We start from the raw sequence: 118,945 nt of genomic DNA, 5'->3' as shown, positions 1-118,945 counted from the left end.
TTTCAGCATCAGTCCTTCCAATGAATATTCAGGGCTGATCTCCTTTAGAATGGACTGGTTGGATCTCCTTGCAGTCCAAGGGACTCTCAAGAGTCTTCTCCAACACTACAGTTCAAAAGCATCAATTCTTCAGTGCTCAGCTGTCTTTACTATCTTATCAGTTTGTTATAAAAGGACCTCACCTGTGAACAGGCAGATGGAAGAGATGCATGGGGCTAGGGGGTGGGGAGGGGCATGGAGCTTTCCTGTTCCAGGGTCCATCATTTCCTCCAATTCAATATGTTCATCAACTCAGACCCTCTCCAAACTTATACTTTTGGCTTTTCTGCAGGCTTCATCTGGTGGGCATGGTGGATCACTGGGTCCTTTTCCAGGCCCTCTCTCCTCCCCTGAAACCAGAAGGTGGAACTGAAATTCCCAACCATCCAATCAAGGCTGGTTCTCCAGCCTCATTAACCTCACAAAAGAAATCTCTACTAGCTCTCAGAACTTGGAAAATTCCCTGGATTTCAGGAGCTCTGTGCCAGGAACTGGGAGACCAAGACCAAATATATGTATATATATATATATTTTATGATAAGTCATAATATCACAACCAACCATATGGTGAACAGTTCTTAAATGGTCAGTGAACTTTGACAGTTGTGCAGATGCATGGTAAAGTTAAAACAGGTCTGAACCTGCTGTAGCACTGTTCTCGTCATTTCCCTCCTTTGAATTTGACTGGCCTAATTGACTTGATCCCAACGCAGATGTAGCAGAAGGGATAGTATGTGACTCCTGAAGCCAGGTTGCTGCTGCTGCTAAGTCGCTTCAGTTGTGTCTGACTCTGTGACCCCCATAGACAGCAGCCCACCAGGCTCCCCCGTCCCTGGGATTCTCCAGGCAAGAACAGTGGAGTGGGTAGCCATTTCCTTCTCCAATGCATGAAAGTGAAAAGTGAAAAGTGAAAATGAAGTCGCTCAGTGATGACCGACTCTTAGTGACCCCATGGACTGCAGCCTACCAAGCTCCTCCATTTATGGGATTTTCCAGGGAAGAGTACTGGAGTGGGGTGCCATTGCCTTCTCTGAAGCCAGGTTCAGTTCAGTTCAGTTCAGTTCAGTCGCTCAGTCATGTCCGACTCTTTGCGACTCCATGAATTGCAGTACACCAGGCCTCCCTGTCCATCACCAACTCCCGGATTTCACCCAAACCCACATCCATCGAATCGGCGATGCCATCCAGCCATCTTATCCTTGGTCGGCCCCTTTTCCTCCTGCCCCCAATCCCTCCCAGCATCAGAGTTTTTTCCAATGAGTCAACTCTTCGCATGAGGTGGCCAAAGTACTGCAGTTTCAGCTTTAGCATCATTCCTTCCAAAGAAATCCCAGGACTGATCTCCTTTAGAATGGACTGGTTGGATCTCCTTGCAGTCCAAGGGACTCTCAAGAGTCTTCTCCAACACCACAGTTCAAAAGCATCAATTCTTTGGCGTTCAGCTTTCTTCACAGTCCAACTCTCACATCCATACATGACCACTGGAAAAACCATAGCCTTGACTAGACGGACCTCTGTTGGCAAATTAATGTCTCTGCTTTTGAATATGCTATCTAGGTTGATCATAATTTTCCTTCTAAGGAGTCAGCATCTTTTAATTTCATGGCTGCAATCACCATCCGCAGTGATTTTGGAGCCCCCCAAAATAAAGTCTGACACTGTTTCCACTGTTTCCCCATCTATTTGCCATGAAGTGATGGGACCAGATGCCATGATCTTAGTTTTCTGAATGTTGAGCTTTAAGCCAACTTTTTCACTCTCCTCTTTCACTTTCATCAGGAGCCTTTTTAATTCCTCCTCACTTTCTGCCATAAGGGTGGTGTCATCTGCATATCTGAGGTTATTGATGTTTCTCCCTGCAATCTTGATTCCAGCTTGTGCCTCTTCCAGCCCAGCGTTTCTCATGATGTACTCTTCATAGAAGTTAAATAAGCGGGGTGACAATATACAGCCTTGACGTACTCCTTTTCCTATTTGGAACCAGTCTGTTGTTCCATGTCCAGTTCTAACTGTTGCTTCCTGACCTGTATATAGGTTTCTCAAGAGGCAGGTCAGGTGGTCTGGTATTCCCATCTCTTTCAGAATTGTCCACAGTTTATTGTGATCCACACAGTCAAAGGCTGTGGCATAGTCAAGAAAGCAGAAATAGATGCTTTTCTGGAACTCTCTGGCTTTTTTGATGATCTAGCAGATGTTGGCAATTTGATCTCTGGTTCCTCTGCCTTTTCTAAAACCAGCTTGAACATCTGGAAGTTCACAGTTCACGTATTGCTGAAGCCTGGCTTAGAGAATTTTGAGTATTACTTTACTAGCATGTGAGATGAGTGAAGTTGTGTGGTAGTTTGAGCATTCTTTGGCATTGCCTTTCTTTGGAATTGGAATGAAAACTGACCTTTTCCAGTCCTGTGGCCACTGCTGAGTTTTCCAAATTTCCTGGCATATTGAGTGCAGCACCAGGTTAGACAAGGCAATACAGCTTCCACCTTGAAGGGAGAGTGTCTCTGGCTCTCTCTCAATTCATCCACCAGGTTATGAGGATGCCAAGAAACCGCGTGGAGAGGCCAAGTGTTGCCATTCTGGCCAACAGCTCCCGCTGAGGTCCTAGCCTGGGGATGTTGGTTTTCTCCTTGTCAAGTTGCATGTGCCAGGGGAAGAGGTGGGGAATCCAAGCAGGACTTAGGGAAGCCCAGGCAGAGACAGCCTCATGGGGAAAGCATCAGAGGCCAGGTCAGAGTGCTGGCAGGTAGGGATGAAAAGGCAAGGGGCTTCTCCCCAGCCTGTGGTCTGCCTCTAATGGGCCAGGGAGCATCCCTTACCCTGCCTCTCCCCCTCCATGAGAATATAGCTAGGTCAGAGTCCCTGCCTGTAACCACCAGGATGGAGAAGGCCATGACCCCAAATGGCAGCTATCATAATATCTGACATCTATTTAAAATCTAAGCAGCTTTCTGCTGCCCTGATGAAGGAGCTGGTTGGGTTTGGCAAATGGATGCAGCATTAGGCTGAAGGGGTCAAGTAAGGCCACGGACCAGTTTTGCAACTGAGAGCCGGCGTGCTACTCTAGACTCACGTGGGCCAATGTCATCCCCCCTGTTCTGACAAGAGAGGCTTGGCGTGACTTGGAATCTAGATTCTGCAGGAAGTGATAAAGTGAGGTGCTGTGATGACTGCTTTTCTGACCCGGGCAGGACTGGCCACATAAACATCCAGATGCTCCTCACTTGATGATGAGCTCAGGCCAAGATGGGCCTCCAAGGGGAAAGCTTAGAGTCTTCTTTTGATCACTCCGAGCAGGGCTTGAGAGTTCTACTGGGTTGAGAGGCTCTTCAAGGATCTCAAGTTTGCTCAGCGGGGATGATATCAACCTTCCGTTTTTAATCAGCAGTTTTTCCCCTGAGGCCACAGAGAAGATGGGATGCAATCTGTCCCTACCCAGTTCTCACAGAGCTTCTTCTGTAGGAAGAAACAGGGAAGATATTTGATTTCCCAGGTCATTGTATTGCCCATGGGGTCCCTGCAATATTCTGTTTCTGGAGATTTCCTGGGGTAGAGGGTTGGAGGTGGGAGCTGGCTAAACCAGGGTCCTGGTCCTTTCCCTCTAGGCAGAAGACTCTTGGAAAGGCACCACACCTTAAAGGATTCAGGTCACAAATAAACCTTTGAAAGTCCTTGTAAACATTTGTTAAATGTTCATTTATTAGAATAAAATTCAGACTCTCCCATGTGACATGAGGGCAACATTATGTGTGGAGCCCTGTATCAAGGTCACAGGAAAAAAATCTCTGGAACTGACCAAGCCCCATGGCAACTGTTGCTATGAGCCTCTGAATCTAAACCTGCCAGCTGCCTGATCCCATGTTAGGTAAAATACCCACCCGGCTACCCCTCTATAGCATTCTAACCAATCACTAATGCAACCATTCCAGTAGGAATTTTCTCTGTCTTGAGGCTATAAAAATCGGCCACTAGCCCGCATAAGAGGTCAGCTCTCTCTTGAACCAGTCTGCTGTTCTAATAGTGTCTCCCACTCTAATAAACTTTATTCTTCTCTTATTTTGCCTCATGTCTGGAAATTCTTCTCCAACCTGCAAATGGGCTATGATAATAAGTGCCCCAGGAACCTTCAGAATCCTTCCACACAATACCAAGAAATTTGTGTGGGACCTCCCAGATGGGCCAGTGGTTAAGAATCTGCCTTGTGATGCAGGGGACATGGGTTCAATCCTTGGTGGGGAAACTAAGACTCCACATGCCGCAGCTAAGTCTGGGAGCCACAACTGCTGAGCTTTCGAGTTCTGAAGCTCGTGAGCCATAAACAGAGGGTCTATGAGCAGCAACCAAAGATCCCACATGACAAAACTAAGACCCGATGCAGCCAGATAAATAAATAAATAAAAGTAAAAAAAAAAAAGGGAAGAAGAAACTTGTGAAGTTATTCAACTTTGGGCAAGATAATGTGCAAACTAAGAATTATTACTGTGCATATACCTGTTTCTTCATGTAAAAACTTTTGTTTAATGCCAAAATGTTCATATGGGTTTTCCTGTAAGTTCTTATGGGGAAGAAAAAACGAAACACCTGAATGATCTTTTGGGCCAATCCAATATATTAATAATCGTTCCTCTCCCACATTCTCCCAAGAGGACTTGCTGAGGTTTAAGGTCACCATGGGGTTAAAATGGGAGACTCAGGAGCCTAACATGAGCTCTCTTCACATAAGAAAATTCTAACTGCTCACAGGAAAAAATGGTTACCTATTCATGTAACACCTCCCCTGGCACACTCATGCCCAGAACTACTAAGTCCCCAGTAGTCCACTTGTCTAACTCCTATTAGTCCTCTGAGACTCACTCCAAAGGTAACCTCCTGATTGAATCCATGCACAGAGCTGTCCTTCACATGTGTTTCCACAGAAAAGTGAAAGTGAAAGTTGCTCAGTCATGTCCGACTCTTTTCAACTCCATGGACTATACAATCCAAGGAATTCTTCCGGTCAAAATACTGAAGTGGGTAGCTGTTCTCTTCTCCAGGGGATCTTCCCAACCCAGGGATCGAACCCAGATCTCCCACATTGCAGGCTGATTCTTTACCAGCTAAGCCACCAGGAAACAGCAAGTGATAACACTGGTGCATGCATGCGTGTTCAGTTGCTTCAGTCATGTCTTACTCTTTGCAACCCTGTGGACTGTAGCCTTCCAGGCCCCTCTGTCCATGGGATTCTTCAGGCAAGAATACTGGAGTGGGTTGCCATGCCTTCCTCCGGGGGATTTTCTTGACCCAGGGATCAAACCCGTGTCTCTTATGCTTCCTGCATTGGCAGGTGGGTTCTTTACCACTAGTGTCACCTGGAAAGCCCAATAACACCATTAGCTAGTATTTATTGCATGCCTTTATTAAGTGAGTGACTGAATAAATCGTTACCTCTTATATTATTGCCAAGGTATCTATGAGAAATGTTTGAGCTTGGAGATTGGATGCTGGCATCTCTGAAAAGGGGAAAGAACTGGTGCTTGGCAAGAATTGGGACCAGGATGGAAGACTGACAGCATCCTGTGACTCTGGAGAGAGCGAGGTGGTCCACTTTCAGCTGATTTCATATCATTGCCATAAGTATGCTCACAAGTGCTAGGAAGCCTGGCAGCAGGACCCTGCAAACACCACTTGGGAAACTTTGTCGTTGTTGTTCAGTCATTAAGTTGTGTCCAGTTCTTTGTGACTGCATGGACTGCAGCACGCCAGGCTTCTCTGTCCTGCACTATCTCTTGGAGTTTGCTCAAATTCTTGTCCGTTGAGTTGGTGATGCTATCTAACCATCTCGTATCCTGCTGCCCACTTCTCCTTTTGCCCTCAATCTTCCCCAGCATCAGAGTCTTTTCCAGTGAGTCAACTCTTTGCATCAGGTGGCTGAAGTATGAGAGCATCAGCTTTTAGCATCAGTCTTTCCGATGAATATTCAGGGTTGATTTCCTTTGAAATTGACTGGTTTGATCTCCTTGCAGTCCAAGGGACTCTCAGCAAACTGCCATGGTTATTAACCAGCAGGATGCTGCAGAGTGCCTTCCTAGCTCTTGTCCTCTAGCACATTCCCTCGATAGGGAAGAATCCGGCTTTAAATTTGGGAAGACAGGAGATGGCAGACGTCCTGCCCATCAGCATCAGCTGTCGCCGTCCTTTGAGCTGCCAGTGTGACAGCTGGGGAAGAGAGGGTTCAAGTTGACTGGCAGAATGTTTTACATCGAATGAATTTGCGTGTAATAATAGTATAATAAATAAGTCTCTAGAGGCACCCGGTTATCGCTTGAATTCCAAAAGTGAGATATGGCCTTACCAGAAGCTCACAGAGCCATCTGTCACCAAATATTAGTCTTGGTGTCAAAGGTTGGACCAGCCTGAGGAAATGGAAAACATCACTGGAGGCAGGCAAATGGCGACACTGTGTCTGTCAAAAAAGATTTAAAGGGAGCTACCTCCAGGAGCCAGAGATTTCCAGATGATTTTGAAATAAATATATAAAACCCACTACCCAAAGCGGTTAGACTTGGGGTCTTGGGTACTGAATACTAATGAGCTTTCTCGTTGGATGAGTTCAGTTTCTGTCACTCGGCATCTGTTCTTGAGTAATCTAATCCTTATCTGCTTGGATTTGGGGCTGGAATTACTGAGATCTCCTTTAATGTGTTTTTGCCAGTTTGATGCATCAAAATCTGATTGTCCCCAAAGCACTCTGCTGATGACACAACTGCTGGTGACAGGAGCACTGAAAGTGGATGAAAGCTTGAGAACTGGATAAAAGCTGTTAGGATTTGTAGTTATTTGCTTTCCTCTTTTTTTTTTTTTTGTTGAGAAAAGGAAGGAGGGAACTCACAAGCTGACCCGACAGAGAACTGGGCACAAACAACCCCACCTGTCAACAGCACAACCCTCAGACCACGTGGCAACTGGGAAAGCCTGGGGTAGGGGGGCCCAAGAGGCACTTGGGTGGTTGGGAAAGGAAACGCATTAGAGGAGCAATTCACTGAGATGAGAAGTTCCAGGACAGCCAAGTCCCAGCAGTTGCAAAAACAGATTTCATGGGCCTTTCAGAAGGTCTTCATAAGGTCTTCAGCCAGGACTGGCCCTGATAGGGTCTCATCCTGGAGGATGTGTGATGTCCCATTGCCATCGGAACCTTGCAGAGGCCTCCACTGGGAGTTACAGGCATGGGTCCCTTGGGACAGAGTTCAAGCAAGGTCAGCTTTGGTGGTTCCAGGTCACAAAATTAGCCTCTGCTCAGGTTTCTCTGTTTCGAACAATCCCTTCCCAGTCTTCCTGGACCAGGGCTGGTGGGCATTGACAGCACAGATGGCAGAGTGGTCCCCACCTCCATCCAGGCCCTGAGGGCACCTCGCTAAATGACTACCTCCAGACTCCTTGGACTGGAGTTCTGCTGTGATTTTGGGAGCCCCTACTGATCAGATGGACCTGTGTGAGACTTGGAGACTGGTTTGTTCTGGTGGCAGGAATGGGAGTTATGGCATTTGTTGTTCAGTTGCTCAGTTGTGTCTGACTCTTTGGGACCCCATGAACTGTAGCATACCAGGCTTCTCATCTCAGGGGGAATGGATACATATATATGTACTGAGTCCCTTTGCTGTTCACCTGAAAGTATCACAAATTGTTAATCAGTTCTATCCCAATGCAAAATAAAAAGTTTTAAAAAATTCCATTCTTATGCACACATAAAAAGGAAACTATGAGCTAATTCAGAAAGTTAACACTGTTTTAAAAGTCTTACCCATATAGAACCCATCCTTGTAAATCACATAGATCACACTCTGATTCAGAGTCGCTGATACTGACGTTTGTCAGCATCGCCGCTCTCTGCACCCTGAGGAGCAAGGCTGGGCAGCATTTAAGGCCGCTTGATCGTCCCCAGGACATTCATGCAGGGGCCTTCCGCCCATCCCGCAAGTGTCGACATCAGCAACACCCGCGCCCTGACTCCTGACTGGCCAACTCGGCACAGCCTGGTCTCAGAAATGTTTCAGTTCAGTTCAGGCACTCAGTCGTGTCCGACTCTTTGCGACCCCATGAATCGCAGCATGCCAGGCCTCCCTGTCCATCACCATCTCCCAGAGTTCACTCAGACTCACGTCCATCAAGTCAGTGGTGCCATCCAGCCATCTCATCCTCTGTCGTCCCCTTCTCCTCCTACCCCCAATCCCTCCCAGCATCAGAGTTTTTTCCAATGAGTCAACTCTTCGCATGAGGTGGCCAAAGTATTGGAGTTTCAGCTTTAGCATCATTCCTTCTAAAGAAATCCCAGGGCTGATCTCCTTCAGAATGGACTGGTTGGATCTCCTTGCAGTCCAAGGGACTCTCAAGAGTCTTCTCCAACACCACAGTTCAAAAGCATCAATTCTTCAGCATTCAGCTTTCTTCACAGTCCAACTCTCACATCCATACATGACCACAGGAAAAACCATAGCCTTGACTAGACAGACCTTTGTTGGCAAAGTAATGTCTCTGCTTTTGAATATGCTGTCTAGGTTGGTCATAACTTTTCTTCCAAGGAGTAAGCGTCTTTTAATTTCATGGCTGCAGTCACCATCTGCAGTGATTTTGGAGTCCAAAAAAATAAAGTCTGACACTGTTTCCACTGTTTCCCATCTATTTCCCATGAAGTGATGGGACCGGATGCCATGATCTTCGTTTTCTGAATGTTGAGCTTTAGGCCAACTTTTTCACTCTCCTCTTTCACTTTCATCAAGAGGCTTTTTAGCTCCTCTTCACTTCCTGCCATAAGGCTGTTGTCATCTGCATATCTGAGGTTATTGATATTTCTCCCGGCAATCTTGATTCCAGCTTGTGCCTCTTCCAGCCCAGCATTTCTCATGATGTACTCTGCATAGAAGTTAAATAAGCAGGGTGACAATATACAGTCTTGACGTACTCCTTTTCCTATTTGGAACCAGTCTGTTGTTCCATGTCCAGTTCTAACTGTTGCTTCCTGACCTGCATACAGATTTCTCAAGAGGCAGGTCAGGTGGTCTGATATTCCCATCTCTCTCAGAATTTTCCACAGTTTATTGTGATCCACACAGTCAAAGGCTTTGGCATAGTCAATAGAGCAGAAATAGATGTTTTTCTGGAACTCTCTAGCTTTTTCGATGATCCAGCAGATGTTGGCAATTTGATCTCTGGTTCCTCTGCCTTTTCTAAAACCAGCTTGAACATCAGGGAGTTCACGGTTCACGTATTGCTGAAGCCTGGCTTGGAGAATTTTGAGTATTACTTTACTAGTGTGTGAGATGAGTGCAATTGTGTGGTAGTTTGAGCATTCTTTGGCATTGCCTTTCTTTGGGATTGGAATGAAAACTGACCTTTTCCAGTCCTGTGGCCACTGCTGAGTTTTCCAAATTTGCTGGCAGATTGAGTGCAGCACTTTCACAGCATCATCTTTCAGGATTTGAAACAGCTCAATTGGAATTCCATCACCTCCACTAGCTTTGTTCGTAGTGATGCTTTCTAAGGCCCACTTTACTTCACATTCCAAGATGTCTGGCTCTAGATTAGTGATCACATCATCATGACTATCGGGGTCGTGAAGATCTTTTTTGTACAGTTCTTCTGTGTATTCTTGCCACCTCTTCTTAGTATCTTCTGCTTCTGTTAGGTCCATACCATTTCTGTCCCTTATTGAGCCCATCTTTGCATGAAATGTTCCCTTGGTATCTCTAATTTTCTTGAAGAGATCTCTAGTCTTTCCCAATCTGTTGTTTTCCTCTATTTCTTTGTATTGATCTCTTGCTGGCGACAGAATGAAACACCAACACTGCAGAGTGGTTTGAATCTTTTTACTTTAACTCCTTGCTTCTTACAGCTGCTTTATTTTATATCCTTTGCACAACAATCTACAGGGCAAGTTGCCAAACACCATAATTCAGCGACTATACAGTGCGCAGGCGGGGGGCAAGATAACCTTTACCTTAACTTATTTACTGCAGCTAAGACTTTGTTTTGGGGAACTTCCTTATCAACTTAGAATCCGTTTTGTCCCTGGGTCTGTTCCTTTTGAGGAATCAGAGAAACATCCTTATGTGCAAGAAATGTTCTTTTCCCACGGGAACAAACAAAGGATTCTTAGCTGAACATCTCGTTTGCAAGAATGTTCAGCCCTGGTTGAGAGTCTCATTTGCAAGCACTTCTCAACCTTCCTTATACCTTGTTCCCTACATCTCTTCTTGCTATTCTTTGGAACTCTGCATTCAGATGCTTGTATCTTTCCTTTTCTCCTTTGCTTTTCGCCTCTCTTCTCTTCACAGCTATTTGTAAGGCCTCCCCAGACAGATGTTTAAACAAGTTGAAAAGTATGTGTCAGAAGCAATGAAATCTTTTTCTTGACTTTTATTAGCTAGACTGGGTGAGCCTAAAATGAGGCTGCCAAAATGCTTCCTCCAAAAGGAAATCTTGTACCCTGTTTAAAACCCTTCTATGGCTTCTGAACATAGACTGAAAGAATAAAGTCCAAACCCCTCTGCATGAGATACAAATCTCTTCACGACCATGTCTTTAAAAAATGATGAATTATTTTTAGCACGCAGACCTGTAGAGAATAGCATAGCATAGAGGTCGAAGGGCCACCACTCAGATTGGATGAATATTTGACAAAAGTTGGCACTTAGCCACATTTGCCTAGCACACTTGGTTTTTAAACTAAAAGAAGCTGTTCTGGGTGCATCGTCTCTGTATGTACGGCTCGCCCTCCTGTCCTCTTTCCAGGGCCGGTCACTCTGCAGGATCTGGTTACGTCTCTTCTGCCCACATTTTACCTTTTCACTTCATCTGAACGCCCCTCTCCTTCCCTGTAAACGATACACTGAATTGTTCTGTGGCTTTCACTTTAACGTGGGTTTTACTCACAGTTTAAATCTTCCAGCAACATGTGCTTCTCATTGTTTTCCTGGCAGTGGGCACTAATGTGCCCCAATTTTTGCCATTTCAAACAATAGAACAATTAACATTTTGATCATGTCTCTTTGTGTTTACAACAGTTTCTCCACAGAGACTTTGTTACTAGAAATATAATTAAGCCACAGATGAGAGCGATGTATGTAACTGAAAATGTTCTAGTAGCCACATTAAAAAATATATACAAACAAATTGATAACATTGATCTTACTAACGTATTTTTGTTTAATATACCATTTCAACATATAACCAATATGTTAGTGAAACACCCTATAGTATTTCTTTCATACAAAGTCTTCAAATCCGATATGAATTTCTTGGTTTAGATGAGCCACATTTCAAGCTCTCAGGGGTCACGAGAAGGTGGTGATGAGTGTACGGACAATGTGACTGTCAAGTATATATTTAGAGATGGAACTGAAATGGAGTAGGACCCCATGGTTCTCTACCCGCCCCACTCCCATGCCCTCTGCTGCTTTTTGTCTATGGAAATATTTAGCCAAAGAATAAGTTTCATCAGAGAAGTGAGAACATGCAGAAACAAAGGAAAGATAATATTAGTTTAGTCATTAAGCATAAACAAGGACCTTTAGTTCCTTCTCAAGGGCTATAGGTAATATTCTGGGCCGTATTCTGTGAGCTGCCTGGTAGATACTGAAACCCCCACCAGATGGAGTTCGCTACACGATGAGCAGACTATCACCATGACATTTGTTGTTATCATTCAGTTGATAAATTGTGTCCAGCTCTTTGTGACTCCATGGACTGTAGCCCACCAGAATCCTCTGTCCATCGGATTTTTCAGGCAAGGAAACTGGAGTGGGTTGCCATTTCCTTCTCCAGGGGATCTTTCCAGACCAAGGAATGAACCCAGGTCTCCATTCTTTACCACTGAGCCACCTGGGAAGCCCCAGCCATGACATGAGCTGCCACAATTCCAAGAATTGGCCTCAAGAAATGGAAACACACCGATCCTGGAACTGAAGATTAATTGTACTTGAAATAATCACGATGATGCTGGTCAGACCACCAACGACCAATTTTAAGAGCAGACTGTGCTCTTTCTACATGCAGCCCCTCCGTCCATCTATAAAAGCTCTTGTACACTGATTGTCAGTGGAGAGAGTCAGCCTTTGGACTGATGTCTGCCCTCCCTCCAAGTGGCCAGCATCTGAACATCTGAAATAAAGCAAACTTTCCTTTCCACCAACCTTGCCTTTTTCATTGCTTTTTAAGCGGTGAGCAGCCAGACCTGAAATCAGGTTACAGAACCACAGCATCACAGGTTATGATACCATCTGCAATGGTGCTTGATATAAATGTGCTCCTCAAAGCATGTGCAAGTTCTTTCCTGGTCCCTTCCTGACGCTCAGAGGGATCTGCCTGCCATCCTCGCTTTGTCCTCTGGGTATAGAAAGCCGCCTTGTTGTACTCTTCTTTTGCTGTTTGCTTTTCTGGTAAGTTTGAGTACCTTTTCATCTTTATTGCCCATGTAGGTTACTCTTTCTATGAATCGCTCATTCTAATCCTTTGTTCATCTTTCTGTGTCATATCTTTCTTGTTGATGTGCGGTTCTTTATGCATTTTAGCTGTAGAGCTCTGATGGACTCGCATCCTGCAAATGCCACTTTCTAGTCCATGGTTTGTCTTTTCATCTTGTCAGTGTCATTCTCATACAGAACATTCTAGTTTCAATGTAATATTTATTAATATTTTTCTTTATGAGTTTGTGCATTTTCTATGTGTGTTAAGAAATTCTTCCTTGCTTGGAACTCATAAAGACACTTGCCTATTATTGTTTTCTTTAAGAGTTATAAAGTCTTCGCTTTCACTTTAGTTCTTTATTCTAGTTGGAATTTCCTGTGTGAAGCGTGATGTATAAATTTTACCCCCTTATGCCCATTAGGATGGCTGCTATCAAAATAAACCAGAAAATAAAAGGTGTTGGTGAAATTCAAACCCTTATGCACAGTTGATGGGAATGTATTTAAAATGGTGCAGCCACTGTGGAAAATAGGATGGCAGATCCTCAAGAAATTAAAAACAGAATACCACATGATCTAGCAATTCTGCTTCAGGGGACATACCTAAAAGAATGGAAAGCAAGGTCTCCAAGAGGTAATTTTTATGTTCATAAAAATAAGTGAATAAGAAACCTTATTCACAATAACCAAAACATGGATGCAACCCAGGTGCCCACTGATGGATGAATGGAGAAACAAAATATGGCCCATACCTACAATGGAATACTGTTGTTTAGTTGCTCAGTCATGTCCAGCCCTTTTGGGACTCCACAGATCATAGCCTGACAGGCTTCTCTGTCCATGAGATTTCCCAGGCCAGAATACTGGAGTGGGTTGCTACTTCCTTCTCCAGAAGGTCTTCCTGACCCAGGGATCCAACCCATGTTGCCTTCATCGGCAGGCAGATCCTTTCCCACTGTGCCACCTGGGAAACTGTATGATGGAATATTATTCAGTCTTAAAAAGGGAAATTCTGATGTGTGCTACAATATGAAGGAACCTTAAGGACATTATATTGAGTGAAATAAACCAGTCACAAGAAGGCATACTGTATGATCCCCTTATGAGGACCCCCTTATGATCCCCTTATGAGGTTCTTAGACTGGTCAAAATCATAGAGACAGAAAGTAGGAGGATGGGTGTCAGGGCTGAGGGGAGTGCAGGGCAGAGAGTTATTGTGTGATGGGAACAAAATTTCAGTTTTACATGATGATATGAGTTGTGGAAATAGTTTATTTAAAAATGAAAAATATTTTTATTTATCTTTAAATAAATTAAAGACAATTGCACATCATTATGAATGTATGTGATACTAATGAACTGTACATTTAAAACATGGTTAAGACGGCAAATCTTATGTACATTTAGGAATCTAAAAAAATAGAAAAAATGTACTAAGGAAAATGGTGTCAAATGTACCCTGAATGCGTAAATGAGTGAGTGAGAGAATGAATGGTAGGGGAGAAATAAGGCAGTGAGGGAAGGAGAGAAGATGCCAGGTATTAAGAGATGGCAGTGGAAGGACAGCCAGACGCTTTGACCTCAGTCTTTGCTGAACAGGGGCAAGGCCACATCCTGAGCTGGGGGAGGTTGAGGCTCGAGGAGAGGGTGTGCGGCTGCTCCCTTCAGAAACTAACAAAGGGTCACTACAGATGCTGCTATCTGCTGAGAGATAATTGAAGCAAAATACATACTTTATGACTGCCACATAACACAGTTAATTTTGTGTTTTGCCATGTGGATTATCAACTGGTCCAGCATCATTCACTGAAAAGCCTGTTACCACCTCATTGATTTCTCAAACATCTGTCTGTACCCAGATCTCATGCCTGGGTTTTTTTCTGGGGCCTCTATGGCAACCCACTCCAGTACTCCTACCTGGAGAAATTCTTCGGACAGAGGAGCCTGGGGGGCTACAGTCCATGGGGTCGCAAAAAGCGTGGCCACAGCTGAGTGACTGAGCACTCTTCTGCTCTAAGTTTCCAGCCCTGAGCCTGGAACACAGACCTAATGATGATCTTGATAATAAATCTTGATGTTTGCTCTGGTAAGATCTTCTCTTTATTATGCAGAACTGTTTGGCCATTTTGAACCTTTAAATTCCTTCCGAGCTTAATGACCAGCTTGTCAACTTCTTGGAAATGACCTGTTGGGATTTTGATTGAAATGGCATTGACTTCTGGGATTAATCTGGACAGAACTTGTGCTTTTGAAAATAGAATCTTCTCATCCATAAATGTGTAGTTCTCTACTGTCAATAGATGTTTAAAATTTTGTCTTTCACTGATGGCTTAAAAACTTTAAGATTTTTCACATGCAATTTTTGATTACTGTAAATGGCATCTTTAAAAAGTATTTTCAAACTGGCTTTCTGGGTGTATCACTACACTTATTTTTTTTAACCTTTAAAAAATATTTATTATTTATTCGGCTGTGTTGAGTCTCAGTCGCTAAACAGCATTTTCGTTGAGTCATGCAGGATCTTTCATTGTGGCACATGGGTTCAGTTGTTCCGCAGCATGTGGGGTCGTAGTTCCCTGACCAGTAATCGAACCCATGTCCCTTGTATTACAAGGCAGATTCTTTACCAGTGGACCACCAGGAAAGTCCCTATACTGTTGATTGTTGAAATTGCTTTTATATCAAAACTCTCACTGGTTCTAATGCTCTTCTCCAGCATCTGGATCTTCTTTGGAGACAAACTTGGCATCAATCACCCACACTTTGTAGCCTCCCCCTTTGCTCCCAGTCTGTAGCCCCTCTTCCTCTCGGGCGCCCCTCCAGCCCTCATCCTTGCCGTACATGTCCTGCACTGGTCTCACGTGCGGACTGTTTCATTTGCACCAGTTCTCTTATGCCTCTGGGCCTTGCTAGTGTCATTTCTGTGCCTGGAGTGTTCTTGTTCCTTCAGGCCCCCTCTGTCCTGTGCTAATCTCACCTCCCACGTGAAAGTTCCCCAACTCAGCCGCAGGAGGAATAGCGTTTTCGCTCCTCAGAGCTTCAGGGACAAAGGCATCTACTGAAGGGGCTGTACACAATGTGCTGAGCTTCAGGCTGAGCTTCAGGCTTTTTCACCCTTGTTGGAGTGAGGGTGCCTGAGGTCAGTAACTATATTAGATCCAGCGCTGTACTCCCAAAGTCTAGTCCCCCAGAGCCTGACACCCAGGAAGTGTCAGGATACACAGCTTGATCAAGCTGTATCCGAACTTCACTTGGTAGAGCTGGGAGGGTGGTCACCCCAGATCTAGAGTTGAATTCTCAACACTGTGAGTTCCGAGGATTGATTTCATCATGTTAACCAAGCTTGCAAAGTTTGATTCTTTGACTAGTGTGAAATAAGAGATTCTGAAATACGTATTGATCTCTGCCCCTGGTTTCTGACACAGAGCTCCTAAAACCCCTGGAATTCCCTGGGCAAAGAAGTTTTTTTTGTTTTTTGTTTTTCCTAATGAGGTGGCTCTGGGGTGGGGGTGGGGGTTCCTGGAGAGCTCCAGGAGAGGGAGCTGGACACTGAAAACACAGAGCCACGATTAGAAGCTTGAAACTATCAGCTTCAGGCTCCCCTTCTTTGGAGAGTGAAGGGGGGGCTAGAGGTGTGTCATTTTTTAAATTAATGTGTAACTGATTTACAATGTTGTGTTTATTTCTCCTGTACAGCAAAGTGATTCAGTTATACATACATACATTCTTTTTTGTATCCTTTTCCATTATGGTTTATCACAGGATATTGAATATAGCTTCCTGTGCTCTACAGTAGACCCTGTTGCTTATCCATTCTCTGTATAACAGCTTGCGTCTGCTAATCCCAGCCTCTCACTCCATGCTTCTCCCAATCCCCTCCCCCTTGGCAACCACAAGTCTCTTCTCTATGTCTGAGTCTGTTTCATAGGCAGGTTGATTTGGGTCGTATTTTTGATTCCACAGGTAAGTGATATGGTCTTTGTCTTTCTCTGACTTCCTTCACTTAGTATGATAACCTTAGGTCCAACCATGTTGCTGCAAATGACTCTACTTCGTTCTTTTTTATGGCTCAGTAGTATTCTATGGTGTCTATGTACCACATCTTCTTCATCCGTTCATCTGTCAATGGACATTCAGGTTGTTGGAAGTGGAGTTAATAATCAATCATGCCTACGTGATGAGGCTGCCATAAAATCACCAAAGATTCACAGTGCTTCTGGGTTGCTCAGCATGTGCCAGTGCCGGGAGGGAACTGCACCCAGTGGGGACATGGGAGCTCCGTGCCTTTCCCCAGATCCCACCCTACGCATCTTTGCACCTGGATGGTCTCTGCTGTACTTTATCATCTTTCATGATAAACTGGTAAATGTAAGGAAGGGTTTCACTAGGTCCTGTGAGCCATTCTGACAGATTATCAGACTCAAGTTGTGGGGACCTCAATTTACAGAGTAATCAGATGGAGATTTTGGGAATCTGGGGCCCTACAACCTCTAATTGGTGTCTGAAGCAGGGGTGGCCTTGTGGGACTGAGCCAGGAAACTGTGGGGTCTGCACTAACTCCAGCTACTATCAGATGGAGCGGAATTGTAGGACCTTCATCCAGTGTCAGAGCACGGGTTGATGTAGGGGAAAAGAATGCCAACACCTGGGGCCAGTCTTCTGAGTGTGGTAGTTATTTGAAGGCAAAAGAAAACACAGGTTGTTAACTTAGGCTGTGATTCTGCTCTTACGTGGGAAGCAAGACAAGCTGTGGGCCCAGTGCGCAACCTCCCTGGGAGCTTAACCCTGGCAGAGACCCCAAAATAGGGCAGCAAGTTGTTGGTGAGCAGAGCTCCCCCGCTTCGTATATTTTCAAAAGTCAATTATCTTCTTTCCCCTAAAGAGTATTTGAAAAGGGAAATTTATACCGCTTCTTTTTAAACCAGGGTCACTGGAGATAAATAGAAAATAACTGAAAAGAAAACAAAATGCATTAATTTTTGATGGAAAATTCTGCCTGATAATGGCATTGGGCCCCAGGCCTTCCCTACCACTACTGAATGTGAGATACACTCATGTTGAAGTCCAGCACCAACTGAGGCTTTGCTCTGGACCAGCATCAGTGCTCACATGTGTGGCCTCTAATAGAAGGTATTCAGAGGCAGGAGTATGTTCCATCAGCATGCCTGACAATATCCAGGAAGCATCCTGGCTGAAGGGCTTGTTTTATTTTCTTAGTGGGTATAAGCTGTTTAAACTTGGTAAAATCTAGAATTAAAATTAAAAGTGTTTACAAGAGTTTTTAAAGGGTTTATATGCATAGAAAAACTCTTGAAAGCAATCACCCAAATGTCAGTAATGTTGACCACTGGACTTGCGTGTATGTAGACTAATTTTCCATTTTTAGAGAAGCTGCAAAGATCACAGAGTTCTTATGTACTTTTCACTCAGGTTCAGTTTCCTCTAGTGGTACATTCCTCTAATCCCACATTTAAAAAAATATTCATTATTTACTTGGCTGCCCCAGGGCTTAGTTGTGGCATGTGGGCTAGTTTTCTGACCATGGATGCAACCTGGACTCCCTGTTTTGGGGGCTTGGATGCTCAGCCACTGGACCACCACGGAAGCCCCCAGTCTCACGTTTCTGTGGTGCATTCGTCAGAACTAAGAAACCAACACCAGGCATCACTATCAGCTAAGCTGTGCTGTGAAGTTGCTCAATCGTGTCTGACTCTTTGCAACACCATGGACTGTACCCTGCCAGACTTCTCCTTCCATGGGATTTTCCAGGCAAGAATACTGGAGTGGGTTGCCATATCCTTCTCCAGGGGATCTTCCCAACCCAGAGATCAAACGTGGGTCTCCTGCACTGCAGGCAGACTTTTATTGATTGAGCCACCAGGGAATCCCTATCTTATCAGCTAAACTCCAGACCTGATTTGGATTTCACCAAATTTTCCATTAATGTCCACTCTTTTTGTTCAAGGACCCAACGCAGGGTCCCACATTTCACTGAGATGTCATATCTCCTTTGTCTCCTCTGATCTGTGACCGTTTCTATGTTCGTTTTTATGATCTTGACTGTGTTTTTCTCTGTTGTTAGTGCTTTTGGTATCTCTCCTAATTCAAGTCACAAGGGTTTACCCATGTTTCCTTTTCAGAATCTGATAGTTCAGCTCCTACATTGGGTCTTTGACCCATTTTGGGTTACTGTTTTGTACACAGTGTGAGGTAGAGATCCAGCTTCATCCCTTCACATGAGACTGTCCAGTTGTCTCAGCATCATTTGTTGAAAAATACCAGTTCTTTCCCCACTGAATGGTCTTGGCAACAGTACTGAAAACCAATTGATCATAAATTTGACAGTTTATTTCTGGATCATCAATTCTAGATTGCACGTAAATCAGTATTTCATGCAGTTCCACACTGTCTTAATTGTCTGTGTGTTAAGTCACTCAGTCGGGTCTGACTCTTGGACTATAGCCTGCCCCCACGGACTGTAGCCCACTAGGCTCCTCTGTCCATGGAATTCTTCAGGCAAGAATACTGGAGTGGGTTGCCACGCCCTTCTCCAGGGGATTTCCCTGACCAAGGGCTCCAACCCAGAACTCCTGGATTGCAGGCAGATGCTTTACCATCTGAGCTACTATACCATCTTTACTTACCCTATCTTTACTTACTGCAGCATATCAGTAAGTTTCAAAATTGTGAAGTGCGAGTCCTCCAACTTTTCCAAGACTGATTTGGTTATTTTGGGTCCCCTGAATTTTGTTATGAATTTTAGAAGTAGCCTGTCATCTTCTCCAAAGAAACCAACTGGGTTTTGATGGGCACTGTATTCATCACTGTGCTTTTTGATTAGGCTTCAAAACAAATATGCCACTTTATATTTACATCATGAAATTTCACTGGAATAACAATATGGTCCCTAAACTTTTCATGTTAAACAACTAGAAAACTTAAAAGGGTACATTGATTTTGGACATTACATCTGAACACAAGGACTTAGCTTTTTTGAAGACTTTATTTCTAATAGATATTACAGCTTATAAGTCATAAAAATCATCAAAATCTTTGGTGGACGTGTTATGGTGTCCTGGGACGTAAAACAGCTTCGATTTCTGAGTTACTCTCATCAGACTCGCTCCAGAAGCCTGGAAGAGAAAACCAGAGAGCAGCTCAGCATCTCTGCAGTCTGATTAGGTCGACTTCACCAACCTAGCCCACAAAGGGCTTCCTGCGGACCCCATGTGGTGCACGTGAGCAGACGTGCCTAGAGCACAGGCCAGGATCCCTGGCAAACTCATACCTGCAAGTTAAAATGCTGTGGCCCCTGGCCACAGGAGGAGCCTCCGGGTCCTTCCCGGGGAGAAGCCTCCTGTTCTCAGTAGAAGCCCTGGGTCCTTCCAGGGAGACCTTCGGGCCCGTGAGCACAGGCAGGCTCTCCACCCACTTATATCTCCCTTAAAGGTGCAGATGACACCACACGTCACATACCACCCTTTTTGTTAAAACACAAAATGACAGTCTGGTCTCCAACTGTTTCTCTTACCTTTAGACTTTATATTGGTAGTTAGCTTCCCTTCATTTTCATGCCTGTAAAATAAAGAAATAGAACCTAAATTTTGAAAAAAAGACAGACTAATAGTTTTACAAGTAGTAAGTGAGGAAAGAGGCACTTGTTACTCATTGGGAGGCCAGAAAGTTTATGTTTACTCCCCGAGTTTTAAAAGCAGAAAGCAAATGTCGGGGTACCCTTGGCCCAGAGGCACCTACTGATGCTCTCTGTTGGAAGGGTCCCAGGAGCCTTGGTCTCCCGCTCGCTGGGAAGGCTTTGGGGTGGGAGGCAGGAGGCAGGCCCCAGGGGCACAGAAGCGGGCACAACTCATCACTGCCAGCCCAGCCTTATCTTCATCAAGCCAGTGATACCAACACTCAACCGTTTAACAAGGAGTTCACAATAAACTCTGTGTGCTTAATTAAGGACACTGATTCCGGGTGGAGAAAAACTCAAGTGTCCTGTCACCTGTGTTCAGGTTTCCGTGTGTCACATACGTGAAAATGTGAGGGTCCAAGGACGCATCTGATGCTGGGTGACACGCTTACTGAAGCTGTTGGCCCGAGGTGGCTCTGTAAGAGGTGGTGCCCACCTCCATCACCTTCTCTCACCTTTCCCAATTGTCATGCATGTGAGAATCATCTCTGGGAGCACCATCCAGGCTTTTAATTACACTTAAATTCTTTAAGGTTTGTAGTAAATGGTCAAGGGGATATTAAAAAAGAAACAGTTGCTTGTGTATGGCTTGAGATTCGATGTTTTTCTCATGTTTCTGTTGAAGGGTTCACTCGAGTTTACATTTGGAGATTATTCCATGAGGGCAGATTTTGGCCTTTAGCTGGGAAGAGGGCTGAGATAGGACGAGGACCACCGTGCAGCAGCGACTCCGGAAACCCTGGGGACTCACCTCTGTTCCTTTGGGCCAACCTAGCACTTGAAAATCTGCCTTCTGCTACAGCTGCCATAATTTACATTTTTTTTCCTAGAAAAGAAGCTCCATGAAGGCATAATTTTCTAGGCTCAACATCTGTAAATGTTCCCTTTAAACTTGGTACCTGTTTCTTTGTTTTGAGATATAGCTAATGTATAGTATTATATGTTACATGTATACAACACAGTGATTCACAATTTTGAAAGGTGATATTCCATTTATAGTTATTATAAAATGTTGGCTATATTCCCTGTGTTGTACAATAAAACCCGTACCTATCAATCCCCTCCCCTAGCCCACCCTACTGGTAACCACTAGTTTGTTCATTGTATCTTGAAATATTTTTATCAGAGAATAGTTGATTTAGAACATTGTATTAGTTTCTGTTGTATAGCAAAGTGAATCAGTTATACACATACCTCCACTCTTTTTATTTATTTAAAAATATTTATTTTTTGTGTGTGCTGGGTCTTGCTGGCAGCACGTGAGATCTTCAATCTTCGTTGTGGTATGTGAGTTCTTGTTGCGGCACATGGACTCTTAGTTGAGGTATGTGGGATCTAGTTCCCTGGCCAGGGATTAAACCTGGGCCCCTGGCACTGGAAGCATAGAGCACCTATTGGACCACCGGGGAAGTTCCTAAGCACTCTTTAGACTCTTTTCCCATATAGGTCATTAACAGATCATCGAGTAGAGTTCCCTGTGCTCTACAGTAGGTCCTTGACAGCGTTCTCTGTGTCTATGAGCCTGTTTTTTTATTACATGCACTGGCTTATGCTATTTTTTTTTTTTTTAGATTCTACATTAGGGATATCATACAGTATTTGTCTTTCTTTGACTTACTTCTCTTAGTGTAAAATCCTTCAAGTCCACTGGTATTGTTGCAAATGACAAAATTTCATCCTTTTTGTGGCTGAGCAGTGTTTCACTGTACATATGGACCACATCTTCTTTATCCACTCATCTGCTGGTGGGCCCTTAGGTTGCTTCCATCTCTTGGCAACATCAGGGTGCATATATCATTTCAAATAGTATTTTCATTTCTTTCAGATATATAGCCAAGAGTGGAATTGCTGGGTTATATGATAGCTCTATTTTTAGTTTTTTTTTGAGAAACCTCCCTCCATACTGTTTTCTACAGTGGCTGCACCAATTTACACTCCCACCAATGTATGAAGTGTTACCTCTTCTCTACAGTCTCACAAATATTTGTTATTTGTGGTCTTTTATAAAGATGGCCATTCTGACCTTGTGGTTTTGATCTGTATTTCTCTAACAATTAGCAATTTGAAGCATCTTTCTCTGTTCTTGTTGATCATCTCCATGTCCCTGAAAAAAATATGTCTATTTGGGTCTTATGCCCATTTTTTAATTGTTTTTTTTAAAAAATATATTTAGTTGTATGAGCTCTTTATTTATTTTCGATATTAACCCCTTATCAGTCATATCATTAGCAAATATTTCCACCTAGTCTGTAGGCTGTCTTTCAGTTTGTCAATGGTTTCCTCTTCTGTGCAAAAGTTTTTAAGTCTAACTAAGTCCCATTAATTTTTTTTTAGGTTCCATTTATTTTTGCTTTTATTTCCTTTAGAAGACAGATCCAAAAAAAAATATTGTTGTGGGTTGTGTCTACTATTTAGCCAGCTCCCACTTCAGGAGGACACGGGGCTCACTCTGGGGCAGGGGTCAGCAGATACAACAATGCTATAAAGGTGCAGAGAGAAACTAATTTTCCAGTTGATATTCAAATAATTAGAGCCACCTGGCTGGCAGGGGGCTGGCAGGAGCACTACAGGGAGGACTGAGAGAACAGATGGATGATGGGGTAGTGGTGGTGTGGCTGCAAGATCCCAAGGAAGCAAGGTGCACCTTGGACTCTACTGTGGCAGCTAGAAGGGATTTCCAGGCCAGGGCAAGACAAGGGCACGACAAGGGCACAGAGGCAGGTAAGCACACACCAGGTCCTTACCGCCTGGCCCCTGCTCTGAGCTCCACAGGCATGTCCAGAGCTCACTGGCTGTCTCAACTTGGCTGCCTCCGAAGCATCTCATGGCCAGCACGCCAGCCAGCATGTCCACCCACAACCAAACTCATGCTTCTTCACCAAACCTGGGCCCTTTTCCTGTCTTGGCCAATGGCACCCCAAGCCTCAATTCCCTCCCCACCCTTTGCAACTCCTCTGCTCTCCCATACCCAATCAGTCACTAGGTCCTACCAAGCTTACCTCCCTGCACTTCCCAAGTCCTCACTTGTCCCCTATCCACTGGCACTGCTACTACTTGGTAGGCCAAAGTAGCATCTCTACCTGCCTTTTAATAGCCCCCTAACTGCTGACACCACATCCACCTTGTTCCCTCCAGCCCACTTTCCACTTGGCAGTAAGAGTGAGCTTTTGAACCACAACTCTGATTACTCTGCCTCCCTGCTGAAAATGAAAATTCTTCAATGCCTTCCCATTGCTTTTGGCAAAAGAAGCCTGAACAGCGCCTCCAAGGTTGATGCCTAGACTTCATTGGGCTTCCTGCTATAGCCTCCCCATCCCCTCCACCCCATCCTCCATCCCCAAGTCTTCATCAAATTTGCTCTTTCACAGCCATTTCTGTTACACACTGACATGTGACTGCCCTTAGGCTGTCAGCTCCATGAGAACATCCACTATACCTGTTTCGGTCCCTGGGTACCCAGCGTCCTGCCCTTAGCAGGTGCTCAGCAATACATGCAGAAGGAACAGGTGAGCCTCAATAATCACAGTTCAGTTAGTCAGTTCAGTCGCTCAGTCGTGTCCAACTCTTTGCGACCCCATGAATCACAGCACGCCAGGCCTCCCTGTCCATCACCAACTCCCGGAGCTCACTCAAACTCACGTCCATCGAGTCGGTGATGCCATCCAGCCATTTCATCCTCTGTCATCCCCTTTTCCTTCTGCCCCAATTCCTCCCAGCATCAGAATCTTTTCCAATGAGTCAACTCTTCGCATGAGGTGGCCAAAGTACTGCAGTTTCAGCTTTAGCATCATTCCTTCCAAAGAACACTCAGTACTGATCTCCTTTAGAATGGACTGGTTGAATCTCCTTGCAGTCTATGGGACTCTCAAGAGTCTTCTCTAACACCACAGTTCAAAAGCATCAATTCTTCGGTGTTCAGCTTTCTTCACAGTCCAACTCTCACATTCATACATGATCACTGGAAAAACCATAGTCTTAACTAGACGGACCTTTGTTAGTGTCTGCCTAAAGGCACTTGATCAACATTTGATGTTAGATTATTTAATCTGCATGTTTCTATTTCTATGTGAGTTCAGATGAGGTTGTTCAAGTGTCTACCCAGAAACATGTTTCAAAACTAAACATCCGTGTTCACCAAGGAAGGTGGAAGATGCTCCTGGGTGTTTCCAACACCATTCTCACCCCTTGCTGCTGTGGCTGCTGCTGCTTAGTCGCTTCAGTCATGTCCGATTCTCTGTGACCCCATGGACTGCAGTCCACCAGGCTCCTCTGTCCATGGGATTTTCCAGGCAAGAGCACTGGAGTGGGGTGCCATTGCCTTCTCTGTCTCACCCCTTAGGGGCAAGTATTTTTCCCTTTGGAAAGCCATCCCTGCAAGTCGACGTGACACTGCAATGCAAGGTTGGTTATTACATGTGATTTGCAGGGTCAACATTTCTTTCTCTGGGTCACAGCTAACTTAGAGTCAAGGCCAGTGGGGATGGTGTGAGGAATCTCCTGGGTGTGGACAGAGCCATCTTGTGCACCCATTACTGTAAGGTACCGTAAGAGAAAAACCCAAACCAAAAACACTCCCCAAAGCATCAGAATACAAGAGTTCAGGTTACAGGCCATGGGCTAGGTCCCTGTGTTCCATCAGATGTAACGCATGTGGACCCCGACGGCCTGAACTTCCCCAACAGTGTGGACGTCACACCTCTGGTCTGTGTGGCAGAGGCAGCAAAGGTGAGCTATGGATGGTAAACGGCACAGGTGTGTGGTCTCCGTCAACTACTTGACTCTGGCTGCAGCACAAAGACAGCCACGGGCAGTGTGTGAACTAGTGGATGTGGCTATGTTCTGATCAAACTTGACATAGAGGTGCCGAAACTTGCATTTCATATAACTTTCAAGTATCAGGCAGCATTATTTCTCTCTGAATTTTTCTCAATTGTTAAAAAATGTAAAACTTCTCTCAGCCTGCAGGCTGCACCCAGAACCAGACAGAGGCCCAGGGCTGGGACCACTGAGGCCTTCAGGAAGCAGGGCCTCATGCCCAGGCAGTAAACCAGGGAGTCTGCCCTCCCCAGCCTCGTGGGTGACTCCTGCAGTCCAAGAGGGCAGGGTTTGTGGGTTCTTTTTTTTTTCCCCTAGAAGTTCACCATTCGACTGGAGGTCCTATTTCCAAACAGCTCTTTCAGGTCAGACACCAGGACAGCTGAGTGGATTAAGGTATGGCCACGCCCCACTGGTCGCATTCCAACAGGACAGCGTCTCTGCACTGTGTCCCGGAAGGGTGGCACCTCCCCCTCCGCACAGGGAGCACCCTGTGCCCACCTGTCAACATTCCACCACTCTGGCTTCATCGCAAGTCTTCCCTCTGTCTGTCCATCAAGCCATCTCAGTTTCCCATGTTGTTTATACATTCCCTTGCTGTTGATAAGGGATTAGGACACACGATTGGGACAACTCTCATCAAAATCACTTTTGTTTTCAGCCCTGCTACATGTAAGAAGTTAAGGTTGGCCAGGGTCTTAAATAGCAGGTCTTATTCTAAGCACAGCATCTTGTGAGCACCTAGGATGTGATCCTGCTGACATGGGTACTAGAGAAAACAGCTGTAATTGACAGTTATCGACTGTTCATGTTCTATGAACAAAAGGTAATGATAGTGCTAGAAACAGTCTACATAGTTAACATGAAAGTGGAAGTCACTCAGTCCCGTCCGACTCTTTGCGACCCCACGGGCTATACAGTCCATGGAATTCTCCAGGTCAGAACACTGGAGTGGGCAGACTTTCCCTTCTCAGGGGATCTTCCCAACCCAGGGATCGAACCTGGGTCTCCCACATTGCAGGCAGATTCTTTACCATCTGAGCCACCAGGGAAGCTCTACGGGTTCCTAAGAGATTCTTTATCAAGTCACACCAGGGCTCATGACACGCTGTGCTCGTGAAGGGTGTCAGGGCTGTCAGGTGAGCACAGGGTCCCGGGAGGCAGGCCCAGGCTTGGCGGGGTGGGCAGAGTGAGGGTGGAGCAGGCCCCAGGAGCTCCTCAGAGCTGGGGAGGTTCTAATATTAGTAACACACTGACTCTCAACCTCATGGTCAGTATCATATTTTTGAAAGAAAATTGTATGTATAGCCCATTAACAAACATACCCAAGTTACTGTGGCTTTGAGGCCACGTCCATCAAGTGTAGCAGTGAGACTTCGAGGGTCCTGCCAAGAATTTGGTCTCTGGTGCTGGGGACGATGAGGAACCCCCCCCCTCCTCCCCCCCCCCCCCCCCCCCGTGGGAAGAGTCCTTGCAGTTCTAGGGTCTGATCAAAAGCCAGCAAAGAATAACTGACTTATGAGAAGACGTGGTCTCTAGACTCTGAATTCTGTAATTTCTAATGATCTTGACTGCTGGCTAAAATCAGTGTTAAAATGTCTCACATAGCGTCTTCAGCTAGAATTTTCCTCCGGACATATTTCTGGAAAAATATAAGGCAAAAAGACAATTCAGAAACAAAGAAAAAAAAAAATCCCAATCAGCGTGCCAACAAACCACTGTGAATCCTTGATTTTAAATTTTCGAGGTCTACTGAAGGCGGAGAGCTTTAATTAGACAAAGTCTGAGCGCCCCCTGACGGTCAACCAGGGGCCCTGCAGGAGATGCCATTTTTAGGGGTCAATTTCCTCACTCCTTCCCTTCAGCCAATCAAGCAAAGACTGTTCTTTCAGGCCAAGGCGAAGTGCGGGTGGGGGTAAAGTAGGCGGGCTTATGAAGAGAAACATGTGGAATCTTTAGGAAGCTGCTACTTTGGTAGAATTTAAGGGGAATGTAGACTTGCTAAGGCAGAGACGCAGGGCTTTTACCCTAGAACCTCAAGGCCATCCAGGAAAACCTTGTGTTTGTTTCTCTGGACTACGAGTTCCTTGTGATCTTCAGATCGTTCCAGGGGAAGTGGCCCTAGGGCCAGGCAAGCAGAGCCAGGATGGTCCCACTGGAGCACGGCTGCTGCCTGGCGCCCTCCACCGGCCGCTCCCGGGGCCGCAGGGCTGGCCCTGAAAACCACCCACAGCGGGCCCTGCCAGGGTGGGGCAGCCGGGTGACTTCTGCTACCTTTTCCCTAGGCAATTATGTTACAAGCACACTTCCTTTTCTTTCGGTAAAGGTTATCTAGATCCAGGCAGTAAACTGCAGTTAACGTGGTAGGCGGTTAAAATACTCTCTTCGGTTGAATACATGGATCCGGGAGAGTGGAAACGGCTTCCTGGGGAAGGTGGGGCGAGACAATGTTTGCGGAGGAGAGGAAGCTCCGGCATGCACCCCTGAACAAAAGGGGACAAGTGGTCTTTACTCGGAGAACAGCTTCCTATTAGGACTCACTCCTTCGTACATTATGCCTTTCATCCCCACTCAACCACAAAATGATTTTGCTCAGGCAAATACAATGGGAGAAAAGATTTACACTGAAAGAATCTTTAATAATAAACTGTTGCCGATCTGCCTACTTGCCCGTGATTTATAATACAATAAACATCGGATTCTATTACGCTCAGGCACTGAAGCCGTGGCTCGGGAAAACGGAATATGAAAGCACAGGGACCCCACCACCATCACAATGAAATGAGCAGGGATAAATGTGCTAAGAGTATCTCTTTGCATCTTTTATAGCTGGTGTGTATTAATCTGTAACGCTTATTAAGAAAGTCATTGCTATGCAAAGCAGCGCCCAATCCCTTTCTCTGGCTTTTCAACAGAGCGCACTGTTTAGCCAATAGGACGGACCCTCTGGCCCTCATTCTGCATTCATCACAGGCAACATTTGCACAATGTATCTCTCAAAGGCGGCTGAAAGGAAGGCCTTAATACTCATGTAAACAACTGCAAACCAATTACTTAATGAATCAGGCCCACACATAATGAGGTGCAGACAAAGAGCTATAAATGCATTTTTGCGCCCAAGCCGCTGCTTTAAAGTAAAATCCCTCAGCTGTAGTTTGGGCTTAACTAGCACATCATAATTATTGTCTCTAGGACATCAGAGGAAGCCATTTTTTTTTTAAAGGTCCAGCAGGGTCTTTTTTTTTTTTTGAGGTTGCTCATCAGCTCACTGACAAAATAGAGCAAAGAAGAATTTTTAAAAGTGCTACAGCAGCACTGCGCTGTTATGTTTATTCTCGAGTACTGGGTTTCGAGACCACTTGTAAAAGCAATAAAGCACGAGGAATGACTGCAGTAAGTGGGGTCCTTAAATGTAAGCCTCTAAGAAATTTCAGTGAGTCCAGGCACAAAGAGCGAGCCTGGGGAGGCATATGAACACCAAACCCAGCACAAGAAACCAACTGTGACCAACAGTGAGCCAAACCAACACACTTCAAGTCCAGAACTTTCATCACTGGATTAGTATCAAGTGTGGAGAACCAAGCGTTCCTTGAAGGGCTCTTTTTTGTTTTTTCCTCCTTAAAGGGGATGATGTGGTTACTTGTAACTTAGGAAATAAATTTCATGCAGAAATGACAGTAATAACAAAAGGCCCCTGCCTCAAACTGAAGGGAAAAGAAGTTTGATTTTATAATGAAATACTGATGCAAGCTATGAAATGTCAAATGATCAGACTGAGAAAATGTTCTACAGAATCTGACTGCTTTCTGAATGTGTTGAAACATTGCCCAAAGTGGGGAATATATAAGAAAAATTTAAGAAGAATTGTTTTTTCTTAGGACCTCTAAAACAAACACTTCTAACAATCTTTAAAAACTAAAGGGATGTATTACTAAGCCAAATGGTGACATTAATCCTTAAAAACTGCCTGTAGAATTTATTATCTTTTAAAATTCCTTTCAGGAGACCTAGAACTTGAATTTACAGTAAAATCATAAAAATATACTTTAAAACTCTTCTTATCTATAATTCATTATCTCTCACTTCCTTCAGAAACATAGATAAAAATGCAGGTATTAAAAATAAGTTTTTAAAAATTAAGAGTGATTCCCTAAAATTGAACATATCAAGTTTCTAAAATCAAGAACTTAATTTCAGAAAATCAACCTCATTTAAATATATTCCAGGTCCTAAAAAATACTGTAGAGTTTTCAAAACATAAATGAAAATGAATTTTTTTTTCACTGTACGAATACTACATTTCTAAACAAGTTAATCTTATGGAACATCAGAAATGTAAAGTTTCTGTTTTAAAATTTCACTAGGGCAAGTAATTATTTCAAATGTGACGTAATCATCTATAGGACATCTTTTAAGGGGAAATGTTGCAAAGGCAATTGTGTGTTGTTTTAAACGATATTTAGCTCAAAGCAAAAAGGTAGGTATGTCATCAGACAACTGCTTCTACTCCCACCCATAAACTTTTCCTCAGTGACTCAATGCCATTGCACAATCAGTATTTTAGGTGATTACAAATCTAGCACACAACTCGCTTATCACTGCTCCAAAAACTTACAGTTTTAAACTACATTTTAAAAAATGTAAAAAGATAAATTTTCATGTTTGAAAATAAGCAAGAAAATATGAGAAAAGGCAGTAACAGTCCAGCCCAAATACTTGGTAAAAAAAAAAAGAGGAATACAAAAACAAATATCCAGCAATTGCTTGTATATATACCCGCTGTCTCTGAAAGAAGAAACAGGCCACTTTATTTCTTTAAGGCCCTGCGTTCTCTCTCTGCCCTCTCCCGACACCCTCCATTGTGTGGTTTCTAAGCAGCCCTACTGCGAGCAGCTGTAGACGCTAATTTGTGGTTCACTGAGGTGTCAATGGAGTCTTAAACCAAGGAAACAACAGCTGCAAAACAATACTTGGCTCTGGGGCAAATATTTTCAAAGGTAGACTAAAGTTTCAACTGTCACTTCAGATAAACAAAACCCAAACCATAACGTTCCATCATGTCACCCAACAAAATCATGTGCAGCAAGAGTTTCACCCTGGGCGGAGTGACATTTCTCGTCTTGCTGGCACGATTCAGAAAGGCTCCACGACTTTACCTTGACAAAGGACTCCCTTCGTTGGATGAAAAACTCGCTTCCGAAGCGATTTTGTGAGTTGTCTTTGTCTTGAATGTCCCGCTGCTGGTTTTCAAACCTGAGAGGAGCAAGCACAAACGTGGAGAGTGAGCGTGGCCGCCGCGGGGGACGAAGAAGCCCTAACCTGTTAAACAAACGTCAACAGGGAAAGAGCTGTTCACAGGAGGCAAGGCGGGGAATGACAGGGAAGGAGTTCCTCTGGTAACCTGCTATCGCAGGTGGTTTCCTGTGATACTGACAAAGAGTGAGTAGAAAGTGAAGTCATTCCAACAGCACCATTTGAAATGGCCACAAGGCACACGCGAGCAGAGTCTCCACGGCGGCCCTAACCTCTGGACGATTTGTGTTGTTGTAACACTTGGGCAGCGACAGATCACTGAGACAGCGATAGCTGGGAACCAGTCTCGTGCCTTAACTGGTATTCTAGATGACAGTGCCTGCCCACCCACCTTTAAGCCCTTCTGCCAGACCCTTCACTAGAGGAGAATAAACCTTCACTGAGAACCACTGAGGCCACTCCTTAACTAGCCTGAAAAGGCTGATGGGGAACACATACTGCCCAGCCCTTTCCCTGGAGCTGGCCAGGGTGATCCCTGACCTCTGCCTCCTGGGTGCCCTCAGCCTTGGATGCTTCTGCTACCAGTCTGAGTCTGGCAGTCACCTAAGATCATGGCTACAGGGTGCATGAGCACCTCCTCAAAAGGCGTGTGCTGTTTTCCTAACCTGTAACCTGTGTGTCTGCTCATAACTTCTGAGGGAAAGCGGTTCTCTTAACAAAGTGTCCATGTTCAGCCCCTAGACGGTCTGCACCTGCTTAAATGAACCGGGTCTTTTCAGACACGAGAACAAAGTGGCTTCTCTTAGAGACAGGTGCACTGACCAACACGTGACATGTCCACGATTCAATCTGGGGTGGCTCTGAGATCGGCGCGCATGCCTAGCATTGCCTGGGACCGTGTCTGACAATCCCCCCGAAATGTCTGTTTGATAAAGACATCCTTGGGACAACCGGGAAATTTGAACATGGACTGGGAATTATGTGGTGCTAAGAAATCATTCTTACAGGTGAAGTTCCAGCGTGCTGGTTTATATGAAAATTAGAGGGAATTCCCTGACAGTTCAGTGGTTAGGACCCAGTGCTTTCACTACCAAGGGCCTGGGTCTGATCCCTGGTCGGGGACCTAAGATCCCATGAGCCATGCAGCACGTACCCACCCCTACACCAAAAAATTAGAAAGTCGTTAAAGTACACTTCCTTCTGTTATTAATCCATTACCTTCACAATAGGAGCTGAAGTGACCTATATTAAAAAATAAAATGTAATAAAGTAGAAACCACTGAAAAATAATAAAAATACAATAACAACATGTAAGAAAATTAAGTGAAAGAAAAAGTCGCTCAGTTGTGTCCGACTTTCTGCGATCCCATGGACTGTACAGTCCATGGAATTCTCCAGGCCAGGATACTGGAGTGGGTAGTCTTTCCCTTCAAGAAAACTAAGGAAGACTACAATTAAAACAAAAATCCTGGATTGAAGGAACTATATTTAAGCTTAAAAACTGAGCTTTTATTGGGATTCAGTCTTTTTACTTAAAGGAGCTCAAATCCCCCAACATTCAGACAAGGGAAACAGCCCGGATGACACACCCCACCGCTGGTTAACAAACTGGAAGGTGTGAGAAGAAGAGAGGGAGTTCAGGGTGTCTCTGATGGCACTGTCATGACATGCCAGGCAGACTCCAAGGGTCCATAGGCTGCTGGCAGCACACATCCTGGAAGGAAGCTGCTTCCAAACGCCTGCTGTTAAGGACGGAGCCCTGGCTCATCCTAAGGTGGTGACAGCCTGTTACAAAGCAGACTCCAGAGAGGGCACACTCCTCCCTGCACAAGCCCGGGCGGTGGCTGGGGGCTCCCAGTGTCTCTCTGCTCACCTGGCGGCTGTGATGTGGGGGCTGTGGCCTCTTGGAATCCATCTCTGGCCTGGTGTGCGCTGCCCTGGAGAGCAGACTGTTTCAGCCTCTGGTAGGCTTTCGTTTCTACAGGTGAGAAAAAGGTGCAGATAACAGGACACCCACAGGCACGAGAATGAAGTTGGACCCTTACCTTACATCACACACAGAAATCAACTCAGAAAGGATTCAAGACTTGAATGTAAGACCTAAAACTATTCAGCTCTGAGAAGAATAGGTAGGAGAAGAGCTCCAGGATTTGGCAGTGATTTCTTGGATACAGCACCAAAAGCACAGTCAACAAAATACAGACAAACAGGATACAACCCACAGACCCTTTGGTCCTTCTCTAAGTGGGGAAGCCTGCTGGGAAAAGCACACTACAGAGAGGTCCCGTGAAGGACCTGAGTGATGCAGGCTTTCCCGCTGCCTCAGGTCTCAAGGCATCGGGGGTGAAGTGGAGAAAGGAGACTTAGAGTTTCAGCAGTGACACTGCAAAACGGCCCCGAGGCCATGCTCCCCACAGGGCCACAAACTACGGGGTTGGCCATTGGCTGCATTCCTGCTCCTACTGGATCAGTTTAAGAACTGAACCACGAGGCCCTTGTTACTGGTTAAAAACTACCAAAAGGAGAAAAAACATAACTTACCTACTCAGAATCACTCGAGATAAAAAATAAGCATTTAAAATGAACATCCTATTTTGGAGTAGTAAATGTTATCTAATTTTAAAAAGTACAGATCAGGGATTTTATTTTGAAAATAATAAATTCTAAGGAAACTTTTTAAAAAATAAAAACATTGCTGGGTTGTTAAATCAGTGCACACTGGAACTAGTATTCTGAAAACTTTACTAAAGGGAAACACCAGATGCGGCACATGCAGGAGGGGAAAGTAAGTATGTGTGTGTGTTTGTGTGTGTGTGTGTGTGTAGTGTGTATGTGTGTTGTGTGTGTGTGTGTGTGTGTGTGTGTAGAAGTGGCCTGGCCCATTGTCCCAGTTGTGTGTGTGTGTAGTGTGTGTGTGTGTGTGTAGAAGTGGCCTGGCCCATTGTCCCAGGGCGACTTGGACAGGAGCACATCATAATACTCTGATTGATTCTAACATTCTTGTCACTTCAGAGTCCCTGTAAGGCAACATCGGGCGCGGGTAAGGTGTTAACGAAGTCAAAGGTGGGGTGTCTTAATTCTGAACAGGTAAAGAATCACTGTAAACAAGATGAACATGCTGTTATGAAGATCAACCAAAAAGTTTTCCAGCTTTTATGATACAAGTCCAGACTTTAATGACCATGTGCTATTTCTGCATTCATTTAAACTTATTTGGGCAAGGAAAAGAGAGCAAAGATGGAAAGAATTTTTTTTAAAGAGAAAGAAAGAAAAAGGAAGAAAGAGAAGAGAGCAGCCTCTGGGTGAACAAAAGCCCCTGGTGGCTGGAGCTGGAAGTTGGGCTCGTCTGTCTACCATCTGAAGGGAATCATTTCACTCCAGTGAGCCTGCTCTTAGGTTTCTCAGAAATCAGGAACACGTTATTTATTTTCCAGAGAGAATTTCTGTGCAAAACTTCACGTTACTCGTTGTGAGGTGATTTCAGGCTGGCAGGTGGGGTGGGGATTAAGCATTCTGTCCAAATATGAGACGGAATGGATCTCCTCGCTCATCTGAGCCTGGGAGGGAGGGCTGGGCAGTGAGCTGCCTCGGTCCAGGGACCATCCTAGTGCCTAGAAATCAGGGGCCACAGTCACACGCCCCACACCTCCCTCGGGTGCTTGCTGCCTGTCCTACGTGGAGGACTCCAGAATCTCTCCCTGAGCTGTGTCCGCTGTCCACATGCAGCGGTTTGGAGGGAGAAAGCTAACGTCTCCCACCCATTCAGCCTGAGCCTGCCTCCTTCCTAACCCAGCTCCTCACTGGCATTTGATCCTTAGATCTCCTGGGGTCCTTCTCCAAGCAGAGACACCGGTGGCCCCTGGGACAGTTTTTATCTGGGATGTGGAGGCCCAGACCTGAGTAATATGGGGTTGGCAAAGCTAGCTGAGGGCCTCTGGGGGCATCGCCTGCCCTTACCTCTGGTGAAAGCTTCGGTTAATGGTTTCAGGGCAGAGGTAAGTTTAAACGTGAAAGGATTAGCTGCACTCACTGGAGGAGCAGACACTAACTGAAGCAGGACCAGCGCCCCCAAAGCAGCAGGAGGGGCTGGAGCAGAGCTCAGGACGCCAGTCCTCCCCTCACTCTTTAGTCAGAAGAGCAGCACAAAACAGCAGACCAAGCACTGAGAGATGACCCAGAAAGGAAAAACAGGATCAAGGGTTGGTTTACAAAAAAATGACCAGGAGAGGCTGAAGGCTATGCAGCCTGTAGAAATAAGGGCAGAGGAGTTTCAGCACCCGGATCACAGGTTCTGCCGCAGACAGCGAGGATGGGGCAGGGTATATGTGCAGATTCGCAGGGGCCAGGCAGGACCACACATGTGACTCTGGCCAGACAACGGGGGAGGGAGGTTGGGTCCTGTGGCTGTGGGGCAGCAAGGGGACAAGAGGGGGTTTGCGTCCTGTCTTGGGGGGGCGGACAGCTGTCTTGTGGCCACAGCCAACAGCTGCCAGGTGAGAAAATGGGCCTAGTCTTGCCAGATTTCTGCCCTAAGAAAATTAAAATACTGCCCAGGCCACTCAGAACATACCTGCAACTCTGAAACCAGAGGGCAGGGAGAAAGTTTCTTGTGTTCACTGAATGAGGCACAAGCACCCCTAGAGACAAACCTCAGCCATGGGACACAAGCTGGATGTCAGGGCCAGCTTTTCCCACTGAAGGACCCAGCAGCAGGGAGGCCACAGCAGTCCCCTGGGGATGTCGAAGGAGCTATCCGTATCAAACAAACCATATTTCAGAATCCTTGGACGCAAGAGGACAATTTTTGCTAGGGGTGCTCAAACAATCCAGACCCTCTTCTGGAAGAGCCTAGAAGACTTGGCCAGAATTTCAACATCATAAGGCAAAGCTACAGACTTGAATTTGTGGCAATCCAAGTCAAGGTTTTTCTGGAAGAAGGCAGTGAAGAATCAATCAGTTGAAGGCTGCACACTGCAGCCATGCATATTCAGTTATTAAATAAATGAGTGAGCAGACGCAGGGAAGGGAACAAAGCTGGAGGTTCCAGCTGGCCTGTTATGAATAAGGTCAGGACGAGGGTCCTTTGTACCTTTTTAAGGTGCAAAGACCTGAGACCTGAGTCTTCACCACTGCATTTACAAATTTGTAAGTCTACAAATTTGAGGACTGGGTGGCCCCTTAGGGTGTCACTTTGTAGCCTGTGACTCCCAACTCCAGAGAGATACTCCTTCCTGTCAGTAATATCAAACTCTCAAAAAATACTGAGTAGTGCAAACAGTTAGATAAAACAACTATTTCTAAGAACACAATGATGCTCGGATGCACACAGAAATAGCACACACGCATGCACAAGCTTGCAGCTCCGAATCGCTCAGTCAGGCTTCTCTCACATACTCAGAGTTGTGCTGAGATGGGGAGTTTCAAAAGTAGAAAATATTGCAGCTTAAAATACAAAATAAGGCAAGGGGCCCAGGGAGTTACTATCTATCCCTGGCTATCAATTCCAGGCTGATGACACGACGAGATAAATATTATTCTTCCCTACTTGGTCACACAAGCTGGCTGAACCCAATCATCTATCTTCTTGCAAAGTGGTGAAGGATCCCTGAGATTGTTTTCCTTTTTCTTTTTGATATTCATTTTGTGTCCAGAAAATGGGAACCAAGAAAGAAAATGAAAATGTGCTAAATAAAGGGAGGCAGGAGAGAGATGGTGCTGAGGAAGAGAGAAAAAGCCCCAACTTCTTATCTTTCATTCTCTTTTATATGCAAATGTACACCTGCTAAAATACTTTTAAATCTACAAATAAAAAGAAAAGGAAAATATCTGATGAACAAGTGCTTTTAACAACCCATTACAAGAGCCAGATAAACACTTGGTCCCCCAGCCTCTGAGGGGTGTCTCCAAGGCATAGGGTCATCCTGGCTTTCGAGGAAATCCCTGGTGAAGAAAGAGCTGGGTCCAGAGAGGGAATAACAAAAGGAGATGTGAACAATGCTATTAGCGCAGCGAGAAAAGCGACCTTGAACTGAGAAAGAACCAGGCATCTCTGAGCCAGGGAGCATAATTGCGATTCCTGCAGGAAGCATGCAGAAATTCTAAACTTAAATTCAAAAAATATTTTATGTCTCTGGGTTTCCCAGTGCTGTTGCTTTTCGTGTGTTTCTGCATCCAGGCCAACTTTTCCTTCACATTGCGCTAGATGCAGCAAACCCAGCTGTTTTTGCTAAATAAGATAAAAATTGTGGGATGGAATGCTAAAATTAATTCTAAAGGTAAACATTATTACTGAAAACCCAGAAATCACTTGTCCAGTAATCTCAAATTAAAACAAGAAAATATTAGGATAAGGGTGCTTTCACAATTCTGAAAATACAGAAAACTCACCTATATTTAGAGATTTAAAAAAAAAACAACAACAAACCACCACCTGTCTATGTGAATGTAAGGTACACAGGTTGGCTCCATAACCAAAACAACTTGTCATATGTAGACTGCCACGCCACCAGCAGTCCTGAGCCAGGGCACCTCTCAACCCGAGGTTCTTCTCTGTTCTCGCACGAGATGGCTGATGCTCAGAGAAGGGAAAAGCTCCTCCTTTCAACCAGTTGCCTGGAGATGCTTCAGAAAAGAGGTGTTTCTATCACATCCTGAATTTCTATGGGACAATTCAATGGTTACACCTGAAAATAAGTGCCAGGCTGGTAACTGACCTTTAGTGAATGTTTAAAAACCGAACTGAAACCGTTTTGCTGATGCTATTTCACACGATAATTCATATAATCACAGTGCCAGCCATGTAACACTGCTCAGTCACGGGAGGTGAATTTTCAACTCTTAAGGTCATGGAATATTTAACTTTTGAGTCATTTTGATCAGGAAGTTATATCTTACTGGCATAATTAATAGTCCTTAAAAACAATATTTTTAGTCATTTGCACTCAGTGATTTATAAGATGAGAAGAGTCAGAATGAAGACTCTTTATTATCATAATACCATGATATTATAATATCAGCATTATCATCATTTCGAGTTGGGCCAGGAGCAATCACGTAGGAGATAAACCAGAGGTGACAACGTAAACTAGGATGAAATCCCTCCCCTCCTCTGCCAGGTTGAATAGTGCTTCTCCCAAATTCATGTCCACCCAGTACCTCAGAATAGGACCTGCTCTGTGAACAGCATCTGTGCAGATGCACTTGGTAAAGTATCTCAAGATGAACTCATCCTGGATTCACTCTGGGCACTGACTCTGCTGACTGCTATCCTGCTAGAAGAGGACACAGAAGCCCAGACACAGAGACGGTGGTGACACGAGGCTGGAGGCAGAGACTGGGGTTATGCTACCACAGACCTGAGGCTGTAGCAGGCCTGGAAGGATGCTCCCGGTGCCTTCACAGGGCACTGCTGCCACTTTGATTTTGGACTTCTAGCACCCACAGCTGTGAGAGCAAACAGGTCTGTGGTTCTCAGTCTGTGATGCTTTGTCACAGGAGCCTTTGGAAAGTCACACCCTCCCTGAGCCCTGACTGCATCGAAGCATCTAGAGCCTGACCTCCCCCTCTTTCCACTGGGGTCTCTTGCATGAAAGAAGTGTGGTTCACAGGATAACCTACAAGGAGGGTTCAGCTCTGAGGCTCCCTGCTCCATGATTCTCAGGCTTAGGGAGTTGCCTGGTGTGTTACATACACAGACTGACGCCTGGGCTCACACCTGGAGGTCCTGGGGTACCCAGTTCAGGATGTGGCTGGTGCATGGGTCGGTTTTAAAGGGCCATGTGGGATTCTGCTGGGCAGCCTCTGAGCAGAATTTCTCAGGCACTTCTGAGTTCATTCTTGGGAACATATCCACTTAGGAGCTCTCCTGGAAGGTGCCCTCCATTCCTCCACAGCCACAGTAAACGGGTGCTGCCAGCATGCAGCATCCGGAGTGAGGAGCTCTCTGCTTTCACGAGCAGCAGGTCCCAGGGTGAAGCCATGGGAGCCTGATTCCTACCACAGACACGGGGCCCCCTGGGCAGGGCCAGGGCCAACCCAGCAGCAGACTGCTTTCCTGGCTGCCCCGGGCACGGCACCCGGACCTGACTGGGCATCTCCAGAACAGAGCAGGCGCGGTGCAGACTCAGAGACTCCGGAGTGCAAGCGCTTTGCCATTCGCCCTCGCAGTCCTGTCGTCACTGCAGTTCTCTCTCCCAGGAGAGATCCAGTTTCCTGTGACGATGTGGCCATCGTCCATTCCCAGCCTTCTCCCACTCTGTGGTAAAGCTCAAGCAATGTTTGGGGAAGCCCTGCCCAGAGTCTGACAGCACCCTTCAAACCTAGGCTGACCTCCCACAGAGCTTCTAAAGGGATGGACCACAGTCTGACCTGGAATATTTCAGCTTGCCAAAGAATATCAGTGAGAAATGGCACAGTCAGGCAACCACTTTCAACACAGCTTGACCAAGAGAATTGGTGTCAAAAGAATGAGAGGCTGAATGGACATTCTTAGAGGCTTAATCCTCTTGAGATAAAAGCTGAGAGCCCTTTTCACATGGAGCTTAAGGAGATGAGTTTTGCCAGGATGGGCACGTGGGTGGGAAAAGTACTGGTGGAGTGACTGATGGAAAGAGACGGTGTGATGGCCTGAATCAACAAGCGCTTAAGGGAATTCCTTTACACTCTCATTTTCATTTGTTTGACAAAATGAGTGTCCACTGTGTCCCAGATATTGTGTCAGGGGCTCTGTTTTCTCTGACACTTAGCATAAGCTGCATCATTTACTACATTAAAAGTCACCAAATTCTCAAGGTAAATTGAGTATAAATACCAATAAAATTACCAATGGGGGAAACTTCCCTTTGGGGGTGTGAGTAGTTCAGAGGAAGACTTTCTTAATCTAGACAAACATGGCTTCAATCCTGGCCTAAGTGCCCCAGGGAGATACTGACCTGATGGTCCTGTACCTCTTGTGGTCTCAGGCTCACCTAGGGGTACAGGCTCACCCCACTTTACAAGGGCCACCCCGGGACTGTCTGCACTCAGAAATCCTCACAAGTTGCCCACCTCTCCAGGCTTTCTTCTTCATTGCTCTCAAGAGCATCCTTTCAGGGCTCATCTTTTGTTAAGGTACAAGCTGGTATTTAACTGATCCAGATGCCCTGAGGCAGGTGCCTCTCTTATACAACAAGAGAGGCTGGCTGGTGGGATGGAAGGACTTTTGGGCTTAAATACTGAAGTTTGAGTGTGATTCAAGACCTGACACTCTAGCTATATGGCCCTGAAAAGGGCTCTCAATCTTTCCAAGTTTGCTGGGCCATCTGGAGAACTGTCTGTGTTCCTGCAGGGTTGCTATGACGGTTAGAGATGTTGGAGGCTTAGGAGGGTGAGGACCCAGTCTCTGGCTGTCTCTGGCCATCCCTGGATTCAGCTGAAGTAGAGGTGTGACATATATGCAGATTATATACTATTCTTGTATACACAAACCCACACACTCATAGATAATCCCCTTAACCTTTGATTTCGACGTAGAATCTTTAAGGTGAACAACTAGACTAATGAAAGGGTGGACTGTGTTAGCAAACAGATCAAAGGTTCACTCTTGCTCGTGGTTCACGGATGGATGTCTCTTCCAAGTCCTCAGCAGGTGCCTGTGCTGTGAGAGCAGCCGAGGGTCTGTGTTCTCTGGGTGCAGCTCTGCACCAGCTCCTAGCTCCCCAGGGGAGCTCCCTGGCCCCCACCACGAGGCACCCACCACACACCATACGGGGACATGGGGACCTCGCCAGAGAGGTCACCGGGAGCCCTTGCAGCTGCCATTTGGGCCTCTTCTTGGAGGGTTTCTTCATGAATATGAGAAGTTCCCAAAGTCCGTGAAGTTCTCTTCAAGATTCCTTTCTGATGAGGTAATGTCCTTTGGATTCAAATCTTCATTTGCCTTCTGATGTGGAAACTTCTGGCAGAAATGGATTCAGTGGGAGATGCTGTCCATGAGGACCCGTGGCAGCGCCGGGCTGGGCGGTCGCAAGTAGCTACCATATCTCTAGGAAAGCGAGCTGCTGTCAGGCTCCCAGGCCGGAGGTGCCCGGCGTCCCTCTGGGACCATCTCAGGGTTACTCCCTCTGTGGCACTGCCCCAGCCCTCCCACTTCTCCCCTCTGGGTTTCACGTGTGAGGTTCCTTTTAACTAGAGGCACAGGGATGAAAATGCTATGGCCGGCCAGTGGGGCCGGTGCGGAAGACCAACATAAGATGCACACAAAGATCATCGACGTAAACCACAGCTGACGTGGGCTGCGTGTCCAGTACAGGCTTAGCGCCTTCACGCTCCTGACCTCACCTCACATCTCATCTGGCTGGGCAAGAGGTCTGCTTTCCCAGGTCAGAGGCTCAGTGGGTGAAGAAACAGAGCAGGAAGTAAAGAGCTGGCTGACAGCAATGGCTGATGCCAAAGACTATCACATTTTCTTAACCCTCCGAGGGCAGCCTTGAAAATGTTCCTTTTCTTTGGAATATTCTAGAAGGACTGCAGCCTGTACAGATGGGGAAGCCTCAACAGAACTATTACAAAAGGGGAGGCTTCTGTCTTAATTCATACACCTGCCTTACTTTGTTGCTGCTCAGTCTGACTCTTTGTGACTCCATGGACTGCAGCACACCAGGCCTCCCTGTCCCTCACTATCTCCTGGAGTTTGCCCAAGTTCATGTCCATTGTGCTGGTGATGTCATCTAACCATCTCAACCACTGTCAGCCCCTTCTCCTTTTGCCTTCAATCTTTCCAAGCACTAGGGTCTTTTTCAGTGAGTTGGCTCTTTGCATCAGGTGGCCAAAGTACTGGAGCTTTAGCTTCAGTATCAGTCCTTCCAATGCCTTACTTTACCAAAGGCCAAATCTCCAAATAATCATGCAAGACACAAACATTAATGAAGAGATCAAGATCAAGAACTCAGAGATCAAAGTAGCTGTAACGATAGATACAACCACAGCAGAGCAGAGCTGAGGCGCCCAAGGCCTCCGGCAGGCATGTGAGGGGAGGTGCCGAGGAGGGGGGTGTGGTTGCTGGGGCAGAACCACAAGGTCCCCACTAAGAAGATGCTTCAGACAGCTTTTTCACATTTTCCAGGTTATTTTATATCTACTTCTTTGGCCTATAATAGGCACAAAGCATTTTTTTTTTTTTTTTTTAGCTGCCAACTACTGACAGATCAATGACAGATTGTTGGAATTATAATTTAATTAAAAAAAATCTTCATGGCAAATAACCTACTTTGAGGCACATCACACCTCTTCTTGCATGAAGAGACGAAAGATTTGAAACACTGATACTTAACTATCTCCTCTCTTATTAGGAAATTCTGAGATATACAGAGGACACACTGGAAGTTCCAGGGGTGGGGGTGAGTGACACGGGTGATGGGGTGAAAGGGCGCAGACTTCTGGTTATAAAATCAGTAAGTCCCGGGGATCGAATGCACAGTGAGGTGACTATAGTTAACCCCTCAGGACTGTACCTAAACACTGCTGAGAGGAAACCTTAAAAGTTCTAGTAAAAGAAAGAAAACCTGTAACTGCATGTGGTAAAGGACACTAGTGAGGCTGACTCTGCCCAACATCCTGCAGTGTCTACGCACAGTGACTCATCACGCTGCGCACCTGACACGGTATGTTGCATGCCAGCTCGCCCTCAGTTAAAGAGTCCTCTGGGGAAATCACACCTGTGATCCCCCCACCTAATGTGGGGATACCGACTCACCACAAGGGGCGTCTGCAAAGAGTGCTGAGCAGACAGGGATCGAAAGGAGACAAGGGGACTTCCTGGTTCCCCAACAGGAACTTGTGATTCGAACTGAAGCAAATTCAGAGGTCGTTAGATATCCTGCACTCAAAGGCAGATACTGACCTTCTGGATGTCTGTAGTTTGGGAACATCTACACTTTTATTAATTCTACTAATAAAAAAACAAACAGGGAACTCTATCAGAGTTTTCTTAAAATGAAGAATAAAAATCCAATAAACATATCACTGGGAAAACATTTCAAGGAAAAGAAAACCTCTGTATTTTGGAGTGAAATATTATCTGATGCAGAACATATACAATAATTGCTCCACTATAAACTCCTTTTTCAAAATTGGAGTTCATTGCAGACACATGGGTTCAGAATTCATCATCAGGCCATGAATCGTACTGCCATAAAAAAAAAAAAACTGTTCTCTTTGCTGATAAACAACAAAACTAACTCATATGCAGATGCATGCCTCAGTACCTCGGTGCAATGGTGTATTTACTTGTATAAATATTTAAAGTCAGACCTTTGAATTTATAATGAAGTAGCACACCACTTTACAAAATAAGGTACTAGTAAATTTAGATGTATGACAAACAGAATTCTGATCAGAATACTAATTGCTGCTGTTGATATTCTAAAACTAAAAAAAGTAATGACATTCAGATTTCATCTAAATAAGCCGAATACATGTGCAGAAATCTTAACAGATCCTAACGAAATCTTACTGCTAAAATTTGTAATTGATCAGATGGGCTTTGTAACTGAGACACAAGCAGCTTCCTGTCTGGCACTTTTTTTCCTGCTTTTTTAAAAAAAATAATGATATAGTCAATTATTACAGGAAAGAATAGAGGAAATCAGACACATCTGTAGTTGGCCATATAATGACTGGTGTCCCCATGGGGACTGGCCTTTATACAGAGGCAGGCACTGAAAGGCTCATGGGGGTGGGACGCTCGCAAGTATAAATGTGCAACAATTCTTAAGCACTCAGCAGACCTGAGTATTTTCCACCTCCGTTTGTGTTAACCTAAGCTCACCACACTCTCAGGTTGGAGCTCCTGCTCTAGCACATGGTACTGAATCTGCCTGCTCTTGGCGGAGTCCACAAACACTAACCTAAACTGTTCTGGTTACAGAAGAAAGTAGAATTCCAGGTCCTCAGGCAGCCGTGAACTTACCTGTGATGGGCATCCTCGCTGCCACGCTTTCTTCTGTGCTCTCTTCTCTGCTCTTATCTTCTAAAAATGGAACAAGTGATAATAACAATGTATTTCAAGGTTATACTGATGGACTGGCCTTTGTTTGGTTTTTTAGTTGCCATTCCTTTTAACTGCACTGCTCCTTACCTTCTCTTTTTGGTTAGTTTGTTTCTTATCTGAAATACACTGTACCTAGAAGAAATCCTATTCAAAAGCTAAGGCGTCTCTACTCTGCTTTCATAAAAACAGTTTAGCCTGACATCGATCATATTTGGGTGGGGCTTGCTTAACATATGTGGGCCTCAGGTCTAGCACATGGACTTCTGACCTCATCCCGGGCAGCTCACATCCCGGACAGCTGACAGTGGTTTCCTGGCACATCTTACCAGTAACACTAAAATAATCACCATTTCTAGAGGCTAAAAATTGGTAATAAAACTTGGGGGGGGGGTCATAAATTCATTGATTCTTAATTATTTGTTTAGATTTTTATAAGGCTGTATTATAATTTAAAAGAATATTAATTATGAGTAAATTCTATTAAGTGATATAAAAAACTTCACAGTACTTCATGGAATTCATCTTAATGGAATCATCTCCATCTTTGTGGGATGATCAAAAAAGTACCTACTGTCAGCTGTTAATTCTGTTTATAATTCATAGCTTTATAAAAACTAATTTCATTGGAAAATCAGCAGAACTGAAGACCTACAATTATGTTTCCCATTCTTCTCAGACTTCAGGTGTTTTCCTGAAGTGGAAGGTGGTATAAAACGAGTAATGTACCACGCATACTGAATCACAGGCATTGCTTAGCAGCTTTATTTTATGGGCACACTTTGAGAAAGAGGGGGGCACACTGATTCTGAACGCAGTTCTGCTGCAGACAAACCCTTAACAATAGCTACCTTGTTCCGTCGTAGTAACGCCTTTGGGCCACAGAATGGGTTTTTCATTCCTTATTCCACTTTCGTCACTAGGCGTAGATGGCAAACTGCAAGATGACTTGCTGCTGTGAACAGCCGACCTGTTGTCATGCTTTTCTGCGAGATCTTTTTTCAATAACGCGGTTGGCTATAGGGTTTAAAAGAAAGCACAAAAAATTAACAAACTGTGGTCACACTCCCCTTGGTCTCAGAGATCAGCCTTCAAATATTATTTTACATCAAGCTTTACTTGAGATTTGTCGCCTGACATTTAACCTACATGAAAATGTCTTCAAGATAAAGTAACACTAGGCTATTTTCCAGCATAATTTAATTCTTCACGATAATTTACACTCACAAGGAGATGTTTTCTGTGGACTGTAGTGTGGTGTCTTTTTACTTGGGAAGGATGTGTGTGAGTCGTGACTAACTCCGTTAAACCCAGGTGGTACAGCCCAGATCCATTTTCTCATGGCCTGAATTCTGTCTTTCAGGCACATGAGACAGAGTTGGTTTGGATTGAGGAGATTTGGAAAAATGTGACCTTACAGTATTCTCATTCTTCAAATGACCCCCAAACTTTCCCCAAAAGGAGGATTGTGGAAGGACTTGGGGGCTGAGGAGGGTACACTGAAGCAAAGAGAGACCTGACCTCTCTGGAAACCATAACCTTCAGTCAAGGATATGGACACTGCACTTTGCCACCAAGTCGGCCAAGGAGCTCAGGAAACTCAGCGGCCACACAGCCTGTCTGCTTCCTCCAGGCACGGAATGGGCTTACCTGTGTCACCCGAAGTGTCCCGGGCAGGGAGGTGGGTGGAGATCTGATCATAGCCAATGCGAGACGTAGAGAAAATGTGGCAATTTATAGGATAGGTTAACACCTGTGACACTTCACGTCTGGGTCAGCATTCTTCCCTCAAGAATTAAAAATACACTGGTGACCAGAGCTGAACAACCAACACAATGTCACTGTCTGGCTGCCAAGGCACGTGTCTCTCTCTCCTCCGTTTGGAGTGGAAGACTGCTTAGCAGTGCCGACCTCTCCCTGGGACATGATGGCAGCAGTAAACCTACTGTGTGGGGAATGGACCTGAGGCCCTGCAAGTGGACGTCAAGGGGGAGCTGGGCACAGTCTCTTCGGCCATCTTCTATCCAATCGCCAAGTGGTAACAATGTTAGTGTCAGGTGAACACAGGGGAAGATTCTACTCTTTGCTTGTCATCGTAAAAGGATATGAAGCTTTGACAGGGAGAATCACTGAGGCGGAACCTCAACGACTACCTGGTGAGTTTGGCCAAGGCCACTGTTATCGGCCTGGACATCCCAGCAAGGTGCTTGCCTTTGGCTTTCCCCTCATTTTGAGATCTCCACCCATCCTGATCTAATTGAATCTGTTCCTGTAGAGAGCAGGAGCCTCCTCTGTGCACCCAATAATCCTAGCTATATGGAAAGCATTTCAGAAGATGAACAAAAAGAATTGGCCTAGTCTCTGTAGTTAAAGCTCTAATTTCCTTTTCCTGATATCTAAAATAATCCAAACATTCTGACAGGGCCTCAAATATGTATTTCTTATTTGTATTATCATGAGACTTACCTGGTGGCTCAGACGGTAAAGCATCTGCCTACAATGCAGGAGACCTGGGTTCAATCCCTGGGTTGGGAAGATCCCCTGGAGAAGGAAATGGCAACCCACTCCAGTACTCTTGACTGGAAGATCCCATGGACAGAGCAGCCTGGTAGGTTACAGTCCATGGGGTCGTAAAGAGTTGGACACGACTGAGCAACTTCACCTAGAGCACCTTTGTATTATCTCATACAATAGCTATAAGTGATAATTTCTTAGCGTGACTTCACAATAGCCACTGTCTGAACCCATGGTTTAAGAATAAAGTTGTTAGAAGCCTGTTGAGGGTTCCTATACTTTCTACTGTGCAATGTGCAAACAGAGGAGACTGTCCTGGATGGTCAGTGACTCAGACAACTTAACTTCTCACTAGTCCCTGGTGATGACACATAAGCTATCTGTTTTACACATCCCTTTCCTATAAGAACTTCTTTTGCTTCAACTGGGTTCCACCTGGGCTTCAAAAGAACACAGACTAAAGTATTATAGCTACAAACATCTTTCTAACAACCCCTTGTAAGCTTGGTGAGAGGACCACCAATGCCATCATCTCTACCTGGAGCCCTTTTAAAAATTTTTACCATGTTAAGTGTTGGGCACTCTACAGGTTTCATTTATTTTGTATATTTTATCCCATTTTCGTTACTACTTAATACTCGTATCTCTGGGATTTCTCTTAGCTTTTTGATAGGAACATTTAAAGATAATTCTAGAGGTAACTCTTCAGAGATAACTACTTTATATCTATATGGGTTTTGATGGATGGTCAAATCACAGCATGAGAATGGTTGATCTGACTCTGCTGGACCATGAGGCCAACAGAGAGGGCAGATCTGCCCAGTGGGTCATCTGCAGAGGAATTCACAAGATAAGTCCCTCACAGGGATGGAATCATGACAAGTTGGGACAGAAACAAAAGTCAGCCTTAGCTAAGGATGGGTCAGAAGGTCCATTCAAAGATCAGTCAAAACCAACTTATACAGAATCAGGAAGAACACCTGTGATACCTACTCAAGATGTTTGCAGATCTTTGAAAGGGTGCATTTCTAAGAAGGCCCCAGATGGAAGGAGTTTGCAGAGTGACGCTGACAACATGCACCCATACCCACAAGGAACCAAAGCCCAGACGAGACTGAGCAAGCTGCCATGCATATGCCACCTGGGACTGAAGGGCTCTGCAAAGCGAGACTTTCTATCTGAAAAATTCACCAAAGATGGACCTTTTGATGGTGCTTATGAATGGCCCATGCTTGGGTTCCATCTGATCCATTAAGCAATAAAGGCTTTTTCTCCTCTCATACATTCGGAGCCAGTCTGGGACAGTGAGGAGGGGTGGGGTGGGGGGCTGGAGACTGTCTCATGGTTTTCAGCACTCTGCAGCCTAAGTCAATACCAACAAACTAGCTCCTCACTGTTCTAACCTTCCCAGAGGCCAGGAGAAAGCACTTAGAAATTCAATACCAAAGTATACACTATCTGCAGGATGAGTGAGGAAGACATCTCCATATTTCAGATCTCATGGAACATACACCATCCTATGAATTACATTCAGCAGGACACCTAGAGTTAATTGCCTCAATTTCTCTAGGATTTTCTCAAAGTTCAGTTTAAATGCAGATCTTTCTAAGTCTAAAACCCTAAGAGTCACCTAGGCTAACTCTAAATTTATATCTCCAAACTCAGCAATTGTGATATTCAAATGCAGAAATCGATAAATGAAGATATTAATGGAAGAGGCTTGTATCCAAACACCATTAAGAAAAGTGAAAGATGAAAATGAAACTGCCCAAACTATTATAGCAAACAGCAAAAATTTATATAGGGAGTTCTCAAAAGTCAGTAAGAAAAAATATGACTAACCTGATAGAAAAATGAACAAAGAATGTGAACTGGCAAATTATAAAAGAAGAAATACAAAAGGCTAACAAATAGGGAGGGGAAAGAGTTTGATCTCAGTTGTAATATAAAGGTCAGTTTAGTTCAGTCACTCAGTTGCGTCCAACTCTTTGTGACTCACGGACTACAGCACGCCAGGCCTCCCTGTCTATCACCAACTCCCAGAGTTTACTCAAACTCATGTCCATTGAGTCAGTGATGCCATCCAACCATGTCATCCCCATCTCCTCCCACCATCAATCTTTCCCAGCATCAGGGTCTTTTCTAAGGAGTCAGTTCTTTGCATCAGGTAAGCAAAGTATTGGAGTTTCAGCTTCAGCATCAGTCCTTCCAATGAATATTCAGGACTGATTTCCCTTAGGATGGACTTGGATCTCCTTGCAGTCCAAGGGACTCTGAAGAGTCTTCTCCAATACCCCAGTTCAAAAGCATCAATTCTTTGGCACTCAGCTTTCTTGGTCAAACTCTCACATCGATACATGACTACAGGAAAAACCATAGCTTGACTAAATGGACCTGTGTTGGCAAAGTAATGTGTCTGCTTTTTAATATGCTGTCTAGGTTGGTCATAGCTTTTCTTTCAAGGAGCAAGTGTCTTTTAATTTCATGGCTGCAGTCACCATCTGCAGTGATTTTGGAGCCCCCCAAAATAAAGTTTGTCACTGTGTCCACTGTTTCCCCATCTATTTGCTATGAAGAGATAGGACCAGATGCCATGATCTTAGTTTTCTGAATGTTGAGGTTTAAGCCAACTTTTCTACTCTCCTCTTTCACTTTCATCAACAAATTGATGAAAGATCACTAAAGAGTGATGAGCTCTTTAGTTTCTCTTTGCTTTCTGCCATATAGGTGGTGTCATCTGCATTTCTGAGGTTATTGATATTTCTCCTGGCAATCTTGATGCCAGCTTGTGCTTTATCCAGTCCAGCATTTCTCATGATGTACTCTGCATATAAGTTAAATAAGCAGGGTGACAACATACAGCCTTGATAGACTCCTTTCCCAGTTTGGAACCAGTCTGTTGTTCCATGTCCAGTTCTAATTGTCGCTTCTTGACCTGCATACAGCTTTCTCAGGAGGCAGATAAAGTGGTCTAGTATACCAATCTCTTGAAGAATTTCCCACAGTTTGTTGTGATTCACACAAAGGCTTTGGCATAGTCAGTAAAGCAGAAATAGATGTTTTTCTGGAACTCTCTTGCTTTTTCAATGATCTGACGGATGTTAGTAATTGGATCTCTGATTCCTCTGCCTTTTCTAAATCCAGCTTGAACACCTGGAAGCTCACGGTTTAAGTACTGTTGAAGCCTGGTTTGGAAAATTTTGATCATTACTTTGCTAGTGTGTGAGATGAGTGCAATTGTGTGGTAGTTTGAGCATTCTTTGGCATTGCCTTTCTTTGGGATTGGGATGAAAACTGACCTTTTCCAGTCCTGTGGCTACTGCTGAGTTTTCCAAATTTGTTGGCATATTGAGTGCAGCACTTTCACAGTATCATCTTTCAGGATTTGAAATAGCTCCACTGGAATTCCATCACCTCCACTAGCTTTGTTCATAGTAATGCTTCCTAAGGCCCACTTGACTTCACATTCCAGGATGTCTGGCTCTAGGTTGGTGATCACACCATTGTGATTATCTGGGTTGTGAAGATCTTTTTTGTACAGTTCTTTTGTGTATTCTTGCCACCTCTTCTTAGTATTTTCTGCTTCTGTTAGGTCCATACTATTTCTGTCCTTTATTGTGCTCATCTTTGCATGAAAAGTTCCCTTGGTATCTCTAATTTTCTTGAAGAGATCTCTAGTCTTTCCCATTCTATTGTTTTCCTCTATTTCTTTGGATTGATTGCTGAGGATGGCTTTCTTATCTCTCCTTGCTATTCTTTGGAACTCTGCATTCAAATGGGTATATCTTTCCTTTTCTCCTTTGCCTTTTGCTTCTTATTTTCATAGCTATTTGTAAGGCATCCTCAGACAACCATTTTGCCTTTTTGCATTTCTTTTTCTTGGGGATGGTATTGATCACTGCCTCTTGTACAATGTCATGAACCTCCATTCATGGTTCTTTAGGCACTCTGCCTATAAGATCTAATCCCTTGAATCTATTTGTCACTGCATTTGTGTCAAATGAACACACACAAAAATTGGCTATCATCTGCACTTATAAATCTGGTGTCCAAAAAAGGTGGATGGTATCGGGTTCCATAAACAGTGCAGAGAACTGATATTTTCATCCATTCCTGGTAAGGGATGACCCTGCCAGGGTGAGTTCTAGCACTGCAGAGCAGAAGCCTGGGAGATGCACAGACACTCTGACCTAAGAGATCTACATCTAGGAACTCGTTCTCAGGAAACAGCATGAGAAGTAAAAAAATGAGCTCTCAAATATTCTTTGAAACTTTTTCACTAGAGAAGAAATTAAAAACAACTTAAAATGTTCAACACCAGGAGCCTGGTTAAAGAGACAGTGGAAGGGCCACACAGGGGTCTCTGTGCAACTGTCAGAAAGGATGGAGAGCATGTGATGGTGTGAAAGGAGGTTTCCTCTGTGACATGGTGTGGGGGGCAGGTCACGGAGGCCATCCACACACACAGCACAACCCATGTTTGTCAATATATTAAAGACCACACATCTCAGTGTCAACAAAGTTCTATAAGAGATCTGGGTAACAGGCAGTTGTCTTGTCTTCTTTCTGTTTACCTTAATATTTCAAGTTTGTTTTTTTCTTGCTATGTTTTTTAGAAAATGAAAATATATGTTAGCTCTACAAGAATACAGTTTCTGCAATGGGTGGTACAGAGATAAAATGAATGTGATAAAAAAGGTTTTTAATAAGATAAAAAACCTTCATATGGAAATCAGTGTTATTAATGCAGATACAGAAGAGCAAGAGAATGAAAAACCAGGGATGTTGACAGCATGGCTGTTCCCCTCATACACAGATTTAACTGACCCTTCCTCAAGAACCTTGCACACCAGAAGTAATCGTTCAGTGTCCAAACGGAGGTACAAGTGTCATCACTGAAGCTGTATGTGGGTTATAGGAGAGGAAGAAGACAGTATCAAAGCAGCAATGAAAAGAAAGGGCAAGTATTCACACAAGCCAGTGAACGAGTAGTCAAGAGAGGAGGATGGCATCCCAGGTCACCATTTAGGGAGGGGGCAGGGACTCCCCAGGCTGATTCCACCTGCTCTGTGAATGACACCGGTGGGCTGGGCTGCTCTGCCTGTGGACGCTTCCCTGGGTGGAAGCAGGCACCACTTAGGAGAAAAGCAGTATTAAGGCACTTGGTATTTTAATGAAGCACCCAGCTCATTTTTTTTTTCCACATAGAGTAATTACAGATTTTCCTGATTTAAAAGCATGCAGCTCAATTATGTAATTGCCTAATAGGTTATGCGGGTGCTGTGGATCTTATCTGGTCTCGGAGGGACATAATCCGAGTTTTGGCAGCTTTAATGATGTATTTACTCAGGAGACGGGATTGACTCCAGCTGACGGCGAGGGACCCACAGGTAAACATCATTTACATGTGGCTGTTTAATTAGCCATTTACCCAAGAGATCAAAGTAAATATTTCTCAGCTTCATTAGACTCTTAATCAAGTGATTTCTACTAGAGGTTTCTTAAATTTTGAAAACCTCTTACTTAAAAATTTTTTATCTACAGAGAAATATTTAACCGGATTATTTACTAAATATATATACGGTCAATAAAGGACAACAAGTCAAAGACACTTGACTGTGCTGATTTGTAACTCTAATGGTCCTAGAGCCCAGGAAAGCATTCTGTCCTCACATCTGCCAGGCTTGTCCTGCCCACGTCACTTGGGTGGGCGAGTCTTTAGGGCTGTGTGAGTCTTTAGAGCTGTGCTTTTTTTCAGTCACAACCTATTTAGAAACTGCCTGCTTGCTTCTATTTATAAGGATGGGTTTTGTCATTTATTTATTGGTAATTTTTATGGTTGTCACTAGATGGTGATTTAAAAAGGAACAAAATACCTACTAGGGCAGGTAGAAGGTTATTTGACTAATGAGCTATCAATTGGGCACCCCTCTTCCTATTAATTATGGAGTTATTATTTGAAAAATTATTGGTGAACTGGTTGTCTGGAACTTGGAATATGTTTTCTAATATAAACACCACCTTAAAAAAAAAAGACAAGGAGATGGTAAATGGCAATACTGTAGACTAATGCTTATTTTGTCCTTGATGTGACTAAGATATGGTGTATCTGCAGTGAGTATGAATGGAGAACAATGTCGTTACAAAACAGAAGTAAATACAATGGATAATAAAACCTGAAAACAAAATCCTTATTAGGATCTACATTTATCAATAGATACGAAAAAGAATCTAAAAAGCAATGGTTCTGTTCTTCCTAAAGAACACAGTTCTTTCTTCAAGAGCATTTACAAGGACAATGCCATACCACAAACAAGACAAAACTGAGGGTTAGTTACGGAGTCACATGCAGCGCAGTAAAATGAAAATGTGTTCAGGAAGGATGTGCACAAGGTTACCTTTGAAAAGGGCAGGATCTGTGAGGGGCGCCCAGGGGCTGTATCTCTACCTGCAATAATCCACTCCAGAAGGAGAATGGGGAGAAAGGAGACGAGCAGGGAGAGAAGAGCAAGGGTAGGGGCAGGGGCAGAGGAGAGAGGGGCGGGCGAAGGGGTGGGGAACTGCAGAGTGCAGGGTAACACACATGCAGACAAGGGTCGGTGGCTTCACTGCGCTGCTCCATGTGTGTATGTGCGAAATGCTTAAAGTCCTTCTGCTCTTTTCTAATTAGAGGGCTGAGGGAGGGGGTGTTGGGCAGGGCTGAAGGTGCTCTGAAAGGCTGGAGGGCAACACAGAGGTTCTGGACAGGGCTGCAAAACAGGCTGTGGCTTTGGGACAGAGGGCAAGGACTGCTTCCAGAGAGGGCTCCTATGGAATCCTGAACTTTGTGCATAATCAAATAAAGAAGTATTAAAGCCAGAAAACTCTATGTTATATAGAGAGTTAAGCATGTGTAAGGGTGAAAACACTTACTTGGAGGGAATTCCCTGGTGGCCCAATGTTTGGGACTCCATGCTCTCACTGCCTTGGGCCTGAGCTGGGTCTCTGGTTAGGGATAAGATCCACTAGCCAGATGGGCCGCTCTGGACCTGAGTTTCTGCCCTCCAGCCCCACCCACTGCACCTCCCTGGGAACTGGCTCCATGACTCTGGCCCAGCATGACCTGCTCTACCTGTGCAAGTGCTCAGTCCACTCCCGACTGTCCCGCTGAACCATGGCTGGGTGCATCCTTGGCTGTCCCCCTCCCAGTCAGGAGGACATACCATAACTAAAATGATTAGTTATGACATGATTTAGTCAGGGACTAAATTCCCTGAGGCTCTCTTGCAGCCTGGCTCAAGGGGTTCTGCAGCTTCCCAAACTCTGCTGAACCCGTGAACACCTCTCCTGAGCTGGGCCAGACCCTGTACAACTTCTGGTCCCAGTCCCCAGCTGTAGTCTACTCCTCAGCCGTGACAACGGCTCTGTTTCCTGGGAAAGTGTGCACTTTCTCAACCTGTTCTTTGACCCCTAAGTCCGTCACCCACCCCCTCAGAGCCTGCTGAAATCCTGCCTGGCTTTTCAGGGTTACCTTCGCATGCCACTCGGCTCCCTCAGTCATCAGGTCTGCCCGCCCTGCTTCTCCAGATGCCTGGCTCCCCTTCTGGAGGGTCTAAGCCCTCTGCCATGTTCCTACTGCAGACACCCACTCTGCCATCCCCCAGAGGAGGGGCCACATGGGATTTCTCTCTCTCTCCCCCATAGATCTGGGCTGCCACCTAATCCACAGAAGTGGACAAATACATATTTGCTGAGCTGGCAAAAATGACCACACAGTATGTTTAAAAGATGGTGTAGAGAAAGAAAACCAGAATTCTCCAAGAGGCTTCTAAGCTCCCTCGATAAATGTTGGCGTAGGTATGTTTAATTAGGTTACCTCTAGGCCCTGAGTTAACTAACCTTATGTAAGAAAGGACCTGAAATGCCTACATAAAACACTATGCAAAAGGTTTGAGATCAAAGTTCATCCAACCAACCACAAAAGCTCACTTTACATTTACATTTTTCAAATATGTTAATCATCGTTAAGGACGTTAACTATTTTCTCAAATGACTAACTTATACAATTTGAAACTTATTTTAAAGAATAAAAAGTATTAACCTTTGTCCTCTGATCCAGTTTACTAACCAGGAAAACTTCAGACAGCTTCGCTACTTCCTCTTCTTGGACAGAAGTATCATGTCCTTTCAGGGTGGCAATATGTTGACCTGATCGTGTCCTTAATAAGCCTGAGGCTGGTGCTTGTTCAAACCTATGAAACACAATTAGGAGTCCCATTAGACATGTGCAATGCTGGGTGACTTATGAGTCTCCTATACTGTTAAAGATCCCCACAATCATGATAGGAGAAGACAGTTTACACAGAAGTCTGGAACCTGATATAATCTGGGATAAGGGGATTTCCAGAGTTCAGGTTTCTTTTTGGGGGTTAACTTTCATTTTATTTTAGTTATGATATCATTGATAGATCAGCATTCTCAACTCTGTTTGCACCCTGGGACCACCCGGGGGGTTTTGCATCATCTAGGTACTTCATGCCACTGCTTCAGAGTTCAGGAAAACTAGTCTGGTGGGGGGGAACCCAGCAAATTGAGACTTTCTTTAAGACTCTCAGAGCAATTCTGACGTGTGGCCACTGTTTCTAACTAGTGCAGAGGTGGTCAGGCTCCTCTTAAATGTAAAGCAAAACAACAGTTCGTATCTCCACCTCAATTAGTTTATTCTTATTATACTCTTGCAGTGCATTCAATATTTTTTTTAATAAGTTACTATTAGGAAAAAGTCCAATGTAAGCCTATATTGCTGCCTATAATATAGTATTTAGATACTAAACAGAAGAAAAAATGTGCTATATTTCAGGCCGGAGGCAGGAAACACATCAGATGAGCCTGGAGCACCTTGTCCCAGGAAGTGAAGAAGCTCTCGGACCCTGAGTTGTGTGAACAGGTCTCAGGGGTTGTGCTGAAGAGGCACCCACTGGCCAAAGATGAGATAGTGTGAGAGCCAAAAGAACAATGACTAATATGGACTGGAACGTGGTGCATGTATAAAAATACATGAGTTCATTTAAAAGATAAATAATAAAAAACCTTTGGATTCAGCCTGGAAAAGGAAGGAAATCCTTGTCACAGACTACAACATAGATGTACTACAGCATGACATTCTACTCCATTATATAAGCCAGTCACAAAAAAGCAGTATGATTCCACTTACATAAGATGCCGAGAATAGTCAAATTCAGAGGCAGAGTAGAGTGGTGGCTGCCAGGGGCTAGGGGAAGGAGGACTGGGGACTTGTTTAATGGGGACAGAGCTCCAGTTCTGTAAGATGACAAAGCTCTAGAGATCTGATGCACAAAAATGTGAATGTACTTAATGCTACTGAACTGTACACTTAAAATGGTTAAGGTGGTAAACTTTTTGTTTATGTGTTTTTACCACCAAAGTATCAACCAACCTTTGGATGCTGCTAGAGAAACAATTTGTTATTCTGGAAACTGATTAAAGAAAGGGATGGAGTCAAGCATTTGTCCTGCCTTTGTGGTCAACAACAAAAAACACAAATTAAAAAAAAAAATCAGAGTTACCAAGTAGTTGATGGGAAAAGTGTTTTCAATTAATGGATGCAAAGAAAGGGCTGCATTAGAAAAGTCACTGTTTTTGAAGTCCAAATTAATGAATGCACCTAGGAAATGATCCTAATGTTGAGGAAACTGCATAATGGAAGCTTTGAATCAGAGGTACCCGTCTGCCAGTGCTCAAGTCCTCAGCCCAGTCCAGGGAGCACACACGAAGGGACGAGCAGTCATGTGCCGCCTGAGGAGGTGAAGTAAGAAGGACCAGCACTGCCTGTGATGGTGTTCTGCCAGAATAAGCTGCCTGGAATATAATTCTGGATCCCGATCCAACCAGCAGTTTATAGTTTACATTTGGATCCTGATTCAAAGACTGCAAATGTAGACAGACTGCTTTTGAGAAAACCAAAGAAAACTGACAAGGACTAGGTAACAAAGAATTTTCTTAAGTGGTCAAGTATTAAATACTTGTATGTTAGAGATGTATTTGTGAGAGGAAAAAATGCTGTCTGTTTTAAACTAATGAAGAAAAAGTGTGGGTGAGGGAAAGAGAGAAAACAAGACTAGCAGAATGTTGGCCACTGTGGGTCTGGGACTTCATTAGAGTCACGCCTACTTCTGTAGATGTTTAAACATGTCAAAGCGAAAGTCAAGTTGCTCAGTCATGTCCAGCCCTTTGCTACCCCATGGACTGTAGCCTATCAGGCTTCTCCATCCATGGGATTTTCCAGGTAAGAGTACTGGAGTGGGTTGCCATTTCCTTCTCCAAAACATGTCAAAGTATATACTAAAAATCTGTGTACCAGTATGTGTAACTTACTTGGAAATGCATAAAAATAACAGATTGGAATTGATGGATGGATGGATGGAAAATAGATTTGGGAGTGTAATAAAATGTCAATGGTAGAAGCTGGATGGTAGGTATGTTGGCATTACAGTTTTTCTCACTTTTCTGTATGTTTGGAAATTTTCATAATAAAATGGGGAAAAAGTCTAGGAGTAATTCAGAACCTTTAAAAAGAAATCTTAATTGTTATAAGATTTGGCCTGACCTAACCCTTGCTATTCCCCAAGACTTGAATAAAGTGGGATGCATCACTGGAATCCTTGAACTTAATTTAAAAACTTCCCCAGATGATTCCAAGTTTCCTGGCTGGTCTGGTAGGAAGCCCCTTGAGCAACTTGTCTCTCCTGGTGACATCTAGATCTCACCAACGTCATAAAGCTTCCAAGTCCTCTGTTCTGTTCTATGTCAGTGAGTTACCCTTTGCATTTGCATCTGGGTTTACAGTGATTTCCCTCCCAGGAAAACGTACGCACGGGCCATTGTCAAATTCTAGTCTAGTCAGCAGGTATATTTCTCATAATGAGTAAAATCGATTGTTTCTATCTAGAAAGCATATTTAGTTAGGTTGAATTCAACTTGAAAACAAGTTTAATGAGGATGAGTTAGTTGGGATGCACTGACTTATCAGACACCAGCCTCTGGTGACTGAGACACATGGTTTCTGCAGAAGCAAAGCCAAGGGCAAGACTCTGTTTACTAACACCTCTTCCAGCTGTAACCATCCTTTGTGTCCTGGCATGAAAGCACTAGCTGAGGTTTTCTGTAATTATTACACTTGCTTCATAAAAGGAGAAAACCCACAGGCTCAAAAAGCAAATGAACTTCTGGAGGAGAAACAGCATCAGAATCTGTGACTTCTGAGTGGCTAAGCCAACACCTGGCAACCAGGAGGGTTTGGGCCATGGTGGACCCTGCATGGAGTCCTGCCCCTGGTTCTACACAGACAGACAGAATTAGAACATCTACAGAGCAGTTCAGAGGACTTAAAGGAGTTTTTTTCCTCTTTTGTCCACTTCACTTTGCAAAGTTTCTAGTATCAACGTCACATAGGAAAAAAAAAAAACCAAAGCATGATGTCAGCTCAATTATATACTCCTCTAATTATATTACTCCTCTAATTAAAAATAGATTTTAAAGTCTATAATTAATTTCATATACTTATAATGGTTTCCAATGAGGAAACTGCAATTTAAGCAAAGGTACCAGCATTTCCTAACTATAACTGATTTACAACAGATGGGTAATCTGACCAAAGTTTTAAATGCAGACAAAATAATAAATATCTTGAATTTTATTCTGAACATAAGCAGAATAAAATAGATTCTACATACTATACTCCAAATCCTATAAACCTGACAATTTTTCAGCATTAGTTTGAAAGCACAATGGGGCGAATGTATCTGAAAGGAGCAACGGACAGAGACAATTAATTGCACCTGGAAAAGACATAAAATCATGGGTAGTTTCATTACAGTTTCCATAGAAGACAAAGTGATTAAACAATCACTTTCATGTTAAAATATATTTTCCAGGAGGAAATAACAATTTTTTTTAATCAACTGCCTCAAATGACATGCATCATATTTTGAAAACTCATAATTGTCTAAAATAACAACTTACTAGTAACAGTAAGCCTTTCACATGAAGGTCTTATAACATTTAATCCCAGATATAACAAAAATCAGTAATAACAATAATAATGATGATAGGAATGGTTTTGTCCTTTTTTCTTTGAAGAGGCTTCTTTTTGTGATAGAGAATTCAGAAATCTATCTTTCCAATCTATGCTGTGGACCAGGTGTCCCATTTTCTGGATGGAACGGAAGCAAAGGGACGGATGTTGCTTGCCGAGGTTTGGTCAGGGGCACAAGCAGGGCCATGGCCACATAAAACACGGCTCTATTTACAGGCTTTCAGGAGCCCATATGATGTTAGAGTCTTCCCATTCTGCCCAGTTGACATCAATGTCACTAGCAATTGAGAAACAGAAGTAGATGATTCTCTTCAAATCTGTGTTTCTGGAAGGACCAGCTGACAGCTTCGGTCTAAGGGCTCTCCCCGGCAGATAGGAATACCCCATTTAGGGAAATACCTAGCAATACCTTGCCTGTAATGCAGAAGACCTGGGTTCAATCCCTGGGTTGCGAAGATCCCCTGGAGGAGAGCATGGCAACCCACTCCAGTATTCCTGCCTGGAGAATTCCATGGACAGAGGAGCCTGGTGGGCTACAGTCCATGGGGTCGCAAAGAGCTGGACACGACTGAGTGACTAAGCACAGCACTAGGAATACCTCCTGGGCACTGAGGACACAGGAGGTGGTGAACATGCGGAGGGCAGGGGAGCGTGATGCCGGGATTAAGACCTGTTAGGAAGGACTGGCAGCTAAGACCTGACTGCCTGTCTCTCAAAGGTCAGGTAGACACCTGGGGCTTTTTCTGAGGCTAGAGAGGGAGGCAGTGGCAATCAGTGTGCAAGGAACAGCATCCTCAGTCATGACATGGGGTAATTCTGATTATAACAGACCACAACAGTGACTTCAGGAACCATTCCTGACTTCTTTATCTGGCTTTAAAAAATGACTGTGGCAGAGACACAGTTCTGAAGGCTCCAGATATTAATTTTAAAATTTGTGTTGGTCATAAAGAAAGATCATTTCTTCTTGGAAGGCTGATTTATACATAACTGTAGATCGATAGCCATGGAAAACACAACCCCTCATAATGGGAACGGACGCTCTGTTTATGCATGTTGAGAAACTGTAACAAACGCAGGCCGAGTGGGTGGAGATGGCATATCTTATCGCCATGCCACAGTCTGGCAGCCCAGGTTAAGAGAGTCACATGATGAATCACCTAGTCTAACAACTCAGTCCACAGAGAGAATTATGAGTGCGTATACGCCTTCATGCGACATACCACCACTGTGGTTTATGCCAAACAGTATATCAACAGACACAGAACACGGTGAGAAAGAAGTGGGGGGTCCAGCTGAAGAGCCTTACTGCATACAATCACCAAATGGCCAGAGAGACTCCTCCCTAGCCAGCTTCTCCTACCCTTGTAAAGGGCATTTTAAGACTGCCTTTATCTTCACTTCGCATGATAAAAAACATGAAAGAGGATTTCCATGCATCACCCTTCACTGCTGTAAGCTGGAAAGCTACTGACCAGGACAGGCAAGTCCCACATTCTCTGTAGTGTGGAGATCACAGCAAGATTCAGAAGCGGATGTAAACACGTTCAGCACTGGTGACCCTCACTCTGCGATCTGTGGGATGGAATCCTGTGATCAGCCATGTTTTCTTGGGACAAGGTCCTTTTAGAGACCATTACCCTGACGGCTCCTCACGCCCTGAAGGGACCCGATTCGGATTTATGGATTTACGCCGAATTCCACTCTGAAAACCACGTTATCCTGCCTGTTTATATCCTTATACAAAAGAGTCTGCATGACACACAGAAAGGACAGCTGACACCAGATGTAAGACAACCAGACCTGAAAGCCATCTCACTCTCCCAGCCAGACAAGGCCCTTTCAGGTGGGCGGACCACACCTGAGCAACCATTTGTTCTTGGCCAGAAAACGGTGGGGACAGACTTCAGTGACGGGAGTTCACTTCAGTCAGTCCTCCAAATAAAAACCAGGGTAAGGACACTGGTAACATTCATGCACCCATGAATTAGGCACCTACCAGGGGCAGCACTGGAGAAACCACTACACATATTATCTACCTGCAATGCTGTGAATTTAATTCAGAAGCCCAGATGGCATAAAGCTTCTGAGGCCCTGACAAGATACCCAGAGTGCCGAGAACGTGTGTGGAGGGATAGATTTCTGACTGATTCAGAAAGAACCATGACTCACGTGTGCCAACCACCCTGCAAACGATTAACCCCGCTCGCTCACGCCTGCTTTTGAGCCACTGAAGGCACATGGCTGGAGCAGCGCTCTCACAATTGAGGGAGCAGAGGTAAGCAGGCATTCAAGCCCAGATGGCAGGGCCCCACCTCCAGACCCCTGGTTCAGTGGATCTGGGGTGGCACCCAAGAACGCACATTTCTAACAAGCTTCCAGGATGTGTTGATGCTGTTGGTACAGGAACTATATTCATCAGAGGCCTGCATCACTAGCATGACCTTGGAAACACAGGGACCCATCTGGGGTTTGGATCTGGCAAAGATACCTGTCCAGCGCAAGGTTCTGCTAGACTACCACCTGGGTGTTCACCAAGTTATGTGAACATGTGAGACTGAGCTCACCCATGTTCCCTCCCTACCAGTATGCCTTAAAATGTTGCTTTGGGCAGGGGTTCAGCAGATACATGTGCAGGGACTGAGCAAGATATATGAGCAGGGATTGAGCAGATATATCCAATTAACAATGAGAAACAAATACATTCACAAAGAAGTAGATGGTGAGGCCACAGTTAAATCGATGCTCCGGGTGCCCAACACAGAGCTGACTGTGTACAGCAGTGTTTTTCCACCCTTATCTGGGAACGAGAAGGGCCTACGCACCACAGCAGCAATTTGACGACTGTCATACCTGACTTGCTCTTTGTCACTGCCACCCCCAGGGCAGAGTCTCGGGAGCTGGTGAAGGACACCAGCTCCGCAGGCATCAGGGCCTTCTAGTAGGATGTCACTGTGGTTACAGAGCCTATAAAATAAAACAGGTGCCGCAGGAGATGTTTATTTGAGCCCAGACGGTGAATCTATGGTGGCTCTTCATGGTTTATTGAAATATATCTGTAATATAATCTAAACATAAAGACGCAGCAACTAGACTGTCTCTTGACAAAGATGCAAAACGGGGTGGTTTGAAAAACTTGTCTGCAAAGGTGGCTGTTTTAAATCCATCAGAGGAAGTGGCTTTTAACCCTTTTCAGACTTCAGTGAGGTTCACATCCACAGCTGTGCAATCTCAGTGCACATCCCACCTAACTGATAGGAACACCAGATAATCTGAACAGCTGAAAAGCCTAATTTCACATTGTCAATCATAACAAAGTTAGATCTCCTCCACTCATATGAAATTTACTTAAATTGTCACTGCTAAGAAATTGAAAACTGCTGGCTAAAGTAGAGGTTACGTCCTCTATTTCTGAATGCAGAAAAAATGACTATTATTTCTCCATTCAGATCCCATTGCAATGAAATTTTCTTTATTTTTAGAAAGAACAGGAAGGAGTGGAAAGAGGGATTTAGCCCTTGTCATCTATTTGCAGTCCACAGGGACACTGGTGGAGTGTTAACTGTTCTAGGTTAGGTGTGTCAGGGTCACAACAGTCTCCAAAGAGCTTGGTTAGTAAATTCCTTAAAAAAAAAAAAAAAAAAAAAAAAAAGACTGTTTGCATGATTCTAAAGAGTCATGGGAGAAGACATCAAAGACAAAATACTTTTCCTTTAAAGAAACTGATCATATATGTAGCTGGCAATATACAACACATTCCCCAACAGGAAAATGAAGCAACTTAAAAAGCAATGTTCATAGCAAAGTATTACTAATTTGTAATCAGTATAACGGTTGGAGAGATCTAATGGTTGGGCTAAGTTACTCAATCTATTTGGTGGCCACGTGCCTGATGATACAAGGGTGAAAAAGACCTGCTCCATCTGTACACTGGAGGCCTCCCTCCCACCCCCACTGCCACCCCACCCCAAGCAGGCCTTCACCCTGGGCAGGAAACAGAAACTGGTCCCCAGATTCAAGCCTTGTTCTGGACTCTGGGCCCCTCTGCTGGCACCCCCAACTCCAGGCCAAGTCCCAGCTCTTGTCTAAACCCTGAGCCTGTGGCCCATGTGGTCCTCATTGCCTGACCTCAGCTGCCCCAAACCTCCTTGCCCGTGGGATGTGCAGTACCTATGTCTACCAACTTTTTCGAAGGCAAACTCTGGGTCCCGATTCTCCCTAGAAGGCTGTATCTTGTCATCAACCAATTCACAGAGTAAGACCTGCCCTTAAGAAGACGAAGATAAGCAATTTCAGAGCAGTAATGATACGTCGAGGGGAAGATGGTTAGGAAGGTGGGGCAGGGCCCTGTGCTGGGGAGCATGCAGACAGAGGGAGACCATAACTGAAGCCAGGCGGCAGCAAGGCAAAGGCGAGGGAAAGCCAGGGTAAGAGGAGGTGGGGCTCAGCAAGGAGATAAGCTGGCCGGGATGGTGACTGGATAGTAATAGGAAAGAAGATTCAGTATAAAACTCTGGCAAAGAAACAGTGAAAAACGTCGTGGGCTTTTGAGTCATGGCTGGTTTCCTGGCAGCTGTAGCTGTGGACGGGGTTGGTGAGGGAGAGCGGGGCCAGGGGACCAACCCTCTGCTCTGGGTGGCAGGGGACAAGCTCGCAGATGTTAGCACAGTGGTGGGCGGCAGACAGGGAGGACCCACACACCCACCGCTGGTGGGGTGAGGATCCTAAAGGCTGGGGCAGGTGTCAACCTTAAAGGGCTGGTCACCCCAGGCTCCCATGGCAGAGTGTCTCAGTGAGGCTAGATCTTTCCAGTTTTTAAGAGAAGCTGGAAATTCACCATTGCTGGTTTTATTTTTATAGGACATCTCTCAGATTTTAACATGAGGCAACTATTCAGAAGAATGTTAAAAACTGCGCTTGATAAACAAAGCCATGCTGTGGGCTCGGAAATCTCTAGCTTAGATGGCCTCTAGACTCACTTTCCAACCAGGGGGACCAGGGGTGAGCCCTGAGCAACGGATGTGGCTTCTGTATCCTTGCAAACCCAAGTACAGCAGGGGAGCTAGGCAGACATCGGCTCATGCTGCTGTGCCAAGGTGGAATGCGGCAGTGCCCCCCAAGGACGAGTATTTTACCTCTGCCACTTTTAGGAATGATAAGAAGAGAAAGCCGATCAGTGGGGTCTGGTTACTGTTATAAACTCCTTATAGACAATGCTCCCCGACTCCAGCATCCTCCCCCCATCTCCATCCCAAGTACCACCAGGGCAGCGCCAGTGAGCAATCATACGCCAAATGCCTTCCCTCTTTAGCAGTCTGCTGAGTGCAAATGTCAGGCCTGCTCAGACCAGCTGCCCCCACGCTTGTCTGGCAGTGCCTCCGACTGCCTCCTTCACAGGGATCTTTCTCATCCCTGAGTTCCTCCAGCATGAAGCGGACAACATCCCACCCTGTGCTGTCCTCTAGCTATGCCCCATCTGACAAGTCTTCCCCACATGACTAAGGGCCTGTTGAGAACAGCAAGGGTACTTGGGATTTCACAGGATGCTGACGGCACTCTTAAGGACACTGTGTGCTGAACGACAGGACAAGATTTAAACCCACATGAGACAATTCATGACGTGTGTGCTGTTATAGTCTGTTTTTACACGGCAGTGTCACACCGGCCCAGGGCTTCCAGGGCTCAGCAAGGAATGATCTACAAGATGGTCAGTGAGACAGCCACCAGCACTGTCGCAACGGAGCCATGGCCCACCCTAGATTAACTCCTAACCTTATGTGCCGAAAGATGAGTGGCTCTGAGTTGAAGATTTCTAACGTTTATCTCCCCATGGGACAGACTTTAGTTTGCAAAATATCCATCAACTCTTGCCTGCAAACAACTTAAATAATTCACACAATGTACAGAGTTAAAAGATTAAAGACGATGTGTGATGCAAATACCATTTTCAAATTCAAGAGCCCAATTTCCTCCGTGTCTTCTATTTGCATTCCTACCAGAACCCTTCAGCTAGAAGAGCACTGGCCTGACAGCCCGTCTCTCCCTTGGGGAGAGGGTGTCCGGGCACCAAGGCACTGGGCCCCACCATTCGTTTGCCTTCTGTGAGGTCCAGCAAGAGGACAAACCTGCTTGAGGACAAGCAACTGGCAGTAACACAAATGGCTGCTTTAACGTCATTTTATTTTATCCAATAATACTTAAGCACGCAATAAATTATGTTTTGGCTAAATTTAAACTAATTACTTTCTGAGAAAGCTTCATTTTCAGTCACACAGAATTTAGGACATAATTTACAAGAAAGCAACTTCATGCCAGGCTAATGTGAGCAGTCAAGGTAGAGTTTTTAAAAAAAAAAGAAATAAAGGGAGAAAAGATGCTTTTTCTTTCAGTATCACAAACTGAGAATTACTTCTTGGCAAACAGAAAATAAGTTTCTCCTTGACTCTAGCACAGGACCTTCCCATCTGCCCTGGTTGTCATCTTCGGGGCACTCAGTGAGCAGTGCTTCAGCTGCAGTGACAGGAGCCTGACTTTGGGGTTTCATTTTCTCCAGGAGACACAGTCTTTGCATGGTGTGGGCCTGGACTCCAGGCAGGGACGAGTCTGCTTATACAATTTACACAACACAATGTTACTTGTTGGAAGTTTTATGGATGATGTTTACTGTCTCTTTAAGGAAATGGAAGAATCAGAAGGCAGTCAGTTATATCCAGAATGAAGTTTTAGGGAGGAAACTATTTCGGAAAGAGCAACAACAAGCAGGCATCACGCACAGAGGTGGCGGTGGGATATGAGCATGTCATGGAGAAATAACCCACACACGTGAGGGTGGGAAGAAGGCAACACGACCTGCTAGTCTCCATCAGATTCCAGAGCTTGCAGAATCCTCGCCTGGAAACTCACAGCTTTGGTAGGTGATACTTTCCTTTTGAAACATAAGGTGGCTTTGATCTTTTCACTAAGAACACATGGTCTGGATAGAATAGATTATTTTAAAACCATCATTCCATCAGATCCTAGGTCTGTTTTTCTGCATTTAATGCCCAAGGAAATTTGTTGATTACAATGAACAACACTGAAAAATCCTAAGACTCATGAGGTTCCTAAGTTTAAACAGAAGTAATAGAATGCACTCACACACCTCATGTTCTGAACCCACAATTGCTGCAAACTATTGGGTTGGCCAAAATGTTTGGTCAGTTTTTCTGCAAGCTGTAAGAAAAAATCCGAATGGACTTTTTGGTCAAACCTAATGTAACTAATGAACCAAAGCCCAACCAATGTCAGTCAAAACCGAAGTAGCTAATTCAATCTGTGTCACTTACAGGTCTTCCTGAAGCAATTTAGCACCTTCACCATTAAGAGAAAACCTCCCGTGATGCCCACCCACCCATAGGTACACACACACACACACACACACACACACACACCACTGAACAGCAGAGAGGCCTGGAGAAGCCCTACCTCCATAAAGATGCAAATTAAGATTTAAACAGGCTAACAATTGGCCGGAGCTAATCCTTTTACAGAGGTGTGAATGGCTATTGAGAACTGAATTCCGGCTGCCAGCTTTTGTTGAGTGGTCCTACAGACACATCTCACCCAGCAGCAGCGCCAAGCCACTGACTCTGAGGATGACTGATAAAACAGTTTCATCAGGCAAGCATCATTTGTTTGCTCTGATACCAATTTCCTGACCATCCATCCAAAGGCGTGCATGTAAGGAGACTGAGGCAGCAGGGCCTTGAGAGCAAGAACGAGGAGCAAGGGTCTCGGGCCTGATGCCCGGCAGCCGGAACAGCTGGGGGTACAGCCTTGGGGGAGTCTAGATGCGAGGGGGCGGGGGAGGGGGTTTTGTTGGCCACACAAAACGGTGGTAGAAAGGACAAACACGTACATAGTTAAACAGTACTTTTCTTTTCACGGCCTGTCTCAAGAAACCTATGTTTTGGGGGCTACCTCGGCCCCCATTGTGCAGCCCCCTGGGTGGTCCCTTCCGGGGGGCCACTTGAAGGCGCACAAAGTCTGGAGGGAGGGAGGGAGGAGGAGCGGCAACACAAAGGCCGGGGCAGGGGGCGGGGGGCAGGGGTCTGCGGTGCCGCGGGCCAGGGGTCACGAACAAGGCTCCTCTCTTCACCCGGGAAACAAGGCTCCTTGTCTTCACCTGGAGGCCGGGTGATGGCGCTGACAGCTGGGACCCCAGCACCCGCGCCTGTGAGGCGGCTCTTTCTTTAAAGCAGAAGAGGCCTGACAAGCAAAAACTTTGCCTTTCCCTCTCGCTGGCCTCCAAACAGACCTTCTTATTTGGCTCCACTTCATTTCAGAACTACTGCCTCTCCCAGACTACCTGTTTTCTTAAGTTCCTTAATGAGATTCCGGAAGGCTTGATTTATAATAGGTGTTCTCCTTTCACCCTTCAACAGAGAGAACCAGTCTGAACCCAGAACCCAGTTCTTAGTAGCCAGGAATTTCTGGGGCTCCCAAATTTCACACCCAGGTTGATAAAAATCAGCCCTGCCTTGGGAGGGGGCAGTGAAAGCTGAACACGTTTGCTCCCAGGGTATCTGTTACATCCCTTACATGTCACCGGCGGGGGGGCGGGTCTCCCTTAGGGTGCTGGCTGCACTCTCCAATCTGAGGTGCATGCAACAGGTCTGTAGAGCCTGGCTTGAAATCCCTGCTGCAAAAATGAACATGTAGCAGCTGCTGCTGCTGCTGCTGCTGCATCACTTCAGTCATGTCCGACTCTGTGTGACTTCATAGACGGCAGCCCACCAGGCTCCCCTGTCCCTGGGATTCTCCAGGCAAGAGTACTGGAGTGGGGTGCCATTGCCTTCTCTGATGAACACGGAGGGTGAATGACTTATCAGACTACTTGATGCCTTTGCAAAACTTAATACCATCAGGCCACATATTTTGGAAACGTTTTTTAAAATATAATACTATGAACACCGTAAAGAATTTTTATTAGACATTATCATCATCGGTGTTATAATTAAACGCTAGAGCCTCTTGATGAAAGTGAAAGAGGCGAGTGAAAAAGCTGGCTTAAAACTCAACATTCAGAAAACTAAGTCATGGCATTCGGTCCCATCACTTTGTTAGGTAGTTAGAATAGGGAAAAGGAGTCCAAAATGGAGATGGCTAAAAGACAAGGAAGGGAAAAGCCTGTGAAAATAGAACAGAGGAAGGTCAAAGGAAGGTCCAAGGACTGGAGTGAGGACTTCAGGTAGAACAGCACTCCGGACTAAGCCCAATTTGCATAGGCCAGGCCCAGGGGGAAGAGAAAAATATATAAAAAGAGGAGCCAAAGGGCTTGCGCTCTCTCTCTCTCCTGCGCTCTTGTCTTCAAGTCTTTGGATCGACGTGCCCTCATGCCTCAAAGATGGATTTTCCCGCTATCTTCTAAATAAAATAAGAGCTGTAACACTGAGCTATAACACTGATTTGTCTAAGAGCTATAACAAGGTCCATTCGCGACCTGAGGGCTATAACACGGTCTGTCCAAGACGCCGAGGGGGCTTTAATGGCCGTCATCCCAAATCTTTGTTGTGACAAGACAGAACCGAGGAGCATACACTTGCTTGACAACTTCATGGCAAACATATGGGGAAACAATGGAAACAGTGACAGACTTTATTTTGGGGGGCTCCAAAGTCACTGCAGATGCTGACTGCAGCCATGAAATTAAAAGACGCTTGCTCCTTGGAAGAAAAGCTATGCCCAACCTAGACACATACTAAAAAGCAGAGACATTACTTTGCTAACAAAGGTCCATCTACTCAAAGCTATGGTTTTTCCAGTAGTCATATATATGGATGTGAGAACTGGACTGTTAAGAAAGCTGAATGCTGAAGAATTGATGCTTTTGAACTGTTGGAGAAGACTCTTGAGAGTCCCTTGGACTGCAAGGAGATCCAACCAGTCCATCCTAAAGGACATCAGTCCTGAATATTCATTGGAAGGACTGATGCTGAAGCTGAAACTATAATACTTTGCTTACCTGATGCGAAGAACTGACTCATTTGAAAAGACCCTGATGCTGGGAAAGATTGAAGGTGGGAGGAGAAGGGGATGACAGAGGATAAGATGGTTGGATGGCATCACCAATGTGATGGACATGAGTTTGAATAAGCTCCAGGAGTTGGTGATGGACAGGGAAGCCTGGGTATGCTGCAGTCCATGGGGTCGCAAAGAGTCGGACAGGACTGAACAACTGAACTGAACTGAACTAAGTGGGTGCTTTTGGTAAAGGGGCATCTTACTGTCAGGGTAGAACCGACTTTGCTGCAGCATAATGACTGATGGAGGACCTTAAACCAAACATCAGACTTCTGCTACGCTATTACACATCTGTCTCCATATGTCTGCGTACACTAGGATGTGTGTGTGTGCATGCATGTGTGTGTGCATCTGTAGAAGAGTCTAGGAGGCTCAGGTTGGGCTGGCACAGTTCCAGCACATGAGGAAGACCAGAAGGCATGATGGGTGGTGGATGAGCTCACTGAGGCTCAGGCAGTGGTCAGATCCTGAAATAAGTTAGTATATAAGTCACTTCTCCAGGACAGGTGATGTTCTTACGACCCCAATTATGTTTGATGAATGGAAGTGCCATCCAAGGCAGTCAGTGATCCAGGTCCACCTCAGTGATGACACTGAAATGGGAAAAGCAGCACCCAGGGAGGGACCAGCATGAAGGGACTGAACACTTGGCTATTGATGCTTTCCCCCTCCTGCAGGAGTCCAGTAAAAATTGAGCAGAACACCATGGGAAAGACTGTGCCTGCTTGCTACCTACCCTCGCAATACTGTATTGCAATAAAAAAAAAATCACTTTACTATTCAAATACTCAATCATCCAAGAAGCTTCTAAAATAATCCCAAAGACAAAAAGAAGAAACAAGAAAGGAGACGATACCAAATCATTATTGTGAATGAACAAATGAATTAACTGTGGAGGAAAGGCTGGCAGGATGTAAGCAAGGAAACAATCCATGCTAACTGGCCCTCCTGGGTAAATGCTGGGAATCAGGTGAAACAGCGTCTCCTGTCAGTGCTGGGCTTCGGAGTACGTCAGACAAGCACATCCCTAATTCGGAGTAACTGCATCTTTCAAAACAGTGGAAACCAATTTCAAGTATGCTCCTGACTGTTATTGTTTTAGTCGCTAAGTTGTATCCAACTCTTTGTAACATCATGGACTATAGCCCACCAGGCTCCTCTGTCCATGAGATTCTCCAGGCAAGAATACTGGAGCGGGTGCCACTCCCTTCTCTAGGGCATCTTCCCAGCTCAGGGATTGAAGGAGAACCCGTCTCCTGCACTGCAGGCGGGTTCTTTACCACTGAGCCACCAAGGAAGCCCATGCTCATGATGACAGATGTAATTATGCTCCAACAAGCATGGTCAGCACGTGTCCTCATGATCTGTACTTCAGCTTATCAGTAGGACTGTCAGTGCCATGAGCCAGTACTAAATAGACATTTCTCCAAAGAAGACATACAGATGGCTAACAAACACATGAAAAGATGCTCAACATCACTCATTATTAGAGAAATGCAAATCAAGACCACAATGAGGTACCATTTCACGCCAGTCAGAGTGGCTGCTATCCAAAAGTCTACAAGTAATAAATGCTGGCGAGGGTGTGGAGAAAAGGGAATCCTCTTACACTGTTGGTGGGACCGCAAACTAGTACAGCCACTATGGAGAAGAGTGTGGAGGTTCCTTAAAAAACTGGAAACAGAACTGCCTTATGACCCAGCAATCCCACTGCTGGGCATACACACCGAGGAAACCAGAATTGAAAGAGACATATGTACCCCAATGTTCACTGCAGCACTGTTTATAATAGCCAGGACATGGAAGCAACCTAGATGTCCATCAGCAGATGAATGGATAAGAAAGCTGTGGTACATATACACAATGGAGTATTACTCAGCCATTAAAAAGAATACATTTGAATCCGTTCTAATGAGGTGGATGAAACTGGAGCCAATTATACAGAGTGAAGTAAGCCAGAAAGAAAAACACCAATACAGTATACTAACACATATATATGGAATTTAGAAAGATGGTAACGATAACCCTGTATGCGAGACAGCAAAAGAAACACAGATGTATAGAATAGACTTTTAGACTCTGTGGGAGAGGGAGAGGGTGGGATGATTTTGGAGAATGGCATTGAAACATGTAAAATATCATGTAAGAAATGAATCACCAGTCTAGGTTTGATGCAGGATGCAGGATGCAGGATGCTTGGGGCTGGTGCACTGGGATGACCCAGAGAGATGGTATGGGGAGGGAGGTGGGAGGGGGGTTCAGGATTGGGAACTCATGTACACCCGTGGCGGATTCATGTTGATGTATGGCAAAACCAATACAGTACTGTAAAGTAAAATAAAGTAAAAAAAAAAAAAAAAGGGGGGGGGGTGGAAAGAAATTGGTTTAGAGTCTAGAAAGCAGTGTTTTTCAGTGTCTGGGGATTCCTTGGTGACTCAGACAATAAAGCATCTGCCCGCAATGCAGGAGACCTGGGTTCAATCCCTGGGTCGGGAAGATCCCCTGGAGCAGGAAATGGCAGCCCACTCCAGTACTCTTGCCTAAAAAATTCCGTGGATGGAGGAGCCTGGTGGGCTACAGTCCATGGGGTCGCAGAGTCGGACATGACTGGGCAACCTCACTTTCCTTTCACTTTCAGTGTTTAAGGTGGCAGGACACCTGGAGTTCTCAGAACTTTGTGCAGAACACCAGTGTGCTGATGTACTTTGTTTCATCACACAAATCAGAAAAAGTTTTACGAGTGGACAATGAATATACATGTACAGTATAACAATCACACATCCATGATAAAAACCCAAGCCATCAAAGCTAATGAGATCAGCAGCTTCCTACAGATTTGTCCTTATTCACTTGATGCTCTCAACGCATTTTTTCATTCTCTGGTAGGCAAGCTACAGCAGGTACTGAAGTTTTAGGAAAAATTATTTTGAGCAAGTTCGCAAAATCACAAAGATTCATTTTTACTCACCGCAGGGTAATTCTAGTGAACACATCTGAGCATCACTGTGATGGAGGAAATGAGTCTAGTGTTGCCTGAAGCAGCAGATTCAGACACATTCAGTCCATCAAAATGAGAAGCAAATTAAAACAGATTTACACTGATGAGGGAGAGCAGCGAGAAAAAGTGAGAGTCAGTTGGACAACATGGAGGACGGGATTCAGGACTCCTCCCCACTGGGTTCAGATTCTCCTGGAGGTTAAGTTAACAGAGTGAGTCGCTCAACAAGGACTCAAATGGTGAGATCAAGTGTGAAAGTACAAGAACACGTATCTTGGATGTTTTAAAAGCTCACTTCCTACTTCGTTTTGGGTTTTTGGCTGTCTTATGCACATGCACTCCCCATGATGCCCCCTGCCCCCCAAGGGAAAGCCTCTCATTCAGGTCCTCAGCTCCAATATCCCTTGTCTAATCCCACCTTCACAGTGATTTGTTTTTTTTCAGAAGCCTGTCACCATGGCTCAAAGACTGTTCTTCAGAGATGAGAAATACCAGTTTGGGGGACTGTAAAAGGGGAGCTGAGCCGGGAGGAGCTGAAGAGGAAAAAAACAGTGGCAAGATGGAGAGGAGCCAAGTGTTGACGCGTTCCACCCGATGACTGGAGACAGGTCCCAGTTTTGCCCCAAGGACCCTTCCCCACCATCACCCACCCACCTTGAGAGGGGCTCACAGTGAAACACAAGGTCTGGTGGGAGCCAGTGGGCATTGCCTTGGCCCAGGGATGCTCAGGGTGTGGCTACACAGTGTGGTCAGAGCCATGGAGGCAGAAGCCCCACTGTTAGGTCCAGGTGTGAGCACCTCCAAGTCATTGGGGGGCACTGCCCGAGCTGGGCAGCCCACCTGAAAGGGGGTCCCTGGTCCACTTCAGGGTGAGGAAAAGGGACTGCAGTGGGTACGGGGCCATCTGCCCTGAGGACAAACTCTGGGCATGAGCTCTGAGTGGAGCTGAACTGAGAGGATCAGGGAAGCAAAAGGGATCTTTCCACTTGGAGTGTGGAGGGGGAAGAGGGAAGTGACCAGAGACAGTAAGAGGCCACCTGTCAACATGATGGGAGAGCAACAGGAGGGGGAGCTCTGGGGCCACTAGACGAGGCAGGCGCCCCCTGCCCCACTCCAAGAAGACAGAGATGTTCATCACTGTGCTACATATTAGCATGCCAAGTTTACAGAACAGCCTAAGCTGATCCCTAACGAGACATTAAAGATTCCAGGTAAGCCAAGCTGCAGCATGAGATGTCAGAGTTGGACTATAAAGGAAGCTGAGCGCTGAAGAATTAATGCTTTTGAACTGTGGTGTTGGAGAAGACTCTTGAGAGTCCCTTGGACTGCAGGGAGATCCAATCAGTCAATCCTAAAGGAAATCAGTGCAGAATATTCATTGGAAGGACTGACGCTAAAGCTGAAACTCCATTACTTTGACCACTTGATGCAAAGAGCTGACTCACTGGAAAACACCCTGATGCTGAGAAAGATTGAAGGCGGGAGGAGAAGGGGACGAGAGAGGATGAGATGGCTGGATGGCATCACCGACTCAATGGGCATGAGTTTGAGAAAACTCCAGGAGTTGGTGATGGACAGGGAGGCTTGGTGTGCTGCAGTCCATGGGGTCGCAAAGAGTCAGACACGACTGAGTGACTGAACTGAACTGAAGCTGCAGCGTGGTGAGACACCACTGTCCCACCCCAGACGACACACTGCCCAGGCTGGGGCTCAGTCCTGTCCCCCAAGAACAGGGCTGAAATATGACTCCTCAGTTCTCCTCCACCTTCCCTTCCTGGCTACAGCTGAACCTCGGTCCAGCTGCTCACACATCCTGGCTTCAGTGAACCCCACAAGGTTTCAGACGAGGGTTTTCCTTTATGATACATATTCTACTCTAGTTCTCTTGGTTCTGGAAGGGATCCCATTTTGGGGGGAAAACTTATCACATCCATTTGGATGATTATCTTCTGGCTGAACCCTGAATTCTAGGGGCTCACTGTGATCTTATGTGCTGATGCGAAGCGCAAGCTATGCTTACTCTGCACAATACCCACCACTTCTCAATGAAAAGGACCAGGAAAAATAAAATGCCCATTTTGTCAGGATGCAGATTCTTTGATGCTAGAAATTAAATCTAACAAATGGCCAAGAATCAGAAGTGGGAGAGATAGAAGCCAGGTTCATTTCTAACTTAAAAAAAAAAAAAAAAAGGCTGGCCTACTGCTGCATGTTATATATGAAAGCCTATGTTAAGAGGGTAAATCCGAAGCGGTCTCATTACAAGGAGAATTTCTTTCTATTTCTTTAATTCTGATGGATGTTCTTTACACTTACTGTGGTAATTATTTTGTGATGTGTATAAGTCAAATCACTATGTTGCACACCTTAAATTTATACAGTAGTATATGTCAATTATATTTCAAAAAAGCTGGAAGGAAGAGAAAAAGGCTGGCCATTTCTGTCTCACCTCATGGACGTCCCTGATTCTTGACTTCTGAATCCCTTGTATCATATTACCACAAGCTAATTAGTTATTAGATGCCAACATATGCCAGCCACTGTGCCAGGTGCTTGTGCCAAAAATGTGCATCTGATGAGGGTGATAAATGAGAACTGAGAAGTCAAGCTCGGTAAGTCAATGGTGATACCCGCCAGAAAGAGATCCAAGGTGACAGCTGCAGAATGTCACTGCTCTGCAATTCTTCCTGCAATTCCGCAGCACATTTCGAGCAAGGTGAGGTCGAGAGAACATTTCAAACCAAACAATTCCTGATTTGCTTCCTGTGACGGGCAGGGCTAGCCCGAGAAATAAGGCACCAGGTTTGTATTCTGGGTAACTGTTCCTAAATGTGTACAGAACACAATCACAGCCTGAAATCACATATTCTACGTGTCAGCAGACGATCATGAGCTTGGCAGGCTTTCTAGAAATCACACTCAGGAAAACAGCAAAGTATTGTGTACAATCTAAAGGGACGAATTGTTAACAGGCTTGAGCGGGCTTGTCACAAGGGGAGAAACATGATATACAAGGGGAGAAAGCCGTCCCAGGAATAGATTGAAAAGGTAAAGAGCAAAACAAATGAGAAAGGACTGGGACAAAATTATGCACTTCATCATGACAAAGGAAAGGGACTAAATGAGATCCGGTTTCCTAGGTTTTCAGGAAGGAAGAAGTGGCCAAGCAGAAGTGATTATGAGGGAGATGGGAGCAGGGGACACGGTGGGGAAAGGAGGGGCAGGCTTGGGTGCTGACATTGTTTCTTGACTGGGTGGGGGACCTGTGATAATTAACTGAGCAGTATGCTCAAGATTTGTTTGCTTTTCTGTACGCACGCTATACTTCAAGAGTAACACTTATCTTAAAAAAGTACATACAAGAAGGACTTCAGCCTCATTTAGCGCCATCAAGGTAATGCAGGCTAATCCTTGCATTAAGAAAAAAAAAATATATATATATGTATGTATATGTGTGTTTATATATATATAAAGTATGTCTTTGATAGCATTAGAGAGACAAAGTAGGAAGGAACTACAGGATCAAACTTTAGAGAAAAAGGAAATTCTAGGAAAGAACTACAGGATCAAAATTTGGAGAAAAAGGAAATTCAGAGAGATGAGCCTAATGTTTGGGGTACCTTTTCTTTGAAGGGCATGTGCCAATGTCTGAAAAGGTAGCTGATGTAGTGGGGTCATCTTTGGATAACCCTAGAGAGCAAGAGAATAAAAACAGAAGTCCAGGTCCACCAAGGAAGAGGAACCCTAATAAATGATTCACACTTGGAACTGGATACTCGGGGCTACTTTCTACAGATAAGGGTGAAACAGATAGTCTGGCCCTCAGAGGGACCAAAGCCTGGCTTCAACCCAACTCACTCCTCAGACCTGGGTGAATGTGACCCAGGACTGCTTCTGCCCGAGGTGCTGCCAGGAGAAAATGTAAATCCTCTTTAGGTTTCTTCCTGAAACTCATGTATTTTATATATATAAAAGTCATTCCAAAAAAGAGCAAAGAAAAAAGGGGACATAATTATCGACACAGCAGAAATTCTAAAATACAAATTTATGCCCACAAATTTGAAAACTTAGAAAAATGAATCTCTTTCTAGTATACTACATATTTTCAAAATTGACTCAAAAATATATGAAAACCTGAACATACAGATGAGCATTTAAGAATCAGAATAAGTAATCAAACAAAAATGGAGAGAACCTTCATCAGCAGACCTGTTCTGCTGGTGAAAGCAGCTCTCCCGCTGTAGTCTTTCAAGTGCCCCTCAGTCTCCCCTACCCTGGCTCCACTCCAGGTCCCCATCTCTTCTGATTGAGGCCAGCAGCCTACGATGAGATGGCTGGCAGAGGTGGGACACTGGGTTGAGGCTGGCCAATGGACAGTTTTTTCAACGTCTGTTCACATGCCAGGTGACAATGGCTGTAATTACTGCCTACTTTGCTGACAATCGGGTCTCGGGATTCCTGTCCTCTTGAAAACCTGGTTATGAACTTTAAAAATTTAAACCAAAACAAAGATAAGAAAAGCCTCAGCTATGTCAGATCAAAACAGGTGAGCTAACAGGAGAGGCACAGGCAAGCCTGGAGAATGAAATGCCAGGTAGAACTTGAGGGGGACGCACTGCCCACCCCAACCCCACACTGGCACTGGGCTATTTTTTCCATAAGTGTGACACAGGACCTTTCTTTGAGGGAAAATGCCAGAATACGTGGAGTGGCGAGAAAAAGCTCAGGGGAGCACCTGAATTGAGGGGCAGAGGTCATGTCCAGGAAAAAGGAGGCGTAATGAAGACAAACGAGCAACAGAGAGCAGACATCTGAAGGTCTTATCATGCTGGAAGAAACACTGCACTTACCAACATGCTTCCAGTGCCTCTTAAAGTAAACTCTGGGCCAATTGGAAAGTTGTAACAGTTGTAAACCATTACTCCAGGCAACATGGCTCCAGCGGCAAGTCTTTTCTCAGATGCAAGAACTTCCTTCCTAAACTTAACTTTTGAGAGGGGCACAATTAAAATCACTGAATGAGACTCCACCTATATGACTGCATTTTTCTGACCCTGAGAAACCAAGGCTTTCATTTGACTTAGAGTAAAAGGCAGCATTACATTCTGTTTTCAGGCATGCTCCATGGGGAGAAAGAACAAAGCAACTTTACAAGCACTTTGTTCAAGCTGGAAGAAAGGCATATAGCACTTCACCAGGTTATATGAGGCTGGGAAGCACCAAAATCAATATGGACAGAGCCAAAGGTCAAAACACCGCTGCTTGGTTTTCTTTTTCTAATTAAAGAATCTATTTGCTTCTTGAGCGTCCTCATTCAACCTTAAGAAATATTATCCTTGATGACACTCCAGTTATGCAGGCAGTGGAGAGGGTTATCAACAGACAGTTATGAGTGCAGACTCTGGACCCAGACAGCTAGTTCAAAGCACACTGAGCCACTCTGTGACCCTGAACACAACCTCACTGTGTCTCCGTTTCCACCTCTGTAAGATGGTGATGACAACAGGAATAAACATACTGTTATAAATAAAGCTCTCACAACAGTGCCTGGCACAGAGTTGATGCTACTGAAGGGAACATCATACTGGCTGTGGTTTATGTGTTCAAGCACAGAAACTGGGAGCATGAGTCTGGCATCTGCCAGTCAGTCTGGATGTAAGCTGTACCTCCAGCCAGCTGTGTGACCTGGGAAGGTTATTAATCTCTCTAAACCCCACATGAAACACTCTATTTGGCCTCTGCAGCACAAGCTTGGCCCTCGGTTCTCCGCACTCTTCATTGCAGACTCTCCCCAGACACCTTTTCTGGTTCCTTCTGAGCTTCCTGACACTGAATGTGGAGCCAAGCCTTGGGCTGCTTTCCTATGCATGTTTATTTCCTAATGTTCCTCTTGGGGTCCATGGGGCTTTAAAATAATATTTATACTATGATGCTTTAGTAGAGCTGCAGGATATAAAGTCTACAGGCAAAAATTAGTTGCATTTCTATATAATGAACAATCTAAAAGGGAAACTAAGAAAATAATCCCATTTACAATAGCATCAAAAAGGACAAAATACTTACAAATAAACTTAACCAACTAAGCTAAAGATTTGTACATTGAAAACTACAAAACACTATTGAAAGAAATTAAACACAAATAAATGGAAAGACAACTCGTGTTCATGGATTAGAAGACTAATGTTGTTATAATGTATATGCTACCCAGTGCGATCGACAGATCCAATGTAATTCCTCAATCTCCCAGCATCTTTTTTTTTTTTTACAGAAAAAGCAAATAATCCTAAAATTCATATGGAACCACAAAGGAATCTGAGTAACCAAAATAATATTGAGAAAAAAGAATGAAGCAGGAGAACATACAGTCTCATTTTAAAACATATTATAAAGCTACAAAAATCAAAACAGCATGGTACTGGCATAAATACAGACATATAGACAAACGGAACAGAATAAATCAATGCATATATAGCCACCCTTATCTGGACAAAAGTGTCAAGATACGGAAAATACACAATGGGGAAAAGTCAATCTCTTCTTCAAGTGGTGCTGGAAAACTGGATAGCTATAGGAAAAAAAAAAAACAAAAAACTTGATCCTTATATTACACCAAATATGAACTCAAAATGGATTAGAGACGTAAATGTAAGACCTGAAACTACAGAACTCCTAGAAGAAAACACAGGGGGAAAACAGCTTGACACTGGTCTTAGTGAAGATTTCTTGGTTATGACACTAAAACCACAGGCAATGAAAGCAAAACTAGGTAAGCGGGACTATTTCAAACTGAAAATATTCTACACAGCAAAGGAAACCAGCAACAAAATAAAAAGGCAACCTAGTGAATGGGAGAAAATAATTGCAAATCATATGGCTGACTGGGGTCAATATCCAAAATATATAAAGAACTCACACAACTTATAGCAAAAAATCCAAGCTTCTGAATTAAAAAAATGGGTAGAAGATCTGAATGGGCATCCTTCCAAAGAAAATAAGTACAGCCAACAAGTACATGAAAAGGTGCTCAACATCACTGATCTTTAGGGAAATGCAAATCAAAACCACAATCAGGTATCTTCTTATACCTGTAAGAACTGCTATCATTAAAAAGACAAGAAATAATAAATGTCAGCAAGGATATAAAGGAAAGGGAATCCTCTGTGCACTCTTGGTTTGAATACAAACTGGTATAGCTGCTATGGAAAACAGTATGGGAATTCCTCAAAAAATTAAAAATAGAACTACCATATGACCCAGGAATTTCAATTCTGGGTATTTATCTGAAGGAAATGAAAACGCTAACTTAAAAAGATATATACACACCCATGTACACTGAAGCATTATTTGCAACAGTCAAAATACAGAAGAAACTTAAGTGTCCACTGATGAATGAATAGATAAAGAAATTGTGGTATATATTTACAATGAAATATTATTCAACAACAAAAAGAAGGAAATCCTGCAATTTGTGACAACATGGATGAACTCTGAGGGCATTATGCTAAATGAAATAAGTCAGTCAGGGAAAGACAAACGCTGTATGATCTTACTTACATATAGAATCTAAAAAAAAAAACCAAAACCTGAATTTTATGGATACAGAGAACAGACTGGCAGTCTAGTGGTTGCCAGAGGTGGGTAAAGGGTGGGAGGAGGCTACATGGATGGAGGCAGTAAAATGCACAAACTTCTAGTTATAAAACAAGTTCTGGGGGTGTAATGTAGAGTATGATGACAACAGTTAAGAATACTGTATACATGAAAGTTGCTGAGAGAATAAATCCTTACAATTTTCACAATAAGAAAAAAGATTTAACTATGTGTGGTGATGGATCTTACTAGCCTTACTGTGATGATCATTTCCAATGCATAGAAATGTCAAATCACTACTCTGTACACCTGAAACTAATGGAAGGCTATGTGTCAATTGTATCTCAATTAAAAAAACATAGAAATATCTTCAAATGAAGGAAAATGAGCCTCCCAAAAGTTAACTTTTCATCAACATGCTGGAACAAGTGGATATCCAGTGCAAAAAAAGAAAAAAGGACTTAAACACAGACATTATACCCTTCACAAAAATTTACTCAAAATGGTTCATAGTTCTAAATGTAAAACACCAAACTAGAAAACTCCTCAGAGATAACATAAGAAAAAACCTAGATGACCTTGGGTATGGAAATGACTTTTCCATACCCAAAGATATGGATCCATGAAAGAAGTAATTGACAAGCTGGACTTTATTAAAATGAAAAATTTATATTCTGCAAAAGATAACGTCAAAAGAATAAGACAACCTATACACCAAGAAAAAATATTTGCAGCAAAAGACATATTTGATAAAGGACTGTTAACCAAAATATACAGAGAACTCTCAAAATTCAACAGTAAGAAAATATAGCAAGTCAATTAAAAGTGGGCCAAAGACTTTAAGAGAGATCTCAACAAAGATGATGTATGTATAGCAAATAAGTATATGGAAAGATGTCCCACATCATATGTCACCAGGGAAATGCAAATTAAGACAATAATGACAGGGATTCCCTGACGGTCCAGTGATTATGCCTCTGAGCTTCCATTGCAGGAGGCGCTGGTACCATTCCTATTCCAGGAACTAAGATCCCATATGATGCGTAGCATGGACAGTAAACAAACAATAAATAAGAGTGAAACAACAATAAGACACCACTGCACACCTATGAGAATGCCCCAAATTCAGAACACTGATGACACCAAATGCTGGTGACGATGGGCAGTGACAGGAACTGCCACCCAATGCAAAATGCTACAGCCATTCTGGTAGACAGTTTAGAAGTCTCTTAAAAAAACTTACAAAAGTAATGGGAATACTAGAAGAAACAGAGAACAGAGCAGAAGAAATATCTGAAGAAATAATGGCTGAGAATTTTCCAAATAAACCAAACCACAGATCCTAGAAGCTCAGAGAACACCAAGCAGGACAAACACCCAAAACAGCACACCAAGGAACATCATAACAATCCTTAATGTGTGCATGCAACAGGGCATCAAAATACATAGGCAAAAACTGGCAGAACTGCAAGGAGGAATAGATAAGCCCACTATTACAGTTGAATATTTTAACACACCTCTATCAGTAACTGATACATCCAGCAGGTAAAGAGTCAGCAACGATATAGCTGAAGTGGAGAGCACCATTAATTAACCTGATCTAACTTACATGTACAGGATACTTCATCCAGTAACAGTAAGATACACATTCTTCTCAAGCTCGCATGGAACATCTGCCAAGACAAACCACAGTGTGGGTCATAAAACACACCTCAACAAAGTTTAAAGAACAAAAATCATAGAAAGAATGCTCTCAGATCAAAAGAAAATTAATAACAAAGATTATAGGAAATCTAAAAGTGGAGATTAAATAGCACATTTCTAGATAACATGTGAATCAAAGAAGTCTTAAAAGAAATTTTAAAATATCTTGAATGAAAATACAACTTACCAAAATTTATGAGATGGAGTGAAAACAGTGCTTACAGAGAAATTTATAACATTGAATAGATGTTTTAGAAAAGAGGGAAGATCTAAAATAAATAAGCTAAGCTTCTACCCTAGGGAATGAGAGAAAAAGAGCAAATTAAATCCAAAGCAAGCAGGAGAAATCACAAAATTTAGAGGAGAAATCAATGAAATTCAAAATAAGAAAGAAAATCAACAAAACAAAAAGCTGGTCCTTAAAAAAACTGGATACATTACACCTCTAGCCATTTTATCTGCAAGACTCTTCCTCTCCATCATATGCCACCTGGCCACAGGAGGGCCCCACCAGCCTCACTGTGCTGTCCACACTGCAGGTGCAGGGATCACACAGGGGCATACCAGGGGCAGGAATATCAGGGGCCATCTCAGAATCCTGGCTCGCTCGTGGCTAAGTCATCCTGACAACACTGTTTCTCCTAAATCAAGTGATTCGCCACATTACCCTTCTCTCAAAATAGTCTTCAACTGCTCTGCAGAACAAAGAGATGAATATATATGTACACTAACTGCACATTGAAGGCCTTTCTCAACCACGGTGACATTCCAAACCTCCACTCTGACAGCTGCTCCTGGACAAGCCTTCAGCCAGGCCCTCTGCCTGCCCCCCAGCCCCACCCCTTGTGTTCTCTGTACCTGCACTCTTTCTTTAGACCCATTCCACCCCTTACCCTCCTCTGTAGTCAAAGCCTGGACATCCTTCAAGATGCTGTATCAACACCTGTATAAACCTCTCCCAACCCTTTGGACTCACACCGAGCTTATCTCTATTTGAATTTGTCTTAAAGTATTGTGATAGGTTACAAAAACTGACCATAAACTTCTCATTGCAGGGTACACACCCTTTGCAATGCAACTCTGCCACTCATCTGAACAAGAGATGGGCTGTCTTTATTTACCTCTTGACTCTGCACTGAGCCCTGTGGGCGTCTTTAGACAATTAGACGTTAGCAAACAGGATGCAAGCTGATACTTAAAGAGCATCTGTGCACTGGACTTCTCTCCTGCTGTCTAGGGAACCCCGCTACCTCTCCCAGGGTGACTGAGGCTGAACGAATCCCCCAGATGAGGGACAAGTGGCCAAGTTATCCCTGTAGTCCCAAATGACACAGGGTCAACCACCTGTCACATGACAAATAACGAATATCTACTGTTCAAAGTCCTGGAGCTTTGGGCCAAACTTTGTAGTGAACTGCTCACTCCTTAAGAAAATACAAGATTCAAGGTCCTCCATTTTAACATTTCTTTTACCCAGCTTCATCCTAGTAAGTGTGCTGTGAGAAAGGTTAATTACAGCTGGTAATTACAGCTCAGGTGCAGGAATCACAGCATGGCGCTCTACATCTGGAGGTGTCCGTAAAAGAAGGCAGGGAAGCTTCTAAAGGTGGAAGTACACCCAGTGTCCATCAACAGGTGAGTGGATAAACAGAATGTGGTTTATCCATACATTGGAATACAATTCAGCCATAAGAATAAAAGAAAGTTCTGAGACATGCTACAGCGTGGACCCACGGGGAAACCAAAATACTTGTGTGACTTGCTTTCTTGCGAGACTCATTTTATTGTGTCTCTACAGTATCTCCGAGGCATGCCTGAAGTCATCATCATCAATCTCAGCAAATCGGAGGGTCCAGTTTCCTGTTCAACTCCTGCTATCTTCCTTTGTCCCACCTCTTCACCTTTGTTAACTAAAATTCATTCTAGTAACTTTTCTCAGGCCCTCAACAGATACTAAAGTAAACTGAGAAGCTCTGAGGCTAGGGCGGTATTCTGTAAATATGAAGTCACAGGCTCAGATTAATAAATAACCCTCTGAGCAAAGAAGAAGAGTAAAGGCTGGAGAGAAAGGAAGAAAATGCAGGGAATCAAGAGATGTGGGAAGTCTGCGAGTTAACCAGAACTACTTAAAACCACTGTAAGGAAAAAAATAAAACCACTGTCAATCTATGCTTGGGGAGGACTTTCACCACAGAAGATCAACAGACTCAGATTTAGTAACATGGACACAGAAAACCAGTATCACCAACTGATCTTTTATTCTGAGGGCATTCTATCAAGATTAACCTTCAAAAATTCCTCAAATTCTTATTTTCCAACAATTTTTGGTAAAATATACCCCAAAATTTCAAGAAGATTGGTTTTAGAGTCACAAGAAACAGTCATTCATATAGAATAGGAGATAGAACATCATTAATTCTACACTCATACTCAACCTATTCATTTCAAAAAAGGACCAAGTCCTGAGTAAGTCCACTACTCCTCCTACCAAAATACCAACTTGTGCAAGAACTGCTATAAAAAGAAGGCAGCAAATACCACCTGAAATAGAAACATTCTCTTCTTAGTAATAAAGTTCCTAATGATGTAGTACATATTAACCCATACCTCCTCAATGAGAGGCAAGTACCATTACTAGAAAAAACCCATCAGGCTTGCCTCTGCTATAAAGCCAATCTCCCAAGGATGGGCACCACAATGGTTCTTCCATCTACAGCACAAGTACTTTGTACTTAGGTGCTCTTAATAAATATTTCTTAAACATCAGTTTGAAGTCCATTAGACTATAAACTTTTCATTCTAAATAGGTAATGAGTGGTAAGAGGCAATAGATATAGAAAGCTACAATGGTAGTTTAAAGAAAACATACACCCTCATGTGCAAGAAATCCAGTTGGCTTTTCACTGTTGCTGGGAATGCTGGAGAGTGAGTGACGGCATCACAGTGTCACATCAAGGTGGGATGGGGGCAGGGAGGCTGTATGGAGGGTGGGCCCCCAGCCTAGGTGTCATTCCTACACCCCTAGCCTTGGTGTCCTCATTTTATTTTTTAGGCCACTCTGTGTGGCATGGGATCTTGGTTCCCTGACCAGCAACTGAACTCAAGCTCTGGGAACTCAAGCCCCCTGGTTGGGAGCATGGAGTCTTAGCCACTGCACTGCCAGGGGAGTCCTAGTGTCCCACCTTAGATGGTGAGCTCTACTCTGCGCTGTTCACTTAGGTTCCTTGTACCCCTAAGATATTTGATGCTATTAGTGCTGCCCTTATTACAGAACTGATTCTCAACATGTTGTTTCCATGTTTCCTACAACTCCACTATCTCCAATCAACAGCGAACCTGGGTTTCTTGCATTGCAGGTGGATTTCTTTACTGTCTGAGCCACCAGGGAAGCTCGTGAAAAAAAAAAATCACATATGAATTTTTATGACTTGGATTTTATAAGTGCTCAAAATATGTAACATTGACACTCCTCTTGAACCTTAAAATTTCCAGTGTCCTCATATTTACACTCAGAAAAGGAAAGCTGCCTTACATATACACTTATTAAAACTTGTTAATGCATATTTAATTGTATCACAAAAATGACACAAAGGAACGGGATAGAAGGATTAAGCAAATTAATTAATTAGATACAAAGTTCTCAGTCGCAAAAATTGAATTCCCAAAAGTTAAAGTGTTTGTCACCTGTGTTACTACAAGTCCAAAATGACTGGTTTTCTAAAAGAATGGTGGGTAAGAAGTGGAGGGAATTACTTATGAATTAACCAGGGATTCTTTAGATATCATTATAAACTGCCAGTCACCATGATTTCAATGATATTCAGACTTTTAAAGCTATTTCATTAAAAAAAAAGAAACTAGTTCTTATCCAAAAGACTATTTATGAGAATTAAGGAACTTATACACTTATAGCTGAGTGTTCAATAATATACTCCCAGTGGAATGGTCTCTAAACATATCTATAATTAAAACTGAACAGTGAAAAAAAATGAATGACTTACTCCCTTGCTGGCAAGTTAGTGAAGGACTCATTTGGTGAATCAGGAGTGCTTGGGACTTGCAAAATACATTTAGGTTTTCTGGTGGATAGGGCATCTCTTTCTTGCTCAGAGTGGATTACATTTAAGGTCTCTGCTCCATCTTCTTGCTCCATTGTGTCTCCCAGATTTGGCTGTGGTTCTGGACTCTTTAAAATCAGATCATCTTCGCTTACAGAAACTGTGAGGTCACTGCTGCTGCTCAAACTCTCCTCCTCCTGCTCTTCCTGCTTTTTTCTGAAGGGCTCCTGTGACAGTGAGTCCTCGCAAGGAAGGTGATCTGTAACAGGGGACATGAACAGATGGCCGATCACTGACTTCAGGGAGCTGAGAGAGGTAAGATGCTCTACCTCTCAGAGCAGAACTACTCATCAGCTAGGAACATGCAGAAACAATCCACAAGTAACTGTGGTGTTTTTTTAAAGCCCATTAAAAATATTTTTAAAATATCACAGTGGGTTTAAAAATCAGAGATTTGTTTGCAAAGGTACTTCTGTGGACATACTTAAGAACACATTAGAACGGAATTCATTGGCACAGTCACTACTTTGTTTTGGGACAGATACCACAAGATGGTATTTTGTATTTTTAACACCCATCACCACCCAGAAAAACAAAATACTGACAAAAATCAGCAAACCATCTTAGCCTCTCAGCCCACCTGAGGAAGCTTCCCTGGCAGGGGGCTTCTCTTGAGGACACTCGTTTTCAGATGCACAGGATTCTGAGCCTGACAGCGGAGAGACTGGTGGTCTGGCTCTTTCTTCCTCGACTTCAATATGCTCCCGTGTCAGTATTTCTCCCTGTGATCCCTCTGATCTCCCGGAACTGTCACACTTTAAATCAGTGGTTCTGTTCTCTGGACTTAATCTCTCCCATAACGGGGAATGGAGTTCGGCCGACTTTTTGCCTTCAGATAAATTACTCTCGCCCTGACGTGCGTTGCTTCCTATCTCGAAGCAATGAGTTTGTTCCTCCTCAGACAATGCGCTGGCTGTGACTGGCATTTTCTCACCAATCTGAAGAGATGTCTTTCCATCTGTTTTGTCAGACTTATTTAAGCACTGTGTGTCACCAGGAGTTTGTACTACATGGCTGTCTGTCACATCACTGCTCTGGGCTGTCTGCCGGTATGAATGTGGGTCAGGAATTAAGAAGTTCTTTGTGGGTTGGGGAGATTTCCACTCTGTGGTAAAATCTGCAATGCCTGAGACAGCTGACATCTGGCGGCCCATAAAGATGGTTGCTGGTTGATACAATCCTCTTGACATGGCTGTCCCTGAGTTAATTTCTGCTGGCATTACAACCTGCAGCCCCAAACGACATAAGAGTTAAACATGCTGTCTATGAACTATAAGGTTATTTAGGTTGTTTTCAGGAACAAAATGAGGTAAGGAAGCATGACCAATGAAATCAACACCTACCATGTTTCATAAAACTCATTGTGTTTTGTTGTTTTTCAGTTGCTATAGTCAAAGCTATGGTTCTCCCAGTAGTCATATACAGATGTGAGAGTTGGACCATAAAGAAGGTTTCTATACATTAATGATGAAATATCAGAAAAGGAAATTAACTGTCTCATTCATAACTACATAAAAATACCTAGGAATAAATATAACCAAGGAAGTGAAGGATTTCATGTTGAAAACTATAAAACATTAATGAAAAACACTGGAAAAGACACAAATAAGTAGAAAGATAGTCTGTGCTCATGGATTGGAAGAATTAATATTGTTAAAAGGGCCATATTCCCTAAAGCAATCTACAGATTCAATGTAATCCTTATCAAAACTCCAGCAGAATTTTTCACAGAATCAAAGCAATCTTAAAATTTCTGTGAAAACACAAAAGACCCAAATAGCTAAAGCAATCTTGAGAAAGAAGAGCAAAGCTAGCAGCATCATGCGGTTTTATTTTGAAATATATTACAAAGCTACAGTAATTAAAACAGTATGGTACTGCCATAAAAAAACAGACACATAGATTAATGGAACAGAACAAAGACCACAGAAATAAACCCATGCATACGGTCATTAATTTACAACAAAGGAGCCAAGAATATACAATGGAAAAAGGACAGTCTCGTCAACAAATGGTGTTAAGAAAACTAGACAGCCACATGAAAAAAAATGAACCTAGATCACACAGAGTCGGACACAACTGAAGCGACTTAGCAGCAGCAGCAGCAGCAGCAGATCATTAGCTCATACCATACACAAAAATTAACTCAAAATGAATTCAAGACTTGAATGTTTTACAAAACCATAAAACTCTTAGAGGAAAACACAGATGCTAAGCTCTTTAATAAGTCCATGGCAATGATTTTTGAATCTGACACCAAAAGCAAACGTAACAAAAGCAGAAACAAACAAGAAAGACTACTAGAAAGCTTCTGAACAGCAAAGAAAACCATCACCCAAAAGGAAAACTATCGAATGGGAGGGAATATCTGCAAATGATATATTGATGAAAGTGAAAGTCACTCAGTCATGTCTGACACTTTGTGACCCCTTGGACTATATAGTCCATGCAATTCTCCAGGCCAGAATACTGGAGTGGGTAGCTGTTGCCTTCTCTAGAGGATCTTCCTAACCCAGGGATAGAACCCAGGTCTCCTGCATTGCAGCTGGATTCTTTACCAGCTGAACCACCAGGAAGTCTTGATATATTGATAAAGGGCCAATATCCAAAATGTATAAAGAACTCATCAACTCAAGAGCAAAAATAATGGACAGAAAAGTCTGAATATACATTTTTACAAGAAGACATACAAATGGCCAAAAAGCATAGGAAAACATGTTCAACTTCACTAAATAATCAGGGAAAAGGAAATGAAAACCACAGATAGATATCACCTCACGCATGTTAAAATGGCTATTACTGAAACAAGAAATAGCAAGTATTGGTGAGGATGTGGAAAAAAGGAAATGCCTGTATACTGTTGGTGGGAATGTAACTGGTACAGCTACTATGAAAACAGTATGGAGATACCTCAAAAGTTAAAACTAGAACTACCATATGATCTAGCAATTCCAATAAATCAAAGGCGCTATCTTGAAAAGATATCTGCACCCCCACGTACATGGCAACATTATTCACAATAGCCAAGATACGGAAGCAATCTAATAGTCCAATAATGGCTGAATGGGTAAAGAAGTGGTACAAATATACAATGGCATATTATTCAGCTATAAAAAAGAAGGAAATCCTGCCATTTGCAACAATGTGAATAAACTTTGAGGCATTATGCTAAGTGAAATAAGTCATACAAATAATGTATAATCTCTCTTACGTGCGTGCATGCTCTTTGCAACCCTATGGACTGTAGCCCGACAGGCTCCTCTGTCCATGGGATTCTCCAGACAAGAATATTTGAGTGGGTTGCCATGCCTTCTTCCAGGGGATCTTCCCGACCCAGGGATTAAACCTGCATCTCCTGCATGACAGGAGGATTTTTTTTTTAACCACTGAGCCACCTGGGAAGCCCAATCTCTCTTACATTTGGATTAAAAAAAAAAACAAATACAAATACAAACCAAGTTCACAGATACAGAGAACAGACTGATGGTTGCCAGAGGTGGATGAGTGGGGAATATAAGAAATGGGTGAAATTTTTTTTTTTTTAGTTTAAATAAACTGAAAGCATATGGAGAAAGTTATAGCAAAGCAAATGAATATAACTGAAAAGACTTATTAGTGAACAGAAGGTAACTTTTAAAACCAGGAGTTCATCTTTACTGAGGGAAGGAGGAAAGGCCACACTGCTGAAGAGAGCAGCAAATTTAGAACTACTATAACAATTTCTCAGCTAATAATCACCAACTACAGTTTTCAAAGCAGGTGGACCTTGACCATTATTGCACTTTGAAAAAATATATTTATGTTATTCTGCATGTTTTGCAGAATGTGGCAGTAATCTTTATTTTTCTTATTATTTTTCCCCACAGATAAGGAAATTAGTATCATGATGAATGCGGAATAGAAAAATGGAGCTGTCAGACCTAATTTCCATCTTTTCACACAGTACTATTACTGCTCTTAGTTTCTATGTAAACAAGTCCTTAAGTCACAGTGAGACTTCCCCAAATCTCTTAATAAAAATTCACACGTAACAATCCTGAAGGAATTCTTTCACTTTATTATGTGTCAGACTGCATTGTGTCCTTTCCTAAATTCTTATGTTCAAATCCTAACCTCCAATGTGACTGTATGTGGAGATAAGATTTAGGAGGAGGTAATCAAGGTTAAACTGTGCGTTTGAACTGTGGTGTTGGAGAAGACTCTTGAGGGTCCCTTGGACTGCAAGGAGATCCAACCAGTCCATTCTGAAGGAGATCAACCCTGGGATTTCTTTGGAACGAATGATGCTAAAGCTGAAGCTCCAGTACTTTGGACACCTCATGCGAAGAGATGACTCATTGGAAAAGACTCTGATGCTGGGAGAGATTGGGGGCAGGAGGAGAAGGGGACAACCCAGGATGAGATGGCTGGATGGCATCACGGACTTGATGGACATGAGTCTGAGTGAACTCCGGGAAATGGTGATGGACAGGGAGGCCTGCCCTGCTGCGATTCATGGGGTCACAAAGAGTCGGACACGACTAAGCGACTGAACTGAACTGAACTGAACTTAATAAAGGTTAAATGAGGTCTATCAATCAAGTAGACTGCTGGGCTTAGAAGAGGAACAGACCAGAGATCTATCTATCTCCACACACATGCACAGAGGAAAGGACACACAAGTACAGAGAGAGAGGACAGTCTGCAACTCAGAGCTCGCACCAGAAACCACCCCAGCTGGCACCTAGATCTGACATCCAGCCCGTGACAAAATAGATTTGTTGTTCAAGCTACCCAGTCTGGGCTGTCTTGCTATGGCAGTCCAGGCAGACTGAGACTCCATGACAATGTGATTTTTAACTTTTCATTTTGCCACTGGGGTAGATGAGAGACTCAACCAAATTTTCACAACTGTAGCCAAAAGGAGACATTTCTGGCCACTAAATCTAATAGAAGTCGGAACTATTAAAATTTCAAAATGGGTCCATTAAATTCAGGCTTCAAAGGTACATCTTTTAAATTTTTTGGTACTGTCATGACGCTAAAATCATCTAATACGTGTTGTTACCACCAGGTGGCTTTCCTTTTCATTTCCTAATTGGTAGGTACCTCTGGCCTCACTACCACAGGTAAGCGGTGTGACGTCAGGACTCCTCAGTACGGCCACCCCAGGGGAGCAGGAAGATGGCTGACTACAGTGACAGAAAAATCAGTGGACATGTGCCAAGCACTTACCAGGTGTCAAGGTAACTTCTATTGGTTACTTTTTAAACCCTTGAAACAACCATTTTTGTTATACCCACTCCAGGAAGACTTAGCAAGGGCAGACAATTTGCTCTTGGTCACAGGATTCAAACCCAGATACAAGGACTCCATTGCCCATCTGTCATGCCACAACACTCAAAACTGAGTTAAACTCAAATTGGGTTACACAATAACACAAGAATTCCTCATAATGAAATCTGAAGTGTATGTCTAATTTCTCACTCCACTTCAACCAGTACAGAATCCCATCTCACCTGATCCAGCTGGACTAGTCCAGCAGCAAGGGAGACCATCTCAGTCTCCCCTATGCTTAGGTGAAAATGCATCTAAATGGATAACTGAACTATTTTGCACCATAAGACGAGTCTGCTTTTATTCGACCAGGGATTTCTCCTAACTTTTGAAGAGCATTTCACCCAGACTACCTTAGAAGGCAGTGGCAGCAAGATAACTAATAAGATGGACATGGTCTGAGTTTGAACTTGGGCTCCTGCAAGCAGCGCAGTCTTTGGCAAGTCAACTAACTTCTCTGAGCCTTCCTCTAAAATGAGGGTAACAACAGCATCTACTTCCAGAACTGTCGACAGGATTAAATGAGTTGATGAATATAAACTGCTTACTGAAGGCCTTGACAAAACAGATGTGCAGCGACTGTTCCCTGTTCTTACTATTAGGATTAGAAGTGGAAATAACAACCTGCACAGCCATTTTCCATGTGACCCTGGCAGGGAAGTTTCCAACAGTGGGAGTGGAACTTTTCAACCAGCTTGTAGCCCTGTGATGAAATTCTCTCATCCTTTACATTCTTCAGCCCTGGTATGGCATAATTTTCTGTGAAGTACCCAGTTCACTTCTGCTTTTAGGGGCATATATTTTATCGTGTAGCAGTTTAGAAACTTCAGAAACCCCACCTCAAAGATTATGCTCTCATTCACAAATGCCATCTCCACCTCTCCTGGGTACGTATGTTTTGATGTGTTTTTAGGTACATGTCCTAGTCACTGCTGATACATAATAAAACTGGGCAAGGAGAACATGCCTAGAGACCAATGGTATTAGAGTCTACCCCAAAGTAAAAAATGACAATGTATAATAGAGCAGGATGACTATATGATAGCAAAATTTGTGAGAATTCAAACTGGGACCTGAACTTTGTCTTTCCTGTTAATTAATTCTAATACTTTGGCTACGTGATGTGAAGAACTGACCCACTGGAAAAGACCCTGATGCTGGGAAAGACTGACAGCAGGAGAAGGGGACAAAAGAGGATGATAATGTTTGGATGGCATCACTGACTCGATGGACATGAGTTTGAGTAGGCTCCAGGAGCTGGTGATGGACAGGGAAGTCTGGCATGCTGTAGTCCATGGCATTGCAAAGAGTCAGACATGACTGAGAGACTGAACTGAACTGAACTGACTGAACTACTTTGGGATTTTGCTGTAATGTCTTTATCTTTTTATTGATGGAACAGCAATGGGAAATTGAAAAAGGAAACTTATAAATGTCTCAAAGTGTTACCTAATTGATTCTTACATACTGCCAACAGTCAAAGCTTTTAAGGAGGTAACACTTTTCAGTAAAAATGAAACACTTCTAATTATTCTGTGTAACATGTTAGGGGGTTGGCCGCTATATGTCTCTTGCCCTAATAAATATGACTGAAAAGGAAACTGTATAACTATATGTAAGGTAAGGAATCAGTAGTACCAATAGAAAAAAAAATCTTCCGTTTTACTTAAGTACCATTGACACTGCCATACTAACAATGTGACTATCAGGAACAGCACAGAAAGAACAAACTGGATTATAGATTTAAAAACATGTCAATTATTTCATGACCAAATGTCAAACAGAAAGACTGCCTGAATGGCTCAGAAGTCTATCACATCACACCACATTTGGTGTACATCTAATAGCAGAAAAGTCATTTAACATTAAAGGCCTTTTCATATAGGCCAAGGTTGCTGGGGCTTGGTGTTTTATATCCTACAGCTTAAAGAATGCTCTAAATTCTAGGTTTTTTAACTTTTTAATCTTTGGGAAAGAAAACTAAAACTTTCTATAAACTCAGATTAATGCCTGCTAATGCACGGAAAAAAAAGAAAAACTAAAACCTTGCTCCTACTATAAAAACAAAATAGTGTGGCCTCTGTTTCTTTTCTGATAAGAGTCTTAAATACCAAACAGTTAACTGCATAATAACATTTACTGGCAGCCAGGCAGCCTGCTTAGCAGATATATAAAGCAGGTAAAAGGAGAAAAAGTTAATTTCTTGGCTGAATGATTCCATCGGTAGCTATAGGGCAAACCTGAAAGTCTTTTAGTAAAGTAGCAGTTGATTCTTCTATCAATCTGTAGCACACATACTCTTCCAAGGAAAGCATTAAATATGAAAATCATATCCCGTTATCATCTGTTTCCAGCTTTCAGCCCAGGAAGCTTTTCTTAATGAATGCTGCAGCCTAAGGAGCAAGCACGCTGTTGGCTTCTCTGAATAATGGAGTGATGCTCCCGGTTTTGCTTATTACAATATCGACTTGCTGAGGGGGTTTCACACATAGTCACAAGTGACTACTCTTGCCAGCATGCTCCAAGTTATTACAAGATGTTTTTAGACATTTCATCTAAAAGAGCTTTACTGCTTTTAGTGAAGAAAACATCTATGGTCTTGAACAGAATCATTTATATGGAGATAGGGAGGAGGATTAGAAGCCTGCATTACAGCAGATACATAGCAGAATTTATTTAAAGTATTCCTTGCCGTTCTTTTTTGTCTGCTGCTGAGATATGCAATCCTTTCTTTCCACTTTATCTATGAAAAGGTTAAAATGTACAAAATTATGTATACAAAGAAAAGCAGCAAAATGCCCATTTTGTTTACCACTCATTTAAAATATTTCTGGAATGAAGAAAAAAGCAGCTACAAAGCATTATAAAAACACAATTTCATCTGCTAACAACACTGAGGTTTTCTTTGGGATATATCTCTTTTGCAGCCACAGTGACTGCCTTTCAGCAAGTTTAATTGAATTATACACTAAAGCAATACTCTATAAGCAAATGTCTTTAAATAATCATAGAGTGTAATCAAAAAGATCTCTGTAATAAGATGATCTTATTTAAAACAATCTTAAAACATGAACACTCCAAAAATCTTCTGTTAACAGAAAGTTTATCATTTTAACTTACTACCTTTTCTTTGTTTTCATCTTTCAGTTCACCTTTTTTCCCCAGGCTATCTTTTGAGAGTAATTGCATCTTCTTAATTTGAGTCTCAAATTCAATCTAAAAATAAACAAAGTTTGATTTTGTGGAGGATATTATTACAACCAACACCTGTCTATATTTTTCAGTCTTTACAACATAAAAGGAACAGTAAAGAGACAGTAGAAGCTGATATAGCTGAGAAATTCAGCTTATCTTAGAAACCACACAATTTCACAAACAACACATATCAAGAGCTGAATTCTGTAAAATGTTATATATTTTAAATAAAATAACATTGATGGAAGTTTTACTTAGCCTTTCATAAATTCAGGAAATAAAACCTTGATGATATTAAGCTATCATGAAAATCCAGTTATTTTATCATGAAAGTAACACATTAGATGATGTTCTCTGAAAAGTTCTGTCCTTAAAAAGGGAAAAGAAAGCAATCCTACTGATTTCTTATCTGAACGATATCTACATAGTATCCTGGTCCTATTCGTCACAGCCACTGAGTATATTATCTGCTAGACCATCAACTGGAAACACATGCCGTTTCTTAGGGATACACATGCCCTGTGGACATTTGTGATCAGCACTGTAGGCATCAGGTTTGCTCCGGCCCTAATAACTTAAAGATGTCAGTGTCACTATCACGCTCTAACTGATGAACGTGACTCCATTATGAAGTGACTTTTCCTTAAAAGCAAGGCATAGAAAGCACTTTGATTCATATGTTAGTAATTAAAGCCTTAAAAAGCCCTTGACTGTGGTCATCACAGATAATTTTCCATCATAGAACATTTTCCAAATGAGGCAGTGATGCTCTGCAATTAGAAACACACCTATGAGATAATAAATTAGAAAACTGTTTTCTCAGTTCTCAGTCTAAATACAAAATGGGCCCAAGTTTTTGTTTTGACACTCAAAAAGTGAACAGACAATAATAACCAAAATTGACTTGTCTCCCTCAAAATATCTTAAAATGTATTATATGATGGCCCATTTTTAGTAACAGTTAAGCAGGGACTTCTTTTTTCTCTATCACAGTGCAATTAACACAATAGATGGCAGTAATGATATAAAGAGATACCTAATTAAATCAAAGTTTAATAAGGCCAGTAAAAATGACAAAATAAGCCAAGAAAAGATAAAGAAGGCCATTAAGAAAATACAATTTACTTCTCTCTGTTCTATATCTACTCTTTTGAACTAAACAGATATTTAATTTTTAAGCCCAAGAGCTTTCAGCAGGCATCCTCTACAAATGCCAAGAGAAAATATCTTTAAAAAGAGATGAGGGGTGGTTTACAAAATAAACACCTCAAAATAAAGAGGTTTATTAAATAATAAGTTTTAAGCAAAAACTCTTTCTTCCTATGGCTTACAAATGTTTTCTTATACTCAAGGATTTCAGGGGAAGGAGACACAGGACCAGATAGGGACTTGCTCCCCGACCCTGGGGACCTTCCCTGAGCCCTGTCATGCCAGCCCCGTGCCTCGTACTTGAATGCAGGAGGCTAAAGTGGAGGCTGGCAATGCTCCTTATACGACCCTGGAAGCTTTCTGGGTGATCCTAGGTTCCAGCACCCCTGTCTCTGTGCTGAAGGCTCCTCAGGCCCTGGGGAAGCTGTTCTGCCCACAGGAGCACATAGGTAATGGAACCTCACCCTCTGTACCTCTCCCCCATCAGCTCTCAACCAGTGATGCTTAGCAGCCGGGAGATGCATCTCCCAAATGCTCTGAACCACTCAGTGGAGCATCCCTGTGGGATTAATCTCCATGTGCCGACTGGAGCTGACTTAACACCCTGCTTTGGTCACCTGTCCTTCCTTGTCTCAGCTACCCACCTGCAGCATCCTTGCACTTCCCATGAAAGCCACTAACAGCCAGACCCTGTCTCAGGATCAGCTTCAGAGAAGAGCCAAACAGACAAGACCAAAGGACACCTGAGGAAAAATGCTAATGACAAGCTGCCACGGTGGGGAGTGGGGGTGGAGGGGGAGGATGAAGGGGGCAGGAAAGGGAGGGGGAGCATGTCTTCACAGCACCACTGATTCTCTGGTTTACATTCATGAACTGAGCCTTAAGCACTCTACCTGAATACTGAGAGGGGAAAACCTGAAGGGCTGTAGTTAAGACTATTAGCTGAGCACAGCCAGCCTGCAAATCTTGGCTTCTAAGTACCCCTCTGCACTCAAACTGGTACAGAGCTGCACTGTGAGCTGTACTCACAGTTCCTCACATAAGAGCCTAATTCCAGGTCTGAGGCAGGGAAGCAGAAGGTAAACCTGGAACATCCTGTCAAAAGGACAGGAAAATGTGAAGAGCAAAAGAATAATTATAGTAACTGATAACGTAATGATGAAATAAAAATTCACAAGCCCACAGTGAATTGTGGGAGGGAGAAGGAGGAAAGAAAGGTCTTCATGAAATGCCAGCTAACAAAGGTATTGACAGAAGATAAGATCAAATTAGAAACATTTCACAACTTCCACTATAACTGATTCAGGCATCATTAATGGATCCTAAAACCACTAGGCAAAAGGCTGCTGAGGAACAAGGTATTCCCAAGATGCCAAGCCACCACTCTGCAGATTATTTACTAATTGTCAAAGCAGAGAAAGGTACCTTACGATAGAGAGACCTACAGACTGCCGTATTAACCAAGACATCAAACTCAGCCTCGTTCAAGCAGGACCACCCGGCATCATAGCTCATGTACCTCCTGACCGGATACATCAGGGTGTATATAACTTCAGCCATGACTATTTAAATTTAACTAACACCAAAACTCAGTCCTCAGTGTCCCAAGCTACATTTTAAGTGCTCAACACCATGTATGGCTAGTGGCAACCGTATCAGACAGCATCTATAGAGAGAAGGTTCCCATCGCCACAAAGCCCTACTGGGAGGTGCTAGTCTAGGCTGAATTTCTAGTTCACAAGAAATACAGGGAACACTACACAAGTTAAATGACACCCCAAAAAAATAACAAGTCAAATTCAGAATGTAAGTCATCCTACAAACGACTGGACTGCCTTCTTCAAAAAGGCAGTATCATTTGGAAAAAAAAAAAAGGAAGAGTGGTAGGAGACCAAATCAGATTAACAGATTAAAAAAAGAACACAATAACAAATATAACATGTGAACCCTGGTTGGCTCCTGGTCTGGAAAAACAGACTTTTGAAGGGACCTGCAGAAACTAAAATATCAACTGAATATTAAATATTATAGAATCATTAGTAATCTTCTTAGATGTGATAATGGTATGATTACGGAGGAGACTGTCCTTGTTTTTGGAGAATCCACACTTAAGTATTTAGGGGAGAAACGTCATGGTTTCTGCAGCTTGCTTTCAATGGCTCAGGAATAAATACACACACACAGACACTGGCCAAGCAAACATAGCAAAATATTTATAACTGTTGTAAATATTTATATTTATAACTGGATAAATCACAAGATGTCAGTTCATTTAGGCTGCTATAATAAAACAGTGCTGGTTGGGCGGCTCAGGAATTGTTTATGAGTTGTGGAGGCTGGAAGCCAAGATCAAGGTGGTCTTCTGGAGAGAGCCCCCATCCTGGTTCAGAGGTACCATCTTCTCACTGTGTCCTCAGGTGGAAGGGGCCAGGAGTGCCCTGGAGCCTCTGCTATGAGGCACTAATCCCATTCATGAGTGTCCCACTCTTGTGACTTAAGCACCTCTCAAAGGCCCCATCCACTAATAATACACTTTTGTGGGGTTAGGATTTCAACATATGAATTTGGGCAGGGTGACACAAACGTTCAGACCATAGCATGAATGTTTATTACAATAATTCTTTTCCTGCATACTTAAAACTTCTATAATACAAGGCTGGGGGGAAAGTTCAAGAGGGAAAAAAAGGAGTGCTGAAGCCAACTTCTCCTGTAACTGGTGAGCAGGTGGGTTAAGTCAGGTAAAAGCCCTGAGCAGCACAAATAGTGAGAAAAGAGGCCTCGCCCTCCACACTTGGCACAGTTTGTCAAGCAGCCTAAGGGAGTGGGGAGCCAGGGTGAGAGATGGCAGGGAAGGGGAAGCTATTCTGATTCTCAGACTCGATGGGCATGAGGACCAACTCCTTGGACCAGTTCTCCCTCTCAGTTTCCTCCTGACACCTGGCCTGCCCAGAACAGAGGGACCCACGCCAGAGAAAAAGAACCCTCTGAAGAAGAAGCCAGTCTCTGCAAGATATCCTGATGATGCCAAGAAATACCAGGTACCAGGTGAGGGGCCAGGTATGGCTAGTGGCCATGCCTGTTTAAGTTAACCACCTGTATAGTATAACAAAGCACAGACATTCCAGTAACTCAACTAAAGCAGAAATCTGAGAACATGCAATTTCAACTTGTCTTATCAAAATGTGGCCATATGGTAACTAATTCCTGGAAAAAAAATGACAGTTAATCTTCTGGATAAACCACCTAACATTAGTGACTGTCACAGATCTGAAACTTATTCTCGCCATTCCCAATCTTAGCAAAAAAGGACAAGAAAACAAAAACATAAACAAAAAACAGTACAAAACACCACCTTCAGTTCTTGCAGCTTCTCTAAACTTGCAGTAATGTTAGCTTGGATCCGCTCGAACTGCTGTAAATATTCTTGGTTTCGAATACGAGCCTTCTTTTCTGATTCACATATTTCCTTCAGGTACTTCTTTAGCTTTATATACTTCAGCTTAGCTCTAGAAAAGTAAAAGCAGATTTTTAAACAATGGCGTTAGACTTGGACAAATCTAAGGATTTGCTTTAACAAAACTGTTAATGAGACAGTGTATTCTTAGATATTTTACCCAAATGCTGCAGCCTAAAGGACAGAATGTATATGCATCTTTAGAGAGGAAATTAATGCAACATCACTGAGGTATCACCTCTAGGCATAACTCTCCTGAGAAATGGATACAAGACCACATTACACCACTCACACATAAAGATTTACATGGATTTCTTTCTCAAAATTAAGTGTGGTGTCAAAAGCAAGGGTCTATGTGGCCCTGTGCAGGTGAACAGCCCATTAGCATTCTTTTATGCGACAGACAGCTTCAAAACTACCTGTTCATGCTGCTGCTGGTGCTGCTAAGTTGCTTCAGTTATACCCGACTCTGTGCGACCCCACAGACGGCAGCCCACCAGGCTCCACCATTCCTGGGGTGCTCTAGGCAAGAACACTGGAGTGGGTTGCCATTTCCTCCTCCAATGCATGAAAGTGAAAAGTGAAAGTGAAGTCACTCAGTTGTGTCCCACTCTTAGCGACCCCATGGACTTGCAGCCTACCAGGATCCTCCGTCCATGGGATTTTCCAGGCAAGAGTACTGGAGTGGGTTGCCATTGCCTTCTCCTACCTGCTCATATAGAAACAGAATTAAAGTATACACTATAACTCATAAACATTTTTAAAAATTTAGAAATTTAAAGTGCTCCAAAAGGTCTCATTTAGATATTTTAAATTTTTGTTAGAAACTGTAATAATGCACTGTATTATGAAAGTATTTTATAATAACAAATGGATTGTAACTCTGCTCAAATTGTGAAGAAACGTTTCAATTCAGCTCAGTCACTCAGTTGTGTCCGACTCTTTGCGACCCCATGGACTGCAGCATGCCAGGCCTCCCTGTCCATCACCAAGTCCCGGAGCCTACTCAAACTCACGTTCATCAAATCCACCCAACCATCTCATCCTCTGTTGTCCCCTTCTCCTCCTGCCTTCAATCTTTCTCAGCATCAGGGTCTTTTCCAATGTGTCAGTTCTTCACATCAGGTGGACAAAGTAATGGAGTTTCAGCTTCAGAATCAGTCCTTCCAGTGAATATTCAGGACTTATTTCCTTTACAATGGACTGGTTGGATCTCCATGCAGTCCAAGGGACTCTCAAGAGTCTTCCAACACCACAATTCAAAAGCATCAATTCTTCAGCATTCAACTTTCTTAACAGTCCAACTCTCACATCCATATCTATGACTACTGGAAAAACCACAGCTTTGACTAGATGGGCCTTTGTTGGCAAAGTATGTTTCTGCTTTTTAATATACTGTCTAGGTTGGTCATAGCTTTTCTTCCAAGGAGCAAGCGTCTTTTAATTTCATGGCTGCAGTCACCATATGCAGTGATTTCGGAGCCCCCCAAAATAAAGAAATGTTTGGAAACTCCAAAATAAGATACCACATAACCCTGCCTACCATTTTGCTAAAAGGTCAGCTATAATAATTATGCCTTAGTCATTCACAGATTCACTATGTTTAAATTGTGACCCAAAAGATAAGACTATAATGTGTCTTATTTTTAAGATATTTAAGCAAAATAGATTCCTGAAATTACACAAATACCAAATAGTGAAAATATAGTAATTTTTAAAATCTATTTTAATCAAATTTATTCTTACACTTGATAGTTACTATATGCAATTGCAGTGTTTACTTGAAACATTTACACATCAGAAATAAGGAATAGTAACAGGACTACAACGATGGTTTTTGTAACATATATTAGGGTTAAATTTTTATTGTTGTTTACTCGCTAAGTCATGTCCGACTCTTTGCGACCCCATGGACTGTATAGCCTGCCAGGCTCCTCTGTCCATAGGATTTTCCAGGCAAAAATCCTGGAGTGGGTTGCCATTTCTTTCTCCATATTATCTTCCTGATCCAGGGATCAAACCCAAGTCTCCTGCACTGCAGGCAGATTCTTTACCATCTGAGCTAGGCAAACTGGTCTTAAAAATTTTCTGCTGTCATATCTTACCTGCATATATCAGACTGATGATATTCATAAAGTTCCTTTTCCAGGTCCAATCTCTTCTTTTCGCTATAATAAAGAAATATTTTATGAATAAATTACACTGGTCAGTAACAGGCAGTCAAATTTAGAACATGATCTCCTTTTTGAAAATGCTTCTCTGGTCTGAAGTGAAAAGAAAGTGAAAGTCGCTCAGTCATGTGAGACTCTGCGACCCTCCCAGCTGCCTCTGTCTATGGAATGCTCCAGGCAAGAATATTCGAATGGATAGCTGTTCTTTCCCTTCTCTAGGGGATCCTCTCAACCCAGGGGTTGAACCCAGGTATTCCGCATTGCAGGCGGATTCTTTATTGTTTGAGCCACCAAGGAAGCCCAAGAATACTGGAGCCTATCGCCTCTCCAGGGGCTCTTCCTAACCAGCTGAGTTACTAGGGTAACCCTCTCTGTTTAAGAAGCAGAAAATGTCAGCTGTATTTGAAATTCAAGACACAAAAGAACTAGGGAAGTCAAAAAGCAGAAAGGACACCAGTATGAAGCAAAAAGAACAAGCTTTTCGAAGTAAATGTGGAAATGCAGTGAGAAAAGCCTGGAAAGCAGGTTCATTCACTCCACAGTATTATTTCTTGAGTGCCATCATGAACCAGGCTCTGCTCTAGCCCTGGAGATTGACTTGGTGAATAAACCAACTAAGGCTCCTACTCTAAAGCAGTGACATTCAAGAGGTAAGGACAGACAATACACAAGATAAACATGTAAAATACAACATGGCCAGCATCTCTGAGAGCTATGAGGATTCCACCAGGTCTAGACACGAGGCTACCCTAAATCCTTCCTGGACCTCAGGTTGGGGGCTCATTCTGTTTTCCACCAGACGGGCCTGGGCAGGGCCTCATGGCTGTCAGGAAGGGGTCACTGAGAAGCAGACCTGGCCTCACTCACATTTAGGGGACATCAGGTCCCTGACACCACAACTGTGATCTGGGGGTGTTTCCTTGTATAACCTGGAAACACCATCATGATGGGTCACTGACTGCCATTCCCAGGAGCTACGCCACGCAGGCTTCTGAGCTTCTGATGAGTGCTGGCAGGAAGCTGGAGGACTGAGTGGGCATGCCCACCTGCATACCTGGTCTGATGAGAAGCAGGGGAAACTGGGCAGCAGAAATGGTGGCAGTGGCCAAAACCCAGGGGCTGGAGGGGAAAACCGCTGAACAGGAAGCCATTCCCGCCTCAAAAAGAGCCCTGGGGATGTTCAACCGCAGACTCTGCTCAGTGACCACCAGAGTAACAGCTTCAACTGAAGCCATGCTGCTAACACTAAGCTGACATTAACTAAGGGTGAAAAAGAAATCATATAATGTCTTTAAACAAACAAACAAACAAAAAGACTGTGAATCAAAGACAAGGATTCCAGCAAAGGAAGGGCTCAGTGGCTTCCCGTGGGAAAGGGCTGAGGCACGGTCACTTGGGAGCCCTTGATTGTTAGCTTCTATTTTCCTTCAGTCATTTTTTCCCCTTAAAACCCCCAAAGGTCATACTGTTAGCTTTAGTATAAGTAAATTTCTCTGCTTAGCGTAATCTAGAATGAAAACCACTATTTAGCCAAAATTCTTTCAAAGGGAAAATGGTGTCCAAAACCCAAACACCTAATCCCTGCTTGTGGAACACAACCCATTCCTTAGCTGGGAAGTGCCTATGTTTAAAAAAGAAAAAAAATTGTAGAATCACAAATTTTTAAACTAGTAGCTTCAAACAGATCTTTACTTTCTCATTACTAAGAGTGAATGTGAAGCAAATATGGCATAACGGCTTCCATGTTAGAAATTTTTATTCCCCGTCTAAGATTTTACAATCAGTATGATAACAAGGATTGGCTGACTGGACAGTGTAAGCAGTTTAACACTAAATGACGAGAGCAGAAGATCCTTAAACATGGCTATGACTTTTGTCCCTGATGTCCTGCTTCAGGCCTATGGTGTTCCTACCAGGAAAGCGTAATCATTGTCTGTTTGCGAGGAACCATCAGATGGACCCAGCTGAAGGGTTATCCTCTGGGATGAGAGGTGTAGCCTATGAAACTGTGAGGAACACAAAAGACAGGTCAAGACAGAGGAATGTGTCCAGACTGGGAGAGGCTGGAGAGACTCGTTAACACAGGTTCACAGGTGGAATCCTGGACCAGGAAAAAAAAGGTGTTAGGACAGCTGCTGAAATCTGATTGGGGTGTCCAGGAACACAAAAGAGGAATGTGTCCAAACTGGAAGAGGCTGGAGAGACACGTTAACACAGGTTCACAGGTGGAATCCTGGACCGGAAAAAAAGGTGTTAGGACAGCTGCTGAAATCTGACTGGGGTTTGTGGATTGGTGTATCGATGTCAGTTTCCTGACAAGAAGGGTTATATGGTAACCGTGTCAGGGCATCACATGCCTGCCCTTCTCAAATGGTCTGGACAAGTCTCGTGCTTTTAGACAGGCAGACAAATAGAAAGGGGGAACGAAAATGAAGTAAAATGTTAAGAGTTGAGAAATCAGGCTGAGGGGAATATTAGAGGTTTTTGCCCTATTTACCTGCAACTTTTCTGTAAGCTTGACCTTTTTTCAAAATAATTTTAAAAATTCACCTATGACCTCACATGGAAAAGGACCACAGTCTTTACAGAAATCCATCATCTCTCAAACAACCAGTTCTTTTCAATAAAGAATGTAAAACTTCTTTGTTCCTACTCTATCTTCACTACACAGACATCCACTGGTCACACTTCTCTACTGTAACACTTCAAAAACTAAAACATTACAGTCAAACACCTCTTGGCCTTCTAATTCCAGACAAAATGATGCCGATTTCATTAACTCTTCATCACAGGCTCATTTTTCTAAACACATCCACACGGCACCACCCCGACACTGACTTTCCTATCTGTTCTTCTAAATCTAAGACTTAAGATATTTACCCCAACAAAAAAGCCAGAGAAAGGCTTATTGGGAGAATCATCTTGCAATTTCTGCACTTTAAATCTCTATTTCAAAATCTTTAAATACCCAGCCCTGGGATGTATATTCACAGGTCCCAGTTTCCATCACCTCATCCTAGACCTGGACCTTTCAAAGTTTTACACACCTGGGTGGTCCTCAAAGCACAGCCACGAGCTTTAGTTTTCTCCTTATAAGCCACTTGTTATTCTGTTTTTGTCTCAATACCATCTTCAGCTTTACTCAACAAATATCTCAGCATCAATTTCTGGACTATTATGGTATCTCACTCTGAATCAATACGGGCACTGAAAAAACTAGGGCTGATTAATAGCCTTTCAAAGGGATGTTTTTATATGATTCTAAGAGCCTATTCCACATTTATGTTGCTATCATGCTTGTGGCACTAGATACATTGTAACAAATCACTGCATCAGGCTCTTTTAGATTCAGTGACTGGCTTTCATCACAATGCGGAGGAAACACCTTATACAAAAAGGAAAAAATTCAGAATATGAAATTACATCTATATATGACAACAGCTAAGACAATGTGGGTTAGAAATACACTATTTACGAAGTGGACTGCCAGGAGTTGGTGATGGACAGGGAGGCCTGGCGTGCTACAGTCCAGGGGGTTGCAAAGAGTCGGACACGACTAAGCAACTGACCTGAACTAAACACTGCAATGGCCCACCTCTTAAAAGAACCAAGAAAAGGCAAGTTGTTTTTTCTCTTTCATTCCCAAGACACTTCCAGACTGACAAACCAGCTGTGACTACCTGGGGTTGCAGACATCAAAACAACTCCAGTTTTAGGAGACAAAGGTCCTTACGGTGACTGGGACTGGTCAAACAAACAGGTACATCCAAACACTGAAATAGGATATAGACAATAATATTCATTGCTCATTGCTTTGCAAAACTAACAGCTTTCAACTCTCTTTTACTTTAAGGCTCACTGCTCTTAGTTCAGTTCAGCTGCTCAGTCGTGTCTCACTCTTTGCTACCCCATGGACTGCAACATGCCAGGCCTCCCTGTCCATTGCCAACTCCCAGAGTTTACTAAACTCATGTCCATTGAGTTGGTGATGCCATCCAACCATCTCACCCTCTGTTGTCCCCTTCTCCTCCGGCCTTCAATCTTTCCGAGCATCAGGTCTTTTCGAATGAGTCAGTTCTTTGCATCAGGTGGCCAAAGTATTGGGGTTTCAGCTTTAGCATCATTCCTTCCAATGAATATTCAGGACTGATCTCCTTTAGGATTGACTGGTTGGATCTCCTTGCAGTCCAAGGGACTCTCAAGAGTCTTCTCCAACACCACAGGTCAAAAGCATCAATTCTTCAGTGCTCAGCTTTCTTGGTCCAACTCTCACATCCATACATGACTACTGGAAAAACCACAGCTTGGACTAGAAAGACCTTTGTTGGCAAAGTAATGTCTCTGCTTTTTAATATACTGTCTAGGTTGCTCATAACTTTTCTTCCAAGGAGCAAGCATCTTTTAATTTCATGGCTACAGTCACCATCTGCAGTGATTTTGGAGCCCCCCAAAAATAAAGTCTGTCACTGTTTCCACTGTTTCCCCATCTATTTGCCATGAAGTGATGGGACCAGATGCCATGATCTTAGTTTTCTGAATGTTGAGCTTTAAGCCAACTTTTTCACTCTCCTCTTTCACTTTCATCAAGAGGCTCTTTAGTTCTTCTTCACTTTCTGCCATAAGGGTGGTATCATCTGCATATGTGAGTTATTGATATTTCTCCTGGCAATCTTGATTCCAGCTTGTGCTTCTTCCAGCCCATTGTTTCTCATGATGTACTCTGCATATAAGTTAAATAAGCAGGTTGACAATATACAGCCTTGACGTACTCCTTTACCAGTTTGGGACCAGTCTGTTGTTCCATGTCCAGTTCTAACTGTTGCTTCCTAATGTGCATACAGATTCCTCAGGAGGCAGGTCAGGTGGTTTGGTATTCCCATCTCTTGAAGAATTTTCCACAGTTTGTTGTGATCCACACAGTCAAAGGCTTTGGCATAGTCAATAAAGCAGATGTTTTTCTGGAACTCTCGCTTTTTCGATGATCCAAATGATGTTGGCAATTTGATCTCTGGTTCCTCTGCCTTTTCTAAATCCAGCTTGAACACATGGAAGTTCACAGTTCACGTACTGCTGAAACCTGGCTTGGAGAATTTTGAGCATTACTTCACTAGAGTGTGAGATGAGTGCAATTGTGCGGTAGTTTGATCATTCTTTGGTATTGCCTTTCTTTGGGACTGGAATGAAAACCGACCTTTTCCAGTCCTGTGGCCACTGCTGAGTTTTCCAAATTTGCTGGCATATTGAGTGCAGCACTTCTACAGCATTATCTTTTAGGATTTGAAATAGCTCAACTGGAATTCCATCACCTCTACTCGCTTTTCGTAGTGATACTCCCTAAGGCCCACTTGACTCCGCATTCCAGGATGTCTGGCTCTAGGTTGGTGATCACACCATTGTGATTATCTGGATCATGAAGATCTTTTTTGTATAGTTCTTCTGTGTATTGTTGCCACCTCTTCTTAATATCTTTTGCTCCTGTTAGACAAAACAGAATCTCACCGCTCTACTAAACAAACAAACAAAATCTCCGGCCTTACTTTACCTCAAAGCCCCTATCTCTGGTGATGAACAGGTCAGAGAAGCTGAATGACCAGCTCAAGGTCACATAACTATTCATGGACTAGAACCTTGGTTTCTACATTTTTCCTGCAGTTTTCTCTGCCTCCAAAGTTATTTGCCTCTGCGTTTATTACCTATGCATTAGAGTTAGTTAGGGACTTTTAAAATGAAAAATGAATACCCACAGTAACAGATTTGTACTGACTCAAAAATGAAAAAAAACCTCCAAAGGCAGAACCATGAATAGGCTATAAAGCATGACTCAGATTCCTTATATAATTTCAACAGCCTCACCTTGCTTAACAGTGCAACCATTAAGTATTAAACATAAAGTGAATAATAATCGTTACACAGTTATCATACCATAAGGACTATAAACGGCCAGGTGTTCTGAGCACAGGAAACAAAAATGATAACTCACAATTAACTTCATTTTTGTTTTAATGGTATCATTCAAACTAGTAACATTTTAAAATTAGAACCTGGATTAAGGGGGACTTCCCTGGTGGTCCAATGGTTAAGACTCTGCACTTCTAATGCAGGGGTTGTGGGTTTGATCCCTGGTCCGGACCACATGGTAAGACCAAAAAATTAAAATAAAATAAAAATAAAATTAGAACATGGGTTAAGAGATACAAATAACTCAAGGCCTGGGGTAAGGAAGCCACTCTTAACAATGAGCCCTTTAAGCGTATGATGCACAGAGCAATGTTTTGTCTCTTAATTATCAGGTGTGTGCATTTAATACCATTTTTGAAATATCACGATGCCAATTTTCCTGATTGACCGGAAAATGGTCACTATTTAGTGGTAAATGAGTGGCTACTCAGTTCTACATAACATTCACACTCCTGGACACTAGCTGGTTGACATTTCTACTCATTCAATAAACATGTAGCCAGTCCCTCTGCCATTTCAGGTACTCTAACATGAGCTGAAGGTCCAGCTCTATATGGCTCCTGTCCTCCTGGAATTCTCAGAGTAGGCAGGATACGAGTCACTTGATGCATTACCTAGAAGTCTTGAAGAATGTGCATAAGTCAGGAATTGGTTGATTCACACTTGGCACAGGGAAGGCACTATAAGAAGTGATTTTTTTTTTTTAAGTTGGAGGAGAGGTGAGTGGGTGGGTGGGCAGTGGTATGTCAGAAAGAAAACAGGATGTAGAAAAGGATTGAGAGTTAAACAAAATAAATAATAATAAATTAAAAGGTGAGGAAAATTAAGGAGGCCTGTTGCAGATGCTCTATAAATAATATGACAGGAATTAAATTTAGCATAGGATGAATACAATTCCTTTTCAAAACCAGTAACTTCTGCCTTTACCTTACATGTAACTATTGTCATTTCAGAATCATCACAGTGCGCAGCACCCCTCTTCAGTAAAATGACTCTGTAACTTTTAAACACTCATTAAAGGTGCTATTTATCAAGAGATCCAAAATTTTATTTCCTTTCTTGTCGACTAATGAGATTTCCAACTCCAATTAACTTAGCAGCTAAATAATAGCTTCAACAACTAATCTTTTATGTAGATATTTATAGTAAATTGCTGTGTAATTTTCTTTCTTTACAGTGATCAAGCGGTTTTCAGTGATTCTCATCTTTTCATGTCTTAAGCAACGTATCACGAACCATCTTAAAGTCGGGACATCCCCCGCTGGAAATTTGGCCCTGTAAAAAGTCTCGTGCATTTAAACAGGGCGCATGTTTGACAAACACACACACACACACATACTCTCCCGCCTGCGTTCCTGGGCCTGTCATCACCGAGGGGGTGCAGCTGTCAGGACTGGATGACAACCTGAAGGGCTGGGAAGGGGGCGTGTGGAAGGGGACCAGAGAAACTCACACGCTTTGATTGAGAGTGACAGGCAGGAGACTCCGGCTCCCACTTCTGGGAGCATCCAGGGACATTCCCGCGGGGGACCTCCCACGGAGGGGGGGCAGTGTCTCCGGTAAACTCAGTCCTTGGGGAGTTCGGGGGACAGGGCTGGTCTGGACTCCGGCCCAGGGGAACCGTGGTCGGGGGCGGGGCTCCCATGGATCCTGGGGCCGGCCGACTCCCCGCCCCCGCCCCAGCTAGGCCGTACCTGTCCCGCAGCCCTTGCTGGAGGTGGGCCACCTGCTCGTAGTAGTCGGGGCTCGGAAGCGCGGAGGCCCCGCGCGTCCCGCCGCCGCGGCCGCTCCGCTCAGCCATGGGACGGTTGGGGTCCTGGCTGTCCCCGGCGACGGCCCCAACATGCACCGCGAGCCGACACGGCGCCCAAACGCCGCGCAGGAGGCGGGGCTCGGCTCCGTGGAGGGGCGGGGCAGACGGCCAGGAGGGGCGGGGAGCGGCGCCGTGAGGGGCGGGGCAAACAGCCTTGGGGGCGGGACGCCGTGCAGGGCGGGCGGGGCAGACGGCCAAGAGGGCTGGGGCGAGGAGCTGTGGAGGGCGGGGCACACCCCTCGGGGTCGGGACGCCCTGCAGGGGCGCGGCTGACAGCCAAGAGGGGCGGGACAGACGGCCAAGAGGGGCGGGGCGCCTTGGAAGAGGGCGGGCCGAGTCTGCACGCGGGTGGTGGAGAGGCGGGCTTGTAACTTGGTGTCCATGGCCTCACTGCACTCCCCCGCCCCGAGACTGGGGCTTTCCTCTCCTCTAACCTTTCGGAGTTCTCTTGGGAGAGACCCTGGCCCTCCTTCGGACGGGGCCCCCTTCTCTGAAGGCCAGGTCTGAAGATGACCTCTGATCCTCGCCCCTCCACAGGTAGAGAGGATGGAGCCTGGGCTAGAGTAATCCCATGATGGGCGTATTTTGCGGGGGTGGGCATCAAACTGCTTTAATTTGACTAGGTGCATACAATCCTTCCCTCCCTTCTTCCCAGAATTTGCTGAGTGTTGGCATCCCTAAGGGCGCAGCGGGTAAAGAATCCGCCAGACTTGCAGGGATCCAGATTCGACCCCTGGGTAAGGACAATCCCCCGGAGAAGGGAATGGCTACCCCCTCCCACTTTCCTTACCTGGGAAATCGCATGGACATAGGAGCCTAGCAGGCTGTATAGTCCATGGAGTAGCAAAGGGTCAGATGGGACTGAGTAACTAACACTCTTTTTTCAGTGAATGGCCTAGTGGTTTTCCCTACTTTTTTCAATTTAAGCCTGAATTTTGCAGTAAAGAGCTCATTTTCTGAGCCACAGTCAGCTGCAAACATAATCTAATTTTGATATTGACCATCTGGTGGGTGATATCCATGTGTAGAGTCATCTCTTGTATTGTCAGAAAAGGGTGTTTGATATGATCAGAATGTTCTTTTGACAAAACCCTGTAAGCCTTTGCCTGCTTCATTTTGCACCCCAAAGCCAAACTTGCCTGTTATTCTAGATATCTCTTGACTTCCTACTTTTGCATTCCAATCCCCTGTGATGAAAAGGAAATATTTTTTTGGTGTTGGTTCTGGAAGGTGTTATAGGGCTTCATAGAAGTGGTCAGCTTTAGCTTCTTTGGCATCAGTGGTTGGGGCATAGACTTGGATTACTGTGTTGTTGAATGGTTTGCCTTGGAAATAAATTGAGACCATTCTGTCATTTGTGAGGTTGCATCCAAGTACTGCATTTCTGACTGTTGTTGACTACAAGGGACAACTCTTGTTGACTAGGACTTGTTGACTACTCCATGTCTTCTGAGGAATTCTTGCCCACAGTAGTAGATATAATGGTCATCTGAATTAAATTCGTCCATTCGTGTCCATTTTACTGTGCTGATTCCTAAGATGTCAATATTCACTCTTGCCATCTCCTGCTAACCACGCCCAATTTACCTTGATTCATGAACCTAACATTCTAGGTTCCTATGCAATATTGTTCTTTACAGCATTGGGCTTTGCTTATTATCACCAGACACATCCACAACTGAGTTTCGTTTCTGCCTTGGCCTAGTCACTTCATTCTTCCTGGGGCTCTTAGTAATTGTCATAACTTTTGGCCTTTTCATACTGTTCACATGGTTCTCACAGCAAGAATACAGGAGTGGGTTGCCATTTCCTCCTCTAGTGGACCATGTTTTGTCAGAACTCTTCACTATGACCCCGCTGTCTTGAGTGGCCCTGCATGGCATGGCTCATAGCTTCACTGAGTTACACAAGTCCCTTTGCCATGACACGGCTGTGATCCATGAAAGGGTGTGTTCCCATACCAGCACTTAAATGCAGAACAAAACATGAAAAAGACAAAATGCTCAGTCCTCAGCAACTGTGTTCAACCCTGACAGTAGAACCCTGTTACTTGAAAGTCTATGCTCCCGCTCAGGCTGTGGCTAAGGCTGCAGGTTCCTTTACTGTTTGGTGAAGATGGGAACTTGCTAGCAAGTTGCTTGCAAATTTGACGTTTCTGCACAGAGCTGGGTGGACAATACTTCACCTGGGACTTTGGAGCCTGCTGCTTTTTCCACTGTCCAGTTGTGTGACCACGTACAAATCACCTCTTCATGCTCAGGGTTCCTCATGTGTAAAACTGGGAGGCCGCTACTGCAGGACCTGCCAGTGTTGTTTCTATAATGATAAGATTCATAAGTGTGTATGAGTGTTTAGAAGGGGGCCCAGGACATAGGAAGAAGAATCCATTTTTATCATCATCATCATCACTCTTTTGGGGGAAAACTTCCTGAAGAACAATAACTGTTCTCTAAAACCCACAGGAAAAAAGAAGCTGTAGGATTTCTTTATTCTTATTCTTCACTTCTTTTGTTTTCTTTCTTGGCCATTAATTTCACTTACTTGTGTGCCAGATGTGACTTAAACTAGGAAATAAATCACCAGCAGAAGAGATGGACCATTCAAAGGTCTGCAAGGAAACCCATAAAAGAGGGGATATATGTATACGTATAGCTGATTCACTTTTCTGTACAGTAGAAAGTAGCAATTATACTCCAATAAAATTTTTTAAATAAATAAAATAAAATGATGATGTTACTCAGTCTCCTTTTCACATATGTTAAGTCCGGAGCAAGAGAGTGAATGGAGACCTTCATGCCATCTGTCCAAATATTAACCAATTATAAATCAAGATGACAAAATGTAGATAAAATATGTTCTCTCCTACCTTGTCCAAGGTGCCTTCATAAAAGGGAGAATTCCTGCAGGGTCTTTTAAGTCCTCAGAAAGGAGCTTAGGCCCCTTTGACCAGAAGATGTTAGGGTGGTGAACACCTGGAATATGTCCTAGAAGGGTGTGTGTATGTGTTTATGAGACCTCCAGGCAAGCATGTCCCCTGGCCCTGGGGCCTCCTCACCTTGGATGGAGTGGCATGAATAGACAAAGGCCAGAGCAGGCTCTGTAACATATAGAAGCCAGAGCAGGGGCCTTCTGCCTGAATCTAAGGGTAGTACTTAAGTTACTTTTATTTAGTTGTTAGAGCAAATCATTATACCAAGTTGATCCCATGGTAGTGAGCAAAGGTTTACCTTACAAATTTTACTGCAAACAATATTCTACTACAACCCTGGCAAAAAACAAATGCATGTTTGACAATACTCTATATAGGTCCATCCCTACCAATATTAGTTTTTTAAGGAAAAAAAATCCCCAAACAATATAATTAATTATTTTTAGCAAATACACAGAGTAAGCAGATTAAGCAGTCTTTTAGCATCCCAGATTTTTATTAGGCCATTTTAGGAGAGTCTAAAATTAAGTATAATTAAACAGTAAATAGATAATTCAAAATCATTGTAATTTGCATTCTTGGGCTGATTTATTAATGACATATGACAAAACTAGGTGCAGGATCTGTTTATTAACAATAACACCTAGCAAACTAAATGAATATTTTTAGAGTATTTATGCTAAAATTATGCATTCTCAATGGTGACAGACTTTTAATATACTGTTCTTCACTTTGAATATTTAATTTTCTGGAGCACTCTCCTTTACTCTAGTGCTCTTAAGTCCCTTTATATTAGGAGAGCTGATTTCTGTAAGCATCTCTGCTCTTAGCTTATGTGGACCACAGGCCATCATGTCTTCCTTGATGGGCAAGGTTTCTTACAAGCCACAGAATGGCTTGTTGGAAAGCCACAGAATTTCTTAGTCGGAAATTAGTTGAGGAATGTAGCCTCAGGTTCTTATTTTTCAGAGGAGGAGAAAGGTATGGGTCAGATAAGGGACTTGGCAAAGGTGATGCAGTCAGTCACTTATGTAATATTAATGAGCTAGTTCCAAAGATGGTTCCCTAATAGTCTCATTAAGCAAACAGCAAAAAAACCCACTCTCTAATCCTGCTAGTCATATGGATCTTAGAGTGACTCTTAGGAAGTTGCCATTTTTGTAGCTCTGAAACAGTTGAATCAATGGATGGAAAATTGATTTCAGAAATATGCTGAAATTAACATTATACATTTTAAAATGTGAACACCATGTGAACATTTTAAAATTAAATTCTCTGTATTTGACTCAATAACTGCTTGGACATTATACTAGTTTCCCAGGGCTACCATGATAGAGTACCACACACTGGGTGGCTTAAATAGCAGAAATTCATGGTGTCATAGTTCTGGTGGTCAGAAGTCTGAGATCAGGGTGTTGGCAGGAATGACTCCTCCTGAGAGCAGTGAGGGAGCATCTATGCCATGCCACTCGTTCAGCTTCTGTGGCTTGCTGGCCGTCTTCTGCCTTCCTTGGCTTGTGGCTACATCACTGAATCCCTGCCTGTATCTTCACATGGCATTCCCCCTGTGTGTATGTGTGTTTCCAAATGTCCCCTTTTATAAGGATACCAGTCATGTTGGATTAGGGGCTCACCTTCCTCCAGTATAACCTCATCTTCACTAATTATTCCTGCAATGCCTCTACTTTGAAAGAAAGTCACATTCTTAGATACTGGGAGCTATGACTTCAACATATAAATTGGGGGCATGGTTAGAGTGTAAGCGATTCAACCCATAACAGACATGAACACAGGAAAGTATCATTTTGCAATCACTGCACAGTTTGTAAGTAGAGATGACTCAAAAATAGAAAGTGGGAGAAAGTCCACAGCATCACACACACACACACACACATATATATATGTCTTTAGCCACTATATATATATTCATGTCTTTAGCCACTCCTACCACTGAGTGCCTATACCAGTGCAAACCCATGAGAGTCCTCATTTAAACCCCATGAGAGTACTTTGAGTGCCCTGCAAGTTTAAGCAACTGGCCTAACATCACACTGCCACCATGTTCTTGGCCAGTTAGTGGTAGTGTTGAAATTCAAACACAGACTTTTTCAATTCCCAAGTCTATCCTTTCTTAGCCTCCATTCTATATGGCCTTGAAACTCACCCTAGTTACTGATCTTTTTTATTTTTCTTGAAAGAGATGTGTAAAGAATATACTATGTGACCCAGAAGGGTTTTTATATATACATAGTTTATTGTTTGGGAAAGCAGTATTTCTTGACACAGAATGCTTTTTCTACATACTGTGATAGATCACTGTGTGGTTGCCATTGTGTTAATTTTCCTCCTTAGCCTTCAGAAAGACTACATTTCTCATTCTTTCTAGCAGTGAGTTGGGTCTATTTGACCCAATCTAGGCAGTAAAAGTGAGCAAAAGAGAGGCAGCCACTTCCAGACCTGAACATCCTGTCCTATCTTTCCCACTTTTCACTAGGTGACCAGTTGGATGTAAAATAAGAGATAAGAGGCCCTGGAAGAAGAGTGAATGGCTATAAAGAGCATAGGACTGTAACTTAGGCAAGAAGTAAACCTTTACTGTGTTGAGTCACTGATCTTTTGGGGTTGTTTGTCTCAGCAGCTAGCATTACTCATCCTGACCCATACACAAATATTCCATATGCAAGAATTACACAGATACATCAAACTGTCTTTCTGCAGCATCCTCAATGAGAATTTATGTGACTCTCCAGATGGAAAAGGAGATGGCAAAAGTAGAACTCTGAGATTCAATGAGAGTCAATGTCTGAGGAGAGAGGCTTAGGTAGCAAAGGCAAAACTAAAGTGAAGAAACATCTAGAGCAGCTCTGCCTACTGGGACCTTTGGCAATGATGGAAATGTTCTACTCTGTACTGTACAATATGGTAGCCACCAGCCACATGTGACTATTGAGCACTTGAATGTAATTAGTGCAAGCCTTGGACTGAAATTTGAATCTCATTTTATTTTAATTTGCTAAAATTAATATTTTAAGATCATGTATCTAATGGCTTCTACATAGAACAGTGAAGATCTAGAAATAAAGTAGAAAGATGGTCAAGCATGGTGGCGGAGAGGTGGAGGTCATAACTCATCAGGAAGTAAAAAGTAGAAGGAGAGATGCCATCCTTGGTGGAAGGTAATAGTGATCAAGAGGAGAAGTATGGTCATTAATTTTATGCGTCAACTTGGTTAGCCCATCAGTTCAGTTCAGTCACTCAGTCGTGTCTGACTCTTTGCAACCCCGTGAATAGCAGCACACCAGGCCTCCCTGTTTATCACCAACTCCTGGAGTTTACCCAAACTCATGTCCATCGAGTCGCTGATGCCATCCAGCCATCTCATCCTCTGTCGTCCCCTTCTCCTTCTGCCCCCAATCCCTCCCAGCATCAGGGTCTTTTCCAGTGAGTCAACTCTTCGCATGAGGTGGCCAAAGTATTGGAGTTTCAACTTCAACATCTGTCCTTCCAATGAACACTCAGGACTGGTCTCCTTTAGGATGGACTGGTTGGACCTCCTTGCAGTCCAAGGGACTCTCAAGAGTCTTCTCCAACACCACAGTTTAAAAGCATCAATTCTTCGGCGCTCAGCCTTCTTCACAGTCCAACTCTCACATCCATACATGACCACTGGAAAAACCATAGCCTTGACTAGACGGACCTTTGTTGGCAAAGTAATGTCTCTGCTTTTTAATATGCTATATAGGTTGGTCATAACTCTCCTTCCAAGGAGTAAGCATCTTTTAATTTCATGGATGAAATCACCATCTGCAGTGATTTTGGAGCCCAAGTCCGATACTGTTTCCACTGTTTCCCCATCTATTTGCCATGAGGTGATGAGACTAGATGCCATGATCTTAGTTTTCTGAATGTTGAGCTTTTAATGTTTAAGCCAGCTTTTTCACTCTCCTCTTTCACTTTCATCAAGAGGCTTTTTAGTTCCTCTTCACTTTCTGCCATAAGGGTGGTATCCTCTGTATATCTGCATATGGTTAGGCCATAGTGCTCCTTGTTTGGTCACATACCAGTCTAGATGTTGCTGTGCATGTAGTTTTTAGATTTCAATCTGTAGATTTTGTGTAAAACAGATTGCTCTTCATAATTCAGGTGAAAGTGTTGGTCGCTCAGTCGTGCCTGATCTTTGTGACCCCATGCACTGTGTAGCTTGCCAGGCTCCACTGTCCATGGAGTTTTCCAGGCAAGAATATTGAAGTGGGTTGTCATTTCCTTCTCCAATAATGTGGGTGGGCCTCATCTAAATTAGTTGAAGGTCTTCAGAGAAAAGACTGAAGTCCCCAGAATAAAAAGGAATTCTGCTTCCAGACTGCTTGTGTTCAGACTCAAGACTGCAACATCATCTTCTGTTGTTATGTCCAGTCTGCAGGCCTGCCCAATGGACTTAGCTCTTTCTGGTCCCGATAACTGCATAGGCCAATTCCTTAAAATATATTCATCTCTCTCTCGCTCTGTCTAGATATAGATTTAAGTGCACCTTGGAGACATTGCAAGTTCAGTTCCAGACAACCTCAATAAAGCAAATATTGCAATAAAGCAAGTCAAACAAGTGTTTTGGTTTCCCAGTACATATGTTTACACTTTACTGGAGTCTATTAAGTGTGAAGCAGTATTATATCTTAAAAAAACAATGTATATACCTTAATTAAAAATATTTTATTGCTAAAAAAAATGCTTGCCATCATCTGGGCCTTCAGTGAGTCATATTTTTTTTCAATAGTAACATGAAAGAACACTGAATGCAGATCACCATCACAAATATAATAATTTAAAATTTTGAAATATTGAGAGGATTACTGAAATTTAACACAGAGACATGAAATAAGCAAGTACTACTAGAAAAATAGCATCCATAGACTTGCTTGGTGCCGGGTGCCACAGACCTTCGATTTGTAAAAAACCCAATATCTGCAGAGTGCAATGAAGTGAAGCACAAAACAATGAGGTATGTCTGTGTATCTATCTATCTATCATACTGGGTCTGTCTCTCTGGAAAAGCCTGACTAATTAACACAGCAATATATGAAGTTAGTAAGAGCATTTGGTTCTAAGGCATTCATAGTAGCTAATTTGAAAACAATAAGAATTGTGTTCAAATTCCAGTAAAGTGAAAACATAGATTTCCTCATCTGACTTCATATCATGTCAACCAACAACGTGTAAGTCTCTAAATTATGTAAATTCTATGGAAGCTAAATAACGACTGAAAAATAGAATAACAGAGTCACTGAATGGCTGTACTAGAAACTTGCTGCTTAAAGGAACTGGGCTCCCTCTGCCCATAGCCCTTGCAAACCTAGAGTTTCCCTGAAAACCCTGAATTTGTGCTTCCATGAGGTTTCTAGGATCCTCCCATTGTTGACAAAGGAGTCATCAGAGGCGATAGATTTGGAATGACAAACCCTGCACCATAGGACTGGTTGGTGGCTTGGTTCCACCTGGCTGAGGATTATCTGGATCCCTGGTTGCGCATGAGAACTATCTTTGAATCCTGAGAATCTCCTTAAAATTCACTTGGTGGATTTCATAATTGTATGCCACTTGGATGCACTTCTTGCCAAGTTCAACAATACTCCTAACTACAAGGATTGGAAACAAAGGGATGTGCTGCTCTTAAAACTCGAAGACAGGTTGAAACCAAAGGATTCTCCATAATAAATACCATTGAGTTTGATGACTATGTGATCATGTTTACCAGGTGACAGGGCACTGGGTGTAGAATGCTCTACTTTTCACATCGTCTGCAATTATCCGTGGCGCGTGTCTTTGTAGAAACGTCGGCTTTATTCATTCTTGGGGCACCTGGATGGTGACTGCCACCCAGAACACCCTGCCTGAGGCAATAAACACTTGCTATTGTGTCCTAGAAAAGACACAGAATACAGAGGCTGAGGATTTGGGCTCCCCTCTGTGCGGTATACTATCACCTCCTCTTACAAGCTGTGTGACCTTGCTGCTGCTGTTGCTGCTAAGTCGCTTCAGTCGTGTCCGACCCTGTGCGACCCCATAGACGGCAGACCACCAGGCTCCCCGTCCATGGGATTCTCTTTTGTGTGACCTTAGGCAGCTTACTTAACCCTGCTGTACTTCAGATTCCTCATTTGCAAAATGAGGAATAGTGACAGACTCTTGAGAGTCCCTTGGACTGCAAGGAGATCAAACCAGTCAATACTAAAGGAAATCAACCCTGAATATTCATCGGAAAGACTGATACTGAGGCTGAAACTCCACTACTTTGGCCACCTGATGCAAAGACACAGCTTAGCAAGTGCTTCCTATCAGCTATGCAGCTCTGTGACATTTCTTAACATCTTAAATACTTCACTTTGCTGATTTAAAGTGAGAGTACTGAATTTTTATTTAATTAATTTTATAATTTAATAGGGAGAGGGCAATGGCACCCCACTCCAGTACTAAGTAATAAGCTAATTTCTACTGTAAAAATAGCCTAGAAATAGACAATTAAAAATTAAATTCTACTTTAATTTTTATTGAGTAAATAATATATTATTAAACAGTTTTACTTAATAAATAATAAGTTATTGATAAATATGTGTTTGATAAGTAACAAATTGTTTATCAGAAAATTCTGCTTAATAAATAATAAATTAATACATAGTTTTATTTATTAGGGCTTCCCTTAAGTAATTTTTATTGATTTCCTTTATTTATTTGTGTGGCGAGAGGGAAGTAACATTTGAGAAACTCTTAGAACAGCCTCGGCCCATAGAAGACATTCATTAAGCAATGGTTCCCACATCTCTTGGAGGACAAAGAGCATTCCTACTTTCCTAGGACTTTCCCATGTCACCAAAGTGGAATGGTGACTGCTTCATTTTTTTAGTGTGTGTGTGTGTGTGTGTGTGTGTATGTGTGTGTGTGCACCCTGGTAAATAGCATCATACAGTTCATATGAACAGAGGCTCTTCCTAGCTGTTTACATACATCATTCCATTTTCCAGATGAGGAGTCTGGGACACAGCAAGGGTAAGCCATCCAGCCAAGGCCGCACAGCTCAAGAGAGGAGGTATGGTGCTGCAACCCACACCAGACAGCACAGAGCCCAAGCTCTCAGCCTCCGTCTTCCCCGGCTTCTCACAATGGCAAGTGTCTGTGGGTGCAGGGAAATAGGAGGGAGTGGGCTGCTGCCCCTCGAGCAGAAGCTGGCATGGGTGTGTGGAGGTGTGACAGAGGCATTGCTTCTTCCTGGAATGGACTTTTTGGGGTTGGACTCAACTGGAATCTTGTTTTTTTTTGGCTGGGCTAAGTCTTCATGGAGGCATGCGGACTCTCTAGCTGTAGCATGTGGGTTTAGTTGCCCAGTGCCATGTGGGATCTTAGTTCCTCAACCAGGGATCAAAGCTGAGTCCCCTCCATTGGAAGGTACAGTCTTAACCACTCAAACACCAGGAAAGTCCTTCAGCTATTTAAATAATGCACAGTGAGTATTTTAAAACAATGGTTCACTACCATAAGTCAACTTTAAGTCTTCTGCAGAGAGAGAGATTGGCATCTATTTCTCTGGAATTCTTCAGCCCAGCTTTGGGACCAGAACCCAGCCCAGAGAACCATCCCAAAATACTGGCTGATGGGACAACGTAGCCATTTTTAAAAACTGAGGTATATTAGCACAGGGAACTATATTCAGTATCCTGTGATAAACCACAATGGAAAAGAATATTTAAAAAAAAGAATGCATAGGTATATAACTGAGTCGCCTTGTACAGCAGAGATTGACACAACATTGTATTAACAAATCAACTCTACTTCAATAAGAACAATAGTTAAAAATAAAAATAAAAACCTCCCAAAAATTGAGGTATAGTTTATAGAAGAGAAAATTCACCATTTGAAAGTGTACAGTTCAGTGGTGTTTAGCATATCCATCAAGTTGTGCAACCATCACAATTATCAAATTCTAGAACATTTATCACCCACTAAAGACGCTTACTCCTTGGAAGGAAAGTTATGACCAACCTAGATAGCATATTGAAAAGCAGAGACATTACTTTGCCAACAAAGGTCTGTCTAGTCAAGGTTATGGTTTTTCCAGTAGTCATGTATGGATGTGAGAGTCGGACTATAAAGAAAGCTGAGCACCAAAAAATTGATGCTTTTAAACTATGGTGTTGGAGAAGACTCTTGAGAGTCCCTTGGACTGCAAGGAGATCCAACCAGTCCATCCTAAAGGAGATCAGTCCTGGGTGTTCATTGGAAGGACTGATGCTGAAGCTGAAACTCCAATACTTGGGCCACCTAATGTGAAGAACCGACTCATCTGAAAAGACTGATGCTGGGAAAGATTGAGGGCAGGAGGAGAAGGGGATGACAGGATGAGATGGTTGGATGGTATCACTGACTCAATGGACATGAGTTTGGGTAAACTCCGGGAGTTGGTGATGGAGAGGGAGGCCTGGTGTGCTGCGGTCCATGAGGTCACAAAGAGTAGGGCACAACTGAGTGACTGAACTGAACTGAAAGAAACTCCGGTTGAGTGGGAACAAGTCACTCGCCTCTTGGAAGAAAAGCTATGACAAACCTAGATGGCATACTAAGAAGTAAAGACGTTAT

The 118,945-nt window shown here is 43.5% G+C and overlaps 1 protein-coding gene across 14 annotated transcripts; it reads right to left on the bottom strand.

Annotated features, from left to right (window-relative positions):
- Positions 1-19,457: 19,457 nt before the first annotated feature.
- On the bottom strand, positions 19,458-107,477 carry KIZ (kizuna centrosomal protein). Of its 14 annotated transcripts, XM_069546494.1 has the most exons (14): positions 107,276-107,453; positions 99,558-99,620; positions 97,351-97,504; positions 92,778-92,870; positions 84,919-85,564; positions 84,222-84,537; positions 60,720-60,833; positions 53,853-54,003; positions 44,110-44,275; positions 43,181-43,240; positions 32,108-32,212; positions 30,138-30,234; positions 20,005-20,048; positions 19,458-19,606 (listed from the first exon to the last, which is right to left on the bottom strand). In XM_069546494.1, the coding sequence occupies exons 1-14, from the start codon at positions 107,380-107,382 to the stop codon at positions 19,539-19,541; spliced, it is 2,184 nt and encodes a 727-aa protein (XP_069402595.1). In that variant the 5' UTR covers positions 107,383-107,453; the 3' UTR covers positions 19,458-19,538. The 14 variants fall into 14 exon arrangements, with proteins under 14 accessions (XP_069402595.1, XP_069402582.1, XP_069402581.1 ...); XM_069546481.1 differs by lacking the exon at positions 60,720-60,833 and having other exon boundaries at positions 107,276-107,477; XM_069546480.1 differs by lacking the exon at positions 60,720-60,833 and having other exon boundaries at positions 92,775-92,870; positions 107,276-107,460.
- Positions 107,478-118,945: the final 11,468 nt, after the last annotated feature.

This window comes from Ovis canadensis, chromosome 13, assembly GCF_042477335.2.
Source record: "Ovis canadensis isolate MfBH-ARS-UI-01 breed Bighorn chromosome 13, ARS-UI_OviCan_v2, whole genome shotgun sequence".
Classification (NCBI taxonomy): Eukaryota; Metazoa; Chordata; class Mammalia; order Artiodactyla; family Bovidae; genus Ovis; species Ovis canadensis.
Note: the sequence above shows the minus strand (reverse complement) of the source record. Positions and strands in the feature narration are given on the sequence as shown.

Coding starts and splice junctions, on each gene's coding strand:
- KIZ (XM_069546494.1), bottom strand. CDS start 107,382: ATGGCTGAGCGGAGCGGCCGCGGCGGCGGGACGCGCGGGGCCTCCGCG. Junction 60,834..84,221: donor ACTAACTTGCCAGCAAGGGA/GTAAGTCATTCA, acceptor TTTATTTTATAG/GCTCTGTAACCACAGTGACA. Junction 32,213..43,180: donor AGCGAGGATGCCCATCACAG/GTAAGTTCACGG, acceptor TCTCACCTGTAG/AAACGAAAGCCTACCAGAGG.